Genomic DNA, 121,896 nt, shown 5'->3' on the forward strand with positions numbered 1-121,896 from the left:
CTGTCCTCCATACAGTTGTCTTACTCTGCATCTCTGACATCATATAAAAACTTCCATTTGCAAAGAACCGCAGCGCAACACACAATATCTGCTGGATGTGAGAGCATGACTGGTTGGTAATGTGAATGTAAGGACGGATTAGGTTGTTTATGTAGATTATGGACTTGAAGCGATTACGAAACGGTACCGCTCAAACCGATAACTGTCCGGAAATGCGAGAACATTTATGCTCGGTCTGATAACAATCTACCGACGAATATTTAATGATCTGTGCAGTAATGCTGCTCCTTTATCCACTGGATCGTTAATAAAAGCTGTTCTACGCCAAAACTCGCTCGCTTACTGACTGAATGAATGAGGAAATGAAACAGCGTGTGGCTGAAAGAGGGCGGAGACGGAGAGAAACTGGAGGTTTTCTCAGATAAACCTGCTGGTGACCAGGTTAGAGTCATAGAGTCTGTTACTGCGGTAACTGACCGAGAGTTGAAGTTACCCCTCTTTGTGAAACAGGCTAGAGTTACCCCTCTGTCTCTGGGTTAAGTTACCTCGCTTCATGAAACGGAAAACTCTGAGTTTCCCTCATTTCAGGGTTAAGAAACTCAGAGTTTTCAGTGAACCTGCTTCATGAAACAGGCCCCAGGACATGTCCTTTAACTCACACATAAAGCAAGTCTGTAGGACTTCCTTTTTTCACCTGCGTAATATTGTAAAAATCAGGAACATTCTGTCTCAGAGTGATGCAGAAAAATTAGTTCATGCTTTTGTTACTTCCAGGCTTGACTATTGCAATTCCTTATTATCGGGTTGTCCAAATAGTTCTCTCAAACATCTACAGTTGATCCAAAACGCTGCTGCCAGAGTACTGACAGGAGTTAGCAAAAGAGATCATATTTCCGCTATACTTGCTTCTCTTCACTGGCTTCCTGTTAAATCCAGAATAGAATTTAAAATCCTTCTTCTGACATATAAAGCTCTTAATAACCAATCTCCATCATATCTTAAAGATCTGATAGTACCTTATTATCCTAGTAGAACTCTTCGCTCTCAAACTGCAGGCTTACTTGTTGTTCCTAGAATTTCTAAAAGTAGAATGGGAGGCAGAGCCTTCAGTTATCAGCTCCTCTCCTGTGGAACCTGCTCCCAGTTTGGGTTCTGGAGGCAGATACCCTCTCTATTTTTAAGACCAGGCTTAAAACGTTCCTTTTTGACAAATCTTATAGTTGGGGCTGACTGGGTGACCCACAGGGGTTCGGCTTGTGTCTTCATTGCACAGCTGACTCCTTCTTGGACGTCCCTTCGTTCTGCCTCTAGTCATGTTGCTATAGGCCTAGGCTGCTGGGGGACTTCTCTTGATGCACTGAGCCCTTCTCTATCTACCTTTACATTTAATATGTATACCGTTATTGCAGTACATTCACTCTGTTTCCCCCTGTGCTATTTCTCCGAGTGTCCCTGGTCCCAGAGCTGGATGCTTCAGATCTGTGGTTGATGTTCCACCAGCTGGTCCAGTCTCCACCATGTCCACTGTGGGATGCTGCTGCTGACCTTCCTCCAGCCCTCTGCTTCCAACTCCCCTTTTCCACCAGTCAACTCTGCATCGCCTTCACTATACTGTTATGCTAACTTACATACTGTTTGAATTTTACTGCTAGCTATATATGGAGTATGTTTAATGTCAGAGCTGTACACCAGAACAGGAAACTATGGATCAGTTTACATGTTAGCTTCTACTTTGTATGAATCATCTGTCTGACCATACATGGATCAAATGTGTGTTTTATGTTCCCTGTTCCTCTCTACCTCTTCTCTTCCTCTCTACCTCCTTCCAGCAGCAGATGTTCCCCCACACATAGATCCAGGTTCTGTTCCAGGTTTCTTCCTGTTAAAGGGTGTTTTTCTGCTACTGTCTCCTTATTTCTGTTCTGGGGTTCTTATGGGTTCTTGAAAGTGTCTGGAGACAATTTGACTGTAGTTGGTGCTATATAAATAAAACTGAATTGAATAAGATTAATTTACTTAAAGTTCTGTTGTGAAAAGCATCATAGTATAGCATGTCCCAAAATTTCTTCAGAAAAATATAATTTTATAGTATCTCATAAAATTTCATAGGATAGTATGTTAGAAGAGTTTTTTCATGGAAACCGTCATCAGTAGTGATGGTCCATTTGAAGCTGGAGCACCAGTATACGTGTCAACAACAACAAAACTGTGGAGGACTGATTGGTTTAGCCTGAGTCATGTGATCAGTGTTCCCTGAAGCATCATGCATTATGTCACTGACAGGGGCGGATCCAGATTAATGGTGGGGGGGGCACTGAAAAGTTGTAATAAAAAAATGAAAGCTGCTATCGACCTCTGGCTTTTCCAAAGTATTTTTCATGTTTTTTGTCTCTTTAACCCAGTAGGAAAGCTGTAAATGACCTTTTCATTTTATACTGTTAACATTAAATTGTGATGGACTTGTTTCCTTGTTTCTGTGAATTCCAGCATCATCAGCTGCAGCATCTGCCTGTTATGTAAAACTGTTAGCTCAACCACAGAATCCTGAGGGCAGTTAAGAGACAAACATTGTACAAGAACAGCTCTATATACAACCCTGTTAATTTCCACTTCTTAGAATGTTTACTGACAATTATCACACCTAAAATAAGAAATAATATTCTGGACTTTTAGCAGCTAGTTCTCAGCTGTAAACCATAAACATCACAGGGTTCTGTGTGCTAATCAGTCTGAATCAAAATGAGTTCTACCCAATACACAGTGAACAACAACAATCTGTACCTTTATCTGTGCTAAAATAATCTGAAATGTTCTGTGCAGGAATTTTAAAATACAATAAAATACATTAAGCAGCACTCTGTACATTTAACAGTAAACCTGAGAACAATAATAAACAGGAACAATACTCCATATTCTTCAGTCATTTAATAGTTCACAGCTCAGCAAACATCACAGTGTTCTGCATAGAAATCACTAAAAGCTGCTCTCAGTAATCTTCCACAGTGAGCAGATGTTCTGGTGTTGCAGGTCCATGGTCCAGACGTGGACATAGAACATGATGGGGGGGTCTGGTACCGTGGACTTCCTAGAGCTCCTCCTCTTTTTGCATTCTTCATATGGGATGGAAATAAAGTAACGCTGGTTTAGCACGTCCATCAAAGGCCTGTAGGTGTGAAGCAGGAAGTCCTCCACAGTGAGGATGTGAGTCTCCTCCTCCTCCTTCAGGACCATCTCTGAGTCCAGGGTGTTATTAACGCCATGAGACTTCTCAAACTTCACCGGGTTCTCCAGCCACGCGTAGATCCTCCTCATCATGGGTCCATGTCCAGAGCAGTGATGACATCGTACTGCTTAAAGTCATCTTCACCAACTTCAGTCTGATCTTGGGGCTTGAAGAAGTCATCCTGATGGACCAGCAGCAGTTGGGCAGGTTCTTGATCAGGCGGTTGGTGAGGCTGGTTTTCCCTCCATCGGTTACGCCGTCAATGCTGATGATATATACTCACACGCAAAAGAAACCCAAGTTTCTTTTACCCGATGAAAAATTGAATTTGGTTTCCCAAAACAAAAATGCGTTTGGTACTTTGTGGTGCATGGTGTGTTCTTAACATGTTCTGTTGTGTTTTGTAAGGTTGGTGTGAAAACCGAAAACGGAAAATGAATCGTCGCAATACACCAATGCATTGATGATGTGGACATGATTCACACTTTGCACGTGCAACTGAATATGCACGATTTATCGACACCTTCAGTGGGTATAAATTTCATTCAAGATCATAGTCATTTCACTTGCTGTTTAACTATGCCACGCTTAAACCAAACTGAGAGGAACCAAGCCATCGGACGTCTGCAAGCTGGAGAGTCTGTCCGCTTCGGGGAAGGTCATCGGTGCTCTGTGTGGTGTTGTATCGACGCTGGAGACGGTAAATGGTGGTGATGTTGACATTAAAGTGACGGGCAATGTCTCGGACAGACTCTCCAGCTTGCAGACATCCGATGGCTTGGTTCCTCTCAGTTTGGTTTAAACGCCGTATATGCAGCTCCGTGTTTACTGGCTTCTGCTACTTTTCAGATACACTTGTGTCATAGTTTCATAACTTCATTGACACGCATGCGTCACACGCGGCAACGACAACAACAATGGCGACGTACAGTGTAGCAAATGTGCTGATGAAGCTGGTGACCCTACTGTCCCTGTTGCTGCAAAATCTCCTTCTTCTCAATCACCACCGAGGTGAACAAACAATTATCGAGGACACATTACGGCCCTTTATGGCCACTAATGCTTCCACTCATGCTTCCCGGCTTGGTCTCTGTTTACAACTTTTGCAGCAAGTGTGCATGCCCACAATTTTTTCTTCTGTTTGCGCGTGTTTCCGTCATATCGTTACAGCGCCCCTAGAGGTCTGGCATGTGTTTTACAGCGTTTCCATGCGTATTGAGTGCATTCATGTAGATGCACACATTTTCTGAGACGCCTTCGTCTTTATGGCGATCGTTTTTGAAACTGTTAAGCGTTTTGTCTTTGTGTGGACGGGGCCTAAGTCAGCCCTCTGGACTTCCAGTAAGCTGTGTTCCTATAGACCCCTTGCAGTGTTTACTAACACAAGGTATGTGCCCAGACCCGGTGCAGGAGCTCCTCCACATTCCACTTTCATTTAATGGGTGAACCAGTGTCTGACGACTGGGGTGTCTCGGAGTTCCCTGAACAAGAACAGAAAGATAGCGTTTAGGAAATTGCACGTCTCGGCTTTGGCCGCATCAATGGGCTCGCTTTGAGAAGGCGGTGGCGGCTGTTGTTTGGGGCTGCAGCTGCTGACAGCTGCCTCCTGCTGCCTGCCGGTGTTCAAGATTAACTGGTGATCCAATCAACTGGTGATATTCAGTGAGCGAGACAGCTGTTACAACGGAAACAGATTGCATAGGTGACAGTACCGATGCCTGCTCAAAACACACAGATGTCAATTAACTGTTCCGAAATGTTCTTGTTGCAGCTTTAACGTTGTCGTTATTGCTCTGTTTGGTGTTCAGTCTACCAGTAAAATACTCGGTTTTAATGAGGACTTCCACCTAACGGAGTGGAAATATCGCTTCACTGTGGCAGTATGACGATCTCCATCAGATTAACTGGTGACAGTCTGTGGCCTCAGTCTGACGGTCCGACAGAAACAGCAAGAGAAGTTCTAATACCGTTTTCAAAGCTTACTGCGATAAACCAGTTGGACCTGAGTTGTTCTACTTTTAAACAGATTTTAAGTAAAACAATGACATCATATAAACCATCTGACCACATTCTGACCAGAGATTTCACATTCCAGCCTTCAGAACGTCGATATGCTTCATCTAATCCCCCCCCCCCCCCCCCCCGTTATTCAGGATTTATTTATTTTACTGGGGCACTGAAAGTTAATCAACATTGTATTCTGTAGAATCAATGCATTGTAAATTAAATGCACTGACTTTACAGAACACAAAATTAAAGGTTTTTTATTTCTAAGGACGTAGAACAATAATAGAGACGATTATATTTATTCTACCAAACCTTTGAACTATATAGCTAGCTGCTGTTTCAAACAAGATCTCACAACTCAAGACGTGAAACAATAAAATAAGAATGAATAAAAACAGACCAAATAAGATCGTCTTGGTGAATTGTTCCACGCTAAGTTCCATCTGCAGATTCCCTCTCAGACTAAAAACTGCCTCTTCACTGAACACCTTTACACTTATATGTACTTATGACTACCAATAGCTGTGAATAAATGTTATTTTTTTCTTTTTATTAGCTTTATTTACAGGTAAGTAGAGAGACAGAAGGAAAAGTAGGGAGAAAACCTACAGCAGAAAGCCGTGAGCTGGAGTTGAACCCGATCCACTGGGTCGGGTTTATCTTCTTGTTTATAGATCGCCTGTTCAGTCACCTGAGCTAATGCCCCAGTACATGTGATATACTGAAAGGAATCGGTGTCTTTTCTCAATGACATGTCAGTTTAGAGTAGTATGACACAATAAAGTTCTGCTGCTGGTTTGAACATGAATGTCCTGTGAATTTAGCTAAACTGCTGCATTTCAAATCCAATACGTTAAATACTGCTGGGCTGTTTAAGTAAAATTTTTATGTTTGTGTTATTTAAATAAGACAGTGTAGCTACAATGTGATCTAAACCTGCCAATACTGTATCAATATATTAATGTTATACTGCAACACTCTGGTATTCTGTTATCACACAGCTTGGTGAACTTCTTGTTAAATAACGTGCACACTGTGTGCTGGTCTCCTGTCTGCTGCTTTAACAGTAAACAGAGATCACAGCTCCACTAGTTCCAACCGCGGTTACGTAGTTTTCTTTCTTGTTGCCTGACAGCACATGACTCTTACGATGAGAATGCGACTTATTTCCAGATATTTTTGTCAGGACCAAAATGAGTAAAACAGCAGAAATCTCATTTTTAGAAGCGAAGTTGTTCCATTGTTTATTTCCTGGTTAGTCGGTAAGGGGTCCTGAAAAGCCACGCCCACAAAACATCTGTCTCAGAAACGCTGAAATCACCAGTTGATCGGATCACCAGTAAATCTTGAACACCGGACACGGCCTCTTGCTGTTTGGATGCAGCAGATGGTGTGCTGTCCTGTTGCTGCTGGCCTGGTTCGGCATATTGGGTATTAAAGTAATCTTTCAGCGTTATCAGGCACTACTTTGGCATACTGCACTGTTCTGCTAACGGGCTCAGGGCTTCTCCGGTACATCAGCAGGAACTGTGATATCAACGTAACGACTGCTCTGGAGAACACGGAAATCAGTATTAAGTAAACCAAACGTTTAGCCGCAGTAACAAAGCAAGTTCCACCTGGTCGCTGTCACAGCTGCCATATCATCTGCTTTACTACGATTCTGACAGCCGACAGCACAACAAGAAGGCATATTTAGCGTAATATGTGCTTGCAATATCACGCCTTGGCCAGGTAAACAGGCTTTGTTTTGAACCGGGTCTGCACATGCAGCTGCCTAATTAAGTATGCATACGTCATGTGAAAGGGGTCTATTGGCTGTCCAGGTGGCTGCTTGGCGTCATCAGGAACACCTGAGCAGCTCAGTGTCTTCCTGCTTTATGTCTGCAGTCAAACATTTCCTCTGCTTCTCTTCACTGAACCGGGTTTGGCTCCGTTGCTTTAGTTTGTTCTTTAGGCGTTGGCTTGCAGCTTCCAGCAGTAAAATCCTCTTTAATGTGTTTCTTGGTGAGTTTTAGGGCTTTGTACTGGATAGCTGTCTTGGTAAATGTGGTTCTTTAGCCACAGTTAGCACATGGTGCTAATGTGTGCAGTGATTAGTGGATTTGGTGCAGCTGAGTTGTGTCTTTATCTTGGCTGCAGTGAGTCTTTAGAGGTTTCTGGTTGTTTGTGAACCAACGTTGGTTGTCCAGAAGGTAAGAGTTCCTGTCCTGATTCTCTGTTTAAAGAGCTTCTCTGGTAGGCTGCAGGAGACTTTAGCGTTTGGGTTGTGCTAGTTTGGTTTTTGTACGGTTTCATCTGGACGACTATCTTTAGGCCCCTCCATGTGGTTTAGTGAGGTTTTCTGGAACAGTTCTACAAAGCAACCTGCAGCAGAAGAGACTTTGAGAGTTTTTAGGAAGTTCTGGAGACCAGACTTTAGAGCAGCACAAACATTTGTCAGCAGTTTGAGCAGGAGAAGGTGAGCTTCAGAGTAGAAATGAGAAGGAAACCTTGTTGACCCGTGTGGTGAGGTCCTGTACCAAGAGTTTGAGCAGGTTGTGAAGAGTCTGTAGTTCTTTGGTCTGAAAGCAGCAGAAGAGTCAACTCATTAAAGGAGAAAACAGGAGATGTTGTTGGTTCTTCTGTCGCTCTGCAATTTCCTTAGACCAAGGGTGTCAAACTCAGTTCCTGGAGGGCCACTATCCTGCATGTTTTAGATACTTCCCTGCTCCAACACACCTGATTCAAATGATCAGGCTCGTTATCAGGCTTCTGCTGAGCTTGATGATAAGCTGATCATTTGAATCAGGTGTGTTGGAAGAGGGAAACTTCTAAAACATGCAGGATAGTGGCCCTCCAGGAACGCAGTTTGACACCCCTGCCTTAGACTGAATATCAAGTTTCTATTTTAAATGATTTACTGTGTGAGCCCAAGAAGACTTCAATAAACTCCCTCCATGCCCTGAACACAACACATTTTATTACCATGATAAATCTTTTTTTTAAAATGTTTTTGAGTTTTAATCCTAGTTTTTTTTTCTCTTTGCTTTTTAGTTCTATTTCATCCCTACTAACCACCAGAGGCGGTGCATAAAGCACTGGATGATCATCCTTACGCTTGCACAGGTCGAGTATTAATGACAACAAAGTCACATGTGACCTCCCGGTGGCTCACGTGAACCTATATAGCCACGTGACACCAGAAGCTCAGTCCCTTTTCACCTTCTCGCGCGCAGGTTTGGTGTGTGTGATTGTGAGCATTTTCAGCTGACTACACTACTCTCCTGTCGCTGTTTGTTGCTGGAAGCCCTGTGACTGGTAAGGTCGGTGCTGCGAGTGTTCTCACCCTCCAAGGGCTGCACAATCAGCGCTGGTCAACAACTTTTTTCGTCTCTCCAGCGACTACTGGTGAGTTGCATTTCTCTATTTCTCGCCGTTGCCTTGCTGTCGGTAGATTTGCTTTGTATTGCCACCTTGTGTGTGCTGTTTCATTTGTTTTGTTGCCTTTACAGCCTGTTTATTGGCTTTTGCTGTTTATAACCGCGTTTTCATTACGTTTGTATTGGTTATGGCTGCATTCAGCTCGCATTCCTTTTGCTGTAGTTCTCTTTACAGATTTATGTGGTCTTCTTTTGTCGTTTGGAACTGTTTTTCGGTTGTATCTTGGGCTGTCGCAGACCGCAAGTGGCGTTTTCTGCTCGACCCGGTTTGTGACCGCTGCTCCGCTTTTTTAGAGTCACCAGTGGCGTTTTCTGCTCGACCTGACTCGATTGTATATACCCTCACTATTTTTAGTGTTGGGTTGACGCTTTGATGGAGCATCTGTGCTGCAAAGACTGCTTGACTCCGCTACAATCGGAGGATGGCCATGTTTTGTGTCCCGCCTGCCTTGGTGTGGATCATCTGCGGGATGCCCTCACCGGCAATTCTTGCACCGACTGCATGGTTATGCTGCGTGCGGTGATGGTTGCTCAACTGGCGGAGTTTGAGGATCCCCCTGATTGGGCTTCTTCATCTGCTGAGATGCCGGCCGGCCAACCCCCGGCTCACGGAAAGCATTCTTCCTCTGAGGCTCAGGATCGGCCGAGGAAGAGACGGAAGGCGGACTCTCAGAGCAGATTGTCCAGTAAAATGGACTTTTTGTCATCGGAGCTCGCTCAGATGAAGGCTCTGCTTCAGAATCTTCAGTCTGATGCTAGACGCACTGTGGTTGTTCCGCATGAACATGAACTGCCTTTGCAAGATGATGCACTGTCTGTTGCTGCGTCCGATACGCAGTTTCGGGACGATTATGACACACTGAGTTCCCGGGTGTCTGAGGCTGGGTCTCATGCGTCAACAGGCTCCCTGGGCACAGGAGAGGAATCCGTATCTGTGGCTATAGCAACTGCCCTTACCCGCTTGGGTCTCGATGTACCCCGTGCTCAACAGGCCCAGTCCAGCGCCTTCTTCGGTCGCCAACAAGCCTCCATGCCTTTTGCTGTTCCTCCTTCTCAGGAGTATGTGAAGGAGCTACATGCCTGCTGGACAGACAATAAAGCCTTCTCCAGGTGCACTTCCGACGGTCGTGCACTGGCTTCAATGCACGATGCTGACAAGTATGGCCTCGGTCATATGCCTGCTGTGGAACCGGCCATTGTGTCCCTTATAGTGCATCCGGTGGAGACACTTCGCACTAATGCTAGATGTCCTCGGCCCCAGTGTAGAATTACGGACGACTTACTCTGCAAGGCATATGATATGGGCGCCCGCATGGGTCGTATCGGAAACTCTCTGTCACATCTCATGTTGGGCCTTTCGGTGTCATTGGACCAGAGCTCCGTTGACCCGTCTACACGGGGCCTAATGGATGCTTCCCTGCAGGCTTTTGCCCTTATGTCTAGGGAGCTCGGGCGTCTCATGTCCACTCTCGTACAGACTCGACGCCAAGTTTGGTTGGCGAAATCTCCGCTTTTGGAGCCGAGCAGACGGACTTTGCGGAGTGTACCGGTGGTTCTTGGTGAGTTGTTTGGAGCAGCTGCGCTGGAGGCCTTGGAGTGCACGGCGCAGGCGAACCGCACAAGACGCCAGTTCCCAGATAGCAGAATTAATCTGGCCCATACTTGGGCCACATCCTTGTTTTCTCTGGCCCAGTATACGTCTGGTTCCACGGGCCAAGTCCGGCCCACACACTGCATGCCTTACAGGTAAAACATTGCTGGCCGGATGTGGCCCAGTGTGTTTTTTACAATGCATAAAAACCTGTGGCCCACTACTGGTCCACATATGGTCTCATTGTAGTTATAATAATCCGGCCCAGCTCTGGCCCACACACTGCATACTGAAAGCAGAAAAAGTCTGCTGCTGGCCCAGCTCTGGCCCATATACTGCATGAAAGGCTGTTGTTGTCATGGGGATCTTCAATTCCATCCCATTTCAGGGCTAGCTTCTGTTCCACATGTATTTGTGCACTTTCATTAGTATTTCTGAAATGCTGAAACATGATATTCCAAGTTGCTGTTAATATTAATAAATTAAATAAATAATAATAAATCAATAAATAATAATAAATAAATTAAATAAATAATTATTTTATTAATGAAGTCTGACTTGTTGAATGGAAATATGTAAGTGCTGCCCCCTGTTTTGAACGTTAACAAAATACCCAGAATATCATGTTTCAACATTTAAGAAACACCAGTGGAAAATAAAACAATACACATGGGAAACAGAAGCCTGGTAGGTGTGATGTTTTTGTGAAAATTAAAATATACAGGAATACACCATACTCAGTTCACTTTGAATTCATCCAAAAATTTATTACAGAACATAACACTGAAAAATATAACATTTCATATCACTGAAAAAAATAGATAACACTAACAAATAAATAATATTGTCAAGAACTGAGTAACAAAAATACTAATAATTAATAATTATTACTAAAATTACTAATACCAATCAATAAAAATAATAAAATTATATAATAAAATAATAAAATTATTATTATTATTATTGTTATATTATTATAATAATAATAATTATTATTATTATTGCTATTATTATTATTATTATTGTTGTTGTTGTTGTTGCTATTATAATTATTATTATTCTTATTATTGCTATTATTATTATTATTGTTGTTGTTGTTGTTGTTGCTATTATTATTATTATTATTATCATATGTTGCTATTATTATTATTATTATATTATTGTTGCTATTATATTATTATTATTATTATTATATTATTGTTGCTATTATATTATTATTATTATTATTATATTATTGATGTTACTAAAACAATTAAACAATTCATGTTTTTTATTTGTCTTTTTTTCTATATTTATTATTTTTGTTTGACTTTATAATGGTATAAATGAACACAATTCAGAGCAAGGGAAACCATCTACTTAAGCATCTACAACATCACTTACAGTTTGTAGTTTCTAATGCAGACCACGATGGTGTGGGCTCTGTTCTTGGATTAGCGTGATCTTTAAAGACAGAGTTATTTTAGATTTTATTTGGAAAATAATTTGGTAGCCCCAAAATAAGCATTTAAAATATTTACACTCCAGACTTTTGTAAGAATTTAGTAAAAAACAACAACAACAACAACTGCATGACTGATATCTACAAATAAAGTCATTTAATCTTTTTTGTATGAAACAAAATGAGATGGGTAAAATCTGTCTGTAAACACCTACACTTAAACTGGTGTCCCCACTGCAAGCTGTCCTCTGGTCCTGGTCAGTATTCCATTGGCTAGTGGAGGACAAACTGTATATTTTTAAAAAATACTGTCAGCCTTCTCATCCACTACACTACATTATACACTTCAATACATTGTTTTTTTGGGTTTTTTTTGACACACTTATTTGCTGAGGAGGTTCATAAGTAATCTATACAATCTCTATAGTTTACAGATTGGGAGACATTGTGCATGTTTTGACCCAATTAATGATCTTATTAGAATTTGAAATGTTTTTCAGAATTAAGTTCGAATGCAGCTGTTCACAATACTTCTAGATTTTGCAATACCTACATTTTGCACCTTGTTTTCCGTCCACTGCATTCCTCTACATCTGACTGAAGATCAGACCGCTCTTCAGCTCCTCTCACCTTCTGTCTGCCTTCCTGATAATTTTCTGTAAAACATTTAACAGGGTCAGTGAATTACAAAATGACTACTACTACTGTCAAACCATACACTCTAAAAAGTAATTCAGGGCCTTAATCTCTGAAAATCGTTTTTGTGATTATTTGAGTTGCAAATATCAAAATAAATGCTTAGAAATCCAACAGGCAATTTTGCTTTACATTATATAGATTATTTAAGTTTATTTAAAGAAAAGAAATTTTGAATCAACTGTAAGTAATGGACAGTGCAGTGAGAACCATTTGGAGGACGACACTTCGGTAAGTTGAAGCTCTAAAAAAATGACTTTAGCTAGTGATGGAGAAAACGAAGCTTTCTTGAACCACTGAAGCAATCTGAAGCAATTGTGTTGAAATGGTTCAGTGTGTTGAAGCATTTGAAGCCCTCAGTATGCATTTTTGCGATGGTCCCTAAGCGCCTTGGCTGCAGCACTGAATTTTGGCGGACATTCAGCGTTGCTCCGTTCAATTTTCGCCATAACAAAGAAAAAATGAAGGAGCATCTGCACGCCAAATCTACTTGCTCGAAGAACATTTGGGGGAAGATGGACTATACAAATCTTGCTCAGTGTACAAGAGATTAAGTTATGCCAAGCACACATAATATTAAATAAAAACGGAAAGAAAATAAGTTTGTCTCGTGAGGTAGAGTTGCTAGTTTAACCGTTTAACTGCCTCATTTGCGTTTGTACAGTATGAACCTAGACAGCTGTACTGCGCTGGAATAAAATTACATATTTAGAACGTTATCTACACTTATCACTACAAATATCAGTGACAACACTTGTGTGTGAAACCCAACATTAAAGATAAATTACATGATTTACTCCCTCATCTGTGCTTGTGACTAGATAGCTATACTCAAACTGCAGTGGAATAAAATAACATATAGCTCTGGATAAATTGCCTGGTGTTATCAACACAGCTTTTTAAAACATATTTAACAACAAATATTAGTGACAACACATCAATCATGACGAAATTAAACATTAATTTGGTAAGTAAAATGTTCCCTTACCTGATCTCCGTCAGCCGGCCGATGCAGTGACAGCAGTCTCGTGAGGTTTTTCGCAGAGGCGTTGAAAGAAGCGCTCGGTGTAAGTACAGGTATGTCCCGCACGGGCGGTTATGTTTCCGCTCGGGAATTAATATACTGCTCTTTACTTAAATTTACACCGTGATCGACCAAATAATGATTACATTAAAACTGTGGAGATTTCAAAACTACAGGCTTTTAAAAAGTGAGCCTGTTTATATACAATGTTTGTGGCAATGTATGTTGACACCGCCCCTCCGTAATTGGAGCAGGGTGTAGGAGCAGTGGGAGAAAAAAAAACTATTTCACCTTTCATGCCGCCTTTGGAGTTAAAAAAAAAAACTGCCGGCCAATGTACTGTATTGTCTGTTCTGGCCTGACAACGGCACTATGTTTGTGTACCGTCACACACAGAAAACCTTGTGGGCCAAAAGTAATATTGCGTTCATGGGCCATATACCGTATAAAAGTTATTGGCCCAGTATGTCTATTGTAGACGATTATTAGCATGAGGCATCCTCATCTGGACCGAGTCTGGCCCATACACAGATAATCTGTCCGGCTGTCAGCCGATACTGGCGGAAGAGAGCCGGAATCGGCCCAGAGGTGACTGCTATCTGGGTTGGTGGGTCTTCAAACGTGTCCGCCTTCCCGTGGGGGTTCGGGGACTACCTCATCGTCTTCACGGGGGTACCCCTCTGCCACATCGAACCCCTTTGTCGAGTCCCGTCACCGGGACTATAGGCCGGTTCCGGAACGGAGGTCGCAGGGTTCGGCTATGCTTTCCCGCCCCTCGAGGACTGGGCAGTCATACCAGCACCCCCCCAAGCCTTCAAGAGGGCAGGGGGCATGCAAATGAGACACTACGGCTGGCGGTCGGATATTTTACCCCGGGTCAACTCAGACTCTGGGCCGCCCACACCCAGACGCCTGGGTACTCACCACACTGACCCGTGGTTATCGTATTCAGTTCCGCCGCTGGTCTCCCGTTCATGGCCGCGTGAAAATTACCGATATCCGAGACCCGGTCAGGGCACGGACACTGGAGACCGAAATTGGCACATTGCTGGCCAAGGGTGCTATAGTGCCTGTGGACTCCCTGCTGGATCCAGGGGGCTTTTATTCCCAATACTTCCTTGTTCCAAAAAAGACGGGCGACTTATGCCCCGTTCTCGACCTTCGCGGTCTGAACGCCTTTTTAAAGGTACTTCCGTTCAAAATGTTACGCATCCCCCACGTCCTCCAGGCAATCAATCCAGGGGACTGGTTCACGTCGATAGATTTAAAGGACGCATATTTTCATGTCCCAATTGCGCGTCCACATTGGCTTTTCCTTCGGTTTGCTTTTCGAGGGCGGCACTATCAGTTCTGCGTCCTTCCTTTCGGCCTTTCCCTGTCGCCCAGAGTGTTCTCCCGCTATGTTGCTGCGGCTCTGTCGCCCCTGCAAGCTCGGGGCTTGAAGATCATGCCCTATCTGGATGACTGGCTGATCTGCGCCCTGTCTCATGAAGAAGTTGTTCAGGATACTCGGACTGTACTCGATCATGCGGCCTCTCTCGGCTTGCACATCAATGTAGAGAAGAGCAACCTGGTGCCCGCACAGGTGACGACTTTTCTCGGTATGGTGCTGAACTCGCGGACCATGACCGCTTGCCCCTCGCCTCAAAGAGTTCGGGATATCTTGCACATGCTCCCACAGTTCCAGCGTGGACGGGCTCCGCCTTACGTCCTGTACCTGTAACTTGGGAAGTTAGTGGCGGCGTCGACGGTAGTCCCTTTGGGTCTACTGTCGCTTCGACCACTCCTGATGTGGCTAAACAGCTTGCACCTCGATCCAGAATGACACGATCACAGGCGGAGGCACCTCCGTGTGTCCCAACGATGTCTCGAATCTCTCTCACAGTGGCGGAGGGGCCACTTCATCACACAGGGGGTGCCTATGGGCTCTGTTCCAGCTCACCGGGCGGTGGTCCACACAGACGCCTCCCTTCGAGGTTGGGGAGCGACATGGCAGGGCCACATGGTTCAAGGTGTGTGGGCACCTTGGCAGCAGAGGCTTCATATTAATGTTCTGGAGCTGATTGCGGTAGAATTGGCACTGCGGCACTTTCTCCCATGTCTACGGAGCAGGCATGTTTTAGTGAGGTCCGACAACACGAGCGTGGTATTCCATATCAATCACCAGGGGGGCACCCAGTCTCTGGGATTGGTGATGCTCACCACGTGGATTCTGACCTGGGCTGCTCCACGTCTGGCCAGCCTGAGAGCCTGTCCCGGCAGACGCCTCGACCGTGGGAATGGAGACTTCACCCGGAGGTGGTGTGTCGTCTCTGGCAGACCTTCGGCAGGGCCGACATGGACCTGTTTGCGTCCAGGGAGTCCACGCATTGTCCCGACTGGTTCAGCCTTGCGGACAACACGGCTCCACGGGGTCTGGATGCTCTGGCACACGATTGGCCCGGAACTCTCCTATATGCTTTTCCACCTGTTCCACTAATCTTGCCAACGCTGCTCAGGGTTTTTCACGAGGGACATCGTTTGATACTGATAGCCCCATTTTGGCCAGTCAGGACATGGTTTCCACTGCTGCGCAGGCTCTGCTGCAGCTTGCCGAGGCCCCTGCCGTCCAGGAGGGACCTCCTGTCCCAATTCGGGGGGAGGATATTGCACCCGAATCCAGATTGACTCCGGCTGTGGGCTTGGCTGCTACAGAGCCCGGGATTGCATTCTCTGAGTATGACGGGGACATAGGCCGCACTATTGCCAATGCCCGGGCACCATCTACACGGCGGTTGTATGCCAGCCGATGGACGTTTTTCGATAGGTGCAGGGCCGGCTCTCCCTATACGCGAATTAAGCGGCTGCTTAGGGCCCCGCCGCCACTAGGGGGCCCCCAAATTGACTGTGTCTGATGGTCTGACCCACAGACTGCCATCTAACATTACTTGCTTCGGACTAACCTGGCAACCACGGTGGTTGCCAGAGGGGCCCTCTGTCCCCCCGCACTTTTTTCAGCCGTTACAACAGCTAAACCCGTTATTAGCATCCAGTAACGTGTTTTCCCGAGCCGTCTTTGAATGCACCATGAGCGCATGCTAACGCAGGTGTTCCACAGGAGACGTGCTGCTGTGCTGAGCAGTGCTGAACGTGCGTCTGGAGTAATGTTTAGCAAACCAGCCAGAGCCAGCAAGAAGCAAAAAACTTTACACAGTTTTTTCCAAACAAACCGTGTAAGTTGTGTGACCTTATTGGATGCAAACAATGTTAGACTTGTTAGCTAAATGATGACAAGGTAAAACGTGGCAATATATCAATATGTTAAGCTAGTTAACAATAATTTAAATGCTGTTGCCTCTGTTACATTACTGCTAATTAGTTTATTCTTGGAATAAACCCAGTCCTCTTTCATTTCTGGGCAGAAGATGTGCTCACAATTGCTCTCCATGTATTTAAGTCTTTTGGTCCCAAAAGAGGAGAGTCAGGGAGGAGAAAAAAGAACATGCTATCTATGGTATAAAAGTGGTTAAATTTACAACTATTTTTACTGCTTCTCTTTCTAATCTATCTCAGAATTTTGATTTTCAGATGTTTTAATGATTATTTCCATAACAAAGAGCAGAGTCAGGCAGGAGATGGATCAGAGGCCAGCAGTAATGTGACCATGCAGGGTCTGCAGAGGTGAAAAAATATATAAGTGGCTGAGAAAAAAATATGTATCTGTGGGTTAAAGTGATTTTGAGGTTAAATTCTACTGCAGTTTTTACTCTTCCTAATGCTATTTCAGAATTTTTCTTACCACATTTTTTATGTTTATTGCCATAACAGAAAGAGCAGAGTCAGGGAGGAGATGGATCAGAGGCCAGCAGCAGGGACAAGGATGTAGGGTCTTTACAGGTAAGGAGAGATTATAACTTCCTGAAAATAAGATATCTATTGCAGGGAGAAACCAGGCAGTACTGATCATTTCATGTTCAGTGTTTGGCACCTTTGGCTACTCGTCCAGTAGATGTTCAAGGGACATTGTTGTCAACTCAACTAGAGTTTGGCCACTAAAACTTTAGATTTTATAGTTTAAAGTTTTATACTTTATAGTTTAAAGAACTAGCCTAGTTGGTCCCCTGGTATTGTACTGTGGCTGTTAGGGATTATGTGGTTCTTTAGCCACTAAGGACGGTGCAATTAAATGTAAGAGAATGATAAATCGCTCTGAAAAATTTGTCCCCCTCACTTCTGAGATGGTGGTTACGCCCATGCCTGTCTTTATTCCAATTAAACATAAATCATCATGGTAGCATATCAATTTAAACTGGCTTATTAGAAAACTATAAAAATACAGGAATGAAAAAATAAACCAGCAGTCAGTTAGTGACTCCATGCTTCATGCGTAAGTTAAGCTACTGTGACACCACGGCACCGTTTCAAACTTGATCGATTACACTGGTCTGGAGAAGCCACAGATGGAAAAGCAGTAGCACTGGAGATGGCATCATGGCTCCAAAAAGGAAGTTCAGGAGTGGGCTGAATATTTGCTGTTAATCGTGTGCATGTGTGTTTTAACCCAATTACAAGCTGTGCACGTGATTTGGTAGTTGCCCTGTGCATGTTTTGGGGCCACAAAAAAAATCTTGCTGAGGGCCACCAAAGTCCTAGGGCCGGCCCTGGATAGGTGGTGTTGGAACAGGAACCTTGACGCTGTCCAGTGCCCTGTGCCATTCATCTTACAGTTTTTACAGGAACTTTTCAACCTGGGTTGCTCGCCATCTACCCTTAAGGTATATGTTGCCACCATTTCTTGCTGGCATCATGGTTTTAATGGTTGTACTGTTGGCAGTGATAAGACTGTGTCATCTTTTTTAAAGGGTTCTCGCTGCCTCCGCCCTCCCACCGGCTGGTGGCTCCGTCTTGGGATTTATCTCTCGTGCTGGAGTCCCTTCGCGCTGCTCTGTTCGAACCCCTGGACCGGGCTGATTTGAAATGGCTGTCGTTGAAGACTGCCTTTTTGTTGGCTATGGCTTCGGGTAAGCGTGTTGGTGAACTGCAGGCCCTGTCGGTTCATGACAGCTGCTGCAGGTGGAATGCTGACGGCTCTGGTGTTACTCTCTGGCCTGACGCTTCTTTTCTTACTAAGGTACTTACCGATACCGCTATTGCGTGTCCACTCCGACTGGCGCATTTTGGATCAACAACTTCGTCCGAGCCTCTGTGTCCTGTTCGTGCTCTCGAAATGTATGTACGGGCCACCGGGGCTGTCTGCAAGTCTGACAACCTGTTTGTCTGCTATGCCGGACCTCGCTTGGGCCAGCCTTTGTCTAGACAGAGACTTGCCCGTTGGGTTGTTGATGTTATTAAGCAGACTTATCTGTCACAGGGGCGGTCTCTACCGGAGGGTGTGAGATGCCATTCCACACGAGGTCTGTCCACTTCATGGGCTGCATTGGCCGGTGTTCCCCTTGACGTTATTTGTGAGGCTGCATCATGGGCGTCGGAATCTACGTTCTCGAGGTTTTACAGAGTGAACGTGGCATGTCCATCCCATTGGACGGGGTCCTTCAGCAAGACTCGTCTGCTTTATAAGGTGGGCATGGTTTGCGGTTGTCTTTATTGGATTCCTCGGGACTTTGTTGATATGTGTCATCCAGTGCTTTATGCACCGCCTCTGGCGGTCAGTAGGGATGAAATAGAATGATGGTTATGAATGTAACTACGGTTCTATGAATCCCGGATGACCGCCAGAGCGTCCAGTCCCTCGGAGTCTCCTGCTTGCAAGGGGTCTTGAGGGACTGAGCTTCCGGTGTTACATGGCTATATAGGTTCACGTGAGCCACCGGGAGGTCACATGTGACTTTGTTGTCATTAATACTTGACCTGCGCAAGCGTAAGGATGATCATCTAGCGCTTTATGCACCGCCTCTGGCAGTCATCCGGGATTCATAGAACCGTAGTTACATTCGTAACCATCGTTTTGTCATCTGTGTGAAAGGTGCTAAACAAATAAAGTTGAATTAATAAACTGAATAACTGACTAACTCATGACTGTGACAACAAGTATTTTTATTGTGATTTAAGGGTTTGATTCATTTTTAAGGTTGGGGTTAAAATCTGGACAGAAAAAGAGATTAAAGAAATAAACTACATTAAAAAGCAAATAAATCAAAGGAAAAAACATTTAAAACAATAAAACTTTAAAAAAGAAAATTAAACATGAAATACAATTAAATTATATTAAACAGATAAAATATTTAATTAGATAATTAAACAGAAGATACAAAACATTTAATTATGAAATATTTTCGATTAACATAAAACAATTAAATGAGAAGAATATTAAAAATTTTTAAAAAAACCATTTAATTATAAAATTGAATCTTAAAGACAATAAAACTTTAAATAGGAATTAAACAGAAAATACAATGAAGCATTTAAAAATAAAATTAAACATTAAAAGGTGGTAAAACATTTAAAAAAGAAAAACCTTAAAGATTTACTCTAAAAATTAAACATTGGGGAAAAAAGGAAATTTTTCAAACAAGCCGATAAAACATTTGAAAAAACAAACATTAAAAAGATAAAACATTTTTAAATCAAATCAGACATTAGAAAAGAATAAAAGGTGAGAAAAAAACTAAACATTTAATAAGAATCAAACTAAAGACAAAACATTGTAAAAGACACCAGTTAGACTTTAGAAGATCAAATTAAACAGAAGAGACGATAAAACGATGAAAAAGAGCAAAAACAGATAAAGGTCTTAAAGCGTTTTCTAGTCTGAAATGAAAACATCAAGTTGTTTCTTCAAACATTTCCTCTTTCTGTGTTCTTGGTTTGACTGTGGACAGATTTACTAAGAGCTCATTTCAGAAAACTGCTTTCCAGATAAAGTCTACTAGTAGTTGAAGGCATCGATCAAACTAATGTTACCTTCTGATCTCCACAAACTTTACTGTTCAGTGAAGACAATCAAAGTTCGTTCAGGATTTCTGAAGAACCCACAGAAGGTCTGAGAAGAACTCAGATGGATGGTCTAAATGTGAACTCAAGACTCATGGTCACAAGTTTTAAGGCTTCTGTTAACCACGTTAAGTTCAAACTAACACAGAAGTACTGAGAAACTTTTAGAACTTCAGTCCTCAGACTGTCTGAAGGTTCAAACTAATAGTGAACTACTCAGGAACTTAGAAGATTTCAGTCCTTGGACTGTGTGAAAGTTAAATCTAACAGAGATCTACTGTGGGACTTAGAAAATTTCAGCCCTCAGACTGTGTGAAAGCTCAGGTCCTGAGGACTCAGGAGGTGTGGAGGCTTTGGAAAGTCTTGGAACTGAGGGTTCAATCCTCCAGCACAAAGGCTGAAGTCCAACCTCCTGAGAAAAACGGTCAAGAAAAAAACTAAAAAAAAAATCGAAAACGACAAAAAATAGATAATAAATGCGCAAAAAAAAGAAGAATTAGTATCTGAGTGAGTAGCTCTACCTACCTTACCTCGGGGCCGTCCGGCTGCTTTACGGTTGTCAAATCACAGCGCTGCCTCTCCAGATTTCTCCAGAATTCTCCGCCAACCGCATCGTCCCCTGCCCAGAATTCCCCAGAATCACCCGACCAATCGGTGTCCGATGTGTCCAGAATTCGCCCGCCGACAAATTAACGTCCAGCGTGTCCAGAATAACCCCCCGACCAATCAATGTCCAGCATGTCCAGAATTCACCCGGCGACCAATGAGAGGGCCAGTCAGAGGTCAACCTCGGCGACCAGTGACAGCTCGAGCCGACCAACCCTTGACCCCGGTCGACGCCTGTCCCACCCCCCTCCCCTCCGATCCCCTCATTCAAACTTGTTTGTGGAAAAATACAGACACCTGCTCGGAAACTTTTGCATTTCAAGGTAAGACGACATTATATTTATTTAGTTTTTATTATCCTACGCAAATGACAGCGTAACAATTACAAGAAAGAAACGATCGTAGGATCCTTTGGTTATTACACCGGCTGGCTACCCGTTTTTCACTCTCGTTTTACCGTTGAGGTGGTATAGCAGTTAATTTTTTTTTCATTACTATCGTTTTCTAGCAGCATACTGCTGTATTCCCAGACACATTAGTCAGTACGTGTTTTATAAACTGTGACCGCCGTTATAAGTAATGTTATGTGTGAATATCGTCGTTACTGTTGTCAGTCATTCATCTTTCCTTGCGTTACTGAACCATTCAGTGAGTAACCGCGGTAGTGACGTGATTCTAACACAATTAAGCTTTCAGCTGCATATGTACGTACATTTTCTTAGCCCAACAGAACTACTTCTCATGAGCTAACCATAACTGTGATTACTTATAACGGCCCTTTTCTACTATAACGTTATGTTGTCCCATTAGCTTAGAATATGAATCACATTTTCTCTTTTTCAGCTCATGCACCTATGAATAATAATGAAAGTACAATAATACATATTAATGCTGGTGACTATCCTACTTCTAAACTCTGGCTGCTACATTTGGTGTAACTTGTACATTTCTTCTCTGTTAATGGTAGATGGCTTCCAAACAAAAGAAGCACAGAGCCATGTCAGATCAGGAGTGGATGTCCCGTCTGAGAAGGTTTGGCCTTCTGAGGCAGGAAACAGACCAGCACCACGCCAGAAAAAGTGGCATGAACTCTACCTGAAGGTAAAGTTGGACAGAGTAATCAACAATAATTGTGCAGTTATCGGGGGAAAAAACTAATTAAACTAAAAGTGGAATACATTCCTATGATGTACTCAAATCTGATTATAGATTGAGAAATGTCCGATGCAGCTGAGGGGACAGGCGTCTCTGTTTGGAGGGACACAGACGTGCAGCTGTGGTTTCCATGCAAAGAAGGTATCAGTGATTTTTCATGACATTAATAGCTACAGGTGTTGTATTCTTTATGAATAAATTCTCTCTTTCTTCTCTGTGCACTTGTAGCCTTCCAGCTCTGTCCCTGGGCCTCCACAGCCAGGTCCCTCAGCAGCGTCGTCTACAGAGACAGAGCAACCACAAACATCTGGACGAGCAGCAACATCTGGGCAGACACCTCGGAAGCCTTCTTTGACTTTGGCATCGGTATGTATTCATGATGTTATAAGAGTTTATAATAGGAAAAATACTTAGAGAACATTTTTAATAAAATACTTCACATTATTGGGGTTTTTTTTCAGTTCATGAAGCCAAGGTTTGGAGGGTCTCATGGTGCTGCCTTAACGCCCAACTTAAGTTTGGCTGGGAAGCATGTTAGCACGGTAATGTCTGTGCAGTGCTGCAGCTGTGTAGTTTTGCTGCTTGGGTAATTACAGTGGGGATGTTGAAATGTGTACTTCTCAGTCACTGTAATGTCTAATAATGATGTTGTGAACTGTTCTCCTCTCTCCTCATTAGGTCTCCAGCTCTTCTCCCTCTTTAACTATGCCTAGCGCTGGTACGAGCGCCATGGCAAGCCGACCACAGTCACCTGCCCGCAGTCCAAGGACGTTCATCCAGGCCGTCTCTCCTCTCTCTCTTCCTCCCCCACCTCCGCTGCCTCTGTTCCACCAGCTACTGCTAGAGCTGTGAGTAACTTAAAGTGGAGTTATTTTCTTTGCATTGATGTTTTACTAAGCTTAAAATAAGAATTTCATCTTTATAATTATGTGTCTATATGGTGTTTTTTTTTTAAATATCAGGAAACATCAGCATCCTCCTCAGCACCTCTCATCCCTCTGTCCTCTGTGACCTCCGTTGGTGTCCCCTCCACTGCTCCATCTCAGACTGGTCCCTCTGAGTCGCCACACCTCACCCTCTGCACACTCAAACTGCAGGAGATGTGGAGACTCCTACAGGTTCTGAGCAGTGCTGGCTCCCAGCAGAGATGAAGAAGAACATACCTGTTCAGGACCAGAAATGGATTTCTGCAGCCATCTGGAAAAACCAGCGACTGCGCACAGACCTGAAACTATGGTATGCGCCACCAGAGCCAGCGCTTATTTATCATCAGGCCCCCACTCCAGAGCGTTTCTTCACACACAGACTTCTCTTATGGATGCCATATCACCTGTGGAAGGTGAAGCTGTATTGCCCTGCATGTGGCAAACAGCTCACAGGTGCTGGAGTACACAAGAGGGCTCGCAAGGTCTTGGACATTGACAGGTATTACCTGTTAATTACAGAGACGCTGAGATGCAATTCAGTTGGTTGCAGGATAAATTACATCTCCTCCAGCAAGACTATCCTAGACCAACTGGATATGGCTCACAGGCTGGAGTTCAGACTCATCCTGACTCAGAAGTGAGTGAACCTATGTAACAATTGTTTGTAATCGAAGCAGACAAATAATTAACTGTGTTAGTTATTATTTATTATTATTTATATTATTTATTATATCACTGACAAAATAGTGGACCAGCAGATCACCAAAGAGGACCTAGCTCTGCATTGCAGAAGGCGGACAAGAGGGGAGGTGCAGACTATCCTCATGATCGAGGCGCTCCTTAATGAACTGATGGGTGTAAAGGCAGAGACCTCCTTGGTGTCCCACTCTTGGACCAGGAGAGGATGCAGCACATTTGGAGAGTCCAGAGGAGGCATGTAAAGTGCATTCAGGACGAACCAGGTGTGCTCCTGTGCACCGAGACAGGAAGTACCACCACCAAAGAGGGACTTATCCTCCCTAAATACAGGTGTGCCAGGGGGTCAACATCACTTGAGTCCTTCCAGGTTCATTCCAGGTTAGTATTAATCACTGTTTATTAGCAGGGCTAAATATGTTAAGGTTAAAGTTATGTTGTATAATATAGACTGACAACAGAGACACAGTGTCAGTACTGTTGGTGTTTTGATTCATTTTAAGGAACGAGCGCAAACAGCCTGAATTTTCAGCTGTACCTCCTGGAAGGCCTTAATAGATGGAACCAGGACAGAGAAGCTGCTTCTCTGGCAGTCAAGCCACCATCCCTGCTGAGCTACTCTGGGGACCTTGTACTGTGTGTCAACAATTACAGTACCAAGGTACTTGGCAGGAAGCTTGTCCCATCTTGTCAGCCTCCTTCTGTGTATACTGGTGAGTTTAAATGTTCTGTCATGTGTTCTTATTGTTACGGAGGGGGTTGGAGAACCCAGGCGCAGACAAAGGGAGGCTGGCAGATGGGTGAATGATTAAAGTTGTTTTATTAAACGAGAATCCAACTACAATATAAACCAAGAACAGAACTGGGAAGGCAGAGCAAAAACCAAACTATACTAAATGCTAAGAAACAAAACAACAGAGCTCAGGAGGGACACTCACATTATGGGGGAACTGAGAACCAAGGGGGCAAGACAGGCTGGGGAAAGTCCAAAAACTGACAGCAGGGCAACAGTGTCCAAAAAGGGGAAAATCCAGGAGGCGGGGAGAGCAGAAAAGTCCATAAGCTAAACAGTCCAGAGATGGCAGGTTTGGTGGAGAAACAGTGTCTGTAACATGTGAGTCAATGATCCAGCAGAGACTGAGCAAGTGAGGGGGTTTAAATAGTGGAGAGTTTGTAGACAGGTGAGCTGAGTTTACTAATTACTGCAGCTGATAGTAATTTGGGTAATCAGCTGGCAGAGTGCAGGTAGAGCAGGAGGGCGAGTGACTGTGAGAAAGAGATGATAGACAGAGGAAGCCAAAGAAAAACAAGTCAAAACACACACAGATGAGCAATAATGGAGAAAAGGAGGAAAGGAGGAAGGGCAGGAGCTGGAGCTGGATCCTAACACTTATACAGATAAACAAAACATGTTTATTTCATTGCCATTGTTTTCTTAAAAATTCTGTTCAATTGTCCCTCCTAGGTGAGCTGATCGGTATTGATTACCTGTTCAGACAAACTGGAAGGGCCATGCAGAACATGGAGCCTGACACAGAGGAGACTGACCACATGCTGGAGGACTTGGGCACTGAGGAGGACCTGGAAGATGAGGGTTTTGAGGATGCCAATGTGGACCCCACTGTTGGGCTTCTAGACATCACAGACCCATCCTCTCAGCCATCAACAGCCATCGCCACCTCAGCCTGTAGTGCAGGAACTCCCACCTCTGTCCAACCTCCTACATCTGAGGCCACCTCTTCTGCCCCATACCTCCCTGCTCCTACTGACCTTCCAGCTGCTGTGCCTACTACAGTACCCACACCAGCACAACCTCTGCAACAGCTGGTAAGTATTACTAATGTTCTCATCTGTATTTTATAATATGTTATATTTTTGGAAGAGTGTGAAGTTTATTTGTGTTTTAATCTTTTTCAGGCTAAGGATTTGAGCTCCGTTACGTCCTTCGGCACATCAGCTGCCACCACCAGCTCAGCCTCTGCTCCTCCTCTCCCCACCACTGTCTCAGCTGCCATCTCCACTGCTACAGATGCACCTGCTGGTCCGTCCAGACCACCGGCCATGAGCCCAGCACAATATCACCAACAGGTGGGGACATTTTTTGTAATCCATGTTGTAACATTAAGTGTCATGAATACATTTTTGACTACAGTGGTATTTTTCTAATGCTCATCCGTCATGTTTAACAGGCCACTGGTGCATCAGTTTCCACCTCCAGCTCTGCCTCTGCTCCTCCTCTCCCCACCACAGTCACGACCTCTGTCTCCACTGCTCCAGCTGATGCTCCTTGTGGGCCACCAGCTATGTGCCCAGCAGCACCCGAGCGAGAGGTAAGTCTCACTCTCAGGTTACACTGTACTTAAATGTTATGTTTCTGCTTGTGGTAGTACTGCTGTTGACTTTTATTGTATTCTTATGTTAACCAGGCTGTGGATGAACGTGGTATTCCTGGGATGGACCGAGTGGACGGCCTGGCAGAGTGCTTGGTGGGGTCACGGGCTGAAAATGGCCAAACTCTGACTAACCAGCAGGCCAGCACCATTATAGCCTTATGGCAAAATCTTCTGCCATATGATCAGCAGCGTGTGGCATATGCCGCTCAGCACCAGGTGCGCCTGACAACCGGGCGGTATAAACAGCCCAAACGAAAGGCTGAATTTACACCAGGGGCAGAAAGCATGACTGGCTGTGTCCTGGGCTCGTCGGGATCTCCTACCCAGTGGCCAGACTGTTGTCGCCTAGTAGAAGCAGTCTTCATCAAGCTCTGCAACAACCATAAGAGCCCTCAAAAAAAAGACAATTATGCTCTAACGCGATGGACACTGATTCTCAGGGACTACAACAAAATTCGACAGCTGGTCCTGGGAAACGGCACAGTTATGCAGAGTACTACCCTGCAGTTGTTTGCAGTCAATCAAACAACTCTTGTTCAGTGGCACAATAAAAGGCTGAAGAGGCAAGACTGCAGAATTCTGCTGCAGGGAGTCAATCTCCCTGCCACAATTTCTGTAGCTCCCATGCCTCTTCCACCACCGCAGGTACGGCCCACTGCTGCACCGACACGTCCTGGTCCCCAACATGAGTACAACCTGCCTGAAAGCACAGCAGGGCAGGCAGTGCTCAAAAGAAAATCCACTGCTTTCCCACCACTGGATGCCCCACCAATAGTCCGGCCAAGGCTGCCTGCTCAGAGGCAGCTCTTCCCAAGACAGGCACCCCCACCCATGGTCTTCATTCCCACCCCTTCCACTAGCCCCCTCATATTCCAGGCCCCACAAGTCTTTGCACCTGCACCAAAAGCAGTTGCGCCTGCTGGCCCTCTTCCTCCTCCTACACCTACTCGCAGGCCATACAGTCGGACTGTTGAGAAAAATAAATGCGGTCAGTGCCACCAGCCTCGCACCAAAGAAAGTGGATACAGCCAGTATTATGGGCACATATACTGTCCACTAAATGCTGGTTTGCCACTTGACCAGTGGATGGAGGAGATGCGGCGAAAAAGAGCAAACCAGTAATGGATTCTGTGTCCTTACTGGATATGCTGTGTAGATATTGTAAATAGTTTTAAATAGGGCTACACAAAATGTTGTTTCTTTTTTTATATTGTACTGTTATATATACAGCGCCCTCCATAATTATTGGCACCCCTGGTTAAGATGTGTCCTTTAGCTTCTTATAAATTCATTTTTTTCTAAATAATATAGTACCACAATGAAAAAAAGAGGAAAATCCAACCTTTAATTCAAGTGCATTTATTCAGTGGGGGAAAAAAAACAATCACACATTAAGAAATAATTCTTTTACATCAAATCATGTGTTCTACAATTATTAGCACGACTGATATTAATACTTTGTACAACCTCCTTCTGCCAACAAAACAGCACCTAATCTTCTCCATTTTTGTTCTGACATTTTTGTACAGTTTTCAGTGTGAGTGTATGCTCCTGCAAAAAAAAATTATTTTAGGCTTTCAACACATCTTAACCAGGGGTGCCAATAATTATGGAGGGCGCTGTAGTTGTGTTAAAATTGTTTCAATATTGTTACTGTTTATTGTATATATGTAAGTTTTGTATTTCTTTGTGTGATAACCAATTAATCTGTAAATTTTGTAATAAATCTGGCCTTTATTTCTGCAGCAGTGCTTTGGTGTTTTTTTTTTTTTTACGTACATATCTGTATAATAAGTGTCAAACAAAGACTTTAATGCATAATCAGACTAAAGTGGCTTAATATGAACAACACTTATTCAAAACCATTTCATAATTGATCAAATGGAGCTTGTTATTTGTAAGAGTATCAGTATAAGTAGATACACACTAAAAACAATAACTGTTTCTACAGCTTTGTCAATAGCACATAAGAAAAAGCTGTTTTTCTGAAGGGCTGACCAGTTAGTATTACATTTACACAACAGGCCACTCATAATTTTGTATCAAAGTTAATTATATCTCAAAGATTAACAACAATTGATTACAGTTTGTGTGAGAATGTATATGTTAGGAGCTGGGATCGAACCGACGACCTTCGGATCCACAGCTTCCCCGGCCATCATCCTGTAAAATGACGTATTTTGTCTAATTTAGTCAAATTTAAGTCAGAAATTGTGTTCAAGTCAATCAGAAAGGCAGCAAGGCCGGGAAAGGGTCTCAATTCATCTCTTTTTTTTCTAATTTTTCTCAATTTTTCTCCTCCTTTCTCCTTCCCCTTCTTCCCCTTCTTTTCACCCTCTTCCCCCCCTTAACGGACTATTGTTCCCCAGCCTTAGCTCAGGGGATAAGAGGAGAGACTACCAAGTGGAAGGTTGCAGGTTCAAGACCCACCACTGGCAGCTTTCTTTTTTGTCTAAGTTTTTCAGAAAACTTAAGAAGTGTCTGATTATGAACCAGCAACCTGCAGCTCCATAGGTAAACCCTTAACTCACTGAGCTACAGATCAGACAAAAATAAATAAACTTGTCGTCTCTTTGACATCGTAGTTTCTGTTCCTAATAAAGTGACCACATGGGTGGAGCCAAGGCAGAGTCTGGGTGGAGAGTAGGAGGGGAGGTGGGTGGCAGCCTCCCCCTCTACCCCCTCTACCCACCTCTACCCCCCACCACATCTTCCCCCGCCCGACTAGTTTTTAGAAAATCAGAGTCTCAACAGGTTTTCCTGAGTTTCTGGAGTTTCCACCAGGTCAGAGGCAGAACAAGTTGTCATGAAGAGGTGTTGAAGTCGGTGAGGATGGAGTGAATTTTTACAGCGACTAGAAGGAAGACGACTAGAAGAGCAGGTCTTTAACCAGCATCCCTAAAATCCATGGAGTCGCTCCAGAGAAATGAAGGGAGGTCAACTTTTATCAGCCTCCATCCACATGTTCAACTTGATATCTTTACTTTGACATTTTTAGCACCACAAACCTTTAGTATCACACTTTATGATCATTTATTAGGACTTTAATGGAATCCAGCAGCAGATTTAGTTTTTGTTCACAAACTTTATTCTTGTCGTCGTGGGACTGCAGGATTTAAAACTGTTCCTTTTATTTGACCTCATGTTTATTAGTTTTAGTGCAGAAAGTTATTTTAATTGTCCATTAGTCTGTTAAAAACCAAATAATAAATTGGATTAGTCAAGAGGTTTAAATTTCTTACTTTGTCATATTTTAAAAATGACAAAAATATAAAATAAAGCGTCTTGAGACAGTTTGACCTGTAACTGGTGTTCTATAAATAAAAATGAATTTAAATTGTATGTATCCTGTAATGTTGGAGGAATTCAGACATAAATGTTGGAAAACACATTTTCTTTGTCCATTAATCTGTTGATTGTTTTCTCCACTAATTCATTTCTTGTTTTGGTTTATAAAATGTCAAACCCAAATATATTCAGTTTACTGTCATTAAAACCAAAAAGATTTACATTCATGATGCAGGAATCAGACAGTTTTTCTCTTTTTATCTTAGTTTAGTCACAAAGATCATTGATAATGTGTGAATTGTTGCAGCTTGTGAGCCGTAAAAGGTTTTAATGTTTGGGGCCGAGTGTCAGAAAACATTCAGAAACCAACATCAACAAAATAACAAAGATTTGAACATCATTAAAGGGAAATCCAACTTTTGCATGACAACGTCTAATTAAAGGACATTTATTTCCAACATAAATGTGTGATATTCATCCTCTGGAGCCTCTCTTCACATCGTCTTCCACCTGGACTGGTTTGGTCGGGAGCATGAACAACAAACATGAAAAACTGCACTTTAACATCAATGAATGACACTGAAGTTTAATCTCTACATAAATGAGACTGAGGGGCCGTTTACACGAGGACGCTTGCAGGTGAAGACGGCAAAATATTTCAACAAAACACCCTATCGTTTATACGAGGACGGCGTTTTGGGGGCTTGAAAACGCAAAAATTTGAAACCGGCCTCCAGAGTGGAAAAGTAGAAAACGCTCCTCCGTTACGTTTCCGTCTAAACAGCAAAACACAAAACTTTGCAGAGATCTGACCACGTTGCGTACGCGATTACGTCACATACGTGCTTTGGTTTGCCGGCTGGTACAAGGACGTAAACAAAGATGTGTGATTATTTCCATCCTTCGTACCTTCAAGCAGCTCTGGCAGCTCTATGTACACTACAGGAGTCGTACCAACAAACGTACAGAATCTGTACAGATTCCATTCATGAACATTTACCACGGCGGAGATCCGAAAAAGGAGATAGTACGTATGCGCGTAGACATGGCAGAGTTTTATCACAGCGCCACCCAGCTGCCTGGCATGCATATCCAATCGAATTCCACACACTATAGAGTCACCGTATATACGCAGATTTCCTTCAAAACCGCTCGTCTAAACGTGAAATGACAAGACGCCACTTTTGCATTTTCTGTTAGGATGGTCCTCGTGTAAACGGCCCCTAAGTCTGGATGTGCTGCTCTGTCATTAACTCCTAAGTTTAGGGAAAGTTCAAACTAAAGAGGACAGTTCAGATCAGACTTAAGAATGAGCTGATTCTGAACAAACATCTCAGACTTTCTGAGCTTCAGCACCTCTAGAAGATATTTGAACAACAAGCAACTCCAGAGATCCAGAAGTTGGAGAGAGTTAGCTTTAGCTGAGCCACAGAACATGTGGGACGCTAACCTAGCAAACATTTAGACTTTTCTCTGTGAATTCTGAGAAATAATTTCCTATTTAATGACAGAGCTACACATCTGAACTCAGCCTCATTAAAACAGACTAATTCAGTGTCATCCATCCAGATTAAAGTGCAGTTAGCCAAAATGTTTGTTGATGAGCTCCAACTAAACCTGTCCAGGTAGAAGGCCACTTTGACAAACAGGAAGTGGAAGATTCCAAGCAGATTTATAGAAGGGGGAACCGGACTGTACTAAGTGTGGTCCAGTATAGAGGGGGGGTGTTTGTGGGTTTTTAAGGCTGATAATGATTATTAGTGAGACATTTGGAGCAGATATTCATTTGTAGTAAATGAAAGTATTTAAAATCTTGTAGTTAAACTTAGAAGAACACAAACTCTAACAGAAAACTTTGTTGATCCGTTTTTGTTTTGTTTACAGATGTGAAGTTAAAGGAGTTTTATTGGTGACGTATAACCAATCAAATCACTCCAGAAGACAGAGCGACCACAGCTAGATAAAGGTTCAGAGCCAAAGTAGCAGCATTTTAAAATGGATTTATTCCCTCACTCCTCCTCTGGTGTTTTCTGGATTGTTCTCAGCTTCATGCCTTCGTCCACTCGGCCTCCGTTGACTCGTCCCGCCTGCCGTCTCTGGAGCTGAAGCTGGATTGGATCAGACCAAAGTACCGTCCAATCACGCCTCTCAAAAGGCTCCTTCATCTGGCAGCACTTCTTCTGGGGAGAAGCTGAGCTTCAGCAGAACTTTGGGGATGTGTTCCAGTGGTTGGTGGATGTGTGGGGAGATAGAGAGGGACCTTTGAACTGTTCAGAAAGGAAAACAGGAACCCATTGGTAGTTTTAGTTTAGGGTGCTACTGTGGTGTGTTTTTGGGTTTAAGAGGTGAACAGGAAGAGGTTTTTCATATTGATGATCTTTTACTTTGTTCCTGGTTGGAATGTCCATCAATGTCAGCATGAAGTTCAAAGTCATCATGGACTCTGTGGACTGGTGTGAGCGCAACCATCTGTGCCTCAACACCAGTAAGACGAAGGAGATGGTGGTGGACTTCAGGAGAAGGACACTCCCACATCCACCAGTGAACATCCAGGAGCAGGACATTGAAACAGTGGACAGTTTCAAGTACCTGGGTGTTCACCTCAACAATAAACTGGACTGGTCCCACAACACCGATGCTCTGGACAAGAAGGGCCAGAGTCGCCTCCACCTTCTGAGGAGGCTGAGGTCCTTCGGAGTGTGCAGACCTCTACTAAGGACTTTCTACGACACTGTGGTAGCCTCTGCTTTCCTCTACGCTGTCGTCTGCTGGGCCCCGGGCAGCACAGAGCGGGACATGAAGAGACTGAACAAGCTGACCAAGAGGGCCAGCTCTGTCCTGGGCTGCCCACTGGACTCTGTGATGGATGTGGGTGAGAGGAGGATGTTGACCAAGCTCTCATCCATCATGGACAACAGCTCCCACCCACTGCACCGGACTGTAGTGGAGCTGAGCAGCTCCTTTAGCACGAGACTCAGACACCCTCAGTGCAAGAAGGAGCGCTACCACAGGTCCTTCATCCCCACTGCCATCAGACTGTAGAACACTACTGTGTAGTTGTTATTATGTGCAATATTTATTATCTTGTTCTTGCACTTTCGTGACTTTTGCACTCCTGTTTTTTGTTCCTAAGAGCTCTGTAACGTTAAATTTCTCCTTTGTGAGATCAATAAAGTCTATCTTATCTTATCTTATCTTACTTTTAGTTCCGTTGATTTATTTTTATTTTACTAACACCCATTTGCTTTTAACCCCCTCACATGTTCTGTTGTTGTAAACTTACTCTTTCAAATAAATCCTCGTCTAACCCTCTGGAAACCAGCGTTTGGACTGTTTTTGTGTTGTCCTCACTGACTTCAGACAGAACAACGTTTTGTGGACCAAAGACTAAACTATGTTTAGAGCGACATGCTATACTATAGGCTTTTTTAATTGACATATTACGATGACTTTTTTTTTGTTTTAGTTTTAGTTTTTTAGCAACATATAACAATTTGAACAGTTTTAAAAATTACTATACACCACCCTCTGGCTCCGGCCCTCAGACCTCCAGGAAAACCACTGTTGATTTATGTTTTGAGACAGTGAAGGAATGTTCATACTTGAGTTTTTCTAGAGGGTCAGAGCATTACTGAGAACATCTGCATCAGAAGAACAAAGCTCAGAACTGCTGCTGGACCATGAGTCCGTCCAGACAGAACCAGGTGTAGCAGCTGATGGAGAAATAGCCCACATATTGTCACTACTGTTACATGTCACCAGACTCATTCTTTGATACTGTCTGCCATACCCCTCTTACCTCCTGTTATCACACCTTTCTGCCATACCCCCCGTCTTACCTCCTGTTACCCAATTGCCCTTTTGTTCTGTTGTTTTATATTTATTTACAACCCCCTCCCAACCCTTTTATCCATCCTCTGAGATGTCCCTTTTGTCTTATCCTCTGTATTTGCATACAGCCCCTCCCTACCCTTTGATCCATCTTCTGATATTCCTATAAAATGTGTGCCCTGAAAATGTTCTGGGTCGGCTTACCTTCACAGGCTCATGCTCTGTGTTGGTAAGCCCACCGTATGCCGGAATACCAATAAACACCCCACTACAGCAAACTTTGCAGAACCAAGAGTGAAATTTCCTCAACAGTATGGTGCCGTGACCCGGATGGCAATATACTTCAGAGGAGACTCTTTTCCCAGACCAAGGACACACCAGTGGCTCATCATTCCAAATTGTATTGAGGTAAGGGATCCTTTTGAAAACCCAATTATTGTCACTGTGTGTTGTTGGAGGTCTGTGGAACTGTAGTCCCAAAGAAGTTGACGCCATCCATATTTTGAAGTGAGTTTGCTGTAAGTGGTTGTGAAAATGGGGAGGTTAAACATTTGTTAGTTTCTTTGTTTGTTTGTGTTTTTTGTTTTTAAGGAAAAGAGAAGAATAGGCCTTTCAATAAAAGAATAAGAGTAGGCCAGTGCAGGACCAGGTAGAAGTAGGGATAAGATTCACTCTCCCAGGGATGACTAGCTCTCCCAATACTTAGAATTACTGTTAGTCTTGTAAGGATATGACTCGCTCTCCTTACCCCAAAGGGAATAGCTTGTATATTCTAAGTAGTATGTTAATTGAAGGAAGTAGGAAAGTGGATGAAGGGCAAAAGTAAGTGTGTGTTTATGGTTTCTTAGAAGGGATTTTGTGTTTAGAGGGAACGTGGAAGTGAGTTTAGCAGAGGGGTTGAGGAAGTGTTTACTGGTCCTGTGATGAATATGGACAAGAATTATGGTTTTGTTGACTTAAGTAGAATTGATAAGTAGAAATGTGGCCCAAAGAATTAAAGGAACAGAGAATGGCCAAAGAGAAAATAAGAAGACATATAGAGATGGCCCAAAGAGTTAAAGGAACAGAGAATGGCCAAAGAGAAAAGAAGACATATAGAGATGGCCCAAAGAGTTAAAGGAACAGAGAATGGCCAAAGAGAAAAGAAGACATATAGAGATGGCCCAAAGAGTTAAAGGAACAGAGAATGGCCAAAGAGAAAAGAAGACATATAGAGATGGTCCAAAGAGTTGAAGGAACAGAGAATGGCCAAAGAGAAAAGAAGACATATAGAGATGGCCCAAAGAGTTAAAGGAACAGAGAATGGCCAAAGAGAAAAGAAGATATATAGAGATGGTCCAAAGAGTTAAAGGAACAGAGAATGGCCAAAGAGAAAAGAAGACATATAGAGATGGTCCAAAGAGTTGAAGGAACAGAGAATGGCCAAAGAGAAAATAAGAGTGGGCCTGTGAAGAAAGAGTAAGCCAGTGTAGGACCAGATGAGAAATAGGGATTTGATTTGCTCTCCCAGGGATGACTAGCTCTCCCAGTACTAGAAATTACTTGTGTGTTCCTGTTAGGATTTGACTAGCTCTCCTCACACCAAGGAATGACTTGTATTTCTTAGTAGGATGTTGACTGAAGGAAGTGTGAAAGTGAATTGTGTGGATAAAGTAAGTGTGTTTGAAAGAATTTAGGAAGGAATTTTACAAAGTGAACATGAGAGATTTTTTGCAGAATGACAGCGAATGGATTTACTGGTCCTATAAGTACATGTATGAAAATTAGAAAAGTTATTTTTAAAAAAATTAAAAATGTAAAGGAATTTTTTTTTTTAAATGAAAATTAAAATAAAAGAAAGAAAAGAAGCAAGCAACATGAAACAAAATGGTGGAGAAAAGACAGAAAAGTTGTCATAATGCTAAAGGATGAAAGAACTAAAAAAAAGAAGAAAAATCTCTACTGCTAAATAAATAGAATAAAAGAAAATAAGAATTATAACTATTTGTGCACAAAAGAGCAAATATCAAAACATAGAGTAAAACTAGCACAATTTCAACAACACAACACAATGCAGAGCAAAGACAAGTCTTCTGAAAGAGCTATGGTAATCTGAAATGATTGAATAAAAAAATTACTTAAATGATCAAATGAATGTTATTTATGGTTTTGCAAGTTTTCATTATATTGGTGCTTGCCTAATGTTAGATGGGATTTAATATTTTCACTGTACTCTTAATGAAGACAACATGTAACATGTGAATTAAGATGATAATGTTTGTCTGAGTATCTCACTACACAGGTGGACCAAAGCTGAGGACAAAGTGGCAGAGGAGCCTTCAGAGGAGGAAGTGAGGCCAAGGCTGAGATCTCACACCACAGACAAAGCCACACCAATAATATGTGTCTGCAGCCGGATGCTGTACGAATACGACCCGCACGAATAATCCCCGCATGAATACGGCCCTACACTTCCGGTAAGTTTAGAGCACTTTTTAAAGAGAGCGCCACTTACCGAAAGCGGCACGAATACGCCCGCACGAATACGGCCCTACCGCAATTTACGTTTTACATTGGCGATTTCATTCAGAATATACTTACAACACAAAAGGATTATTCAAGGAGAATTCCCCGTTCATTTTAACCCCTGTAAGTTTTTCTACAGAACCGGAGGCTGCTCTTTCTGGACCACACAAAGTACGACATCATGTTCTTATTACAATGTCACAAGTTTTGAAAATATTCTTTTTATTAAGATAAAATATTAATGGAATCATCTGTAATGGCCTTTGTGGAGTCTAGATCTAACAGGAAAGAGACAAAACGCAAGGGCAACTCTTAAGACAGATATATATTTATGTTACATGATAATATGACATAAAAATAAAAGCTGCACACACACACAAAAGTAAGTGAAGTCTATGACTCCCGCTGCAAAACGTCTGATCTCACTTCCTCCTGACAGACACACAGACATTAATAAGCATAAGTAGATATGGCACTGATTTATCTGATAAACTGTACATATTTCACTTATTTAATAAAAGATATTTTATTTGTAACATTTCAAGCCAATATTCTCCTTGAATAATCCTTTTGTGTTGTAAGTATATTTTGAGTGAAATCACTAATTTAAAACATAAATTGCGGTAGCGCCGTATTCGTGCGGGCGTATTCATGCAGCCTTCGGTAAGTGGCGCTCTATTTAAAAAGTGCTCTAAACTTACCGGAAGTGTAGGGCCGTATTCATGCGGGTCGTATTCGTGCGGGTCGTATTCGTGCAGCATCCGGCTGCAGACATACACTTCTCAGCCACACTTCACCCTTCTGAAACAAAGGCTTTGAGAACCGCACTTATTGTGGTAGTCCAAATCAATGAGTAAGAAACTGCCCATGAAAATTTACCAAAACTGAACCAAAACCCTGCCTATGGCACCTCCATTAAACAGTCAGAGGAGAACCAACAATCTCCACAGCACAATCTCTAAAGATACTAGGACTGCGACCAAATTGAAACAATTACGATTTAAGGTCTACTATTTCAATTGGCAAAGATAAATAAAGAACTGCATTGTTCTATAGAGTGAAAATCTCACTGACCTGAGATCATCAAAGGAAACTAGAAGCTGTGGGGGTTGGAGGGATTTCCATGTGTTAACTTGTCTCTGATCCTTTGTTATCTGTAGGTCCTTTCACTGAGAGCGTGCCCAGCCTCACATCTTCACACTCTTTCTTACCTTTCTGTGTTTCATTGCATGTGCATCTAAATCACATTCTGACCAGACTAACCCAGATTTCATTTTCTACTCTGATGCAGCTTATAGACAAAATGGAGTGCCATAGACAGGGTATGCAATTTGTGTTAATTTCAAAATTATTCAAAGTGCCACCCTGCCACCCTCCAGCTCCACCCAAGTAGCTGAGTTACATGCACTGATGAGAACTTGTCGCCTAGAAGAAGGTAGAACTGTTGCAATCTAGACAAACCTTACAGACATCAGGCATTGACTAACTTTGTTTATTCTACTGAGGTTGCCCTCACACAAGAGAGCACTGATGTAGAAGAGAACAGGTTAGGGACCCCTCCATGTAAATATGTAAATAGTTGGTGTCTGCAATGTCGGCCGCATTGTGGACCCCACATTTTAGACAATGTAGTTTTTAATTTTACTCTTATTTTTGTAAGAATTTTTCACCATGTCATATATTTGTTCTTTATTTGTATTTAAAAAAAAAATTTGACAAGACAAGCCAAAAAGACAGTATAACAAACTGTTTACAGAACTCTGTTGCATCCAGCCTCACTGACAATATCACCAAGATCTATCCCAACCAGGCAAAAGTTGTCCAGTCTTTTTCCAGTGACAGACTGCAGCACAGTAAATAACTAGAAGAGTGGGACCTCATCAGAGTTCCACCAGAAGACATCCTGAACTCCTGCTGGTCTGAACCACACAACATCCTTGTCACCACCAACACAGCATCACGGTGTGAAAGGACACACCTGACCACAGACGACGTCAAGAGGACAGCTTCCCCACCTCCACCAGAGATCAGCAGGAGGGCTCATCACCACAGGGGTCCTCTTCCTCATCACCTGTGGAGACCTAGAACGCTGGGTCCACCCTTCAATAGAGCTTTGTCATCAGTGGAGCAGCGCAGGACACCGGAGTCCCAGAAGCAGACGTACGACACCTACAGCAGACAGAACTACAGGGGAGCAGGACATCGGAGTCCCAGAAGCAGACGTACGACATCTACAGAACAACAGGGGAGCAGCGCAGGATACCGGAGTCCCAGAAGCAGATGCAGGACACCCAGTGCACAGGAGCAATGTGCATGCTGGAGTTCCAGGTTCAGATGTCACACACATAAACGAAGTACATCACAGACACCACAAACGTGAGGCTGCAGTACACACTGAGAGGAATGTACTACAGACATCAGCACAAAAGAAGGATGTCCTCTGATGGCTTTACCTGCAACCCCCTGTGACATGTGCCAGTTATTACGATCCCTCAGCTCAGCACATGGACATTGTACCTGTCCCAGTGCAACACAAACTAGACAGCTATTCTGCAAACAAGAAGACACAACTTGTTATTCCTGTGACGGCTCTCCTGAGCCCCTCACCCTTACAAAGGTTCCCAAGACATTTCAATGGTGCATCAAAGGCACTGGGACCATCCATGCAGGCACATCCCAGTGTGACTCTGTATACCCATTGTCAGAAAGACCAATGGTAAAATCCAAAGATGATGTGCAATCAGACCAACATACCATTGACCACACTAATTTCATTGACCAATATAAACACCTTGCCAAAATAACCAATAGTTGCTCATTCCCTTTGTCAAAAGGATTATACTGGATTTGTGGCATGAAGGCCTATGAATTTTTACCAAAGCCATGATCTGGTATGTGTGGTCTGGGTCATGTGATACCAGCCATGAGAGTCCTTACATTGCCAGATGAGGCCATCATTGTTAAGAGAGATCTATCTACACACTCACACAAACACAATGGACAAGATTCTTTGGTGCACTCATTCCAACCTATGGAGTGATGTCATCTCTTGACCAAAACCGAGATCTTTCTCATGCTGTAGAAGATCTTGCAAACTCCACCGCATCTGGTATGGCCATGTTGTCACAAGAAATGACTGCTGTCAGAATGATGACATTACAAAATCGGGATGCACTAGATTTCATATTGGCATCACAAGGAGGAACATGCGCCATCGTTGGAGCCGAGTGTTGCACTTTCATTCCTGATCACCATGTCACCATACAGGAAATAAGTGATCACTTGAGCAACATTGCAAGGACATTACACCAAACTGTTTCTACTGGATTATTTGACTGGATTAAGAAGGAAATAGGAATACTGGCTTACACAATTTTGAATTTATATTGCTTGGTTTGATTATTTTATCACTATTAGTCTTGTGATTTTGTTTTAAATGTCTCTGTAAATCACTCACCACCAGAACTACCACTACCAATATGTACTCCACAGAAATTCAGCCGATTTCAACAGTACAAGAAGAGAACCCTGATTATTTGTGTAACATGGAAATTGATTAAATACACACACACACACACACACACACACACACACACACAGAGAGAGAGAGAGAGAGACACTCGCAAAAAAAAAAGAAAAAGTGTGGATTGATGGAGAAATAGCCCGCATATTGTCACTACTGTTACATGTCACCAGACTCATTCTTTGATACAGATGCCATACCCCTCTTACCTCCTGTTATCACACCTTTCTGCCATACCCCCGTCTTACCTCCTGTTACCTAATTGCCCTTTTGTTCTGTTGTTTTACATTTATTTACAACTCCCTCCTAATCCTTTTATCCATCCTCTGAGATGTCCCTTTTGTCTTATCCTCTGTATTTGCATACAGCCCCTCCCTACCCTTTGATCCATCTTCTGACATTCCTATAAAATGTGTGCCCTGAAAATGTTCTGGGTCGGCTTACCTTCACAGGCTCATGCTCTGTGTTGGTAAGCCCACCGTATGCCGGAATACCAATAAACAACCCACTACAGCAAACTTTGCAGAACCTAGAGTGAAATTTCTTCAACACAGCTAACCCTGGACGACCTGCTGGACAATGAACCTGCTGGACCATGAACCTGCTGGACCATGAACCTGCTGAACCATGAACCTTCTGGACCATGAACCTTCTGGACCATGAACCTGCTGGACCATGAACCTCTTGGACCATGAACTTGCTGGACCATTAACCTTCTGGACCATGAACCTGCTGGACCATGAATCTGCTGGACCATGAACCTTGTGGACCATGAACCTGCTGGACCATGAACCTGCTGGACCATGAACCTTGTGGACCATGAACCTTCTGGACCATGAACCTGCTGGACCATGAACCCTGTGGACCATGAACCTTGTGGACCATGAACCTGCTGGACCATGAACCTGCTGGACCATGAACCTTCTGGACCATGAACCTGCTGGACCATGAACCTTGTGGACCATGAACCTGCTGGACCATGAACCTGCTGGACCATGAACCCTGTGGACCATGAACCTTCTGGACCATGAACCTTGTGGACCATGAACCTGCTGGACCATGAACCTGCTGGACAATGAACCTTCTGGACCTTGAATCTTCTTCACCGACCCGTTTGAGATCTCACCTCCTTGGTCTTCACGCTGATGATGACATCCAACATTGTGCCGAATCCGAATCCGAATCCGAATATTTATTGTCATTGTCACAAGGACAACAAAATTACACTTGGAGCATCCGTACAGCAGAGTTGACAAGTGCAAAAAAAAGACCTCACAGTAATAAATCTCATAAATAGCCCTGTACAAAAAAAACCCCCACAATAATAAATACTAAATACCGTAAATCACCCAGTGCAACAAAGACATAACCGTTGGGGAAGAAGGATCACGAGAGAGGGGAGTGGTGAATAGTGACATTCTGCAACTATGCAAACCAGTTCAGATTTATAATTGGTGGATATGGTTATTGTCCGTGAGAATGGGGGAGCAGAGAGGGGAGAGGGGCAGAGTTGAGTAGCCTCACAGCCTGTGGATACAGACTGTTGGCCAGTCTTGCAGTTTTGGCCTGTATGGACCTGTACCTTCTCCCTGAAGGCAGCAGGTGGAAAAGGTGGTGAGCAGGATGGTGCTGGTCCCGCCTGATGTTGCGCACTCTCCTCAAGCAGCGGACGGAGAAGATGGTGCTGATCTCAGGGAGAGTAGTTCCAATAATTCTCCCAGCAGTATTCACCACCCGCTGGAGAGCCTGTTGGTCAGCCTTAGTGCAGCTGGAGAACCACACTAAGAACCCATACGTCAGAACACTGTTGATGGCACAGTTGTAAAAGTTCACCGTCAAAGGTCTGGGGATGCGAATGCTCCTCAGCTTCCTCAGGTAATAGAGGCGTTGTTGTGCCTTGCCCACCGCTGTGGCAACGTGGTCACTCCAGCACAGGTCCTCAGTCAGTGTTACTCCCAGGAGAACCTGGAGGCTTCTTCCATGAAGTGAAGCTGGAACATCTGGTGACCGAGAGAAGTTCAAGGAGAACACGTAGGTAAAGAACATGAGAACAATCCTGGTTTCTGCTGAGGACGAGAACTTTTAGAAGTTCAGATGTTCTTTACTAAAGTACTGATCTAGAAAAGAACCACAACAACATCTGCTGACAGTCAGACTTGGAGACTCTGGACCATCAGACAGAACCAGAGGTCTGGATCAGGAGCTGCACATCCAGACAAAAAGAACCACATGATCAGATGTTCTTCTGCTGGACTCCTATCAAGCTGGAGGTGGTGAACTCTGCGTCCCAGATCTAAAGCACCAGGATGTTCTCCTGCATCCGGTCTGTCAGAACATTCATCATGGTCTAGTTCTAGCTGGGTTATTTCTGTCATTACTGCTCAGGTTTAATGAGAGTCCATCCTGGACCTGAGGAGAACATCTGACGGATTCTCATGGAACCAAACTGAGTTCTTTGAGGCCTTTCATGGAGTTTATTAGAGAAGAACTTAGATGAACAGTTTGATACACAAACGGTTCCACATCAGAGTCTTGACAGAATGCAGGAAGGAAAAGATGAAGCGTGCGGTGTGGAATGCAGAGCGGCATCATGGGAAACGTAGGAAACCCCACCTGGAGGAGCAGCAGGTCAGGAGACAGCACAGCGACATCACTTCCTGTCTGAACAGTGGCAGGAAGGTGGCAACAGGAAGAGGAAGCTGCTGCCGTGGCCACAGGGCGGGGTCAGAGGTCACATGGGGGGAGGGTGGGCGGGACCTGTCGGCTGTTACTATGGAGACGACAGAGTGACAGAGGAGAGAAAGTTTCAGCTGTTAGTGTTAATATATACCAACACGGTCTCACGGGGATTCGTGAAACTGTTACGTAAATTTTTTGTTTCTTTTTCGTGCGCACCAACACGATTTCGTCATGTTTTTCGTGCCGCTCACCACGAAATGTTTTTCGTGTTGCTCACAACGAAACCCGCTGTGGTAATCACAGCTGAAAGTGGTTTATACCAGCGGATTCATGACGATCTAAGCTGTCCATCGGCGTATACTGCTTGTGTGATCGCGTTTGCGGCCGCCGGCCGCCGGACATTCTTGAAATTCCTATGCAAATTGGTAAGTGTACCACCGGCTTATGGTTAGGTTATGGTTAGGTTATGGTTAGGATTATGGTTAGGGTTATGTTTAGGGACGATGTCATGCAAAATAAAGCGTTGGATTCGCCATGGTTTTACATTAAAAATATAATACACACATTCGTTTGAAATACGTTCTGGGTGGCACGAAAAGTCCGCCGTTTAAAATACATTGGTGCGCATTTCGTGGTGAGCGGCACGAAAAACATGACGAAATCGTGTTGGTGCGCACGAAACCGAAACAAAAATTTACGTAACAGTTTCACGAATCCTCGTGAGATCGGGCTGTATATACACCACCCTCTGGCTCCGCCCCCTCAGACCTCCAGGACAACCACTGATCCAACAGGAAACACATGAGGTTCCACAGTTCCTGAGCAGAACCTGTAGCAGAACTCTACAGTAGTACAGTAGTGGAAGTCTACAGTAGTACAGTAGCAGTACTCTACAGTACTACAGCAGCAGTACTCTACAGTAGTACAGTAGTAGAACTCTACAGTTGTACAGTAGCAGTACTCTACAGTAGTACAGTAGTAGAACTCTACAGTTGTACAGTAGCAGTACTCTACAGTAGTACAGTAGTGGAACTCGACAGTAGTACAGTAGTGGAAGTCTACAGTAGTACAGCAGCAGTACTCTACAGTAGTACAGTAGTGGAAGTCTACAGTAGTACAGTAGCAGTACTCTACAGTACTACAGCAGCAGTACTCTACAGTAGTACAGTAGCAGTACTCTACAGTAGTACAGTAGTAGAACTCTACAGTAGTACAGTAGTGGAACTCGACAGTAGTACAGTAGTGGAAGTCTACAGTAGTACAGCAGCAGTACTCTACAGTAGTACAGTAGTGGAAGTCTACAGTAGTACAGTAGCAGTACTCTACAGTACTACAGCAGCAGTACTCTACAGTAGTACAGTAGCAGTACTCTACAGTAGTACAGTAGTAGAACTCTACAGTAGTACAGCAGCAGTACTCTACAGTAGTACAGTAGTAGAACTCTACAGTAGTACAGCAGCAGTACTCTACAGTAGTACAGTAGTGGAAGTCTACAGTAGTACAGTAGCAGTACTCTACAGTACTACAGCAGCAGTACTCTACAGTAGTACAGTAGCAGTACTCTACAGTAGTACAGTAGTAGAACTCTACAGTAGTACAGTAGTAGAACTCTACAGTTGTACAGTAGCAGTACTCTACAGTAGTACAGTAGTAGAACTCTACAGTTGTACAGTAGCAGTACTCTACAGTAGTAGAACTCTACAGTAGTACAGTAGTGGAACTCGACAGTAGTACAGTAGTAGAACTCTACAGTAGTGCAGTAGTGGAACTCGACAGTAGTACAGTAGTAGAACTCTACAGTAGTACAGTAGCAGTACTCTACAGTAGTAGAACTCTACAGTAGTACAGCAGCAGTACTCTACAGTAGTACAGTAGTGGAAGTCTACAGTAGTACAGTAGCAGTACTCTACAGTACTACAGCAGCAGTACTCTACAGTAGTACAGTAGCAGTACTCTACAGTAGTAGAGTAGCAGTACTCTACAGTAGTACAGTAGTAGAACTCTACAGTAGTACAGTGGCAGTACTCTACAGTAGTAGAACTCTACAGTAGTACAGCAGCAGTACTCTACAGTAGTACAGTAGTAGAACTCTACAGTTGTACAGTAGCAGTACTCTACAGTAGTACAGTAGTAGAACTCTACAGTTGTACAGCAGCAGTACTCTACAGTAGTACAGTAGTGGAACTCGACAGTAGTACAGTAGTAGAACTCTACAGTAGTACAGTAGCAGTACTCTACAGTAGTAGAACTCTACAGTAGTACAGCAGCAGTACTCTACAGTAGTACAGTAGTGGAAGTCTACAGTAGTACAGTAGCAGTACTCTACAGTACTACAGCAGCAGTACTCTACAGTAGTACAGTAGCAGTACTCTACAGTAGTAGAGTAGCAGTACTCTACAGTAGTACAGTAGTAGAACTCTACAGTAGTACAGTGGCAGTACTCTACAGTAGTAGAACTCTACAGTAGTACAGCAGCAGTACTCTACAGTAGTACAGTAGTAGAACTCTACAGTAGTACAGTAGCAGTACTCTATAGTAGTAGAACTCTACAGTAGTACAGTGGCAGTACTCTACAGTAGTAGAACTCTACAGTAGTACAGCAGCAGTACTCTACAGTAGTACAGCAGCAGTACTCTGGTAAACATTGTCAGTGTTTCTAAGGTGTCTCCAGGATAAAAACTGAACTACAGCAGATTCTCTAGTTTTTTCACTTTTTATTTAGACTCTTAGAAAGAATGTGGGAAACAGCTGGAACTGTTTAGACTGTTGTCATTAAATCCTCTATAGGAAACTGTTAGTGTAGCTTAACACAGAGACTGGAAGCAGACAGAAACTGTTAGCATAGCTTAGCACAAAGACTGGGAGCAGTGGGAAACTGTTAGCATAGCTTAGCACAAAGACTGGAAGCAGAGGGAAAACGTTAGCATAGCTTAGCACAAAGACTGGAAGCAGAGGGAAAGCATTAGCATAGCTTAGCATGAAGACTGGAAGCAGAGGGAAAGTGTTAGCATAGCTTAGCACAAAGACTGGAAGCAGAGGGAAATGTTAGCATAGCTTAGCACAAAGACTGGAAGCAGAGGGAAATGTTAGCATAGCTTTGCACAAAGACTGGAAGCAGAAGGAAAGTGTTAGCATCGCTTAGCACAAAAACTGGAAGCAGTGGGAAAGTGTTAGTGTATCTTACCACAAAGACCGGAAACGCAGGGAAACTGTTAGCATAGCTTAGCACAAAGACTGGAAGCAGAGGGAAATGTTAGCATAGCTTTGCACAAAGACTGGAAGCAGAAGGAAAGTGTTAGCATAGCTTAGCACAAAAACTGGAAGCAGTGGGAAAGTGTTAGTGTATCTTACCACAAAGACCGGAAACGCAGGGAAACTGTTAGCATAGCTTAGCACAAAGACTGGGAGCACAGGGAGACTGTTAGCATACCTTAGCACAAAGACTGGAAGGAGAGGAAAACTGTTACCATTGCTTAGTGTAACCCAGGTCACTTGAACGCCCCATAATTCCTCCCCACACCTGAACTGTGTGGCACTAATCACAGCTCCGGGCCTCCTGCACTGTGATTGGCTCAGACCCTGACTAGCCAAAAAAAACAAGATGGCTGCGCCCACTGCCAGTCCTGCACTCCGGCTGTGACTGTGTTCGCTTCTGTTACTCACTTTCAAATCATCATTGCTCTCCCAAATTTGGACATTTGTGCCAAACCCTCCATAACTCTACGGTAAGGTGCTTGAAAATTGTATAGTCGTGTCGCTAACACTTAAGCCGCGGCACTCATGTCTGGCACGTCTTGTTTTCATGCTAATAGAGAACCGGCAGCACCCCGGCTTCAAACTCCTCCATCCTCCGCTACACACCTCTCAGAATCAATGGTGAGTCAAACTAATATGTACTGACATAGGTCCTATGTTCAATATTACGTATTATTCATTAGATCCCGTGATTTTATGTGTTTTTGCCACTTCCGGGTTGTCGCCGGACTATTTTCGTCTGCTTTCTTGTCTGTGTTTGGGCTCCTGATTTCTCGTCAGATGCCCAAACATGGCTGAAATGACTCTTGTGTTTAGGGTACAACTAGTACTATGTCATATATTGGCTGTTTGCTGATACCTCTGTTTGTTTTGTAATTAATTGTTGATAAAGCCATGCTAATAGCAATGCTAAGCTAGCGGTCCATGAACAGTAATGGGGTTAGGCTATTAGTACTAATAATGACCTTTACACTGAACCTATTGTTTTATTTAAATGTTGCGCAACTGTAAATGTTTATTCGTTCATTTGATTGATTGGAAAAAATGTGAATGATGTGTTAATCTACTGATGAAATAAGAAATGGGATGGAATAAGAATTTAATCTGTTAACAGAAGACAATGTTAGTAACTGAGAAACTTATTGGTTTTCTCCTATGACCTCTTTCCAGGTCAGGTTTTTTTCCCCCGTCCCACATCACGTCTACTGAATGGGACCAGATTCCTCTACTGAGGTGGCGAGCTGAAGCCTGGTAGAATCAAATATTTTTTTTTATTTACCCACTTCTCCGGATTGTGGATTATTATAAACTGAACCGTGAACTCAAGTCAAGGATCGTGATAAAGCAGATTGTGCGCTCAAACCAAACTTAAAAAAGAAGTGTCATCTTATAATTGATGCAAGGTTTTTTTTCTTTTTTTCCCTTTGTTTGTTGTCCTCTGTTGAATGATTTGTCTCTGAGATATTGTTCATTTTATTTTCAATTATTCTTACAATATAATTCACTTAAACTTAATTTCTGTCTCCTCTGGTCTTCATTCACCTCCAAGCTCCTACATGAACCCGGTTTCCTTTGTTGTCAGATCCATCCCATTGCATACTACTAGTCCTAACGTTTATTTATTTCTCGACCCTTTTACTGCCCCAGTGATAAGCGTTACATGTGGCGAGCTAGCCAGGAGCTTGTTGTGTGAATGAAAAATTGAAGCAGATCCTTGAAATTGTGTGGAAACTGAGTCCGGTCCAACCATGGAATTTTTCGAAAAATCCGGGATTAATGTTGCGCATAGTGTTATTCTTTCTGGTGTAACCCACACTGATAAAGATAATGAGATATTTGATATTCTGAAAGAATATGGTAAATTCAAAAAAGTAATTGTTGATGATGAAAATAGCCCATACTTTAAAAACCTGATCATTGAATATAAATCAGCGTCTGCTTTTGCAGAACTCTCAAAACATATTCCTTACACACATGTATCAGAGAGTGACCTTGAAACCATTTTCCGTGTAACCTTACCTGAACGTAAAGAATTTAAAAGCACAGTCACAGTCGGAGCTGAGGCTCTTCCCCCTAACTATATTGATGAATTCAAGAACATTGCAAGACGAAGCGGACAAGACTTTGGAGTGGTGTTACAAAATATGTTGTCACAAATAAACGACCATCTTGCATCAATGCAGCCATCTAGTGGTCAAGATGGAAACCCTACAGAGCAGAGTGTGACCCCTGCACCCTCCCTGCCTGGCCAGCAGGGCGTAGCAGGTGGAGCAACAACCCAAGGACAGTCACAAAGCACACTCACCGACCACCAGAGGCCGCTGCCCCCACCTCCAAGGTTGTCACTATCCCACACTGATTTAACACCACCTGACATACAAAGAGTCATTGTGGAACACATTGTAAGAAATGATGAACTTACCTCACACTCGATGCCAACCTCCCGAATCCGTCCATTCTCTGGCAAAATACCTAAACCACAAAATGAAAATGACTATGAAACGTGGCGCTCTCATATTGAACTGTTGTTGTCTGACGTGAACTCTCCTCCAGTCCAGGTCACAAGAAAAATAATAGAAAGTCTGGTGTCTCCTGCTGCTGATATGGTGAAGGGTCTGAAGCTGGACACAATGCCATCTGTGTTTTTACAAGTGTTGGATTCTGCTTACTCCACAGTTCAGGATGGTGAAGAATTGTTTGCCCAGTTTCTAAACACACTCCAGGACCCAGGTGAAAAGTCCTCCAGCTATCTTCAGCGCTTGTTGCTTACAGTGAATGCAGTCGTGAAGAGAGGTGGCGCCACAGCAGGAGACATCGACAAACATTTGTTGAGACAATTCTGCAGAGGATGTTGGGATAACGCCATGATCACAAAACTACAACTCGAACAGAAAAGAGAGAACCCACCACCATTCGCCGAGCTGCTTCTCCTGCTCAGGACTGAGGAAGACAGACAGCTGGCTAAGGAAAGCTTGATGAAAAAACACATGGGCTCCACCAAGCAGCGTGCCGTTCTCCATGCACAAACCTGTTCCTGCAGCCATTCTGATAGCAGCACTTCCTCCATCGACGAACTGAAAGAGCAAGTTAAGAAGCTGCAGCAGCAAATGACAGCACTTCTGGCACAGACCACCCGCACCCCTGCAAAGCCAACAAACCGCAGCAGTTCCACGACACCACAACCTGGCAGAGCACCGAACCAAAAACCCAGAGCTGGGTTCTGTTTTAGATGCGGAGACGAAGGCCACATAGCAACGTCCTGCAGCCAACCAGCAAACCCCGCCCTGGTGCAACAAAAACGAACACGCCTCCAGCAACGACAGGTCCAGTGGGCTGTGAACAACAATAAGAACAATTTAAACTAGATCAGGCCTCTTCTACGGGACAAGCAGAGGCTGTCCAGACCCAGAGTCCCAACCACCTGCCTCCAAAATACTTCACCACACTCCCTAAAGGACTCGTTGGCACTAAATGTACAGCCAAGATCATTATTGACGACGCACCGATCTATTGTCTATTGGACACTGGCTCGCAAGTCACAACAGTCCCAGAGTCTTTCTACCATGCACATCTATCGGACCATCCACTCAACCCTCTTGACGACCTGCTGGAAGTTGAGGGGGCCAATGGCCAAGCCGTGCCTTACCTGGGGTACATAAACCTTGATATCACCTTTCCGCCAGACTTCCTTGGAACACCGACTGATGTCTCTACGCTGGCCCTGGTCGTGCCCGACGTCAGTACCCACCAACCGCTCATACTTGTGGGCACAAACACTTTGGACTCTGTCTATGCCCTGTCCAGTGAACAGAACCCCGACTTCCATCCAGTTCCATATGGCTATCGTGCAGTCCAGAAAGTCTTGGCACACAGACACAAAATAAACAGTGAAGAATATCACGGGCTTGTCAGGTTGAATGGTGCCACGCCACAAACCATTCCTGCTGGAGGAACGATCCTTCTTGAGGGTGTTGCGGTTGCTCACTCTCTGCAGTCGGAAAAATCTGTGATCATCGAACATCCCCGCTCATTTCACCTACCTGGCGGTCTTATTATACAGTCTTGTCTTGTTGACTTCGCCGGTTCTCATCCCGTGCTCTTGCCTGTTCCAGTAAAGAATGAATCGGACCATGATGTATATTTGCCTCCTCGATCAATGCTGGCAGAAATCAGTGCATACCATTCTGTTTCTTGTGCAGCTCAAACATCGTCCAAGCCCAGTCCATCCAACTTGTCAAGGCCGTTGTTTGAGTATAACTTCGACAATTCACCTTTGACATCCGAGTGGAAGGAAAGAATCACCGCAAGACTAAACAGTATCCCTGAGGTTTTTGCAAAACACGACATGGACTTTGGCAAAACCGGCAAAGTGAAACATCAGATTAAGCTTCTCGATCCAACACCATTCAAGCAGAGACCTCGACCCATCCACCCACAAGACCTGGATGCCGTGAGACACCACCTACGAGAGCTTTTAGACTCAGGAGTTATAAGAGAATCCGACTCCCCTTTTGCCTCGCCCATCGTAGTCGTACGCAAGAAGAACGGCACTGTCAGGCTCTGTATCGATTATCGAAAGCTTAATCTACAGACCATAAAGGATGCATACGCTTTACCCAAATTGGAAGACACGTTTACAGCCCTTACAGGATCTCAGTGGTTCTCAGTCTTGGATCTGAAGTCTGGGTATTACCAAATCGAAATGGATGAACAGGATAAATCAAAAACTGCCTTTGTATGCCCCCTTGGTTTCTGGGAATTTAATCGGATGCCCCAGGGGGTCACCAATGCGCCATCCACCTTTCAGCGCCTCATGGAGAAATGTGTCGGGGAGATGAATTTGAAAGAAGTACTTGTTTTCATAGATGACCTCATTGTTTTTGCCCCAACCTTGGAGGAGCATGAGGAGAGACTGATGAAGGTTCTGCATCGCCTCAAAGACTTTGGCTTGAAACTCTCTGTGGAAAAGTGCACCTTTTTTCAGACATCCGTGAAGTACCTGGGGCATGTTGTCTCCAAGGACGGCGTTCAAACCGATCCAGCCAAAATCGAAGCTTTGAGATCCTGGCCCATCCCAAAGACTTTAAAGGAACTCAGATCGTTTCTCGGATTCGCCGGTTATTACCGCAGATTTGTGAAGAACTATTCAGCCATTGTTAAGCCACTCCATGAACTCACATCTGGATACCCACCATCCCAAAAGAAGCTGAAATCATTGGTCCAACCAGAACAATACCTCAACCCGAAAGAGCCAATTGGAGGTCGCTGGACATCGTCATGCCAAATCGCCTTTGAAACAATAAAAGAAAAACTTACCTCTGCCCCAGTGCTTGCTTTTGCCAACTCCCAAATGCCTTATTTGTTACACACTGATGCCAGCTCCACTGGGCTAGGCGCCGTATTATATCAAGAGCAGGAAGGCCAGCAAAGAGTCATCGCCTATGCCAGTCGGGGCTTGTCCAGAAGCGAGTCAAGATACCCAGCACACAAGCTGGAGTTCTTGGCGTTGAAGTGGGCTGTCACGGAGAAGTTCAATGACTACCTCTATGGCACGGATTTCACTGTTGTCACCGACAGCAATCCGTTAACATACCTCCTTACTTCCGCTAAACTTGATGCCACAAGTTACCGTTGGTTATCTGCTCTCTCCACATTCAGTTTCAAGATCACCTACCGAGCTGGCAGGCAAAACGGGGATGCGGACGGTCTTTCCCGCAGACCTCACGGCGAACTTTTTTCAGATATGATGTCACAGAAGGAAAAGGAACGAATCATCAGATTCGCAGAAATACATCTTGAAAGCCCCAACGTTATAACTATTGATCAGCACACTGTTCAAGCCCTCTCTGATCGGCAGTTGATCTACAGCTCTCCTCACTCACCTGATTGCACTCTTGTCCACTCTCTGTCCATGTCCGCTGATAGCCTGCCGGATAGCTATACTGCTGACGAGCAGTTCGCTTTTTCCGGGGTCCATCAGTTGAGCCCATCTGACATCGCTGACAAGCAACGTGCCGACCCTGTTCTGAGACACGTCATTGCACAGTTGGAAACTGGTGTATCGCCTCCACCCACCTTGAGAGACCAACTGCCAGAATTGCCACTCCTTCTACGGGACTTAAATCGTATGGAGCTCCACAACAACGTCCTCGTCCGAAGAAGGCAACTTGGGCCTGATCTCCAACACCAACTTGTGCTACCACAGGAATATCGAGCTGACGTGCTGTCCAGCCTGCACGACGAAATGGGCCACATGGGCATCGAGCGCACCTTGGATCTTGTCCGGAATCGATTTTATTGGCCATGGATGGCCAATGACGTGCTGACCAAGGTGAGGACATGTGAACGATGTGTCAAACGTAAGGCTCTACCGGAGAAAGCTGCACCCTTGGTAAACATCCAGACATCTCACCCGCTTGAGTTGGTGTGTATGGATTTTCTTTCGCTGGAGCCTGACAAAAGCAAGACAAAAGACATACTGGTCATAACAGATCATTTTACAAAATACGCTGTCGCCATACCCACTCCGAACCTAAAAGCAAAAACCGTCGCAAAAGTACTCTGGGAAAACTTTTTCATTCATTATGGAATCCCTCAGAAACTACACAGTGACCAAGGATCTGATTTTGAATCACGGACAATCAAAGAACTCTGTACACTGGCAGGTATCCACAAAATCAGAACAACTCCGTATCACCCACGTGGCAACCCCGTGGAAAGATTCAACAGGACTCTGCTGGACATGCTCGGGACTCTCGCCGATAAAGAAAAATCACACTGGAAAGACTTCGTCAAACCTCTCGTACACGCTTATAACTGTACACGAAATGACACAACCGGATACACACCATATGAATTGATGTTTGGTCGCCAACCACGACTCCCAGTCGACCTCGTTTTTGGCCTCCCTGTTTCTCAGCCTGTCCATACTCACTCTGAATACGTCCAGAAGCTGAGGTCACATTTGGAAAAGAGCTACCAGCTTGCTTCGGAAAATGCTGAGAAATCAATGCTCAAAAACAAAACTCGCTTCGACAGAAACGTCACTGCATCTGCTCTGGAAGTAGGAGATCGTGTGCTTGTCCGAAACGTTCGACTGAGAGGGAAGCATAAAATCGCCGACAAATGGGAGCCCAACATCTATGTGGTGATAAAGAAAGCTGGACACTTACCTGTATACACCGTAAGACCCGAACATACCGAAAAACCTGTCAGAACCCTTCACCGTGATCTCCTCCTGCCATGTGGATACCTACCAGCAACGTCACAGCTCCAGCCAGCCTCTGTGAAAAGACCTGCCAAAAAGAACTTACCTGAACCTGATCCCGATGAACCACTTTCCGATGACGAATTCCTGCTTACAAACTGGTATGAGCCATGTACCTCTGAACCAGTCCGACTTGTCACTGCAGTGGACCTTCCAAGGCCACCGCCTGTCCCAGAGCCAGACCTACCTCCTGCGATTCCCAGCCCTGCCACCAGTAGGGAACTTGTTGAACCTGAAACCGAACAGTCCGAACAACCTGCAATGCAACAAACAGAACCTGAGCCTCAGATGCAGCACGACCAACCTGGTCCTGAACCAGAACATGAAACTGACTCATCTGACGAAAGTGATTCAGATCCTGATTCAGCTTCAGAGCACTTTTTACCTGTTGCTGGGACGACTTCACCTACTTCTGAGACCTACTCACCTCCTGAATCCGTTCACTCACCTGTAAATTCAAACGAACCATCCGATCCTGATGTCTCGGTGTCCGAAGATGCACCACCTGCAAGGAGCTCAACTCGAGTACGACGTCCTCCAGAAAGGCTTCACTATGCTGCGTTTGGAAAGCCCTTACTTAAGAGCATGCAATCTTTTTTCGACGATCTAGGGACCATCATCTCCTTTGCCATCATGGGGAACGATGGGAGTCGTACTGGCACCCCTGGTCTGCCATCGTCTGGTTGTCCGCCCAGTACATGTACAGGGACGTACATGAGATCAGGGGGGGACCCTGTAACCCAGGTCACTTGAACGCCCCATAATTCCTCCCCACACCTGAACTGTGTGGCACTAATCACAGCTCCGGGCCTCCTGCACTGTGATTGGCTCAGACCCTGACTAGCCAAAAAAAACAAGATGGCTGCGCCCACTGCCAGTCCTGCACTCCGGCTGTGACTGTGTTCGCTTCTGTTACTCACTTTCAAATCATCATTGCTCTCCCAAATTTGGACATTTGTGCCAAACCCTCCATAACTCTACGGTAAGGTGCTTGAAAATTGTATAGTCGTGTCGCTAACACTTAAGCCGCGGCACTCATGTCTGGCACGTCTTGTTTTCATGCTAATAGAGAACCGGCAGCACCCCGGCTTCAAACTCCTCCATCCTCCGCTACACACCTCTCAGAATCAATGGTGAGTCAAACTAATATGTACTGACATAGGTCCTATGTTCAATATTACGTATTATTCATTAGATCCCGTGATTTTATGTGTTTTTGCCACTTCCGGGTTGTCGCCGGACTATTTTCGTCTGCTTTCTTGTCTGTGTTTGGGCTCCTGATTTCTCGTCAGATGCCCAAACATGGCTGAAATGACTCTTGTGTTTAGGGTACAACTAGTACTATGTCATATATTGGCTGTTTGCTGATACCTCTGTTTGTTTTGTAATTAATTGTTGATAAAGCCATGCTAATAGCAATGCTAAGCTAGCGGTCCATGAACAGTAATGGGGTTAGGCTATTAGTACTAATAATGACCTTTACACTGAACCTATTGTTTTATTTAAATGTTGCGCAACTGTAAATGTTTATTCGTTCATTTGATTGATTGGAAAAAATGTGAATGATGTGTTAATCTACTGATGAAATAAGAAATGGGATGGAATAAGAATTTAATCTGTTAACAGAAGACAATGTTAGTAACTGAGAAACTTATTGGTTTTCTCCTATGACCTCTTTCCAGGTCAGGTTTTTTTCCCCCGTCCCACATCACGTCTACTGAATGGGACCAGATTCCTCTACTGAGGTGGCGAGCTGAAGCCTGGTAGAATCAAATATTTTTTTTTTATTTACCCACTTCTCCGGATTGTGGATTATTATAAACTGAACCGTGAACTCAAGTCAAGGATCGTGATAAAGCAGATTGTGCGCTCAAACCAAACTTAAAAAAGAAGTGTCATCTTATAATTGATGCAAGGTTTTTTTTCTTTTTTTCCCTTTGTTTGTTGTCCTCTGTTGAATGATTTGTCTCTGAGATATTGTTCATTTTATTTTCAATTATTCTTACAATATAATTCACTTAAACTTAATTTCTGTCTCCTCTGGTCTTCATTCACCTCCAAGCTCCTACATGAACCCGGTTTCCTTTGTTGTCAGATCCATCCCATTGCATACTACTAGTCCTAACGTTTATTTATTTCTCGACCCTTTTACTGCCCCAGTGATAAGCGTTACATTAGCACAAAGACTGAAAGCAGAAGAAAAGTGATAGCATAGCTTAGCAAAAAGACTGGAAGCAGTGGGAAAGTGTTAGCATAGCTTAGCACAGAGACTGGGAGCAGAGGGAAACTGTTAGCATAGCTTAGCACAGAGACTGGGAGCAGAGGGAAAATGTTAGCATAGCTTAGCACAAAAACTGGCAGCAGAGGGAAAGTGTTAGCATAGCTTAGCACAAAAACTGGAAGCAGAGAGAAAGTGACTGTGTCTGTGACAGCTCAGAAAAAGCAGCTTCAGAGATTTAGAGTGTCTCAACCTTCAAACGTTTACAGATGTTCAACAGATGTTCAGATCTACAACATTTTAACACACACACACACACACACACACACTTCTATCTTAGTGAGGACATCCATAAGCGTAATGCATTTCCTAGCCCTCTAAGCTTCAGTCAATTTCCGCCTGAAATTTCTACTGAAGATGTACGGAAAGTAAATTGAATGCTGTTCTTGAAGTGTTTGGAGTACATGCATGGTTGGGGTCTCCTTTGAAAGCTGACAACCTGAATTTTCACTCAGTGCAGTCAGAATTACTCTAGGTGCTACTGGCACAGAGTTATTTATGTTGGAACACACTGAATTAGGATGAATTTTATTCTCGCCGAAATTTTTTCCCTAATAAAACACCTGAAAATTAGTGTGGCAGCACTGTGACAGCTTGAAACACAAAAAGGCAAGAGCCTGGGGTCTTACATAGTTCAGGACAAAATTTCAGAGCAATACTATAAGAAATGAGTGTTTCACACATATTTTTGTACTAATATGCCCCGGCGCTGTCAATTTTGGACACCCTCTGTACATCCTCTGCACTCCCTGGGCAAAAATGGTTTATGTTCGTTTTTCAGCCCTTTTTCATATTACTTTCACTCCAAAAACTCATAAAGAAGTCAAAAACAGCACTTCAGAGCGGCTCCAGTGTGAATCAGAGAGACTGGGAGACAGAGACAGAGAGGCTGCAGCTGCGCTGCTCTGGAGCCGATGTGTGAAGAGTCACAGAACCCTGCTGGCAGAGGCTCTATTTATATCCTGCCATTCGGCAGCTCATTGGCTATCGGCCCTGTCAGTCAAACGTTTCCTCTGACGTGATTTGCTCAGAATTTACTGATGAAGTTAGGTAGATCCAGATCGGTCAGTCTCGGCTACGGTTGGCCGTTTAGGGCTCGTAGGCAGGCCAGAGTCACTTGATTGGTTGAAACGCGGTGTAAACAGGAAGGAAAGACTTCAGTCGCCATTTTGAGTCCAAGAGCACATGGATATCTACAAGCTGAATAAAATTATGAGCATAAATTCAGTGATTATGAAACGCACGTGTGCACACACGGAGCTGAGCTATTTGTGGATTATTTACTTATTTCTAGACATGCTTTGGACAAAATATTATACTTGCTAGTATTGTCTGGATGCCTAAGCTTGGATTCTGGCTGGTTTTTGTTGATTATTTTCATCGTTGACCCGTAAAAGACCATCCAAAGGTGAGTTATGCCCTTTGTGTCCCTTTAAATTTTTGTTGTTTGTTGGAGAAATGTGTTTATATTACCCGCTGTGGTAATCACATCTGAAAATGGTTTATACCGGCAGATTCATGAGAATCTAAGCTTTCTATGGGTGTATAGTGTTTGAATCATCGCTTTGGCAGTATCGTTCTATTTCGAAAAATGCTTATGCAGATATCAAAACGGCCCGCCAGTGGGCCGGTGTACTTTAACGGCCTTATCCTAACCTTAACTGTCACAACTGATTGCCTAAACTTAATCCTTACCCTAACCCTAACCAAACCTCAATTCATACCTGTTCTCTAAAAACAAGTCTTCACCCTCAAACATGGCTGTTTCAAAGTGAGGACCGGCCAAGAATGTCCTCACTTTGTAAAAATGTCCTCACTTTGATAGTTAAATGCAGAAAATGGTCCTCACAATGTAGCAAGTACAAGAACACACACACACACACACACACACACACACACAGAACACACACACACATGTCTGGTTCTTATATCCCCGTGGGGACATACCATTGACTCCCATTCATATCTAAACCCTAACCCTAACCTTAACCCAGACCAAAACAATGTCTAACCCTAAAGAAACGTTTTTGCACTTTTACTTTTTTCAGTAACAACAACATGACCAAGAAAACACTGTTTAAACTTGTGGGGCCAGAAAGATGTCCCCAAAAATGACATTTGTTTGGATATTCCTATCGCTGTGGGGACATTAGGTCCCCACAACCCCTATAATTACACGTCCACACACACACATACACACACTCTAACATGATAAACCAGTTCCACATACTTGTATTGGAATGTGTGTTCCTGTCCTTCTGTCGGTGTGAGGACTGAAACGTCACACATCCTGCTTCCTGTCTGACCCAGCCAATAAGAGGAGCTGGACTGAGCCATGACCTCAGAAACGTTGACGGAACGTTCCAGGAACGCTGGACCTGAAATACCAGAAAGGAAACCTGGATAGTAGACTTGTAAAACATAAAAACCTGGATAGAAACACAGCAAAACATTCATAATCCACATATTAGTCACACTCAAAAGTCAAACACAGAAATACTGATATGATAAAGACTCAGTAATCTGCGTATCAGTACAATGAAATGACAAAAAGCAGGATATGAAACACAAAAGAAAGTCAAAAACGTGGACACTTGGGCACCAAACTATCAAAAACTCAACATTACAGTACCAACACATCAAAACATCACAATAAAACCTGGATATTAGTGGATGAAAGATCTAAAAACATGGATCATGGACAGAACACAGAAGCTTCACAGTGAATCTGAAAGAACTTTTTCTGATAATACTGGAGTCCTAAACCCAGAAAAGTGGAGCTGATCCAGAAGAACCCAGAGAAGTGGCTCTGATCCAGAAGAATCCAGAGAAGTGGAGCTGATCCAGAAGAATCCAGAGAAGGGGATCTGATCTGCTGTTCACAGATAAACCACGGCAGAAGCTTTAAATCAGAGTGTCTGAACCAAACCTCCAGGATGCTGATGAATCTTCCAGTTGCTGCTCCACTAAACACTGATGAACATGAACCCTGCATGCAGATGTGTTCTAGATGTTGGGGCTGAGCAGTAGCAGCTACAGTACTGAAGTTCTGACAGCAGCAATCAGTTGGTAGCGGTTCTGTGGACCAGAACCAGCAGAACGTCTCCAGAGTGTCACATTCAGATCCACAGTGTGGTTTTATAAACATCAGAACACTTCAGGAGGAGGTGAGGCCATCAGCTGGAGACCAGAGAACAGACACACAGTTAGTGGATGGAAAGGTGAGATCGACCTGTATGGAGAGGAGCCCAGTGCATCATGGGAATCTACAGCAGGAGAACTAAGGAACAGATCTTCTGATCCTGAGGAGCTCTAACTATCAGCTCAGAGGAACGTTCTAGTCCTGATCTTAGAGAGGCTGTCTGCCTCCAGAACCCAAACTGGGAGCTGGTTCCACCACAGAGGAGCTGATAACTGAAGATTCTGCTTCTGGAACCTCTGGAAACAGCAGGAAAGCTGCAGTCTGAGAAGTCCAGGTTCTGATAGGATCATCTGGACCAATCAGGTTTTTCAGTTACGATGGAGCTGCTCATTAAGAGTTTAGATGTTAGAAGAAGGATTTTAGATTCTATCCTGGATTTTACAGGGAACCATGAAGAGAAGCTAACAGGACAACTCTGATCTCTGTTCCTGGTTCCTGTCAGAACTCTGGCTGGAGGTTTCTAGGAGAATTATTGGGACCCCCTGCTCATCAGGAACCACAGTAGTCCAGCCTAGAAGTTCTAAATGCATGGACTAGTTCCTCAGCATCACTCTGAGATGTTCCAGATGTTCCTGATTTTACTACATTAGATGGTAGAAAGCCGCCCTACAGATTGGTTTATATGTTGAAGGACAGATCCTGGTCAGAGAGAACTCCAAGGTTCTCTACAGGAGAAATGGAGGCAGCGCCATCTAGAGGAACTATCTGGTTAGATGGAAAGTTTCAAACACAAGAACCTCAGTTTGTGTGGATTTAAATGGAGAAGGTTCCAGGTCATCCAGACCATTATGTCCTTCAGACATGTTGGAGTTCCACCAGCTGATTGGTTCCATCTGGTTCCATAGATCAATAGAACTGGGTTACGTCTGCCTAACAACAGACATTTGTGGGGTTTCTACATTTAAACTGAGTATGTACTAAATAAATAATACTGGTTCTAACACAGAACCCTGAGGAACTCCAGAATGAACTCTGGTGGAAGAATCATCATTAACGTGAACAAACTTGAATCTGTCTGATTAATATGATTTAAACCAGTTTAGTTCCTTTAATCACAGTAACATGTTCCAGTCTCTGGAATAAGATGTGATCACCTGTATCAAAAGCAGCACTGAGATCCAGTAGAACCAGGATAGAAACCAATGAGATCCAGTAGAATGGGTATAGAAACCAGTGAGATCCAGTAGAACGGGTATAGAAACCAGTGAGATCCAGTAGAACGGGTATAGAAACCAGTGAGGTCCAGTAGAACGGGTATAGAATCCATATTAACACATTAAAGGTGTAAATGTGTGTTTGTGCTTTTATGTGTTGAATCTACACAAGCTGACAGTGAACACATCATCTCAGACCAGTGATGCCTTCAAAGTTCTATCAGGAGTCCAGAACAATCTGACACACACACACACACACACACACACACACACAAACACACACACACACACACACACACACACACACACACACACACACACACACACACACACACACACACACACACACACACACGTCTGGTTCTCATATCCCCATGGGGACTTACCATTGACTCCCATTCATATCTAACCCCTAACCCTTACCCTAACCCTAACCTTAACCAACACCAAAACAATGGCTAACCCTAAAGAAACGTTTTTGCACTTTTACTTTTTCCCGTAACAACATGGCCAAGAAAACACTTTTTCCCCTCGTGGGGACCTCAGTTTTGGTCCCCACTGTGACGCGAGTTCCCACCGAGATAGATAAACATGTACACACACACACACACACACACACACACACACACACACACACACACACACACACACATTCACAGCCTGCAGTGAGTGAGATCAGAGTTCATTAAGTTACAACCTTTTAAAGTCTGAAAACAAGATCCTGTTACTGTCATTGAGTGTATTATTGTGTGTGTATTATGTGTGTGTGTGTGTGTGTGTGTGTGTGTGTGTGTGTGTGTGTGTGTGTGTCTGTGTGTGTTGTTGTGTGTTCCCTGAAGAGTCCAGTTTCAGTTCTTCTGACATTAAATCCTTCTTCAGTGAAACTGGGACACAGCAGAGATCCAAGATGGCTGCCTGGGAGAAACCAGATAAAAGAGCTGGAGTCAGTGATCAGAGAACGTAGAACGTAGAATGTAGAATGTAGATGTTCTGTTAGTCACTGTCACAGTGTCATTCCACCACTTACCCTGAAAGAACCACACACCTATCCAGCTGGGTTCCAGGTGTTCTGCAGCGGAACACGAAACAGAAGCTTCCGGTAGTTCCACAGGTTTCTGTGAGGCTTTGAAAGAGTTTGTAGCTGTTGGTGGGTTCTGGAAGATTTGGAAGTTCTTGAAGAGTAACTACTGAGGCTCCAGGTTCCTAGGGTAGTTGGCATAAGGTTGTTGTGGTTCACCGGCAAGGTTCCAAGGGTTGTGGATGTTTCAAGAGGTTTGAAAGTTCTTACGGACATTCTAAGAGTCGTTGGGTGATGTTCCAAACATCTCAGCAACACTACAGGAGATCTGAATGTGAATTTGACTCATTGTTGAGGTTCTATGTTTGTAATAGTTGTTGGTGATGTTCCAGGAGGTTTTTAGAAACTTTTCGGTGTGCCTCTAGAACCTTTGATAGTTGTTGGTGAGAGTTGGTCCAGAGTTTTAGAGGTTTGTATAGGGGTTCTAAGAGCTGCTGATGAGGTTCCTGTGGTTCACTGGTGAAGCTTCCAGGGTTCTGCATGTTCTAATGGAAGTTCTAAGGGTCACTGGAGAAGTTTCAGAAGATTATTGAGGTTTTTCTTGAGTGAGTGTTGAGGTTCCAGGAATTTCTTGAAGAGGTTCTGTGTGTTGCATGAGGATCCTGGTGATTCAAAGGGTCTTCAGAAGGTTCTAAAAGGAGTTTGTGGAGTTCTGGAATTCCACTGAGTTGATGGTGATGCTCAGGAATTTTAGATGTTTTTGAAATGGTTCTCAGAAGTTCACAAGTGAGGTTCTAACTGAGAAATTGGATGTTCTTATGGAGGTTCTGAGGCTTGAAAGACATTCAAGATATGAAGGGTTCTTTGAGTCATGAAGCTGCATGGGAAGGATCTGTGAGGTTCCTCAGAAGGTTTTCAGAGATGTTGTGGATCATCCAGCAGCTCAGCACGTTCCCGAGGAAGTTCTTTCTGTCAGTAGTGAAGTTCCTGAAGTATGTAAATTTCTTCAGAAGATCTGAAGAGCGAGGTTCTGGGATTCCTGAGGTGCTGAGGTTGTTAAGGAGGTTCTATGGGGAAAGTAGTGAAACTGAAATGTTCTTCAAGTTCTTTTAGTGTTTCCTGGAGTTTCAAAGGGTCTTCAGAGGAATCAATGCTTATGGTTTAGATTTCTGAGAGTTCAGGGAGTTTCTGGTGAAACTTAAAGACTTGAAGAACTCTAAACCAGGGATGTCAAACTCATTCCACAAAGGGTCGGTGTGGCTGCAGGTCTTTGTTCCAACTAAGCAGCATCACACCAGACCTGACTCATTTAATCAACCAATCTCAGTCTGCAGACAGGTGATTGGTCAGACTGTGTGCTGTAGATATGGTGGAACTAAATGCTGTAGCCTAGAGAAGTGGTTCTCAACCCTGTTCCTCAGGACCCCATGTCCTGCATGTTTTAGATGCTTCCCTGCTCCAACACACCTGACTCAAATGATCAGCTCGTCATCAGGCTTCTGCAGAGGCTTGATGACGAGCTGATCATTTGAATCAGGTGTGTTGGAGCAGGGAAGCATCTAAAACATGCAGGACATGGGGTCCTGAGGAACAGGGTTGAGAACCACTGGCCTGTGGAATGAGTTTGACATCCCTGCTCTAAAGGGTTCTAAAGTTGATTCTAAGGGTAACGACTGAACATCCAGGGGTTCCTGCTACTCCTCCGGAGGTTCTGAGCCCTCCATGACACTCCAGCAGCTGTATGGTTTGTTCCAGAACCAGATGTCTGAGACGTTCTGTCAGAACCTCATGGAGCTCCAGTTTCAGACGTTCCACATAGGATCCAGAGGAGCTCCGGGAGTTTCCAGGGTTCTCTGGTATGTTGTAGGTCAGGAGGTCCGTCAGGGAATGGAAAGTCTGAGCAGGGATCACACACACACACACACACACACACACACACACACACACACACACACACACACACACACTGACACACGCTAACATATGCTAACACAAAGCTAACGCACGCTAACACACACACACACACACACGCTAAAACAGACACACACACACACACTGACACATGCTAACACACACACACACACACACACCTACACACACACACACACACACTGACACATGCTAACATATGCTAACACAAAAGCTAACGCACGCTAACACACACACACACACACACTAACACATGCTAACACACACACACACACACACTAACACATGCTAACACACACACACACACACACTGACACACGCTAACACACACACACTAACACATGCTAACACACACACACACACACACACACTGACACACGCTAACACACACACACACCTACACACACTGACACACGCTAACACACACACACACACACACCTACACACACACACTGACACACGCTAACACATGCATGTTAAACTCACATGTACTGAGGCACTTCAGAGCTGTCAGTTCTGATCACCGTGGAGACAAAGATGGAGAACAGGAGGCCAGAACCTCAGTGGATAACACACACACACGTTAATAACACACACGTTAAAACACACACACGTTAATAACACACACATGTTGAACACACACACTTTTCAGCACTTAGAAGAGAAACACAAATGTTGAACTTTTTCATTTCTCTGCCAACAAAACACTCATTAAAGTGAAATAATGCGTTGAAATGTTACTACACACACTAAACACACACAATGAAGCGGACCTCTGTCGGGTCTCAGCAGAACCTCAGCTGTTCTTCATAGAGTAATGAACTGACTCTACACGTTCTCTGGATGTTCTTACAGTTTTCTGTGGAGGTTCTAACGGTCCAGGCTTCAGGAAGTTCTGGGGGACATTCTGGGAGGTTCTGGTAGTAGGTCCAGGGTTTGAAGAGGTTCTTTAGAAAGTATGAAGGCATGACATCATCTTGTGTTTGGTTGATGACATGTTAGAGGTTAGAAATGTGGACCAGAGTTTAGTTTGGTCCAAAGATCTTCAGTTCAGACTCACAGAGGAAAGAAAAGGAAATACTGAAGAGGCTGAAATCAGAGACAAAGAACTAAAGAACTGTGAACATGTTTATTAGTACTAATGGATCAATCCTAAAGATGATCAGTTACAGAACATGGAAGGTTCTCAGAACAGCTGACCTGCAGGAACCCAGAGGAACCAGATGGTAGTAATCACTGAGGGGTTTCTGTAGTTATTCAGGTTCAGGGTTCCACCGGTTCTCTGTTTCTTAATGACTTTGTAGATGTTCTAAGACATAAACACTCTGAGCAGAACTTCATGTTAACAGAAGCTGCTGTGATCTTCAGAACATAGTGATGTCAACCTCTAACTGGTTTGAGCCTCTAACCAGTACAGACTCTGTAGGAAGTTCTGATCAGAGCTGGGTATTGATCAGGTCCAGTTCTGTAGTACTGCCATACTGTACTAGTACCACAGTACTACCACAGTATGTCAACACCAGCAAGGTATCAGAGTATCCTGGGGTCCAGGTTCTAGAATAGGTTGTTTCAACTTGATTCCAACCAGGTCCGGTCTAGAAGAGCTCTAGCGAGTCCGGTAGAACCAAACCGAATCGGTGGAGTCACGCTAAGTGGAGCTGACTTGTTCTGAGGGTTGCTATGGTGACGTGCTCTCTGAGGCGGAGCTAAACTTTGTGTTTTTGTCTTAAAGTTGCTTCAGTCATGTTTGAAGTAACCGGACGTTTCTGAACCTCAGAACCAGAACTTTGAACCCAACCAGGAGAAGGAACCTTCAGCAGGTTGGTGACTCGTCTTTACCAGAAGACTCGTGGTTCTAAGACAGAAGAACCTGAACAGAGACTCTGAGTGTGTTCTGGTTGGTCGACTGGGTTCTAATGGACTGACTGATCCAGGATCTCGGTTCTGACCCTCCTTGGTTCCACACGGCGTCCAGACTTAGAACACGTCACACACTGTTTTCTTTACAAAAAGTCGTTTATTTCTGACATGGAAGTTTAGTATAAAAACTTTAATCTGGTATCAGTACAAAAAAGTGCTAGAATATAAAAGCAGTTCTAAAGGGTTCCACACTCAGGGATCTACAGACGTCAGTGAGGTTCTGGTAGGGTTGGGTTAGTGTTCTGTGCTGGAGTCTATGTGGGACGTTTTGATGACGATACTGTTGGAATCAGGTTCTAGGTTAAATGTGACTCAAAGGTTTAAAAAAACGTTCTAGATCTCTCAGTGTGGAACCTCTGAGAACCCATAAAATACACTCGAGTCATTTTACAACCTATATAAGGCAGGAGCCAGACCGCAGTTTTCTGAGGGTTCTGCTGTGTGACGGAACCTTCAGCTGCAGCAGAACCACATCCATCTGCATAGAACGTAAAGACGTTCTAATGTCCCCATGAAACCTCAGGTAGTGTTCTCCAAGGTTTCCTCTGAAGGTCCACCAGAACGCTCCTCACAGACTACAAAGATCCTGAAGCTGCAGTAGAACTTAAATCTGTTCAGAACCTTCAGAGGAACTCACCAATCCTGAAACCCATGGAGAACGTCTGTTGTACGAAATTTAATCCACGATGTTCTTTCAATGGTCCAAAAAACCTAAATCCCAGAACGTTCCTGACAGAGAACATCACGGCTCTGCTGGGTCGGTTCTGAAGAGTCTGTCGGTTCCTGTGGTTCTTTTCAGAACTTTAAAGGGTTCTGTTTGTCTATAAGGGGTTCTCCGTCTTCCAGATGTAACAGAACCCAGAACTCAGCCGCCAATCAGCTGGTACGTCTGTTTTCAGGCTTCCTGCTGTGAACCAATTCCTGCTAAGCTTCCTGCAGTGGGCGGGGCTTCTCTAGAACAGGCGGGAAATAAATCCAAAGGAGAACAACGTCCTCCAATGTTCTCGCTGTTTGATTGGCCAATGGCTGCTGGTGTGGACTAAAGGGAGGTGGGGCTTAGAGTTTCCTGAGCAGTGGATTGGCTGGTGTGGTTTGGTGGATCTCCAGCTGATTGGTCAGATATGTAGGTAGGCGGAGTCTTGTTGTTGAGTCAAACAGGAAGTATAAAGTTATTGTGCTTCTTTAACTCTGGGCTCTGATTGGAACACGAGGAGGCGGAGTCTCTCAGGTGTCTTCCCATTGGTGGATCAGAGTGAAGTGGTCATAGAGAGGTCTGCTGGGCTGTGATTGGTCAGTAGAGCAGAGTGGGCGGAGCTTTGTGTATCCTGAGTGTCTGGATGGACGAGAGCATCTTCTTCTGGTGTCCTGCCAGGGTCACGCCCACTCTGAGCAGGTCTCTATGGAAACAGGAAGGACAGGAAGTCAGGACAGGAAGTCAGGACAGTAAACACTGGATGGATGTTTCATTCAACTTGGATTCAAAGATATTTAAATCAACCAGGACTCCACCTGACTGTCATTTCAGAACCTCATAAACACAGCAGATAGTTTATTAGAACCTTATTCTGATCCAGAGAGAACTCAGTCTCTAGATGGTTCTGGTTCCCGTTCTGACCAAACATCTACCAACCTTAAGGTTCTTCAAGAGTGGATCCAGTCTCTAGTCCTGGTTCCTCTAATGGTTCTGACCAAACACCTACCACCCTTAAAGTCTGTCCAGAATGACCTTTCTAAAGTTTTCTCAGAAACACATTGAGGGAACCAATGATTGTTTCTAGGACTCTGTTCACACCAGGATACATCCCATAATACTGATGATTCCAGGTGGTTCTAGAGGAAATGAACAGAAACCAGCTCCAGTGTTTAGATCGGTTTGCATCTTTTTATGGTGATTTGGTGACTTTTTGTCAACATTTCACCAGTTTTTCAGGTCATTTTCAGTGTTTTTTCATCTTTATGTGGTGATTTATCTCTTTCTATTCTAATTCTACATCTTTTTCAAGTGATTTTTGCAGCTTTTGAGTAAATTTTGCATCTTTCCCAGTAATTTTGTGTTTTTGTTGTGGTTTTGCATCTTTTTGCGTTGATTTCGCATCTTTTAGTGTTGATTTTGCATCTTTTAGTGTTGATTTTCTATCTTTTTCCAGTAATTTTGTGTGTTTTTGTTGTGGTTTTGCATCTTTTTGAGCTGATTTTGCATCTTTTAGTGTTGATTTTGTATCCTTTTAGGAATTTGGTGCGTTTTTGTTGTGATTTTGCATCTCTAGTGTAGATTTTTCATCTTTTTGCGTTGATTTTGCATCTTTTAGTGTTGATTTTGTATCTTTTTCCAGTAATTTTGTGTGTCTTTGTTGTGGTTTTGCATCTTTATGTGGTGATTTATGGTTCTCTGTACTAATCTTGCATCTTTTGTCTGGTAATTTTGTGTTTTTGTAGTGATTTTGCATGTCGTCGTGCTGATTTTGCATCATTTTGTGACTTTTGGGTAAAATTTAGCCTCTTTTAGTTGTGATTTCACATCTTTTTCCAATAATTTGGTGTGTTTTTGTTGTGATTTTGCCTTGTTATTTGATAATATACGTCTCTGTACTATTTTTGTGATATTTGAGTGTTTATATGTGGTCATTTCTCCTTTTCTGATGATCTGGTGTCAGTTTTTCCCAGAGCTCAGATGTGTTTCTCCTCCTAAATGTCATGGTTCTATCTGCTGGGCTGATGAAGTTCTGAGGATCAGAAATGATGGCAGAAGTCCATTAACAGTAAATATTGACAGTGTGAAGGTAGAGCTCTACAGGACTTCAGGTCTGGTTGATTTTACATGATGAGAGTGATCCCTGAGCACTGCCTGGCAGGCTCACGGTGAGGAAGGTTCGTACTCGGTGTTGAGCTGAGACACGATGTCCAGGTTGCTGAATCCGGCCTGCAGGAAGCTCTGCTCGTAGCGCTCCATCTTTATGGCTCGAAGCCAGTCAGAGACCGAAGCACAGGCCGACAGGGGAGGAGGAACCCTCTGGTCCAGCAGAGGCTGGGACGGGCTGAGGACACCAGGACAGCCGTTAGTCTAGTCCAGCTACGAACATTCAGAATCAGTCAAATACATGCAGCAGAAACAGTGAACAGAGGAGGAGGAGATCCATCCAGCATGGTGGAACATCTGCAGATGATGAGCAGGGCAGAGAGGAGACATGGAGACAGAAGAACGTCTACAGGATGAGGAGATAAAACCACCACAAAGAGACACAAAACGAAAAAATGACAAAACGACAAAAACGAGACACAAAATGACAAAAATGAGACACAAAACCACAATGTTTGGAAACATGGAGACAGAAAAATATCTACAGGATGAGGAGACGGTAGGAGCGCCAGGAGAACCTCCAGCTGGTTTCTCCAGAACCTCCTACCATCAGCAGGACCTGATGACTGAGAGCCTCCACAGAAGTCTGAGAAGACAAGATTAGTGTTAACACCTGAGGAGACCAGACCTGTCAATCAAACTCACCTGGGCTCCTCCGGGTGCGTCACCTTCAGGGAGGCAGGGTTTCGGATCAGCCTATCGAGCGCCGCCACCACGTTGCAGAACCTGGGCCGATTGGCTCGTTCCTTCTGCCAGCAGTCCAGCATGAGGACATGAAGGGAGGCGGGGCAGTCGGGGGGCGGGGGCAGCCGGTAGTCCTGCTCAATGGCGTTGATCACCTGAGACAGATAGAGACAGAACATCTCTGGGTTTGGTTCTGGTTCCACGGTTGTGGTTCTGTGTGTTCTAGCTCTCAGATGGTGTTCTCAGGATGAACTCTGATTCTTACGTCCTGGTTGCTCATGTCCCAGTATGGACGTTCTCCATAGGACATCACCTCCCACATGACGATGCCGTAGCTCCAGGCGTCGCTGGAAGACGTGAACTTCCTGCAGTCAGCAGATCAATAATCAGTCACCTGATCACTAATCTATACATCTAATCAATACATCCACCATCTGCAGACACACTCACCTGTAGGCGATGGCTTCAGGAGCCGTCCACCGGATCGGAATCTTCCCTCCCTGAAGGAGAACATGGACACATTTAGATAGAACTCCAGAGGAACATCAGAGAACTCTGAGGAACGTCAGAGGACCCAGGAATGAACCCTGAGGAGCTCCAACAGAACATCAGAGAACCCAGGACAGAACCCTGAGGAGCTCCAACAGAACATCATGGGACATGCCTCACATGTTAATTTGTGGACACGCCTTGTTGGACATTGTATTCCAGACACATTTGAATATTACTATTTTCAGAGTCCAGCTGATCTTCTCATCACACCTGGACACCACCAGGTGTTTCCTCTGATTGGCTGATAGCTCATTAGCATGCCAGCTACCTTTTGAGCAAGTGACTCACCAGAGAGCTGGTGTAGGTCGGGTCGGACGAGTTCTCAGTCAGGAACCTGCTGAGACCAAAATCTGACACCTGAAAGAGAGAGACAGGTGAGCAGGCAGACAGGTGAATAGAAAGGTGAGCAGGCAGACAGGTGTGTCTCACCTTACAGACCAGGTTGGAGTTGACCAGGATGTTCCGAGCTGCCAGGTCTCTGTGGACGAAGCTCATCTCAGACAGATACTTCATACCTGCAGCGATCCCACGCAGCATCCCCACCAGCTGGATGGTGGTGAACTGGCCGTCATTCACCTGGACACACACAGGTAGGAGAGACATACAGGTAGTCAGACAGGTAAGAGAGGAAGACAGGTAGACAGGTGTTTTGTGTCTCACCCTCAGGAAGCTGTCCAGGGCTCCGTTCTCCATGAACTCGGTGAGGATCATGACGGGACAGGAAGTGGTGATGACGCCCTCCAGGTGAATGATGTTGGGGTGCTGGAACTGACCCATGATGGACGCCTCCGACAGGAAGTCCCGCCTCTGCTTGTCCGTGTAGCCGCCCTTCAGGGTCTTGATGGCCACGTAGTTCTCCTTCCTGCCGGGGATCCTCAGACGACCACGGCACACCTCACCAAACTCACCTGGACAGGTACAGCGCAGCTATGATCACATTCAACTTGTTTTACAAGTTATTTTACACAGGTTTTGGATCATTACCGGTAATATTTAATTTAAATTGAATCATTTTGGACAAACTTTAAGTTTCTTGGGACTTGCTTAGGGTTATCTGGGACTTCCTTTGGGTCATTTGGGACCAGATTTAACAGATTTTGTAGCATTTTTAACACGTTTTGAACAGATTTCCATTCATTTTGGACAAATCTGAAATTGTTTTAAGTTATTTTGGACAGATTTTGAGTCATTACTGGCAATTTTTAATTCAAATTGAATCATTTGAAGAACCTGAAACAAAAAATGTTTTGACTTTTTGTTTCCTGCATAATTCCAGATGTGTTCATTCATAATTTGATGCCTTTAGTGAGAATCTACATGGAAAGAGTCATGAAATAAAGAAAAACCATTAAATGAGAAGTGTGTGTGTGTGTGTGTGTGTGTGTGTGTGTGTGTGTGTGTGTGTGTGTGTGTGTGTGTGTGTGTGTGTCTTTGAGTCTTCAGCCAGCCGGTTGTAAAACTTTGCACCTTTGTTTCCTCAGCAGAGGTTCTCCGGTTACTTCTGACTAATGTCATCATTCAGTTCTACTGTTACAGTAGCCACACACACACACACACACACACACACACACACACACACACACACACACACACACACACACACACACACACACACACACACACACACACACACACACACACACACACACACTCATGTTTGCTTTTAATAAAACAGGATTGTGTCGGAGAACAAATGTGATGAGGTGTTTTTACGGCGGTTCTCCTGACGATGGGAAAGTTGACGTTCTCGTCTGAAACACTTTGAAAATGAAACAGTTCATGTTCTGTCTTCAGGAGCTAAAGGCTTTGTTCTGTCAACGTTTCAGCTGAGGTTCCATGGTTTAACAGGTTCTAAAATGTTCATTCAGGAGAAAGACTCCAAAAACAGCACAGCCTCTTTACATGACAGGTAGTAAAGCATTTCTAAAGTTCCTGAAGAGTTAATGCTTCACTCATTTCAATAATGCTACTTCATTCCTAAAATCCTCCAAATGAAGGTCTCCACTGGTTGAAGTTCTCCTCAGTTTCTAAAAAGGTTACAGAAGAAACATGCAAGTCCCCTTAAAAGGTTTAGAAATCAGGGCTTAAAGTGAGAAAAAATCCTGAGCCTGAACTTCTAAGATCCAATTTATAGTGTCAATAAACGTATTTAAACGTGTTTTAAAACTCACTAAAACACAATATATATGAGATTCTATTAATTCAGAGCAAATATGAGGTCATCTGGTGGAAATAATGTCCATTATGATCCCATTATTTTATTGTTGCTCAAATGTAAAACCTTACTGACAAAACTTAAGACATTTTAGAAAGTGCCCCAAGTCAGATTTTTTTTTGTGTTGATGTTTCAATACCACATCACTATAATTGCAAAGATTTATTTTAGTGTAAAGGGGAAAAATCATGAAAACCAAGTACATGTATTATTAATAACTTTTAATAATTTTTATCTCTTCAGTAGATTTAACAAGAACTCAAAACACCAACCACAACAAAACTGCTACAAAACTGCTGCTTTCCTTCATAAGGCACAATTTTTACTGACAACATTATCTCAAGTGTCAGTCTCAAGAGAATATAAGTGCTTGGAGAATACTGTTTGAAAAAGTCATTTCTTTTTTCTTTTTTGCTTTGTTTGTGAATTTTCTGAACATTTTCTTTTTAACATGTTCAAAATGTTGTTTGTTGAAATAAACTGTAAAACACAGACAACAGAATGAACTTGTTTAATATTCTCTGGAAACTACAAGAGAATAAACTGTCATGTCACTTTGTATTTAAGCAGGTAATAAAAGTACTAGTATTAATTCTTTAATGCAATTTTAGTTGTTGCCTCACAATATAAATAAGTTGATCATGATGCTGACTCTCTCAAACTCTGTAACTAGCAAAGAAATCCGGGCCTTCCTGATCTGGTTTATCTGGGTCCTGGTGGCAATGGACTGCTCATGCTGAAGAACTTCTACTCTGGCCTTTTCCTCTGGAGTCAGAAGATGTGATTAAGAAGCCCTCTGTAGCACATAACCACACATACATGTTAGTAACTGCTCATTTGATACACCTCAGTAATTTGTGTGATTAGTTTAAATCATTTGATTTTCAGTTTGAACTGACACACATTTTGTTTGTTTTTGATAAGGGAAAAAATGTATTCACTGTATAATTTGTTCAGTTGGCTTTCAATTTAAATGTTTATCTTTTATCTATATTTTGGGAAGAAAAAACGGTGAAAGCAGCCTAAGAACATTCTTATTTAACTATCTATCCATTATTCATTTCACACAACCCATACGTTCGTTCTGTTCTTACTAACAATATTTGCTTAAGATTGGAGAGTTTTTGTTTGTGGCTAGACATCATTCAGATGCATAAGGTCAGAAAATCTGCTGAGAGCTATTTAACTCATTATTACAAACATCCTATATGTCCTCAAATAAAAAAGGTTCATATCACCTAAGCTACATTCAGTTTGTGCATATTTAACTAAACAGATGTTCTGAGTAGGCTTGATCTTTGATTTTTTTTCCTTTCAAAATAAAAGCCAGCAAACTCAATGGCTGTTTCCTTTTTTCCTTTTGCCGTTGTAAAACACATAGAAAATGTTTAAAGATTAAGAAATCTAACAAAATCAACTTCTGTTTTTGTTACTTTTTTAAATTCAATACCTAAGCCCGTTTGTTTTATTTTGTAGCGAAACCATGGGGACTGTGGGGCGTGCACGCGCATCACCAGTGACGCACTTACGCCAATGGGGCGAGTCAACACACCGCGGCTCAGGGATCGCGGCAGCGGCTGCTCTCTTTGTTAATCAGCAGAGACACATCCTCTCTCCTCTGTCACACAAAGTCAGAGCAAACTTTAGTATCTGCGTCTTTGGGCTAAACACAAGCTCCAACGCTATTGACCAGTGATCAGCTGCTCGATTCTTCACCGCACCACTCACAGATTGGAGCTCCGTGCGCTCTGCAGAGACCAGGCAGCCACAGGGCTGGGACACGTGGAATGGGTATACAGTCCAAGCAGAAATAAAATAAATAATATGCAATATATATCAATGTGTTTCCAGTAATTCCCTTTAAATATAATTACAAAAAACACCAACAAATTTTGCAAATTTGGATTTTGTTTGTGGGATACTGTTATTTCTTATCAGTGGCTCAGCAGCACTGACGATGCTGAACCAAGAGGGGGCAGCATATCGTGGCCCAGCAGTCGATGCGCACTCGCAGTTAGAAAACTGTAATTGGATAAAAGTTCTATCAGAAAGTCGCATGCCTGGACAGAAGGTGTATATTTTTTAATGTAGGATTTGGAGTTTGATTGATTAAAGCGGAGCAACTGAATGCACAATGACGCACATGCTTGGAGCCTTCAGGACGGAGATGGATGAAATTTTTTCAATGGTACACTTCCATGCGCCGGAAATCCGGCGCGGCGCCGGAAAACTTTAAGCCCTGAGAAATGTACCCAAAAGGTTCCTGGATTAATGGGAAGGTTCCAAGAAGAATTATTGAGTTTGTTGTTTCTTTAAGCTTAAAAGGTTCTCATTAAATGTTCTTAATTAAGTTATTGGGTGGTTAAAGTTCTCCAAAGTTACCTCAGAAATCCCCTGAAAATTTTCTATTAAAGCTTCCCAAAACGTTCTAGTTTTAAAAATGCTCCTCTGTTCTTAAAAGGTTCTCATTAAATGTTCTTAATTAAGTTCTTGGATGGTTAAAGTTCTGACAAACATCCTAAGGTTCCACTAAAATCTCTACAAGGTGCTAAAAGCATCACTCAGTTAGTCCATTAGAATTCACCTTCAAACTTTTCCAGATTTCTAAAAAGTTCTTCTAAAAGTTCCTGGAATCCTCTCAGGTACCAACAATGTTCCTTGAAATGTTTCTTCAGAGGGGTTTTTGGTTCCACACAAAGTTCTGCTTGTCAGGGTTTCAACAGTTCATCAAGTAATTCCAAGATTTTTCTAAAATGTTCCTCTAAGTTCCTCTCAAAGCTTCCTGGATTCTCATGAAGGTTCACCAAAGAGGATCAAGACGTTCCTCTACTGGGATAAAGTTCCCCAAAAATGTTCGTTGCGGTTCTACAATATTGCTTTAAAAAGTTCCTAAACTGATACCTGGAAATATTTCAGTGTTCACAAAGCCTTCTAAAACTTTCCTAAATAAGTTCTTAAGTAGTTAAACATACGTAAACATTCTCAGGTTTCAGCTTTTTCTACAAACTATAAGAACATCAGATGACTGCCACAAAGACTCTAAAGAAAAAACACGTCAGATTGAAAAGTTCCCTCTAGAACATGTCAGAACCTCTAACCCTGTAGAACATATCAGAACCTCTAACCCTGTAGAACATGTCAGAACCCCTAACCCTGTAGAACATATCAGAACCCCTAACCCTGTAGAACATGTCAGAACCCCTAACCCTGTAGAACATGTCAGAACCCCTAACCCTGTAGAACATGTCAGAACCCCTGACCCTGTAGAACATCTCAGAACCCATAACCCTGTAGAACATGTCAGAACCCCTAACCCTGTAGAACATATCAGAACCCCTAACCCTGTAGAACATATCAGAACCCCTAACCCTGTAGAACATGTCAGAACCCCTAACCCTGTAGAACATCTCAGAACCTCTAACCCTGTAGAACATGTCAGAACCCCTAACCCTGTAGAACATATCAGAACCCCTAACCCTGTAGAACATGTCAGAACCCCTAACCCTGTAGAACATATCAGAACCCCTAACCCTGTAGAACATGTCAGAACCCCTAACCCTGTAGAACATATCAGAACCCCTAACCCTGTAGAACATGTCAGAACCCCTAACCCTGTAGAACATATCAGAACCCCTAACCCTGTAGAACATGTCAGAACCCCTAACCCTGTAGAACATATCAGAACCCCTAACCCTGTAGAACATGTCAGAACCCCTAACCCTGTAGAACATGTCAGAACCCATAACCCTTGTAGAACATATCAGAACCCCTAACCCTGTAGAACATGTCAGAACCCATAACCCTGTAGAACATATCAGAACCCCTAACCCTGTAGAACATATCAGAACCCCTAACCCTGTAGAACATCTCAGAACCCATAACCCTGTAGAACATCTCAGAACCTCTAACCCTGTAGAACATGTCAGAACCCCTAACCCTGTAGAACATATCAGAACCCCTAACCCTGTAGAACATCTCAGAACCTCTAACCCTGTAGAACATGTCAGAACCCCTAACCCTGTAGAACATATCAGAACCCCTAACCCTGTAGAACATGTCAGAACCCCTAACCCTGTAGAACATATCAGAACCCCTAACCCTGTAGAACATCTCAGAACCTCTAACCCTGTAGAACATGTCAGAACCCCTAACCCTGTAGAACATATCAGAACCCCTAACCCTGTAGAACATATCAGAACCCCTAACCCTGTAGAACATGTCAGAACCCCTAACCCTGTAGAACATCTCAGAACCCATAACCCTGTAGAACATGTCAGAACCCCTAACCCTGTAGAACATGTCAGAACCCATAACCCTTGTAGAACATATCAGAACCCCTAACCCTGTAGAACATCTCAGAACCCCTAACCCTGTAGAACATGTCAGAACCCCTAACCCTTGTAGAACATATCAGAACCCCTAACCCTGTAGAACGTCAGATGTTTACCTGCTCCAATCACCTCCTCAATCTTCACAAAGGAGGCGTCGATCTCCTTGGCGAACTCCCTCACAGCCTCGTTGGGGTCCTCGTAGGTGAACGGGTCGATGTACACCTTCATCGCTGAAACGACATCATCATCAGTCGGCTGTATCGGGCCGTCTCATTGGCTAACCCACAACTCAGAATGTGACTGGCTGTCAGACTCACTCTGTCCCATCTGGTAGTGTCCACTCTTATCACTGATGGTCGAAGCAGTCCTCCTCCTGAACGACAAGAGACAGACAGACAGGAGAGACAGACAGGTGAGAGACAGACAGACAGCAGAGAGGCAGACAGGTAGAGACAGACAGACAGCAGAGAGACAGACAGGTGAGAGACAGACAGACAGACAGGGGACAGTTTCACATCATGATGCTGCCACCACCATGCTTCATCATGATGCTGCCTCCACCATGCTTCACATCATGATGCTGCTGCCTCCACCATGCTTCATCATGATGCTGCCTCCACCATGCTTCACATCATGATGCTGCCTCCACCATGCTTCACATCATGATGCTGCCTCCACCATGCTTCATCATGATGATGCTACCTCCACCATGCTTCACATCATGATGCTGCCTCCACTGTGTTTCACATCATAATTCTGCCTCCACCATGCTTCATCATGATGCTGCCTCCACCATGCTTCATCATGATGATGCTACCTCCACCATGCTTCATATCATGATGCTGCCTCCACCATGCTTCATCATGATGATGCTGCCTCCATGCTTCATCATGATGATGCTGCCTCCACCATGCTTCACATCATGATGCTGCCTCCACCATGCTTCACATCATGATGCTGCTGCCTCCACCATGCTTCATCATGATGCTGCCTCCACCATGCTTCACATCATGATGCTGCCTCCACCATGCTTCACATCATGATGCTGCCTCCACCATGCTTCATCATGATGATGCTACCTCCACCATGCTTCACATCATGATGCTGCCACCACTGTGCTTCACATCATGATGCTGCCTCCACCATGCTTCATCATGATGCTGCCTCCACCGTGCTTCACATCATGATGCTGCCTCCACCATGCTTCATCATGATGCTGCCTCCATCGTGCTTCATATCATGATGCTGCCTCCACCATGCTTCATCATGATGCTGCCTCCACCATGCTTCATCATGATGCTGCCTCCACCGTGCTTCATATCATGATGCTGCCTCCACCATGCTTCATCATGATAGTGCCTCCACTGTGCTTCTTAGTGGGGATGGTGTGTTTGTGATGATGTTCAGTGTTTGGTGTCCATCAAACATATCATCTAGTCTCATGGACATAAAGCTCCATCCTGGTCTCCTCAGACCAAAGAACCTTCTTCCAGGTGTCTTCAGAGTCTCCACACGTCTTCTGGTGAGCTCTAGTCCCCATTTAGTTGGAGCTTTTTTCCATCAGAGTCTTTCTCTCTGCAGTGAAACTGGGGTTGTTTATTTCAGCAGATGCAGAATTCTTGTTTCCTCTGGAGATATTGTCTGTCCGTCTGTCTGTCTGCCTGTCTGTCTGTCTGTCTGTCTGTCTGTCTGTCTGTCTACAAACTGTCTGTCTGCCTGCCTGTCTATAAACTGTCTGTCTGTCTGTTTATAAACTGTCTGTCTCTCAGGAATGTGGTTATCTGTCCATCTCTCTCTCTCTGGGTGTCGGGTTTCTCTTCTTTATATAGTCGTTGTGTCTCCACCCTGCTGAGGTCAGGGACGACTATTGTTCTGCTGAGGGAGCATCCTGAACACACACAGACACACACACACACACACACACACACACACACAGAGAGAGACACACACACACACACACACACACGCGCACACACACACACAGAGGCACACACACAAAGACACACACACACACAGACACATACACAGAACTCACCGGTAAAAGTACACAGCGACCGTCACCACGGCGGCGAGCACCAGTATCACCATGGAGACCAGAACTCCGGTTACTACCAGGTGAGATGGACCCTCACCTGTTGAAACAGACCCAGAGTCAGAACCAGGACCAGGACCAGAACCAGGACCAGGACCAGGACCAGGACCAGGACCAGGACAAGTGTAACTATGTAAATAAATGAAAGCTGACATTTAAATAGAATGAATGATAATCAGAGGAGGATGAGTCAGACAACATGACACGCTGAAGAGACAACAACACATGAACATAACAATGACAACAACAACACAACAACATAACAATGACAACAACAACACATGAACATAACAATGACAACAACAACACAACAACATAACAATGATAACACAAGAACATAACAATGACAACAACAACACAACAACAACAACATAGCAATCACAACAACACAAGAACATAACAACAACAACAACAACATAGCAATGACAACACAACAACATAACAATGACAACAACACAACAAAAACAACAACAACATAGCAATCACAACAACACAACAACAACAACATAGCAATCACAGCAACACAACAACATAATGACAACAACAACACAACAACAACAACATAGCAATCACAACAACACAACAACAACATAGCACTCACAACAATCACACAACACAAGAACACAATGACACAATAAGACAACAATACAAAAACGGAACAACACTACACAATGACCACTGAACAACAATTTACCAACAATAATAACACAATAACAATACGACAACAACAACAATAGAAACAACAATACGAAGCAACAAAACAATGAGAACACAACAGCAACAACAACAACACAAAACAACAACACAACAACAGAACACAATAACACAACAGAACAACAACACAGTGTGAGTGTACCGTCTGGCAGTGTGTTGAAGCTGCTGGCAGTGCTGAAGGCTCCGTATCCAGTCTGGGACCGAGCTCGGACCTGGACCTGGTACCAGGTGGCCCTCTGCAGCTCCGTCAGAACCACAGAAGGAGACCTGCTGGACACGTACTGCCACTGTCCCGCCCCCTCGCCGTCCTGATGGTGACATCACCATTACATCACAGCCTGCTCTGTGTGTGTGTGTGTGTGTGTGTGTGTGTGTATGTTGTGTACCTTCAGGCAGTAACGCAGCTGGTAGTCCAGGACCTGGTTCTGGTTCTGTAGAACTGGAACGTTCCACTCTAGAGTCAGACTGGATTCTGAAGCTGCTGCTCTGCTGAGACCAGAGACTGCAGGAGGACCTACACACACACACACACACACACACACACACACACACACACACACACACACACACACACACACATACACACACACAATACAACACACACACATAGAACACACACAAACCAATAATCAACCATTCACTGATCAATACGGTAAAGAACAGAAAGCAGTTGTTGGATGAACAGTCTGAAGCTGGAGTCTTGGTGGCCTCCCTCTCTAGTCTCTTTCTCCTTCAGAGGAGTCATAGAGTCTTGGTGACCTCCTTCTCTAGTCTCTCCTTCAGAGGAGTCATAGGAGTCTTGGTGGCCTCCCTCTCTAGTCTCTTTCTCCTTCAGAGGAGTCATAGAGTCTTGGTGACCTCCTTCTCTAGTCTCTCCTTCAGAGGAGTCATAGGAGTCTTGGTGGCCTCCATCTCTAGTCTCTCCTTCAGAGGAGTCATAGAGTCTTGGTGGCCTGCCTTTGTAGTCTCTTTCTCCTTCAGAGGAGTCATAGACTCTTGGTGTCCTCCTTCTCTAGTCTGTAGTCTCTCCTTCTAAGGAGTCACAGAGTTTTGGTGGCCTCCCTTTCTAGTCTCGAACTCCTTAAGAGGGGCCATAGAGTCTTGGTGGCCTCCCTTTCTAGTCTCTAGTCTCTCCTTCAGAGTAGTCACAGAGTCTTGGTGGTCTCCCTCTCTAGTCTCTTCCTCCTTCAGAGGAGTTATAGGAGTCTTGGTGGCCTCCCTCTCTAGTCTCTAGTCTCTTCTTCAGAGGAGTCATAGGAGTCTTGGTGGCCTCCATCTCTAGTCTCTAGTCTCTCCTTCAGAGGAGTCATAGAGTCTTGGTGGCCTCCCTCTCTAGTCCGTTTCTCCTTCAGAGGAGTCAGAGTCTTGGTGGCCTCCCTCTCTAGTCTCTTTCTCCGTGGCCTCCCTCTCGAGTCTCTTTCTTGTGTTTTTGTGTTTTTATTAATTGAATCTGATCCCAAGTGTGGATCTAAAGTGAAACTGTACTGTCTGGTTCCATGGGGGTGAGAGGGATTCTGGGTAATGCAGTCTGTTACCGTCTCTGCTCGTGGTGACGTTGACTCTGGCCGAGGCCGGCTCTGATTGGCTGACAGCAGAGACGCCGTTCAGTGATTGGATGGTGAAGATGTACTTGGTGTGTGGGCGGAGCCCCCAGACAATGACACGGCGCTGAGGCAGACCTCGTTGCTCCGGACGGTAGAGGACGCTGTCATCACACGGGGAGCAGGAACTGACCAATCCCTGAAGAGCAAGGAGCAGGAGGCGGAGTCAGAGGACAGGAGGCAGGGCTGACTAATGTTACTGGTCTGTTACTGGTCCGTTGCTGGTGTGTTATGGTCTGTTCCTGATGTTACTGATCTGTTACTGGTCTTAATGGTCTAAATGGTATTACTGGTCTATGTGGTCTCACTGGTCTTCTTGGTCTGTTACTGGTGTGTTACTGGGCTGTTACTGGTGTGGTAATGGTGTGTTACTGGTCTGTTACTGGTCTTAATGGTCTTACTGGTCTTACTGGTCTGTTACTGGTGTGTTACTGGTCTGTTACTGGTCTGTTACAGGTGTTACTGGTCTGTTACTGGTCTTACTGGTCTAAATGGTCTTACTGCTCTATGTGGTCTTACTGGTCTTACTGATCTGTTACTGTGTGTTACTGGTCTGCTACTGGTGTTACTGGTCTGTTACTGGTCTAACTGGTGTCTTACTGGTCTAACTGGTGTCTTGGAGGGGTGGCGGCCCCGCAGGTGGAGCACAGGACCCGGTAACTGAGGTCTCCTCGTCCTCCACGGTCCAGCGGTTCGGTCCACTCCAGGGTCACCGAGGTGTCGTTGATCTGACTGACGGGGGAACGAGGGGCCGATGGAGGTCCTGAGGGGGGGGGGGGGGGTTAGAGACTGTCAGGTGTTCTTACCTGGTCCAGGTAAACTGCTATCAGGAGAGTTTCATGGTCACATGCCTCAGAAACATCTGAGGATGGTTCTTACCTGTGTGACCCTGAAACTACTCCAGGTAACCAGTAATCTCTGCTGCCCCTGTGATGTCATTAAAGGGGCGGGGCTGGGGTTTACAGGGGGTTTAAAGCAATATGGGAAATGTAGGATTCAGCAGACAGAGTGAAGGTGAAGTGTCTTACTGGTGCAGGTGGCGTGCGGCGGGTCGGAGTCGGCTCGGTGGTATCCATGGTGACAGGGGCAGTAGGCGGAGCCTGGGACCAAGGTGCTGCTCTTGTCGGGGCAGGAGGTGCAGCCGGTGGTACCAGAACCCGCCTTAAACTGACCTGAAGGACAGGCTGCACAGACACACAGCTAGCATTAGCATTAGTGCTAGAATTAGCATCTGAGGGATTTCAAATCTCAACCATCACATGGAGACTGATCCCAGATAATGTGATTTATTGATCGCACTGGATCAATAAATTAAGTCAGCATGGCTCAGAAACACATCAGCTGATGGTGGAACATCTACAGCCTATGGTGAAACATCTACAGCTGATTGGGGAACATCTACAGCTGATGGTGGAACATCTACAGCTGATGATGGAACATCTACAGATGATGGTGGAACATCTACAGATGATGGTGGAACATCTACAGCTGATGATGGAACATCTACAGCTGATGGTGGAACATCTACAGCTGATGATGGAACATCTACAGCTGATGGTGGATCATCTACAGCTGATGGTGGATCATCTACAGCTGATGGTGGATCATCTACAGCTGATGGTGGATCATCTACAGCTGATGATGGAACATCTACAGCTGATGATGGAACATCTACAGCTGATGGTGGAACATCTACAGATGATGGTTGAACATCTACACCTGATGGTGGAAAATCTACAGCGAGTGATGAAACATCTACAGATGATGCTGGTTGAACATCTACAGCTGCTGGTGGAACATCTACAGCTGATGGTGGAACATCTACAGCTGATTGTGGAACATCTCCTACAGATGATGATGGTGGAACATCTACAGATGATGGTGGACATCTAAAGCTGATGGTGGAACATCTAAAGCTGATGGTGGAACACCTACAGATGATGGTGGAACATCTCCTACAGATGATGATGGTGGAACATCTACAGATGATGGTGGAACATCTATAGCTGATAGAGGAACACGTTCTACAGCTGATGAGCAGAGTAGAACAACACTAACACCCCTCCTTCCCTCCCTCCCAGCAGCAGTCTGACCTTTGAAACCCCTGCCCTCAGCTCTGGCCCCACCCCTTACATCCTGGTCAGCTGACCTCTGACCTCACAGAGAATAACAGGAAGCTTCCACAGTGGGCTTCCTGTGGGGCTGTCAGCTGATCCACAGCGTTCCTGACTGTTGCTGCTGCTGCTGCTTCCTTCAGACCTACAGCGAGACGCCTCAGACTGAGTCTCCACCAGTCTCACCTCTGCAGCGCTGGTCTCCGTCGGCCGCCTCGTATCCGGGACGACAGGCGCAGCTGGACGCCGGCTGCCCCACCCACTGCCCGTCCTCGCCGCAAAGCATGCTGGGAGGTCGGGAGTGCTCGCCAGGAGGAGTCACGGCGTTCTCCACACACACACCCTGAGCCTGCAGCACACACACACACACACACACACACACACACAAAGTTTCAAAGGAAAGCTACTGTTGCTGTGGTTACAGTTAAGTTACAGCCTGGTTACAATGTCCCGTTTCCATGGTTACAGTGTAGTTAAAATGCATCGATTCCATAGTTATGGTGTGATTAAGGTGTAGTGCTTCCATGATTACACCCTAGATAAAGTGCAATGCTTCCATGGTTACAGCATTGTTATAGTGTTACCATAGTTACGGTGTGGTTGAGGTGTGGTGCTGCCATGGTTACAGCGTGGTTAAAGTGTACCGTTTCCATGGTTACAGTGTGGTTAAAGTGTACCGTTTCCATGGTTATGATGTGGTTAAAGTGTATCGTTTCCATGGTTACAGCGTGGTTAAAGTGTACCGCTTCCAAGGTTACGATGTGGTTAAAGTGCATCATTTCCACGGTTATGAGTTGGTTAAAGTGCATCATTTCCATGGTTACGGCTAGGTTACCTGCTCCACCAGTGAGTGGGGGACGGTTTCTGTGAAGGAGGCGAAGGCTCGGCGGAGCGGTGAGCACTTCCTGTAGAAGACGCGTACGGCCAACAGCGCCATGCAGGCGCCCTGAGAGCTGAAGGCCAGGTAAAGACCTGCCCCCCGCAGACCCTCCAGACGCAGCACCTTGGTGTTGGACCGGCCCTCCCGGCTGCCTTTCTGACGCAGGTGGTCAGCGGCCACCGTGGCCACCTTCACATACGGGTTCTCCATCCAGGCGGGGTGAGTGGGCGTGGCCTCGTCACTGTCAGACTGGTAGGAGTACAGGATGAAGGTCTCCTTACAGTGCCGCTGGTTTAGACCGGAACATTCCACCATCGTAAACCTGGAGGGAAACGTACGGTCAGTAAGGTTTACCAATGAATGAATGAACTAATCAATCAATCAATCAATCAGTCAGTCAACATGTGAATCAGATCCACTAACCGGATCTCGACGTAGATCGTGGTCGCCGCCCTCCGTGGGATCCAGCGGGTTCTCAGCCAATAGGAGGTCGGGCTGTTGGGCGTACAGATCTCATTGATCCGGACGCTGTTCTTCTCGTCGTCGAAGCCGCTCACTTCATCCCACTAGATCAGAGGTTAACAGTTAGCATCCTCCACTGAAATGAATGGTAGCATTAGCTACAAGCTAACTGATGACTGTACCTGTGGATCGTCAGCTGGATAGTTGGTCCATCTAAGCTCCGACGTCTCCAGTTTGGTGTTCATCAGAACCTCTGAGACACAGACAGGTAGAGACAGACAGATAAAGACAGTGAGACAGGCTGTTTCTTTATGAAACATGGGTCATTGTTGGTTCATTGATCCATTAAAGTAACATCATTCTGTCATTTCACTGTTCTACCAATGTTCCGTTAATGTTCTATTAATGTCTTTTTAGGTGTTCTATTAATGTTCTGCTAATGTCTTGCTAGTTGTTTGGCTAGTGGTCTTGCACTTGGGTAGAACCGTAGTAGAATACTGATCCTATAAAACAAAATAAACTAAACTAACAACATATTGAACAGCTCAGTTTGTCTCTGGTTTCTGAAATGGTGGAACTGAAAGTGTCAATATTTACCTGCAGCTGAAAAACACAGGATTAACAATCAATGAACATCAAATGAACAGCTGATAAACACCAGATGAACAGCTAATTAACACCAGATGAACAGCTGATAAACACCAGATGAACAGCTGATTAACACCAGATGAACAGCTGATTAACGCCAGATGAACAGCTGATAAACACCAGATGAACAGCTGATAAACACCAGATGAACAGCTGGTAAACACCAGATGAACAGCTGATAAACACCAGAGGAACAGCTGATTAACACCAGATGAACAGCTGATAAACATGAGATGAACAGTTGATAAACACCAGATGAACAGCTGATTAACACCAGATGAACAGCTGATAAATACCAGATGAACAGCTGATAAATACCAGATGAACAGCTGATTAACACCAGATGAACAGCTGATAAATACCAGATGAACAGCTGATTAACACCAGATGAACAGCTGATAAACACCAGATGAACAACTGATAAACACCAGATGAACAGCTGATAAACACCAAATGAATAGCTGATAATCACCAGATGAACAGGTGATGAACGCCAGATGAACAGCTGATTAACACCAGATGAACAGCTGATAAATACCAGATGAACAGCTGATTAACACCAGATGAACAACTGATAAACACCAGATGAACAGCTGATTAACACCAGATGAAAAGCTGATAAACGCCAGATGAACAGCTGATAAACGCCAGATGAACAGGTGATAAACGCCAGATGAACAGCTGATTAACACCAGATGAATAGGTGATAAACGCCAGATGAACAGCTGATTAACACCAGATGAACAGCTGATAAACACCAGATGAACAGCTGATTAACACCAGATGAAAAGCTGAGTAACGCCAGATGAACAGGTGATAAACACCAGATGAACAGCTGATAAACGCCAGATGAACAGGTGATAAACACCAGATGAACAGCTGATTAACACCAGATGAATAGGTGATAAACGCCAGATGAACAGCTGATTAACACCAGATGAACAGGTGATAAACGCCAGATGAACAGCTGATAAACGCCAGATGAACAGGTGATAAACGCCAGATGAACAGCTGATTAACACCAGATGAATAGGTGATAAACGCCAGATGAACAGCTGATTAACACCAGATGAACAGCTGATAAACACCAGATGAACAGCTGATTAACACCAGATGAAAAGCTGAGTAACGCCAGATGAACAGGTGATAAACACCAGATGAACAGCTGATAAACGCCAGATGAACAGGTGATAAACACCAGATGAACAGCTGATAAACATGAGATGAACAGTTGATAAACACCAGATGAACAGCTGATAAACACCAGATGAACAGCTGATTAACACCAGATGAACAGCTGATTAACACCAGATGAACAGCTGATAAACATGAGATGAACAGTTGATAAACACCAGATGAACAGCTGATAAACACCAGATGAACAGCTGATTAACACCAGATGAACAGCTGATAAACACCAGATGAACAGCTGATAAACACCAGATGAACAGCTGATAAACACCAGATGAACAGCTGATAAACACCAGATGAACAGCTGATAAACACCAGAGGAACAGCTGATTAACGCCAGGTGAAAAGCTGATTTACGCCAGATGAACAGCTGATAAACACCAGATGAACAGCTGATAAACACCAAATGAACAGCTGATAATCACCAGATGAACAGCCAATTATCAATAATATTATCAGTAACATACAGCAGGTTCTTCTAACTCTGTGAGGACCAATCTGCTGATGAGAGACGAAATCCTTTAGTTTTAATAAACATAATGGATGCTGACCTTCAACTCTGCTGATAGAAAACTATTGATTATCAATAATGATCAGAGACTAGAACATGACTGGACATGAAAGGTTTTCATTCAGATGAAGGTTGGAGCTGAAACCATAAATCTTTTAGATCTGTTCTCCAAGTTCTGCTCTGTGAAGGTTCTGTTCAGATGGACATGAAGTTCTAGAACCACGAGTCAGGTCTACCAGTTAGACTGGTAAACTAGCCCAGAGAACGTTTAGAGAACATTCAGAGAACACTTAGAGAATGTTTACAGAACATTCAGAGAGCACACATTGCTCACAGAGCAATCAAGGCAGACACAGTACACTGAGCATGTGCAATAAGACGACGACACGAGGGTCACCATGACGACGCCAAAGGATGTTTACACAGAGTGTGTGGTCTGATGGAGAAGATAGAAATATTGCATCTGAGGACAGAAATACTACATCTGAGTCCAGAAATACTGCATCTGAGTCCAGAAATACTACATCTGAGTCCAGAAATACTGCATCTGAGTCCAGAAATACTACATCTGAGTCCAGAAATACTACATCTGAGTCCAGAAATACTACATCTGAGTCCAGAAATACAACATCTGAATCCAGAAATACTACATCTGAGTCCAGAAATACTGCATCTGAGTCCAGCAATACTGCTTCTGAGGACAGAAATACTGCTTCTGAGGACATGTACTGCAGTAACAGAAGCAGTGAAACATGTACTACAGTAGTAGAAACTCTGGGCTCCAGCTTGATGAACAGAATGAGTTTGAACTATTAAGTTTAGTTTTACTCAGTGTAAAAGTACTGCAGTATATGTTTTAGATCTTTTATTACAGCAGATTCTCCACAAACAGGAAATAATGAAGATTTATTTCATTTAATTTTGACACTTTTATCCTCAAACACTAAAATATTTTCTACTGAAAATAAAAACACCTGACATGAGAAAAGTTCCTGCAGTAAAAGTACTACAAATACTCTGTGAGTACTGCAGGATTTCTGGAGCAAAAGAGAGAAAATAATCAGTTTACAGTGGAATTAAAAGCAGAAAAACATGTTTTAGCTTCATCTTGAACTAATAAAAACTGAAAGATTAAAGCAGAAAAACAACCAAAAAGAGTCACTTAGAAACAACTGAAAAACATTCAGTTTACAGAAATGAAGGAAGAAAAGCAGAAAATCTGGGAAGTTCTGACTTTTTCACTGTTTGAAAATGAATGTTCAGCTTCTCATTCTGTCGGACTTATTGTCGGGTATTTATGAGGTGCTCATCAAGTAATCATCAGGTAGTAATCAGGTATCGATCAGGTAATAATCGGGTAATAATCAGGAATTGATCTCTCACCCTCCTCGGCCCAGCAGCAGCTCAGCAGCAGCAGCGGGAGGAGCAGCAGCTGCAGCCCGGAGGAGGAGGAGGCTCTTCCCGGGGCTCCCTCCATGACTCCTCCCGGAACCCCCCAATCCAGACCCGAGCGGACCCGAGCCGAGCCGATCACCGCTATCGATCCCTGATGCCTGTCGTCATCGGAGCCGGGGCAGAGTGAGGAAAAGGCCGCAGAGATCCGGTCGGAGGGGCGCAGGCCCCGGACATGGAGCCGCTGTCCGTTTCGGTGTCCTCCAGCAGCGGGGCGAGGCTGCCTTCCAGGCCGAGAGAGGAGCTCCGAGGGGCGGCCTGGCGGGCGGAGAGGAGTCGGTGTTGGACTCGGAGGTGCTGAAGGGGGAAACGGACAGGTAAACACACAGGTGAGGCCTCCAGAGCTCCCAGTGCTCCCAGCGCTCCCAGTTTACACCGAACATCCACACTTCAGACAAAAGCTCAAACTTTCAGGCCCCGCCCACTTCCTCAAGCCCTACCCACTACACATAAGACCCCGCCCACCACATGACATGTCTGGCTGGACGGCCTGTCAGTCATCAGGGGGCGGGGCTTAGCGCTGACTGACAGGCTGTGAAGGAATGTGGAGAAAAGCAATGAGGCTCTTCTGCGCGTGTCTGCATGTGACGTCAATAACAACAGAAGCAGAAAGATTCAAAATAAAAGTTGAAGAACCTTCAGAAGAACCTGCTGGACCAACAGGGTTCCTTCTGAGGGAGAACCTGAAGAGCTTCCATCATGTTGTCCTCCAGAACCTAAAGAGAACATTTGTCCATTCTGCTCTCAGAAACCACATCTGAGCTGAACATCTCCTCCATTAAAGAGCCTGTTCTAAAAGTTCTATAAGTTCTTCTGGACCAGGCTTGGTTTCAGGAGAACCTCGTCAGTGCAGAACCTTCAGATTCATCATCATCCGTTGTTCTACCGTTAATCAGCTGGTTTTACAGAAACATCTGCTTCCTTTAATGATCTGAGCTCAGTTAACTGTAGGATCTCAGTCTGTACATCCCATAATAGGGATGTACAGACTGGCTCCTGGCTCCTGATTGGTTCCTCTGCCCTACCAGAACCCTATTTAAACTAGTATCAGTATTAACTAGTATTACAATTAACTAGTATTTAAACTAGTATATATAATATATATAATAATAATTAATATAAAAAACTAGTTTTTAAACTGGCATTACTGTTAACTAATAGTTGGACTACTAGAGGGCTCAGTGGATCAGTGGGTAGAGTGGCCGTCATGGTTGAGGTTCCATCCTTGTCCTGCAGAGCTCATGTGGAGGAGTCCCTGAGCAAACTGAACCCCTAACTGCTCCTGATGAGCCGTGGTTAGAACCTTACATGGCAGCTTCCCCATCAGTGTGACAGCAGCTTCATTGTACTCTGTATAATGACAATACAAAGCTTCTTCTTCTATTGTAATTAACTACTAGTTAAACTAGTATTATTTCTAACAGTAGTGGAACTATAAACACCACTAAATTAAGGTGGATCCAGGTGATTTAAGGTGGATCCATCTAATATTGATGATAGTTCAACTACTAGTTAACAGTAATGCTAGTCCAACTAGAAGTTAACAACAATACTAGTTCAGCTACTAGTTGAAAATAACACTAGTTTAACTACTAGTTAACAACAATACTAGTTCAACTACTAGTTAATAATAATACTAGTTCAACTGCTAGCTAGCAGTAATATGAATTTAACGACTAGTTAAAAATAATGCGAGTTTAACTACTAGTTAATAAAATACTAGTCCAACTACTAGTTAATAGTAGTTCAATTCAATTCAATTCAATTTTATTTATATAGCGTCAATTACAGTCAAATCGTCTCAAGACGCTTTACAGAACCCATATGCCTGACCCCCAGAGCAAGCCCAAAGGTGACAGTGGCAGGAAAACACCCTTTTAACAGGGAAGAAACCTCGAGCAGAACCCGGCTCTATATAGGGGGGACCCATCTGCCTGCTGGCCGGGGGGGTTGAGAGGGACAGAAGAGGGCAAGGGGGAGGGATGGGAGAAGAGGGAGGGGTGGGAAAGCACAACACACATTTGGATACATGCATGACAGGATATGTGACACAGACAAAGTATAAGCTAACATTGAAAACTGACTCATAGTTTACTCTTATGATGTACGGCTCTGACATTAAACATACTCCATATATAGCTAGCAGTAAAATTCAAACAGTATGTAAGTTAGCATAACAGTATAGTGAAGGCAATGCAGAGTTGACTGGTGGAAAAGGGGAGTTGGAAGCAGAGGGCTGGAGGAAGGTCAGCAGCAGCATCCCACAGTGGACATGATGGAGACTGGACCAGCTGGTGGAACATCAACCACAGATCTGAAGCATCCAGCTCTGGGACCAGGGACACTCGGAGAAATAGCACAGGGGGAAACAGAGTGAATGTACTGCAATAACGGTATACATATTAAATGTAAAGGTAGATAGAGAAGGGCTCAGTGCATCAAGAGAAGTCCCCCAGCAGCCTATAGGCCTATAGCAGCATGACTAGAGGCAGAACGAAGGGACGTCCAAGAAGGAGTCAGCTGTGCAAATGAAGACACAAGCCGAACCCCTGTGGGTCACCCAGTCAGCCCCAACTATAAGATTTGTCAAAAAGGAACGTTTTAAGCCTGGTCTTAAAAATAGAGAGGGTGTCTGCCTCCAGAACCCAAACTGGGAGCAGGTTCCACAGGAGAGGCGCCTGATAACTGAAGGCTCTGCCTCCCATTCTACTTTTAGAAATTCTAGGAACAACAAGTAAGCCTGCAGTTTGAGAGCCAAGAGTTCTACTAGGATAATAAGGTACTATCAGATCTTTAAGATATGATGGAGATTGGTTATTAAGAGCTTTATATGTCAGAAGAAGGATTTTAAATTCTATTCTGGATTTAACAGGAAGCCAGTGAAGAGAAGCAAGTATAGGGGAAATATGATCTCTTTTGCTAACTCCTGTCAGTACTCTCGCAGCAGCGTTTTGGATCAACTGTAGATGTTTGAGAGAGCTATTTGGACAACCCGATAATAAGGAATTGCAATAGTCAAGCCTGGAAGTAACAAAAGCATGAACTAGTTTTTCTGCATCACTCTGAGACAGAATGTTCCTGATTTTTACAATATTACGCAGGTGAAAAAAGGAAGTCCTACAGACTTGCTTTATGTGTGAGTTAAAGGACATGTCCTGGTCAAAAATAACTCCAAGATTCCTCACAGTAGTACTGGAGGCCAATGTGATGCCATCCAGAGTAACTATTTGCTTTGAAAGCGAGTTTCTAAGATGTTTGGGGCCAAATACAATGACTTCAGTTTTGTCTGAATTTAGCAGTAGGAAGTTAAAAGTCATCCAGGTTTTAATGTCCTTAAGACAATCTTGCAGTCTAGCTAACTGATCAGTTTCATCTGGCTTCATAGATAAATACAATTGTGTGTCATCTGCATAACAATGGAAGTTAATACAATGCTTCCTAATAATATTGCCTAAAGGAAGCATGTATAATGTGAAAAGTATCGGTCCTAAGACAGAACCCTGAGGAACTCCATGATTAACTTTAGTATGCTCAGAAGAGTTATTGTTGACATGCACAAACTGGAACCTATCTGATAAGTAGGATTTAAACCAGTCCAGTGCTGTCCCTTTAATGCCAATTGAATGTTCTAGACGCTGTAATAAAATGTTGTGGTCGATTGTGTCAAACGCTGCACTAAGATCTAACAAAACAAGTATAGAGACTAGTCCATTATCTGATGCTATGAGAAGGTCATTAGTAACTTTCACTAGAGCTGTTTCTGTGCTATGATGCACTCTGAAGCCTGACTGAAACATTTCAAACAAGTTATTCCTTTGTAAGTGTTCACATAATTGATTTGCAACTGTTCTTTCCAGAATTTTAGAGAGAAATGGTAGGTTGGATATCGGTCTATAGTTAGCTAACACATCTGGATCTAAAGTGGGCTTTTTAAGCAAAGGTTTGATGACAGCAACCTTAAAAGCCTGTGGTACATAGCCTGTTACTAGAGAGAGATTAATCAGATCTAACATTGAAGAATTAATTAAAGGTAAAATCTCCTTGAAGAGTCTAGTTGGGATAGGATCTAAAAGACATGTTGATGGTTTGGATGTAGAAACTGTTGAAATTAGTTCAGAGAGACATATAGGAGTGAAGAATTCTAAAGATTCATCAGGTCTAACAGCCAATTCAAAAGCATCTGTGACATTTGTAGGAAGGGCCAGATTAATTTGATCTCTAATCAGAACTATTTTATGTGTAAAGAAGCTCATGAAGTCGTTACTGGTTAAAGCTAAAGGAATACAAGGTTCAACAGAGCTCTGACTCTTTGTCAGCCTGGCTACAGTGCTAAAGAGAAACCTAGGGTTGTTCTTGTTCTCCTCTATTAAAGATGAATAATAAGTTGTCCTGGCATTACGAAGAGCTTTTTTATAGATTACTAGACTATTTTTCCAAGCCACATACACTTCCTCTGAATTAGTGGAATACCACTTTCTTTCCAGCTTTCGGGATGCCTGCTTTAAAGTCCGCAGCTGGAATTATACCAAGGAGCAAGTCTTCTCTGAGATAGAACTTTCTTTTTTACAGGTGCAACACTATCAAGAGTTGTACGCAGTGAGGCTGAAGCATTATTAACATAATAATCCACTTCTGTGGGGGTAAAATAATAATATTTGCCTTCTGATTTATCAGTAAATGTTGCTGAAGTAAACAGAGAGGGTATTATTTCCTTAAATTTAGATACTGAATTGTCAGACAAACACCTACTGTAATGATATTTGTTCTCAGCTGCTAAACAATCCTTTACTTTAAATTGAAATGTTATCATAAAATGGTCAGAAAGAAGAGGGTTCTGGGGAAATACTGTTAACTCTTCAATTTCTATGCCATAAGTCAGGACAAGGTCAAGAGTGTGATTAAAACTATGAGTTGGTTTATTTACATGTTGAGTCTAATAATGAATTAAAAGCTGTTGTAAGGCTGTCGCTGTCTACGTCAACATGAATGTTAAAGTCACCCACAATAATAACTTTGTCTGAACTGAGCACTAATTCAGATAAAAAGTCTGAGAATTGAGATAAAAACTCAGAATAAGGAGCAGGAGGACGATATATAACAACAAATAAAACTGGTTTCTGAGCTTTCAAATTTGGATGAGAGAGACTAAGAGTGACATTTTCAAATGAGCTGTAATCAGGTTTAGGCCTCTGGTTCAATTTTAAACTAGAATGGTAGATTGCTGCTACTCCTCCTCCTCAGCCTGTGATTGGAGGAATATGACAGTTAATATGACTAGGGGGAGTTGATTCGTTTAGGCTAACAAATTCTTCCTGCTGCAACCAGGTTTCAGTCAAACAGAACAAATCAATCTGGTGATCAGTTATCAACTCATTTACTAGCAGAGATTTAGACCAGAGAGATCTAATATTTAACAGACCACATTTAATTGTCCTGTCTCTGTGTTCTGTTGAAATAGAGGTATTAATTTTTATTAAATTTTTGTGGTTACTATTTCTTTTGTATATTTTTGATTTGTGTAATTTATTGAATTTTGGTGGTCGGGGGACAGACACAGTCTCAATAAAGTTAACTGAATTACTGGAGGGTGACAGCTGTGAGGAAACTGCAGAGAGGTGTGTAAGACTACAGCTCTGCATCCTGGTCTTAACTCTGGGTAGTGCTTACTAATAGTTTAATCCAGAACGTTTTAATCCAGAACATTTTCAAACAGAACTTTTTAATACAGAACATTTTGATGCAGAATGTTTTAATACAGAACGTTTTGATGCAGAATGTTTTGATGCAGAACGTTTTGATACAGAACGTTTTGATGCAGAATGTTTTGATGCAGAACGTTTTGATACAGAACGTTTTGATGCAGAATGTTTTGATGCAGAACGTTTTGATACAGAACGTTTTGATACAGAACGTTTTGATGCAGAACATTTTAATGCAGAACGTTTTGATACAGAACGTTTTGATACAGAACGTTTTGATGCAGAACATTTTAATGCAGAACGTTTTGATACAGAACGTTTTGATACAGAACGTTTTGATACAGAAAGTTTTGATACAGAACGTTTTAATGCAGAACGTTTTAATACAGAACGTTTTAATACAGAACGTTGTGATGCAGAACGTTTTGATGCAGAACATTTCGATACAGAACGTTTTGATCCAGAACATTTTGATACAGAATGTTTTAATGCAGAATGTTTTGATACAGAATGTTTTAATACAGAACATTTTATAACATTATTAGAGGTGGAACATGTTGCCTTTCTGTTCATAAAACGCTCCTCTATGAAATGTTCCTGTCATGTTCCACAAGGTTACATGATAATATATAGGAGAAACGTTCTAACAATGTCGTCACCAAACATCTGTAGGACATCTACGGCATCCAACCTTTAAGAAGAAGATCCTGGGAGCTGAGAACATCCGCGGAACGCTGCAGAACTCTGTCAGAACGTTTCTGGGACAGTGGATGGAGAGCCTTTATTCACAGCACAGTTCCCAGCATGCACTGCACAGGTCCACTAACTAGAACACTGAGAACGTAGAACAGTGCTACATGTCACTACTGATCAACGAATCGTGTTACAGACTCAGAGGCACAGAATCGATCGATTGGATGAAGACATGACAGGAAGGGAGGCGACCAATCACAGCCACCGGTACGAGAAGGTAGGAGTCGCTTCACATAGTCCCTGAAAGCTCAGTCCTCGAGGTAGCGTGTAGCATGTGTGATGTCATACGTGTGGATATTTACATGAGTCAGAGTCTGTGTGTGTTACTCTGTGTGTGGTTGTGTTATTGTGTATTATTATGTGTCATTGTGTGTTATAGTGTGTTACTGTATGTTATTGTGTGTTATAGTGTGTTTGTGTGTTGTTGTGTGTTATTGTGTGTTATAGTGTGTATGTTTGTGTGTGTTATTGTGTGTTATTGTGTTATTGTCTGTTATTGTGTGTTGGCATCATTTCTTGATCTTCTTCTGTCGGTCCAGAAACTTTTGTCGTCTCTCAACTGGAATCTCATCCAGACTGATACCATGATTACTGGCCCTGAGAGACAGACAGGTAGACAGACAGACAGGTGGAACATTAGATTATTTTCCTTTAAGGTTCTCAGAGTAACAACATTAAGGTGTTTATAGGTTCTCAGACTGAGGATGTTCTCCTGATGTGTTCTTACCCTCCGAGGATGTCTGGAGGAACCGGTAGAGGTTTATCAAAACCATCCCGGCCCATCAGCCAGTACGTGTCCTCAGTGCCCTTCACCTGGAGAACGCAGAACACCAGAACATGAGAACACCAGAATGAAGAACCACAGAACATCAAAACACAAAAACGTAGAACATCAGAACACAGAACACCAGAACGTAGAACATCAGATAATCAGAAAATCAGAACACCAGAAGGTAGAACATCAGAACACAGAGCACCAGAACATAGAACATCAGAAAATCCGAACACCAGAACTTAGAACATCAGAACATCAGAACACTAGAACTGCTGTGGTGTTTTTCTGTATTCTGGAAAGTGTTAGTCTGACAATGTGAACAGGGTTAGACAGACAGACAGGTAAGGATCAGACAGGTGAACAGGTGAGTGTACCTGAGCCTTCCTGGTGTCGATGTGATATCCCAGTTTGAGGCTGGTCAGGACTTTTACTGTACTCAGACTGATGTGGATCCTGTAGGCTGCAGAGCAACAACACAACATTACACAGCATTACACAGCGTTACACAGCGTTACACAGCGTTACACAGCGTTACACAGCATTACACAATGTTACACAGCGTTACATAACGTTACACAGCATTACACAATGTGCCACAACGTTACACAGTGTTACACAACGTCACACAGCGTCACAAAATGTTACACAGCGTTACACATCACATCACACAACTTTGCACAACGTTACACAGAATCAAACAACATAACACAGCATTACACAACATCACACAACATCACACAATGTTACACAGCGTTACATGTCACACATCACACAACATCACACAGCATTACACAACGTCACACAACATCACACAACGTTACACAACGTTACACAACGTTACACAACGTCACACAACATCACACAATAGGGGGCGGCATAGCTCAGTGGGTAGAGTGGCCGTCTTGTAACCGGAGGGTTTCCGGTTCAATCCTCGGCCCGTCGTACTCATGTCGAGGTGTCCCTGAGCAAGACACCTAACCCCTAATTGCTCCTGATGGGTCGTGGTTAGCGCCTTGCATGGCAGCTTCCGCCATCAGTGTGTGAATGGGTAAATGTGACATATCATGTAAAGCGCTTTGGATAAAAGCGCTATATAAATACAACCATTTGCCATTTACCATTTACAATGTCACACAAAGCTACACAACAATACCAGAGGGTACTAATCATGTTGAGGTCACTTCCTGCCGGATCAGGATCAGGGTCAGGATCAGGTCTACGTACGTAGTCCAGATGACTCCATGAGGGACGCCGTGGTCACCGTGTCTCCAAACAGACAGTACCTGGGCATGGTGAGGCCGACTACACCTGCAACCACTGCACCTGGAGACCAGAGACACCTTCAGACAGGGTCTACCTGGAACCGTTCTAACAGGATCAACTGGAAACTCTTCTAGACCCCATGAAGAACAAAGACTGTTTAACTCCATCAGACGTCTACAGAACCTGACCAGGAACTGATTCTTCTGTGTGTGTTATTGTGTGTTACTACAGTATTGTTGTGTTGTCGTTGTGTATCTGAATGCAGGCCAATGTGGATCTTCACCTTGACGTCCAGCATGTGGTATTATTGTGTGTTATTGTGTATGTTACTCTGTTTTTGTGTTGTTGTGTGTGTTGTGTGTTATTGTGTGTTATTGTGTGTTGTTGTGTTGTTGCGTTGTTGCATACCTGAATGCAGGCCGATGCGGATCTTCACCTTGACGTCCGGCATGTGTTTGATCTTGAAGTTTCCGATGGAGTGTAGGATGTCCAGCGACATGTTGGACACTTCGCCTGCGTGTCGGTTTCCGTTCCTGTTTGGAATTCCTGAAGCCACCATGTAGGCGTCTCCGATGGTCTCCACCTGCAGGTGAAGCACAGAAACATCAGGAGATGTTCTTCTGCTGTGAGTCAGGTGCTTCAGAACATCCAGGCCTTCGCTGTTAGAACATGGGCCCACCAGGACCTGGCGTTTCTCACCTTGTAGACGTCGTGGGTGGCAATGATGGCGTCGAACATGGTGTAGAGGTCGTTGAGTAGATCCACCACCTGAAACCACAGAGTCTCAGTGAAACACTGGAGGAGGAACCTGAGGAACCGGTTAGATCAGTGAGAACATCTGTTACCTCGATAGGTTCACTGAGGGCTGAGATGGTGGTGAAGCCAACGATGTCGCTGAAGTACAGCGTGCAGTCAGAGTAGTGTTCAGGTCGGACCGGTTTGCCTTTCTTCAGAGCCTGAGCCACAGACCTGGAACACAACCCCAGATGTTAACTCTTCCTTCTGCTGAGTCCCATTGATCTGCTGTCTGATGAAGCTCCTCCTCAGAGGAACAACAAGGAACCAACACGGAACACCAAGCTATGAACATAAAGGATCATCAGTGAGCTGCTGAATAGTTGAGGCAGAGAGCATTGTAGGAGTTTAGCAGCAGGGGGCACCATGACAAAGACTTCTGAGGAGGTTCATGACCTCCAAGCAGAACTCAGGAGTTTAAGATGAACTAGAATCTGCTCAGGATGGTTTCTGGACTTCAGGACCATCTACAGATGTAAACACAGAGTTAAACTCTAACCCAGAATGTCCAAAACATTCATGTCTCTGTTCCACATGGATGTTCTTCTCAAAGGAGAGAACGATTCATATGACATATAGAGAACAAAGAACTCTTGAATGAATGTAAAGAAGAACGTTACAGAACGTGACTCCAGCGTTGGAGCTGCTTCCTGTTCTCATGTCGGGTCAACAACATGAATTTAGTGTTGGTTTCATGAATCCGTCCAGCTGTAGATCGTAGATAAAAAAACTCAGGAACCAACAGATCTAATAAATGTTAAGTAGATCCCCAATACCTCAGATAGAATTCTGTGTTCCAAAAGTATTCTAACAAAGTTCTGCAAAGTTCTACTAATGATCACAGCAGGAAGTTTTCTTTTAGTTCCCAGAATGTTCTTTGTAAAGGCAGGATGTTATATCCGTGTCTGTAAATAACATTAGACCGTTGTTCTAGCTTTATTAGATCATTTTACAGAATGTTATAGAATGTTCTGTATAAAAACATAATGGAGAACATTTTCTGAATGTCTATCTGGGAACGTTCCTCCTCTGTTACCATGGAAACATGAAATCCATGGTGTGTAAACACTCAGGTGTCCACCAGGTGTCCCTGCTGCTCCACATTTCAGATCTTAGAAGACTCTTACTTTGGCAGCAGCTGTCCAACCAGCTTCTCTGTCTTGTTCCTCTCCACCTCCAGCTCATCGGTTCTTTCTCTGATCAGGTCCTCCAGGTTGGAGCTGTACTGCTCCAACATCCGCAGCATGGAGTCGATGATGTTCGCCCTCTTCCCTCGGTTAATGCCACGGAACTGCAACCGGAGAACCCAGGACAGATGTTCTCAGGTTCACACCGGTAGATTTGAACTCCTTTCATCTGGCAGCAGAGAGGACGGTCTCACCTGTTTGAAGACGTCGTCGAAGTTCGGCCTTTTGACCGGATCCTCGTTCCAACATTCGTTCATCAGAGCGAGACACTCAGCAGGAGCTTCATCCACCGAAACTATCGGCCGGCACAGAGGAGGAGGCTGCTTCAGACGCTCCACGATCTCTGAGAGACAGACAGGTAAGGCTCAGAGAGACAGGTAAGGGTCAGAGAGACAGGTAAGGGTCAGACAGACAAGTAAGGTAAGGATCAGACAGACAGGTCAGGGTCACACAGACAGGTAAGGCTCAGACAGACAGGTCAGCGTCAGACAGGTCAGGATCAGACAGACAGGTAAGGCTCAGACAGAGAGGTAAGGATCAGACAGACAGGTAAGGATCAGACAGACAGACAGGTAAGGATCAGACAGACAGACAGGTAAGGATCAGACAGACAGGTAAGGCTCAGAGAGACAGGTAAGGGTCAGACAGACAAGTAAGGTAAGGATCAGACAGACAGGTCAGGGTCACACAGACAGGTAAGGATCAGACAGACAGGTCAGGGTCAGACAGGTCAGGATCAGACAGACAGGTAAGGCTTAGACAGACAGGTCAGGATCAGACAGACAGGTAAGGCTCAGACAGAGAGGTAAGGATCAGACAGGCAGACAGGTAAGGATCAGACAGACAGGTAAGGATCAGACAGACAGACAGGTAAGGATCAGACAGACAGGTAAGGATCAGACAGACAGACAGGTAAGGCTCAGACAGACAGGTAAGGCTCAGACAGACAGGTAAGGATCAGACAGACAGGTCAGCGTCAGACAGGTCAGGATCAGACAGACAGGTAAGGCTCAGACAGAGAGGTAAGGATCAGACAGGCAGACAGGTAAGGATCAGACAGACAGGTAAGGATCAGACAGACAGACAGGTAAGGCTCAGACAGACAGGTAAGGCTCAGACAGACAGGTAAGGATCAGACAGACAGGTAAGGATCAGACAGACAGGTAAGGCTCAGACAGACAGACAGGTAAGGGTGATACAGACAGACGTTCAGACAGACAGGTGTTCAGACAGACAGGTGTCTCACCGTGGGCCGGCATGTCCATCATGGCGTAGGGCAGTGTTCGTGAGATCACTTCCTGGATGATGATGGAGAAACTGAAGACGTCTCCAGGAAAAGAACCTCCTCGAACTGGAGACCTCAGCAGCTCTGGAGCTGTCCACAGGAGCTCTGAGAGACAGACAGACAGGTCAGGGAAGACAGACAGGTGAGGACAGACAGACAGGTGAGGACAGACAGACAGACAGACAGAGGCAGACAGGCAGGCAGGCAGATGAGGACAGACAGACAGACAGACAGACAGACAGACAGACAGACAGACAGGCAGGCAGGTGTCTGACTTCACCTTGTGGATCTTCAGGTAGGACGATGTTCTGAGAGTGGACAATCATGGGGAGTCCGTAGTCTGTGATCTTGAGGACAAAACGTCCGTCGACCAAACAGTTTGTGGACTTCAGCCGACCATGACTCAAACCTCTCAGATGAAGGTACTTCATCCCCTGAAAGGCAGAAAAGAGGTGGAATCTGCTATCAGACGGAGAACATCTGATGGTGTGAAGCTGAGAACCTTCAGAACATCAACCCCTGTGGATGGAGGACCAGAACTAAACCTGGTGGCTGCTTGAGTTCCACTGAGTTTCTGCTGTGGAGCCTGTATTTAATCTGTAGTTAGTAATCTGATACCAGAGACACAAGTAATCTAATTACTGTGATATTTAGGAGACACTACAGAGCTCCACTGGACTCTAAGTTGGGCTCTAATCTCTCTGTCACCTTCAGATTAAAACTCTCAGAGTGGGACAGGAACTCACGTTGGTTCCAACAGGATTAAAGGATCAGCAGAGAAGCAGAGTCCAGAAAACCAATGCCTGGGATCTGAACCTGAAACCTCAAAACCATGAACCCCTAAAACCATGAAACCATGAACCCTTGAAAACATGAACCCCGGAAACCATGAAACCATGAAACCATGAACCCCTAAAACCATAATCCCCTAAAACGATGAAACCATGAAACCATGAACCCTAAAACGATGAAACCATGAAACCACGAACCCCTAAAACGATGAAACCATGAACCCCTAAAACCATGAAACCATAATCCCCTAAAACGATGAAACGATGAAACCATGAACCCTAAAACGATGAAACCATGAACCCCTAAAACCCTGAAACCATGAAACCATGACCCCCTGAAACCATGAAATCATCCATCCATCCATCCATTCTCTATACACCGCTTTATCCTCACTAGGGTCGCGGGGGGTGCTGGAGTCTATCTCAGCTGACTCGGATGAAGGCAGTGGACACCCTGGACAGGTCACCAGTCTGTCACAGGGCTACATATACAGACACACAATCACACTCACATTCACACCTACGGGCAATTTAGAGTAACCAATTAACCTCAGCATGTTTTTGGACTGTGGGAGGAAGCCGGAGTACCCGGAGAAAACCCACGCATGCACAGGGAGAACATGCAAACTCCATGCAGAAAGATCCCAGGCTCAGGCACAATGAAATCATGAACCCCTGAAACCATGAAACCATGAACCCCTGAAACCATGAAACCATGAACCCCTGAACCCCTAAAACCATGAAACCATGAACCCCTGAAACCATGAAACCATGAACCCCTGAACCCCTAAAACCATGAAACCATGAACCCCTAAAACCATGACACCATGAACCCCTGAAACCATGCAACACGGTCTCACGGGGATTCGTGAAACTGTTACGTAAATTTTTTGTTTCTTTTTCGTGCGCACCAACACGATTTCGTCATGTTTTTCGTGCCGCTCACCACGAAATGTTTTTCGTGTTGCTCACAACGAAACCCGCTGTGGTAATCACAGCTGAAAGTGGTTTATACCGGCGGATTCATGACGATCTAAGCTGTCCATCGGCGTATACTGCTTGTGTGATCGCGTTTGCGGCCGCCGGCCGCCGGACATTCTTTAAATTCCTATGCAAATTGGTAAGTGTACCACCGGGTTATGGTTAGGTTATGGTTAGGTTATGGTTAGGGTTATGGTTAGGAACGATGTCATGCAAAATATAGCGTTGGATTCGCCATGGTTTTACATTAAAATATAATATACACATTCGTTTGAAATACGTTCTGAGTGGCACGAAAAGTCCGCCGTTTAAAATACATTGGTGCGCATTTCGTGGTGAGCGGCACGAAAAACATGACGAAATCGTGTTGGTGCGCACGAAACTGAAACAAAAATTACGTAACAGTTTCACGAATCCTCGTGAGATCGGGCTGAACCATGAAACCATGAACCCCTGAAACCATGAACCCCTAAAACCATGAAATCATGAAATCATGAACCCCTAAAACCATGAACTCCTAAAACCATGAAACCATGAAACCATGAACCCCTAAAACCATGAAACCATCAACCCCTAAAACCATGAACCCCTGAAACCATGAAACCATGAACCCCTGAACCCCTAAAACCATGAAACCATGAACCCCTAAAACCATGACACCATGAACCCCTGAAACCATGCAACACGGTCTCACGGGGATTCGTGAAACTGTTACGTAAATTTTTTGTTTCTTTTTCGTGCGCACCAACACGATTTCGTCATGTTTTTCGTGCCGCTCACCACGAAATGTTTTTCGTGTTGCTCACAACGAAACCCGCTGTGGTAATCACAGCTGAAAGTGGTTTATACCGGCGGATTCATGACGATCTAAGCTGTCCATCGGCGTATACTGCTTGTGTGATCGCGTTTGCGGCCGCCGGCCGCCGGACATTCTTTAAATTCCTATGCAAATTGGTAAGTGTACCACCGGGTTATGGTTAGGTTATGGTTAGGTTATGGTTAGGGTTATGGTTAGGAACGATGTCATGCAAAATATAGCGTTGGATTCGCCATGGTTTTACATTAAAAATATAATATACACATTCGTTTGAAATACGTTCTGAGTGGCACGAAAAGTCCGCCGTTTAAAATACATTGGTGCGCATTTCGTGGTGAGCGGCACGAAAAACATGACGAAATCGTGTTGGTGCGCACGAAACTGAAACAAAAATTTACGTAACAGTTTCACGAATCCTCGTGAGATCGGGCTGAACCATGAAACCATGAACCCCTGAAACCATGAACCCCTAAAACCATGAAATCATGAAATCATGAACCCCTAAAACCATGAACTCCTAAAACCATGAAACCATGAAACCATGAACCCCTAAAACCATGAAACCATCAACCCCTAAAACCATGAACCCCTGAAACCATGAAACCATGAACCCCTGAACCCCTAAAACCATGAAACCATGAACCCCTAAAACCATGACACCATGAACCCCTGAAACCATGCAACACGGTCTCACGGGGATTCGTGAAACTGTTACGTAAATTTTTTGTTTCTTTTTCGTGCGCACCAACACGATTTCGTCATGTTTTTCGTGCCGCTCACCACGAAATGTTTTTCGTGTTGCTCACAACGAAACCCGCTGTGGTAATCACAGCTGAAAGTGGTTTATACCGGCGGATTCATGACGATCTAAGCTGTCCATCGGCGTATACTGCTTGTGTGATCGCGTTTGCGGCCGCCGGCCGCCGGACATTCTTTAAATTCCTATGCAAATTGGTAAGTGTACCACCGGGTTATGGTTAGGTTATGGTTAGGTTATGGTTAGGGTTATGGTTAGGAACGATGTCATGCAAAATATAGCGTTGGATTCGCCATGGTTTTACATTAAAAATATAATATACACATTCGTTTGAAATACGTTCTGAGTGGCACGAAAAGTCCGCCGTTTAAAATACATTGGTGCGCATTTCGTGGTGAGCGGCACGAAAAACATGACGAAATCGTGTTGGTGCGCACGAAACCGAAACAAAAATTTACGTAACAGTTTCACGAATCCTCGTGAGATCGGGCTGAACCATGAAACCATGAACCCCTGAAACCATGAACCCCTAAAACCATGAAATCATGAAATCATGAACCCCTAAAACCATGAACTCCTAAAACCATGAAACCATGAAACCATGAACCCCTAAAACCATGAAACCATGAACCCCTAAAACCATGAACCCCTGAAACCATGAAACCATGAACCCCTGAAACCATGAACCCCTGAACCCCTAAAACCATGAACCCCTGGAGCCATGAACCCCTGAAACTATGAACCCCTGGAGCCTGGCCCGTTACCTTGATGAGGTCCATCAGCAGGGAGGACTTGAACATCCAGTCCAGCCTCATGCTGCTGTCAGCCAGAAGATCTGCCAGACTTCCTCGAGGACAATGTTCAACCACCAAAGCAAAGATGCCCGAGTCCACAAACAGACCCAGGTACAGGTTCAGGTTCTCATGACGCATCTCCCGCAGCTAGAGAACAGCCAGAGAACATATCCTGTTAACTTGTGTCGGTGTTCTCCTGGTTCTCAGGCTGATTGAGCACCAGAAGATCAGGATGGAACCGACTGCTGGATCTTCATCTGAGGAACATGCGGACAGAACTCTACCTGCTGTCATCTCACCTGGCTGAACAGGTTCTGGGTCCCTGGATTCGCTGCTGTTATCGTCTTTGTGACGGGAATCTTCTTCAGCCACACCCAGTCGCCCTGGCAACAGCACGGCCAATCAGAGCACAGTCAGGTGAACAGGAACTGAACCGATACGGGTGTGAATACAGGTACAAGAGTGAATATAGGTGTGAGTACAGGAGTGAATACAGGTACAGGAGTGAATAAAGGTGTGAATACAGGTACAGGAGTGAATACAGGTGTGAACACAGGTACAGGAGTGAATACAGATGTGAACACAGGTACAGGAGTGAATACAGGTGTGAATACAGGTACAAGAGTGAATATAGGTGTGAGTACAGGTGTGAGTACAGGTACAGGAGTGAATCCAGGTGTGAGTACAGGTGTACCTCCAGGATGCCTATGTTGGAGCTCTCGGGTGTAGTCAGGATGTAACTTCTAGCGATGGAACGGAACGGAGTTTTAATTTCCAGAAGACTCCTCATGATTGACTCGTCGTTCAGTTTCTATGGAAACAACAACACGTCATAGAACGTTCTTCTATCCAATGTTCTCACAATGTTCAACAGTGTTAGGAGGTTCCTCAACAACATCCCCAGAACAACAACACCTTTACAACACAAGACCTTTAGCTGGAAGCAGCAGAACGTTCTACAGAACTACAGAACCATGGAGAGAACTTCAATCCACAGCATTAATACAGCTGTTACATCAGTTACAGTAGTACTGCAGTAAACAGTGAGTACCAGTAGTAGTACTGCAGTAAACAGTGAGTACCAGTAGTAGTACTGCAGTAAACAGTGAGTACCAGTAGTAGTACTACAGTAAACAGTGAGTACTAGTAGTAGTACTGCAGTAAACAGTGAGTACCAGTAGTAGTACTGCAGTAAACAGTGAGTACTAGTAATAGTACTGCAGTAAACAGTGAGTACCAGTAGTAGTACTGCAGTAAACAGTGAGTACTAGTAATAGTACTGCAGTAAACAGTGAGTACCAGTAGTAGTACTGCAGTAAACAGTGAGTACCAGTAGTAGTACTGCAGTAAACAGTGAGTACTAGTAATAGTACTGCAGTAAACAGTGAGTACCAGTAGTAGTACTGCAGTAAACAGTGAGTACCAGTAGTAGTACTGCAGTAAACAGTGAGTACTAGTAGTAGTACTGCAGTAAGTAGTAAATACTAGTAATAGTACTGCAGTAAACAGTGAGTACTAGTAGTAGTACTGCAGTAAGTAGTAAATACTAGTAATAGGACTGCAGTAAACAGTGAGTACTAGTAGTAATACTGCAGTAAACAGTATTAGTAGTAGTACTGCAGTAAGTAGTAAATACTAGTAATAGTACTGCAGTAAACAGTGAGTACTAGTGGTAATACTGCAGTAAGTAGTAAATGCTAGTAATAGTACTGCAGTAAACAGTGAGTACTAGTAGTAATACTGCAGTAAACAGTATTAGTAGTAGTACTGCAGTAAGTAGTAAATACTAGTAATAGTACTGCAGTAAACAGTGAGTATTAGTAGTAGTACTGCAGTAAGTAGTAAATGCTAGTAATAGTACTGCAGTAAACAGTGAGTACTAGTAGTAGTACTGCAGTAAGTAGTAAATACTAGTAATAGTACTGCAGTAAACAGTCAGTACTAGTAGTAGTACTGCAGTAAGTAGTAAATACTAGTAATAGTACTGCAGTAAACAGTGAGTACTAGTAGTAATACTGCAGTAAACAGTATTAGTAGTAGTACTGCAGTAAGTAGTAAATACTAGTAATAGTACTGCAGTAAACAGTGAGTATTAGTAGTAGTACTGCAGTAAGTAGTAAATGCTAGTAATAGTACTGCAGTAAACAGTGAGTACTAGTGGTAATACTGCAGTAAGTAGTAAATGCTAGTAATAGTACTGCAGTAAACAGTGAGTACTAGTAATAGTACTGCAGTAAACAGTGAGTACTAGTTGTAGTACTGCAGTAAGTAGTAAATACTAGTAATAGTACTGCAGTAAACAGTGAGTACTAGTAGTAATACTGCAGTAAACAGTATTAGTAGTAGTACTGCAGTAAGTAGTAAATACTAGTAATAGTACTGCAGTAAACAGTGAGTATTAGTAGTAGTACTGCAGTAAGTAGTAAATGCTAGTAATAGTACTGCAGTAAACAGTGAGTACTAGTGGTAATACTGCAGTAAGTAGTAAATGCTAGTAATAGTACTGCAGTAAACAGTGAGTACTAGTAATAGTACTGCAGTAAACAGTGAGTACTAGTTGTAGTACTGCAGTAAGTAGTAAATACTAGTAATAGTACTGCAGTAAACAGTGAGTACTAGTAGTAATACTGCAGTAAACAGTATTAGTAGTAGTACTGCAGTAAGTAGTAAATACTAGTAATAGTACTGCAGTAAACAGTGAGTATTAGTAGTAGTACTGCAGTAAGTAGTAAATGCTAGTAATAGTACTGCAGTAAACAGTGAGTACTAGTAGTAATACTGCAGTAAACAGTGAGTACCAGTAGTAGTACTGCAGTAAACAGTGAGTATTAGTGGTAATACTGCAGTAAGTAGTAAATGCCAGTAATAGTACTGCAGTAAACAGTGAGTACTAGTGGTAATACTGCAGTAAGTAGTAAATGCTAGTAATAGTACTGCAGTAAACAGTGAGTACTAGTAGTAATACTGCAGTAAACAGTGAGTACTAGTAGTAATACTGCAGTAAACAGTATTAGTAGTAGTACTGCAGTAAGTAGTAAATGCTAGTAATAGTACTGCAGTAAACAGTGAGTACTAGTAGTAATACTGCAGTAAACAGTGAGTACCAGTAGTAGTACTGCAGTAAACAGTGAGTATTAGTAGTAGTACTGCAGTAAGTAGTAAATGCTAGTAATAGTACTGCAGTAAACAGTGAGTACTAGTAGTAATACTGCAGTAAACAGTGAGTACTAGTGGTAATACTGCAGTAAGTAGTAAATCCTAGTAATAGTACTGCAGTAAACAGTGAGTACTAGTAGTAATACTGCAGTAAACAGTGAGTACTAGTAGTAATACTGCAGTAAACAGTATTAGTAGTAGTACTGCAGTAAGTAGTAAATACTAGTAATAGTACTGCAGTAAACAGTGAGTATTAGTAGTTGTACTGCAGTAAGTAGTAAATGCTAGTAATAGTACTGCAATAAACAGTGAGTACTAGTAATAGTACTGCAGTAAGTAGTAAATACTAGTAATAATACTGCAGTAAACAGTGAGTACTAGTAATAGTACTGCAGTAAGTAGTAAATACTAGTAATAGTACTGCAGTAAACAGTGAGTACTAGTGGTAGTACTGCAGTAAGTAGTAAATACTAGTAGTAGTACTGCAGTAAACAGTCAGTACTAGTTGTAGTACTGCAGTAAGTAGTAAATACTAGAAGGGTAACTACGGACCTTCCTGCTGACTTGCGTGTCGATGAAGACGATGTCGTCCAGAGTCAGGATCAGTTTGGTGACGTTCACTGTCCTCCTGTACTTCCTAACACACCATCAGGACCGATCAGTTTGAATCGTTAATAATCAGTGATTGATGGAGAGGAGAGCGACAGATTTTACCTGAACCAGTAGAGGAATGCTCCAATCAGAGCGCAGAGCAGCAGGACGACGGCGACCATCACCATGGTGTTCATACCTGCAGATAAAACCTCTAGGTTACACAGGTTCATCAACACTCCGGACTTTCCCAGCTGCCTTGAACGCCTCACGACAACACAGAATCACAGGGATTATTTTTATAAAACATCAGAAGAGGATTTATGCTGCAGGTTCCTCCAGCCAGGATGGCTGTGATTGGTTTAAAGAAACTCAGACGATCTGCTCTGATGCAGAATAAACCCTGATGATGTGTTCCCACCGGGGTAGAATGCTCTGACCACCCCATCACAGTCAGACCATTCTACCTCCATCGGCACCACAGAACAGTCTGGACTGCGCCAACACAAAGCCCCCACCCTCCCAGCGTGTCGGTGAACGCACCGCCGCTGCAGGCCTGGTCCGGATCGAACCAACAGAACCTGGCTGAGGGGGGTTGTCCTCCGGGGAAGATGAAGGATCGGCTGAGCGGCCGCAGGTTTCCGATCCTCCCGTCGGTGATAGTCGGAGCCAGAGCGTGAGTCGGTACGAGTCGGTCGCCGTCACAGTCCAGCACGACGTACCTGGACTGCAGGCCACGCCCCCCTTTACCTCCATACAGCACCTGAGAATGAAGGTGGAGGGACAAGCTGACAGACTGGTCTCCTCTGAAGAACCTGAGTGGCTGCTCAGAGCTGGTGATGATGGAACATTAAGGTTCCTGCTGACCTTCTCTAACCTTCTCAACAGGTGAGGTGTTCTGAAGGTCATGAGCTAACCAATCAGGTTCTAGGGATGTTCTGGTCAGGTGTTTTCTGCTCTGGATCCATCTGAGTCTGTTCTTATCTAACACATCCTGACAGTAGCTCGTGGTTGGTCCACCAGTCCAAACTGACCTGATTGAAGCCCTGGAAATCAAAGCCTCCGTCTGATTGGACGAGCTGTTCGCCTGTCACCCAGTGCCCGCCCCCTGCCTGGCGACGCTCCTCCACGGCCTTAGCAACGAAGTACACCATGTTGAAGATAGTCCCGAACATTGGAGACACCTGCAGACAGCATCACGGGTTCAGCCAAACACCTCAGCCAATCACACGGTAGACGGTAACCATGGCAACCAGAACATGGAGGACAAGCTTTAAACATGTAGCGACACAGTTTGACCCAAACCTGAGTATTTTATTAACCAAAGACATGCTAAACCAGAACGTAGACAACAGAAAACAGGACTGTATGTTGTTGTTTACTTGTTTGTTTGTTTGTTTACCTCCTTAGCAGACACTGCTGAGCGAATCTCTCGGCTGATCTGAGCCCGACGGAAGGCTTCGTAGAAACTGTGGTCGGACGCCATGGTGACGGTCAGGACGGAGCTGTAGGCGTGACGGAGCTTCGTGCTGTTGGTCAGCTGGTGGAATACTGTGTCCTGATTGGTCAGACCGGAGCGTGAGCAAACATGTAAACCACCTGCCAAAAGTATGTGGACAGCTGCATGTTTCTGTGACCCTGAAGTGTCCACAAACTTTCGGCATATTCTATGTCCAGAAGTATGTGGACACCTCAGCCTTACATATAAGAGACATGTCTCCACATACTTCTGGATCATTTCTTTCTTTCTTCTGAACATCTTCTTAAAGTATGATCACAGAGTAAAGAAAATAAAAGGAACAGTTCAGCCTCCCTGACTCCCTCTGATGTGATTTATTAACTTTAACATGTAATTAGTGACCAGACCCAGCGGATCGGTTTGAGTCTGAAGATGTTTGATGGTTTCAGTAAATAAAACCTAATCTGTGCTTTTATTTTGAAGTGTTGCTGTATCTGGTACCTGGTAGGGCATCGCGTAGAGCAGCGCGTCGTACGGAATGAACACGTAACCGTCGGAAACCATCCCCATGTCCAGAGCAGCCAATAGCAGCTCTCTCTGATCCTCTCCACCAATCAGGACGGAGCTCATGCACATGATGACCACTGAGGAGGAAGTGGAAAGTTTTAATGCTCAGAGTGAGGCGCCGACAGGACAGCGTTTTCTATCATATGATTTATAATCTGATAAATCAGAAGCTCCCAGCCTGACAGGAAGTGATGTCGCTTGTTTAACCTGTGGGGGTTGAGTCCCTCGGCTCTCACCTTTCACCCCGTCGAACTCTTGGATCTCCTTCAACGCCTCCCTAGCTCCGCCCCTCTGTCGTGTTTCCATGGCAACCACCGGACCAATCTGCAGCCCCATAGCCCGCAGTGCCGACGCCACTTCCTGTCCGGTGCCCACCCATAGGTCAGTCGGAGCTGTGGACCAATCAGGAGGAAGGACAAATTTAACTCTCACTTTTCATTAATTACTTTTATTTTTTAATTTTACAGTGATTTGCTGGGATTTGATGCTTTACAAATAAAATCAGTTTATTTCCACAACAAAACATATTTTAAACCACGCCCCATCCGCAAGCCACGCCCCTCCCGTGACCTCACAGACTCACCTGAGATGACGGCCACGTGCGCCCAGCGGAAGAACCTGAGGACGGTGAACAGCACTCTGCTGGGAGGAGTGATGGGCGGCAGGTTCGCCCAATCAACATCCAGACAGCCGGGAGAGGCAAGCCCCGCCTCCCAGTGTTCGGCCAATAGAGAGGCAGCGTGGCAGAGGGCGGGGTTAAAGGGGCCGATGTAGGCGTGGCCATAACCCTCCATTTCCCCGAGTTCTGTCAGCGCTGAGAAACAGAAAATAATAAATAAAAACACATAGAGGATGTCTGTAAGATATTAAAACACATTTATAGGTTTAATTTAAAGTCCTCAGAACATTCAGAGAACGTTTCCTTCAGGTTCTAAAAACGTGATTCTAAGATATTAAAACATTATGAGAAAATATCTGTAAAAACATGGTTCTGCATTTACAGTTTAAATGTAAAGTCCTCATTAGAACATTCAGAGAACGTGTCCGACAGGTTCTAATGAGAAAATAATCATTAAAAACACACATACAGGATGTCTGTAAGATATGAAAACACATTTATAGGTTCAGTGTAAAGTCCTCATTAGAGCACAGCATTCAGAGAACGTTTCCTTCTTGTCATTCTGGAAAGAAGAAGTTTAATGTTCAAAGAACCTTTAAACAACGTTCCCATCAATGTTCCTGTAAAGTTAATATAATGTAACATCATTCATTATTTAAAAAATTTAAGGCGGAACCTGTCAGTGATCTGATTGGCTGACTGACCTTTGGAGGCGGAGCAGTCCTCCTCCAGCAGGTTGACGTCGTACCAGAATCCTCGGCTCAGGCTGCTGTCGCTCTGTAACCGTGACAACGCCAGGTTGGCCGCCGCCGTGGGCATCGCCCTGGAGAACAGTGGGTCACATGACCAGGGGCCAATCAGGGCCAGCTTGAAGGTCGCTGTCCTCACCTGGCTAATGCATAGCAACCACAGACACGCCCCTAGCAACCAGGGAAGCTGCATCCTGCAGAAGAAGAAGAAGAATTAAAGTCCAGCTTCCTGTTTTCAAATTAAATAAAATAAAGTCAAATCAAATAAAATCAATCAAATAAAGTGAACGGAGACGTCAGATTCACCAACAGGGAGGAGCTTCAGAGATTTAACTGTTCTGACTGGTTCTGACTGGGCTTGATTTGGTTTAATATTCAAGTTTATGACTTAGGTTTAATATTTAGAAGAAGAAGCTTTTTGTTGTCATTATACAGAGTACAATGAAGCTGCTGTCACACTGATGGGGAAGCTGCCATGTAAGGCTCTAACCACGGCTCATCAGGAGCAGTTAGGGGTTCAGTTTGCTCAGGGACTCCTCCACATGAGCTCTGCAGGACAAGGATGGAACCTCAACCATGACGGCCACTCTACCCACTGAGCCATGCTGCCCCTAGGTTAGGGTTTAGGGTTACTCTGAGCCCTAACCTAGGTTTAATATTTAAGGTTTAATATTTAAATTTAATATTTAAGGTTTAATATTAAATTTTAATATTTAGTTATATTATTTACACTTAATGTTTCAGGTTTATTATTTTAGGTTTAATATTTCAGGTTTAATATTTAAGGTTTAATATTTCAGGTTTAATATTCAATTTTAATATTTAGTTATATTATTTACATTTAATGTTTCAGGTTTATTATTCTAGGTTTAATATTTCAGGTTTATTATTTACACTTAATATTCTGCTGTCCCTTCAGCTGGATTCGCTCTCTGTACTGAAACTGATCCTCAGACGTGTCCCAGCTGACTGCTGTGACCTCTGACCTTTAAATCTGACTGACACCATTAGCTAATGCTAAGGAGTGCTAAGAGCGCTAAGTATAGCAACAATGCTAACACTCTTATCACAAGATGCAGAGAGCAGCAGAACCTCCTACCTGACGACAGCCTCACCTGGTGACATCACACTGCTGTCTGATGAGGTCATACAGCACAATAACTTTATTAATCCCTGAAGGGAAATTCATCTGTCTGGTCTCATCTGTTTACTTCTGAATTAAATGGTCTGAGTAGTAATTGCAGTGCAGGGATAGGAGCCGTCCTCTGGTGTTTCGTTGTTCATTGAGGCAGATGTGAAGTGGATGATCCATGTTTGTCAGAATGGCCTCCATCTTTCTCAGTGCCCGTCTCTCCACCTCATCCTCCAATGAGTTCAATCTGATTCCAACCACAGAGCAGCTTTTTAATCAGTTTGTTCAGACGCCTTGCATCCTTCTGTTTTATGCTGCCTCCCAGCAGACTGCAGCATAAAACAGGACACCTGCTACCACAGACTGATAAAACATCTGTAGCATCTAATCCTATCTAACCCGACCTGGTTCTGACCTGGTTCTATCTGGTTCTGTTCAGACTGAATCCAAACTCTTCCTGACAGGAAGTGATTGTAACATTTAACAAAACACAACAACCTGACCAGTAGGTCACTGTTTAATCCAGTTCTACTGGTCTGATCAGGTTGTACTGGTCTAACCGGGTTCTACAGGTCTCATCAGGTTCTGTAGGTCTAACTAGGTTCTACTGGTCTAATCAGGTTCTACTGGTCTAACCGGGTTCTGCAGGTCTAACTAGGTTCTGTAGGTCTAATCAGGTTCTGTAGGTCTAACCAGGTTCTTGGTTGTTTTTCTTGACAAACCGTAGAACCTCCTAAAAGAAATCTGGAACCTCCTGATGTCACAATCCTCCAGTGCCAGTGCTGATTCGGCTCATTAGGAGCAGCTGGGGAGAGGCACAGCTGAGGGTGATAGACAATCAGCACAGTATAAGGCCTGACACGTCCCTCGGTTCCCTGCTGCGTCATTAACACATACACACGTGGACAAAATTGTTGGTACCCCTCAGTTAAAGAAGGAAAAACCCACAATTCTCACTGAAATCACTTGAAACTCACAAAAGTAACAATAAATAAAAATTTATTGAAAATTAAATAATCAAAAACAGCCATTACTTTTGAATTGTTGATTAACATAATTATTTAAAAAAACAAACTAATGAAACAGGCCTGGACAAAAATGATGGTACCTCTATAAAAGATTGAAAACTATTTGACCAGAGTGACATGATTAACTCAGGTGTGTCATTTAATTGACATCACAGGTGTTTCCAAACTCATAATCAGTCAGTCTGCCTATTTAAAGGAAGACAAGTAGTCACCCTGCTGTTTGGTGAAAAGGTGTGTACCACACTGAACATGGACAACAGAAAGCGAAGGAGAGAATTGTCCCAGGACATCCGAAAAAAAATGATAGACAAACATCTTAAAGGTAAAGGCTATAAGACCATCTCTAAACAGCTTGAAGTTCCTGTGACAACAGTGGCTCATATTATTCAGAAGTTCAAGACCCACGGGACAGTAGCCAACCTCCCTGGACGTGGCCGCAAGAGGAAAATTGATGACAAATTGAAGAGACGGATCGTTGGAATTGTATCCAAAGAGCCCAGAGCAACCTCCAAAGAAATTAAAGGTGAACTCCAAGGCCAAGGTACATCAGTGTCAGATCGCACCATTCGTCGTTGTTTGAGCCAAAGTGGACTTCATGGGAGACGACCAAGGAGGACACCACTGCTGAAAAAAACTCATAAAAAAGCCAGACTGGAATTTGCAAAAATGCATGTTGACAAGCCACAAAGCTTCTGGGAGAATGTCCTTTGGACAGATGAGACCAAACTGGAGCTTTTTGGTAAGGCACATCAACTCTATGTTCATAGACTCAAAAACCAAGCATACGAAGAAAAGAACACTGTCCCTACGGTGAAACATGGAGGAGGCTCAGTAATGTTTTGGGGCTGCTTTGCTGCATCTGGCACAGGGTGTCTTGAAAGTGTGCAAGGTACGATGAAATCTGAAGACTATCAAGGCATTCTGGAGAGAAATGTGCTGCCTAGTGTCAGAAAGCTTGGTCTCAGTCGCAGGTCATGGGTCTTCCAACAGGACAACCATCCAAAACACACAGCCAAAAACACCCAAGAATGGCTGAGAGAAAAGCGTTGGACTATTCTAAAGTGGCCTTCTATGAGCCCAGATCTGAATCCCATTGAACATATGTGGAAGGAGCTGAAACATGCCATTTGGAGAAGACACCCATCAAACCTGAGACAACTGGAGCTGTTTGCTCATGAGGAGTGGGCCAAAATACCTGTTGACAGCTGCAGAACGCTCATTGACAAATACAGAAATCGTTTAATTGCAGTGATTGCCTCAAAAGGTTGTGCAACAAAATATTAAGTTATGGGTACCATCATTTTTGTCCAGCCCTATTTCATTAGTTTGTTTTTTAAATAATTATGTTAATCAACAATTCAAAAGTGATGGCTGATTTTGATTATTTAATTTTCAATAAATTTTTATTTATTGTTACTTTTGTGAGTTTCAAGTGATTTCAGTGAGAATTGTGGGTTTTTCCTTCTTTAACTGAGGGGTACCAACAATTTTGTCCACGTGTGTACCTGCCACATACCTGCCATGCTCCTGCTGCATCATGTTCCGGTCAGAGGCTCTCTACACCCTGCACCCTACCTGCTACAATCTGCCGTGAGCGCCCCGCTCTCTGGTTTTACGGATACTTTGCCTTTTCACCACTCCTCCTCTGCTCAGTAACCTCCGGCATCTATTCCCAGTCTGTCTGCCCCCCCGTTCACACCCTATCTCCACCACTGGATCATCTGCTCTGCCCAGTCTCCCGACCCCCCTGGACAATTGTGAGTTGCCTCTCCCTGTTTTTAATTTAGTTAACCTCTACATCACGGTCCCGCACCGTCACCCTTAGTTAAATTCAGTTTCGTTTTTCCCCTCTTCCTGATTAATTCCCCTATGCCTCCCTTATGGAGTGCCTCTTTGTTTGATTATTTGTTTAATAAATTCTCATTATCTCATCCTGTCTGTCTGTTGCCTGCTGCATGGGTTCACACCAGTCTAGTTTGTCACACCTAAACCTCAATTAATCCTAACCACCTCAATGAACTGTAGAACCACATAATTGAACTGGAGAGCCTTCTGAATTAACTCTAGAATCTCTTAAATGAACTCTAGGACCTTTTAAATGAACTGGAGAACCATCTAAATGAACTGTAGAACCTTTTAAATGAACTCTAGAACCTCCTCAGTGAACTCTAGAACCTCTTAAATGAACTGTAGAACCTCCTCAGTGAACTGTAGGACCTTTTAAATGAACTCTAGAACCTCATAAATAAACTGGAGAACCGTCTAAACACACCCAACAGCCAGATGATCATCTGTCCGGTACTAACTGGTGGTGTTCTTATCTGGTGACGGGGGAACTGTTTTGGTGGAACATTTCTGACTGCACTGCTGCTTCCTGTAGAACGTACAGAACTGTGAATGTTAAACTCTAGACCTTCTGAAAGAACTCTAGAACCCCAGAACTCTCTTTGACAAACTGAGAACCACCGAGACATTACAGAATGAACTCTTCACCTGTTAGAGTGAATGCTAGAACGTCACAGACCGTCTAAATAAACCTTAGAACCTCCTCAAAGGCACTAGAACCATCTAAATAAACACGAGAACCGTCTGAATGAACTCAACAAGTCAAACTGCCTCCATTAACTCTAGAACCTCCTAAATGCTTCGTCAATGCCCTACATGAGATCTAGAACTGTATAAGTTACCTAAAAACACAGAACCTTTTGAAAGAACTCTAGAACCACCTAAACATCTAACAAACCCAAAAACCTCATCCTGGAACCTCCTGAAGAAACTCTAGAACGGCCTCATTGTCTTGTGGTTCCATATTTTAAATCTCCATCTAGATTGGTCAGGATGTTAGTAAAGGTTGGTGACCATCAGGGTTCTGCAGGGTTCTACAGGGTTTTGGAGGCTGTTCTGTTTTACTGACACCATTGGGTTCACCAGCAGCTCTCATCTGCACTCTGATCCACACAGAACCTTAAACATCACCAGCAGCTACTGAGGAGAACCAAGAGTTCTGACTGAAAGCTCCAGAACAAACGGATTAGAAGGTTCTGTTGAGAGCGTTTCTTCGTGTTGGATCACTGAAGATGCCAAACTGATCTGGACGAAGACAGACGTCCTGTTCAGGTAAACAGAGAACCAAAGAACACACCTGGACAGGTGATCAGAGGTCTGCAGCCGGAACTGAGCCGGCTTCAGAACCTGAAGAACCTGGAGAACACTGACGCCTTCAGTTCACACAACAACAGAGACTGATCGGACATGACCCAGCAGTGTGTGTGTGTTTAATGTGTGTGTTGCTGTGTGAATCCTCTGTGACCTGATTGGTCGTCAGCTGACACCTCTAATCCAATCGCATTAAACCTTTAAAACAACAGAATCAGGTCACGGTTTCTTTCTGTCACTCTGAATTTTCTTCAAATCAAATCAAATCAAACTTTATTTATATAGCACCTTTCATCCATTTAAAATGCAACACAAAGTGCTTCACAAAATAAAAGAATAAAACAACAGAGAGAATAAAAAACATAGTGTAACCAACAATATATATATACATATATACACACACACACACACACACATATATATATATATACATACACACATACACACACACACACACACATATATATATATATATATATATATACACACATACACAACATACAATGTATATACACATGCGCTCACACACACACTCACACACACACACACACAACACGGTGCTGAGACACGGCAGGGCACTGAGGAACCATGTGGGGAAACACCTATGGGAGCCCTCCACACCTAGATGCTCCACAGCCCACAGAGAGCGCCGCCACAGAGACCAGCCAGACGCCGATGGGCAGGGGCAGACCCCGCACTAAATGCAGAGCCGCCCCAGCCCCTCAGGCCCAGGAGGCCTCCAGGGCAACGCCCCCCGCGGGCAGACCGGGCATCCATCCCAGTGTGGAGGCCTCCCATGAGGAAACACTGAAGCTAAGAACTAAAAGACTAACAAGAAAAACAAAAAACAAAAAAAACAAAAACAAAAGCAGGTATAATGCATAAAAATTAAAAGCTTTAAGAAAGTTAAAAATGTAGAGACAAAATAGACAAATAAATAAATAATAAATAGTAAATAATAAATAAATAGTAAATAAATAATAATAATAATAAGGTTTTAAGATATAATACTGATAAAATGCAGAAGAGCTATAAGAATATAAGAAGTAAAAATAACATAATAGAAGAATTAAAAGTTTAAAAGAAATCAGTTAAAAGCCAAACCAAAAAGATGAGTCTTGAGCCTCCTTTTAAAAACATCAACAGTCTCTGCAGTCCTGATGCTGTCCGGCAGGCTATTCCATAGTCGAGGGCCATAATGGCTGAAAGCAGCCTCCCCGTGGGTTTTTGTATTGACTCTAGGAATAATTAAAAGTCCAGTGCCGGAGGACCTCAGGACCCGCGAGGGTTGATATGATAAAAGCAGGTCAGATAAATAAGAGGGCCTCAGACCATTAAGACATTTAAAAACTACGAAAAGAACCTTAAAATCGATCCTGAAGCACACGGGGAGCCAATGCAGCGATTTTAAAATCGGTGTAATGTGAGCCCACCCTCTGGTCTTCGTCAGCACACGTGCAGCTGAGTTCTGTAGTAACTTCAAACGTTCTGCAGGAGAACCTCACACATGTGGAGCATGGAACCGTGATGGAGAACATCTGTTCTCCCAGCAGCACGCCGAGGCTGTGGTTCTCCAGCTGGAGGGAACGTTCCCACAACATTTAGACAACGTTACTGCAACTATCAAAGGTTCACAGAACGCTTTCATTCCCCACTAATGTTCAAATGTCAACAATCAGAGAACGCTTATTTTTTCATCTAATGCTCTAAATTCAAAAAATCAGAGAACGTTTTTATTTACATCTAATGTTCTAAAGTCATCAACCAGAGAACGCTTTCATTCCCCACTAATGTTCAAATGTCAACAATCAGAGAACGTTTTCATTTCCATCCAACGTTCTAAAGTCAACAATCAGAGAACGTTTTTATTTCCATCCAACGTTCTAAAGTCATCAATCAGAGAACATTTTTATTTCCATCCAACGTTCTAAAGTCATCAATCAGAGAACGTTTTTATTTCCATCCAATGTTCTAAAGTCAACAATCAGAGAACGTTTTCATTTCCATCCAACGTTCTAAAGTCAACAATCAGAGAACATTTTTATTTCCATCCAACGTTCTAAAGTCATCAATCAGAGAACATTTTTATTTCCATCCAACGTTCTAAAGTCATCAATCAGAGAACGTTTTTATTTCCATCTAATGTTCTAAAGTCATCAATCAGAGAACGTTTTTATTTCTATCTAATGTTCTAAAGTCAACAATCAGAGAACATTTTCATTTTCATCTAATGTTCTAAAGTCATCAACCAGAGAACGCTTTCATTCCCCACTAATGTTCAAATGTCAACAATCAGAGAACGTTTTCATTTCCATCCAACGTTCTAAAGTCAACAATCAGAGAACGTTTTTATTTCCATCCAACGTTCTAAAGTCAACAATCAGAGAACACTGTCAGGAACACAGAAGACGTTCTATCTTAACAAGGAGTAACATTCTCAAAAGAACATTCTGTAATGTTCTCCAGATGTTCTCGAGGCCTCAGATGAATGTTTTCATACAGAACGTTCTATGAGATGTCAGTAGGTTCTCATTCATCCAGGTCATGGTTAACCATCGTAGTTTAAATCAATCCACTGGACTTTAAGAAAGTTCCCTGAAGACGTTTCACCTCTCATCCAAGAGGCTTCTTCAGTTCTGGTGGTGGTTGGTGTTGCCTCAGCTTTTAAACCTCTGTGAGGTGTGTCCAGGGCTGTTATTCCAACGACCGATACCAAAACTCATCTGACTACTCAACGATGGTCGTTGGTATCGGTGGGGGTCGTTGAAATGCACAGATGTCACTGAGCCCTCGTGTGCTAATGGTGGTCATTAGCATGAGTCTGCTGAGTCGTTCTTTTGGGGAGTTATGAAAGGACCTGATTGTAAATCGGTGAAAGATGATGTCACAGACCCCCCCCCCCATGCCCCCCCCCCCCCCCCGTTCAGAGATGGCTTCTCCACTTTGACATGGACGGCTTCTTTCACTCCTCTCTCGAACCATCTGTCCTCCCACCAGATCCCTGTCTTTTTTAACCGAAATAACACCCTCAGGCAAAGACTGGTCCACCCAAAAGACCCCACACCACACAGCCAGAAGAGCAACCTGGTGTATGCAGTTAAATGCAGTGAGGAATGCTCAGATGTCTACATAGGGGAAACCAAACAGCCACTTAAGAAGCGCATGGCTCAACACAGGAGAGCCAGTTCCTCAGGACAGGATTCGGCAGTCTTCCTTCACCTTAAGGAAGAAGGACGTTTCAGGACACCAATGTTCAGGTTTTGGACAGGGAGGACAGATGGTTTGAGAGAGGAGTGAAAGAAGCCATCCATGTCAAAGTAGAGAAGCCTCTGAACGGGGGGGGGGGGTGGTCTGTGACATCATCTTCTCCAATTTACAATCAGGTCCTTTCAAAACTCCCCAAAAGAACGACTCAGCAGATTCATGCTAATGACCACCATTAGCACACGAGGGCTCAGTGACATCTGTGCATTTCAACGACCCCCACCGATACTCACAACGACCATTGTTGAGTAGTCAGATGAGTTTTGGTATCGGTCGTTGGAATAACAGCCCTGGACACACCTCACAGAGGTTTAAAAGCTGAGGCAACACCAACCACCACCAGAACTGAAGAAGCCTCTTGGATGAGAGCTGAAACGTCTTCAAGGAACTTTCTTAAAGTCCAGTGGATTGACTTAAACTACTTTGGATAACGTTCTATGAGGTTCCTGTAATGTGCTCTATTAAAGGTGGAACGTTCTGGCTTTCTGATCAGGGAACACATTAGAGCACGCTCTTCTATAGAACATTTCCACAGTGACAAGGAAAGACGTTCTCAACGTTCAGAGTAATTCCAGATGACAGAATGTTCCTGTTCCGTGACATATTAAAAGTGGAACGTTCTGACTGTGACGTTCTGAGAATGCTGTTAATCTCTGAAACGTTCTCCTTAACGTTCTACAGTGCTCCGGGATAACAGAGAAGCAACGTTCTCACTGCAACATTTAGAACATAACAGTCTAACAACGTTAGAACGTCTGCAGTTCTCCTCCCTGACAGAAGAACATTCTTAGAACTAAAATAAACGTTCCTGCTGTAAACGTTTACAGAACCTCCTGGAACAGAAAGCTGGTTCTGGTTCTAAGCAGACTGACGGTCAGAGACAGAGGAACCTGAGAATGGTGGGGACCCCGGTGCTCGGTACTCACCTGTTCTCTGAGGAGCAGAAAGTGCTGATGTCAGGCTCAGAGCTGCTTTTCTTTAATCCTGTTGGAGGAACTTTGGCTGCAGCTCAGCGCCGCTAATGAGAGGATGACTTCCTGAAGCCGCTTACCTGCTGCTCTGACATCACTTCCTGCTGCAGGACCACACACCAGGACATGATGTCATCCACCTCCCTCTGATGTCACAGCCGATGATGGAGAACGTCAGCTGGTTCTCTGTCTGGAACCAGTCAGATGAGGTTCCACATACTTCACTTACTGCCCCTGTTGAATTAAAACTCTCTCTGTGTGTTCAGAAGTATTGGGACGACTCCCACAGACGTACAACTGGAAGTCGTTCACATACATGTAGATCCTTTATCACTAACAGGAATGCTGTGATCTCCTTAGAACCCTCCATCAGCTGATCATCTTTAACCAATAATCTGATTAATGAATCTACTTATATATTAATAATAATCAGATTATAGATCAGAGACAGTCTGATAAACTATGTTATGCATCAGAACCTTATCGGATCCATATCAGACCAAGAACCTGTCTGATGTTCTACTGAACAAACAGAAACTCAGAACGTCAGTCCAGAACCAGAACCAGTAACTGGTCCTGGTCCTCAGCTTATTATTGTTGCTATACAGGATGTTCTGATCCGGAGAACATGAAGAACCAGACAGGTTCCTGTCATAGTGGCCAGACCTCCACATGTGGACCAGGAACCAGTGGGTACTTGATCCATCAGGTCAGAAGAACCTGGTCGGATCAGTTCTGGTGGTTCTGAGGTTCTCTACAGGTTCCAGTGCTGTGGTTCTGTTGGTTCTGAGGTTCTCTACAGGTTCCAGTGCTGTGGTTCTGGTGGTTCTGAGGTTCCCTACAGGTTCCAGTGCTGTGGTTCCAGCGTGCTGTGGGTTCTGTGCTGATCTGTTAATCCTGATCTGGATTAGTTCCATCCTCAGAGATCACAGATCCCAGCTGGTCTGCAGCCAGGAATAGAGGCAGGCTTAGACCTGTGCTGACCGGCCTGGAACGGCCTGGAAATGCATGGAACGGGTCTGGAATGGGTCTGGAACTGTCCAGAATGGCCTGGAAAGGCCTGGAACAGTCTGGAACGGGTCAGTGTGATGTGAGCGGTGCCAGCTGGGTCCTGGTCCAGGGTTCTCTGTGGGGGTTCTGGGCTCGGCCTTGCAGACAGAGGGATGTTCCAGATGTTCTCCTCCAGCTGGACCTTCAGCTGGTCTGTCTCTGAGGCTGGAGGTCAGAACCTCCCTTCCATTCGGTTCTGGTCACCAGGACGGCCGACCAGAACCAGAGGTAAAGGTACAAAAACAGAACCCAGCAGGAGAAGAACCGACTCACCACCAGGAGGTTCTGCAGCAGGACTGATGGGTCAGAACCGGTCCAGAACCAGCCAGACCTCAGAGCTGGTTTCAAATAGAACAGAACTGTCAAAGGTTCTCTCTGTAGAGCTCACGGTCAGCTCTGTCCTGGTTCTTCCACACGTTTCCTCAGTTTGGACTCCAATGTTCCGTTGTTGCTGTTCCACCGGTCCAGCTGACTGTGGATGGAACACACAGCGGCTTTATGTCTATGTTCAGACATGGTTCTAGCTCGGTTATGTCCTCATTTATAAATGTGTTCTACTGGATCATTTCTCTGGAAACCTGGAGATCTTCTCTCTACTAGTGTTTTTGCTGCTGTTCTACCATCTGTGGATCTACATGGGGTTCTTCTACCCATTCTGAGATAGATCTGTAACTACAAGACAACATTTTTACCTTCACCGTTATTCAGCTCCATGAGCTCCATGTGATGGTTTTTTAAACTGTCCTCTTTTAGGTCTCATGGCTCCCTGACTGGTATTTTTAGCTCAGATCAAACACTTATCAGAAACATTTAGAGTAGTTTAAAGTGTTCTACCATCCTACTGCTGAGACAGGGATCTACCGGGACTCACTACAGCAGCACGTCTATGGAGAACAACTTTACCTTCTGATCATGTCAGACTCAGCTGATCGGGTTTGCAGTGGTTCTACCACTAGTTCCCCATTCTTCAGAACATTATGCTGCATGTCTCTCAGCAGGTACAGGTGTTTACAGGTGTTATAGGGTTGTCATAGCAACAGGACTGACAGAGCTGCAGCACTTTTCAGTAAGATCATGGAACAAAAGAGTAGATGCTGATGCTTTCCATTTCTACACTGATTACTGCTGGTAAACACAGTGTTTATTCCCTAGTTCAGTTTAGTTTAGACCAGTAATAATCCTCTGCTTCCATCGTGTCTCTGTAAGGTTGAAATATTATAACTGTCCTGTGTCCAGTTTCACAGTCACCCCTCTGGATAAAAGGTTTAGCATGATTTAAAATTCTGCTCTCCTTTTCAGTGTTCTGTTCTTGTAGCCGTTCATTTTGTCCCACAGGTGTTTTCTGTGCTGTGATTCACTGATACAGCATGCAGTTACCCAGGTAACCCATAAAACATGGACTCATGTTCTCCGTCATACCTATAAAACATGGACCCATCGTTCTGTCCATAACCCTATAACATGGACTCATGTTCTGTCCATAACCCATAACATGGACTCATTGTTCTGTCCATACCCTATAAAACATGGACTCATGTTCCTGGGTCCATAACCATGAAAACATGGACTCACTGTTCTGCTCCATAACCCATAAAAACATGGACTCATGTTCTGTCCATAACCCATAAAACATGGACTCGTGTTCTGTCCATAACCCATAAACATGGACTCGTGTTCTGTCCATAACCCATGAAACATGGACTCATGTTCTGTCCATAACCCATAAAACATGGACTCATGTTCTGTCCATAACCCATAAACATGGACTCATGTTCTGTCCATAACCCATGAAACATGGACTCATGTTCGTCCATAACCCATAAACAGGACTCATGTTCTGTCCATACCCATCAAACATGGACTCAGTTCCTGGTCCATACCCATAAAACATGGACTCATGTTCGTATCCATAACCGTAAAACATGGACTCATGTTCTGCCATAACCCATAAAACATGGACTCATGTTCTATCCATAACCCGTAAAACATGGACT

At 43.9% G+C, this 121,896-nt stretch overlaps 4 protein-coding genes and 1 long non-coding RNA gene across 13 annotated transcripts; 3 read left to right on the forward strand and 2 right to left on the reverse strand.

The window, feature by feature from the left end:
* Window positions 1–20,546: 20,546 nt before the first annotated feature.
* Window positions 20,547–23,105, forward strand: LOC127532569 (uncharacterized). Its single transcript, XR_007940072.1, has 6 exons — window positions 20,547–22,041; window positions 22,150–22,236; window positions 22,324–22,461; window positions 22,557–22,637; window positions 22,774–22,943; window positions 23,058–23,105. It is a non-coding gene; the product is annotated as an uncharacterized LOC127532569 (long non-coding RNA).
* A 652-nt stretch (window positions 23,106–23,757) lies between these two features.
* Window positions 23,758–27,855, forward strand: LOC127532551 (mucin-7-like). 5 transcript variants are annotated; one of them, XM_051944382.1, is made up of 6 exons: window positions 23,758–24,098; window positions 24,221–24,430; window positions 25,183–25,544; window positions 25,635–25,805; window positions 25,923–26,047; window positions 26,144–27,855. In XM_051944382.1, the coding sequence occupies exons 5-6, from the start codon at window positions 26,021–26,023 to the stop codon at window positions 27,230–27,232; spliced, it is 1,116 nt and encodes a 371-aa protein (XP_051800342.1). In that variant the 5' UTR covers window positions 23,758–24,098; window positions 24,221–24,430; window positions 25,183–25,544; window positions 25,635–25,805; window positions 25,923–26,020; the 3' UTR covers window positions 27,233–27,855. The 5 variants fall into 5 exon arrangements, with proteins under 5 accessions (XP_051800342.1, XP_051800340.1, XP_051800341.1 ...); XM_051944380.1 differs by having other exon boundaries at window positions 25,214–25,544; window positions 25,635–25,820; window positions 25,907–26,047; XM_051944381.1 differs by having other exon boundaries at window positions 24,221–24,378; window positions 25,214–25,544; window positions 25,635–25,820; window positions 25,907–26,047.
* A 24,126-nt stretch (window positions 27,856–51,981) lies between these two features.
* LOC127532555 (uncharacterized) lies at window positions 51,982–54,571 on the forward strand. Of its 2 annotated transcripts, XM_051944395.1 has the most exons (3): window positions 51,982–53,440; window positions 53,528–53,591; window positions 54,141–54,571. In XM_051944395.1, the coding sequence occupies exon 1, from the start codon at window positions 52,051–52,053 to the stop codon at window positions 53,209–53,211; it is 1,161 nt and encodes a 386-aa protein (XP_051800355.1). In that variant the 5' UTR covers window positions 51,982–52,050; the 3' UTR covers window positions 53,212–53,440; window positions 53,528–53,591; window positions 54,141–54,571. The 2 variants fall into 2 exon arrangements, with proteins under 2 accessions (XP_051800355.1, XP_051800354.1); XM_051944394.1 differs by lacking the exon at window positions 54,141–54,571 and having other exon boundaries at window positions 53,528–54,124.
* An 8,582-nt stretch (window positions 54,572–63,153) lies between these two features.
* On the reverse strand, window positions 63,154–86,869 carry LOC110970895 (ephrin type-B receptor 4b-like). Its single transcript, XM_051944461.1, has 22 exons — window positions 86,195–86,869; window positions 82,644–82,714; window positions 82,423–82,565; window positions 81,955–82,321; window positions 81,306–81,468; window positions 80,034–80,189; window positions 79,638–79,768; window positions 79,427–79,441; window positions 78,940–79,144; window positions 77,791–77,918; window positions 77,547–77,712; window positions 76,634–76,730; window positions 74,916–74,971; window positions 74,715–74,828; window positions 68,713–68,960; window positions 68,482–68,628; window positions 68,341–68,409; window positions 67,951–68,000; window positions 67,766–67,865; window positions 67,462–67,655; window positions 66,836–66,994; window positions 63,154–65,356 (listed from the first exon to the last, which is right to left on the reverse strand). Exons 1-22 carry the CDS (start codon window positions 86,286–86,288, stop codon window positions 65,251–65,253), a joined length of 2,979 nt encoding a protein of 992 aa, XP_051800421.1. The 5' UTR covers window positions 86,289–86,869; the 3' UTR covers window positions 63,154–65,250.
* Window positions 86,870–92,105: 5,236 nt separating this feature from the next.
* Window positions 92,106–121,307, reverse strand: LOC110970894 (retinal guanylyl cyclase 1-like). 4 transcript variants are annotated; one of them, XM_051944373.1, is made up of 25 exons: window positions 120,806–121,307; window positions 118,933–120,374; window positions 109,257–109,495; window positions 108,517–108,747; window positions 108,170–108,325; window positions 107,868–108,010; window positions 107,310–107,465; window positions 106,942–107,091; window positions 106,451–106,670; window positions 106,031–106,106; window positions 105,869–105,953; window positions 102,855–102,971; window positions 102,460–102,543; window positions 102,131–102,307; window positions 98,301–98,454; window positions 97,982–98,125; window positions 96,930–97,078; window positions 96,676–96,839; window positions 95,599–95,722; window positions 95,453–95,521; window positions 95,162–95,336; window positions 94,715–94,813; window positions 93,865–93,950; window positions 93,443–93,528; window positions 92,114–93,312 (listed from the first exon to the last, which is right to left on the reverse strand). In XM_051944373.1, the coding sequence occupies exons 3-25, from the start codon at window positions 109,492–109,494 to the stop codon at window positions 93,225–93,227; spliced, it is 3,171 nt and encodes a 1,056-aa protein (XP_051800333.1). In that variant the 5' UTR covers window position 109,495; window positions 118,933–120,374; window positions 120,806–121,307; the 3' UTR covers window positions 92,114–93,224. The 4 variants fall into 4 exon arrangements, 3 of the variants coding, with proteins under 3 accessions (XP_051800334.1, XP_051800333.1, XP_051800332.1); XM_051944372.1 differs by adding an exon at window positions 115,981–116,194 and having other exon boundaries at window positions 118,933–121,307; XM_051944374.1 differs by having other exon boundaries at window positions 92,106–93,312; window positions 94,715–94,807; window positions 118,933–121,307.
* Window positions 121,308–121,896: the final 589 nt, after the last annotated feature.

Source organism: Acanthochromis polyacanthus, chromosome 24 (assembly GCF_021347895.1).
Source record: "Acanthochromis polyacanthus isolate Apoly-LR-REF ecotype Palm Island chromosome 24, KAUST_Apoly_ChrSc, whole genome shotgun sequence".
NCBI lineage: Eukaryota > Metazoa > Chordata > Actinopteri > Pomacentridae > Acanthochromis > Acanthochromis polyacanthus.

Bases quoted from the DNA above. Each gene is read 5' to 3' on its own strand.
- LOC127532551 (XM_051944380.1), top strand. From the start codon at position 25,230: ATGCAGAACATGGAGCCTGACACAGAGGAGACTGACCACATGCTGGAG. The intron at 25,821-25,906 runs GTAATCCATGTT...CATGTTTAACAG, and splicing joins AACAGGTGGGGACATTTTTT to GCCACTGGTGCATCAGTTTC. The intron at 26,048-26,143 runs GTAAGTCTCACT...TATGTTAACCAG, and splicing joins CAGCAGCACCCGAGCGAGAG to GCTGTGGATGAACGTGGTAT.
- LOC127532555 (XM_051944395.1), top strand. From the start codon at position 52,051: ATGTTTGGTCGCCAACCACGACTCCCAGTCGACCTCGTTTTTGGCCTC.
- LOC110970895 (XM_051944461.1), bottom strand. From the start codon at position 86,288: ATGGAGGGAGCCCCGGGAAGAGCCTCCTCCTCCTCCGGGCTGCAGCTG. The intron at 80,190-81,305 runs GTGAGACTGGTG...GTGTCTGTGCAG, and splicing joins CGGAGACCAGCGCTGCAGAG to CCTGTCCTTCAGGTCAGTTT. The intron at 74,972-76,633 runs GTGAGTTCTGTG...CTTGTCGTTCAG, and splicing joins GTCGCTGTGTACTTTTACCG to GAGGAGGACTGCTTCGACCA.
- LOC110970894 (XM_051944373.1), bottom strand. From the start codon at position 109,494: ATGCAGCTTCCCTGGTTGCTAGGGGCGTGTCTGTGGTTGCTATGCATT. The intron at 95,723-96,675 runs GTAAGAGTCTTC...GTTGTGTTCCAG, and splicing joins GTTGGACAGCTGCTGCCAAA to GTCTGTGGCTCAGGCTCTGA. The intron at 93,951-94,714 runs GTACGTAGACCT...GTTGCTCTGCAG, and splicing joins CATGGAGTCATCTGGACTAC to CCTACAGGATCCACATCAGT.